We start from the raw sequence: 144,179 nt of genomic DNA on the forward strand, positions 1-144,179 counted from the left end.
AACACCAAGGAGCATGATTCCTGGATGGTATAGTAAGAGTATGTTTAGTTTTGTAAGAAATTGCCATACTGTCTTTCAAAGTAGCTATACTGTTTTGCATTCCTACCAGCAATGAATGAGTTGCTCTTGCTTTACCACATCTTTTCCAGCTGTTGGTGGTGTCAGTGTACCTTATTCAACCATCCTAATACGTGTGTAGCTCACCGTTGTTTTAATTTGCATTTCCATGGTGACATATGACGTGGAGCATCTTTTCATAAACTTGTTTGCCGTCTGTATATCTTCTTTGAGGTGTCCGTTAAGGTCTTTGACCCATTTTTAATAGGGTTATTTGTTTTCTTATTGTTGAGATTTAAGAGTTCTTTGTATATTTTGGATAACAGTCCTTTATCCATTGTATGTTTTGCAAATATTTTCTCCCAGTCTGTAGCTTGCCTTCTAAGCTCTTGATATTTTCTTTTGCAGAGCGGAAGCTTTTAATTTTAATGAAATCTAGCTTTTCAATTATCTCTTTTATGGATCATGCTGAGGTCAGGAATTTATTTCAATTCTTTGAGGTAAGAGAGTACAAGCTTTCCTAGAAAACTTTACTCTGAGAGGATGTGGGACTTAAATTCTGGAAGTCATCTTGAAATCCTGTGAGATTAGAAAATAAAGGCAAAAAATGTTGGGCAGCAGAATCAGAGGTGAAGATAGACTGAATTTTGATGACAATATGAGGCCCTGAATCCAACCATAATGCAGTCAGATACCTTTGACCTTTTCAATTTTGTGATAAAAAATATCCCTGTTTTGTTTCAGACTGTGTGGGCCAGAATTTTTCTCATTTGTAAGCAAATTGATGAGGAGATCATATCCGTTGTCCTAAAGCTCTATTTTATTTATTGTTACGTTATATGATTAAATGCCTGTGCACCTCTCTCTCTTTGGTAAGATGAATTATCATGTATTATTACTCCCTTTAAAAGTGGTCTGAATAATTCTAGCCAAGACCTCAGCTATGTGGTTAGAATAGTTCAGAGGTTGGGCCTGAGAGGCTGACAAGATCAAGGTTTTCTGTTCTGCAAAGCAGAATGCAGGGAAGGCAACTAAGATGTGTCCATGTTCAAGTCCTTGAGAAAGAACTAAAAGTCAAAAATTGGAGAAAGTAAATACAAATGCTAATTTCATAAAAACCAGACAAGAGCAGGAAGAGCTGGTGAAAAAAATCAGAAAGTCCCCTAAATTGTTGGTTACTTTAATGTCATTTTCTTCCTTCTTCTGGTATAAAAATTGGACAGGCCACCTTCAATAGTCAGGATTGGAAGTCATTTATATATTGTCATATGATATATATTTAAATATATTATCATATTTGTACAATTATATGAGATGACTGGTAGAAATATATATGGAATGAATTAAATGTAGAATATATGGATTATAAGGCATAGCAAACTAATTTGCTGAGTAAGAAATCATAATACATGGATGCCCACTTATAACTGAAAGGATTATTAGCAAATTCCAATTAAAGGAGGTAAGTAGAGTGGAGCTTGTGGAATAATTTTTTTTCTTTGTCTTAGAACTCTTTATCTTTGGAATAACTGAAGAGCATTAATTTTTATTTTTTGAAGTATAAAAAACTCATGAGTTTAACAGTCATACTTTATTATTCAGGATAATATATTTTATTTCTTATATTGTAAAAAATAAAATCATTTGAGCAATTTTCAGCATACACTGTTAATTTTGAACAGAGAATAAACAAAGTCGGTAAATAAGCATTATATGCTGTATAATGTAATTCTATATAAAATTCACAGTTAGATGCATTTGATTATGCAAAATAAGGGAAAACAATACCACCAGCGACAATCTTATTTAAAAACACAGCAAACATAATATTCACATGCATTAAACATTGCAAACCATCTCTCAGTGTGTGTCTTTCTTGACTAAGTAATGAAGCCATCAATAGTTGTTGGCGAAAATAGTCAACTCACCAATGTGCTGTTTATATGTCCTTGGTAGCAACTTGCAACTTGACCTAGGAAGACTTTACCCTTTATTTAAAGCTATTGCTATCCAGGTATAAAAGACAACAGGAATATTTCACAAGAGATTTTGATGTCCAAAAGTTCCAAATTCCACAGCAGAGACTCAATTTAAGGCAGTTACTTATGTACTGAATATTTGAAATCAAGATATAAAAATTTTCTCAAGTGAACAAATTGACACTATTTTGTAATGATATAATTTTTATGCCACAGGGTGTATGTTAGAACTTTTCATATTATGCCTCAAAATACAGTGATTTTATAGTTCACATCAGCTGTACCCTGACTTCCATGAATGGTCTGGAGGGGATCATATTTTTAAATAAAAAATCAGCATGAATAAACTAAGTAATTAAACATATATTCAGTGATCAGTGAATACCGCTTTAACTAAATTGAAATAGTCATGAAAGAGTAGTGTATGTAAGTCCAAAAATATATATAAATATATCAAAATTAAAATGGGGGATGGGGTGGGGTTAAGTACCAATTACTGAGTCATCAAAGGATTTTGAGTGGTGGAGAAATATATGAATTAATTCTTAAGTGGTTGCCAATGTTTGGGGAAGGAAAAGGAGTGAATAGGTAGAGCACAGAGGATTTTGAGGACAGTGAAAATACTTCGTTTGATACTATAAATGGTGGAATGATGTCATTACACATTTGTCCAAACCCACAGAATGTACACCAAGAGTGAACTATAATGTAAACTATGGACTTAGAATGATTATGTTTTGTCAATGTAGTTTCATCAGTTGTAATAAATGTCCCACTCTGTTGCGGGATGTTGATAATGGTGGAGGCTATGCATGTGTAGGGTCAAGAGTTATTTGGGAAATCTTGAAATGTCCTCTCAATTTTGCTGTGAACCTAAAAGTGCTCTAAAAAAATAAAGCTTAAGAAAAAATTTAAAAAAGAAAAGAATTAAATTAATAATGATATGAAGAATGAAGTAGATGTAAAAAGCCTGGGAGTTAGATGAACTTTATGAAAAAGGAAGCGTTAGTGTTTAGAGACTGATTGGAAGTAGTATATGAGGGAAAATAAGAAATCAAAATGGGTTCACACTTTCAAGCCTGAGGAGCAGGCAGAATTATGATACTATTGCTAGAGAGAAGTAATTAAGCTAAACTAAATGGATAAAGTGGTTAGTTGTTTCTAGATGACAAGTTCAAATTTAAATGTGAAATTTGAAGTGAACATCATAGAATCTGAAATATCTAGAAGGCTGTTGAGATGTCAGACTGTACATGACTCAGCAGAGAAGGAAAGGTATAGATCTGGATAAAGTGAATTAACTCCAGAGAAATGTTAGTTAAAAGATGAGAGTGAATAACACATATGTTTTCTAGTAGAATCTTCCTTGCTGAAAATTTTCTCTTCCTTTTCTACAGAAATAACATGACTTTGTTTTAAAAGCATGAATTACTGGTTGCTTTGTGTGCAAAGCCTAATTATAAATGAATAGGTTTCAGGAGTTTTAAATATACTTGCTATTTTTGGTAAGAGAAAATTTTGTCAAGCAATAAAATTAGGAAGTACATAAACAATTTCCTTTTGATTGCCACTAAGAAATTCCCTTTCCCACCAAGTTTTTTCTTATCATGATCTGTATTTAACACACAGCTATTCAGCCATCTTTACTGATATGATGAGCCATAAGCAAATAAAAGTTAGTTACATCAATCAAAATCAGGCAGGCACATGACGTAGAGTTGACTTTCTTTGTTCAGATATGGTTTGGCTCAAGATTGTTCGAGGTACTGGTTACTGCAAAAGGAGAAAAAGTATGTCTAGGGAGGGAATCACATGACAGAATTCTGTTATTACCAGCTCTTTCCAAATGCACAATTGAGTGATCTTTATCAGAAGAAGATGCTTGCCACTATTTTAGATGTGAAACCCCAAAACCACTTGATCTTTAATAGTTGTATTTCTTAATCTGGACATAGGCTATAAAAAATATAATTGTACACATGATCAAAACAAATAAGTGACAACATATTCTCAAATAGGATGATCACCAAATGGTAAAATGGACTGATTTGATGTCAGTAGTATTATAAATTGTAGTTAAATGGCAGATAATTAGAAAGGGATTGAGAGAATAATAAGTTCATAGTAGACGGTTAATAAGTTATAGCCATAGAATAAGCAATTTGACCAGATAAGAAAAGGAACTCTGATGCAAATGCATTAATAGCAGGTAATATATGCATAGAAAATTCATGAAAAATTCATTAAAAAGATTTCAGGAGAGAAAAAAATAGGAATCATAATGAAAAGTTTTATCCAAAATATTTAGTAGAAATAATGTTGTAATGTAACAAATTTATATCTTTTTAACAAAAATTTCTTCATATACTATTTTCACTGGCTGCTTCTTTCTTTTTCTTTTGGTTTTAATTAATTCCCCTTTTGATATTCTTTGGATGAAACCTAAAAAGGAAGATAAATAAATTTATGCATGATAAAGTAACAAGATAATAAAACATTTAATCTAAGATTTCTTCAAATTATCTTTTAATGTTTAAAACCAAAAAACATGTAATTGGTTTAAAAGTCTTTAATTTGTCTATATCTTTGTGTAAACAACCTCTTTCTAAGGATGTCACTTTGCATAAATGGGTAAATGTTATTGATTTTTATTATTCACCTTGAGCTACAAAATAATACTCATTTTATTAAAGTGGACATGTGACTATATATGGTTAGTGGAGTTATAGATTTTTATTTACATATTAATACTCTATAAATATGCATCATTTTTATTGTCAGAAGAAAATAAATACATTAAAGTTTTGTGTATTAGAAAGCTTAAAGATATTTTGGTATAATCCTTTAAAATGAAAGCTTAGTATATAAATATTAAAAGAATAAAATGTTTTGTTTAAAATTGATTTTTTTCTATGAAGACACATTAAAAGGAATTACAGTTAACATATCTGGCAATATTATCAAAATGTAGTTGAAAAGGGGACACTTAGTTAAATCATAATACTGTTTCTTATCATAAACAGAACTCATTTCATACTTTCATAGATTAAAATTCATTCATAATTTCAATATAGTTATTATCTTAAACACTAGTGAATTAATAGGAAGAATGTCCTCTATACCTTTTTTACAAGTCTTAAGACATGCTTTTTTAGAGGTAAAATTGTTTTCATTCCCTCCACATCCACTGTACTTAAATGGGCGGCATTTCCCAACGATTGAATTGTAGTAGAATCTGCTCTCATTGGCTTGACATAATCCTCTGTCTGCTGGGCTCAGACACCAGGAGGGGCCATAAAATTCTAAAAACATCAAGAAAACATGGTAAGCCATATATGATAGTTAATCTGAAACTTTCATATTTATTGTTTATAGATTAGTCTTGTGGCATGTTTATGTAAAACAGTAATCTGAATGAATTAAAGTAACAAAATTCATGTATTTCAATTCCAGGAAAATGTTTAACCAATCTCCAAGTGTCCACTATACTGACACCTTTCTCCAATAAATGTAAAAGTAGGTACATTTGTTAAAGGAAAGTGCCGGGATTACTCTTTATGTGACAAAACTAGTTGTACATAATACAAACAACCACTATTCAACAACTTAATTTGTGAAAATTTATTAACCATACCAATTTTTTTAAAAATTATCAGTTTACATATCATTTGTTCATGAGTATTCAACTTTGCAAAAAAACTCCTGATGAGCAAAATCCTTACTCATTGTATGACACAAACTGAAGCTGAGAAAGAGTTCTTTCCCTGACTAAAGTTCTGAATGATATAACATATCACAATTTAAAGCGCAGGGAATCAGGTACAGCAAATTCTAACCTTAAGCTTTGGAAAAGGAGCTCAGAAGAGATGATCTAGCTTAGTAATAAAGTTTTCTTGTGAATTGAACCATCAGTTCTAGATGAGTTAGATATTTTTGCAAAGGAAGGAATATTGCTAAAGGCAGGAAAGATCAAACATTTACAGGTTTAAACCAGACAGACAGGCTGGTCTGTCAATGGGACCAACCACTTTCAAAAACAGAAGGAAAAAAAATGCAACTAGGGTAATGAAAGGATAACTCATTTCCTTAAGGCAAAGCAGAAAAATGGTTTCAGCCCAATGATAATTTTTAGCTCCTTCTGGAATTCCTGTCAGTGAGGGAAAGCTGGTACTCTTCAGTAGCAGAGCTAAATTGCTTGATATTATTGGTAAACCAATACTGCAGGTAAGTTGGTGGATGGTCAGGAATCAATAAATGAGAGCTTTGGTGGCTTTGCCAAATAGTGAGATGTGGTACAGCAAATGCAGATGAAAAGGATTTGCTAAATGTACATCACTGGCAGAAAATAGAACTTCTTTGAGGAATCCAGTAGCAATGAAGGCAAATAGGTTGTGCAAAAAAGCAAGAAGTGGTTTGATGGCAAGTGAACCCCAGGTGAATAGACTAAAAGAGAAATAAAACAACTTGAGAAAAAAATGAAAAAGATCTTAAATTGATAAATACAATTTTATAACCTCCTGCCTTCTATGTATTTAAATATTAGAGTGTCTTGATATAACGTCTCATGTAAAGAGAAATTCTGGAAAATATAAAAGAAGCAGTAGGAATACTATGGGAAGAATTTCTGATAAAACATTTTAGAAAGGTGACGTTTTGTGTCAATTCAAGAATTGAAATCACATTAAAAATTTTTGTATTATTTAGTCTTTGACTAGGTGTGTAGACACTGATTTTAAAAGAAACTCCTAGGATCTATAAAACTAAAACATCATTCAAAATCACGTAGTCTAATTTATGTTTGGCCTCACCCCATTTGGAGGTTATAGTGCATGATTATTGCCATCATAAATCAAATTTAAAATGTACTTGGTGAGAATGTGTGCTTAATTTTTTAGAAAATGTCAAGGTCTTTTTGCCCCAACAATGGCTCATGTAAGAGGAAATTTCTAACAACCTAGGAGAGATATGTTGTAATTGAGTCCAATATTGTGCAAGCTTTTCCAATAGGTATGTTGTGTATTCTCATCAATCCACAGCCAAGAATATGAGATGATGAGATGGTTATCAGTTGCCACCACTTCTAATTCCATGAGTCATCCAAAGTCATCACCTATGTTCAGAAACAAATGAAATACCCCACAAGCAATTAGCCTGATTTGAGAAACAGAGAAAACAGAGGAAATTGCTATTCTTTGAACAATTATCCTCAGAAAGCACCCACAGATGCTTCATAGTATATGTGTAAGTATGATGATATGATTTATACATCAATTTCACTTTAGCATTTTGTACACAAGATGTCATTAGTCCACAGTAAGTTGAAAATAATAATATGGATGTACTTGTAAGTTGTACACTTCTTTTCAAATGTTAGTTATTATGTCTTAATAGCAATGCCCTACCTAAAGTTCCTTATTCCAGGACAGAGAGAGTTTTCTGATGACAGGGAGCAAAATCATCCTTCTTTTTGCTTACAATCTAGAGTAAAACTGGCCCCATAACAAAATCAATTCCATTTCAACTTGAGCAAAAGTTGGCTTGGTAGGGCTTCCCTGGTGGCGCAGTGGTTGAGAATCTGGCCGCCAATGCAGGGGACACGGGTTCGAGTCCTGGTCTGGGAAGATCCCACATGCCGCGGAGCGGCTGGGCCCGTGAGCCACAACTACTGAGCCTGCGCGTCTGGTGCCTGTGCTCCGCAACAGGAGAGGCCGCGATAGTGAGAGGCCCGCGCACCGCGATGAAGAGTGGCCCCCACTTGCCGCAACTGGAGAAAGCCCTCGCACAGAAATGAAGACCCAACACAGCCAAAATAAATAAATTAAAAAATATATATATATTAAATGTGCACTTACTGACTTAGAAAAATAGTCAATTATTAAGAGAGGAGGCACACTAAAAAAAAGACATGAATAGTATAAAAAAAAAAAAAGTTGGCTTGGTATATCTGGGGCTACAGTCCCTAGATTAAAGGTAACAAGGGACGTGTCTCTGTTATCACAGGCCAGGAGCCTCAAACATCATGTGAAAGCTAGAACCAAAACGATCTCTCCAGTGGGATCTGAAACCATGGAGCATACACCACAGTTTTGGTGGAGAGATGTACCGGAGCTTCTGTCTTCCTTTGGCGACCCAGTCTTCCAACAGTTTGCCACTGACCAAATCTACTCAGAAGCCAAAGAAAGAGCATGAAGAAGGCAGGGGATTAGTTTGAAAGCAAACAGACAGTTGACAGCACAGATCCATCAAAGAGAGTTTTACTTCCTGTTAAACTGTCCCAGGCATCAGATTGCCTCTACCCGAAACTCTTTGTGACTTCTGAATCAGAGGATGTGTGGAATGCTGCTTTCTGACAGCCTGGCATCTCGTGTGCAGACTTGAATTGTCCCTCTTACTGGATAGCAGCTCCCTACTCAGAAAGGGTCTGTCCATGACTGACCCGATGACAGTTGTTTGTCTATCTCATTTGTTTGTCCTGTTTTAATCACTACCTACACAGATCATCAAACACAACTCACATTTGACCCAGGTCAATATAGAGAAGTAAGAATATTTTGATTAGGGGGTTAAACCTTGAAATTAATCACTAAGAATGTTGTGTTTTAAATTTAAAAAATTATGTATTTAATAATGCAATAAATTATCATCAGTTGGGGAGTCGTCATAACGTCATTACTCTTCAGAAACATGAATTATACCCACTACATAAACTAATCTATTTCTCCTAAAATCATTTAAACTCTAAGCAGTTAAGACTATCATTGGATTATTTTAGCATAAACAACAGAATTAAAATAATGAAGCAGATGGTTTCTCAAGGACATTTTAGCTACAAGGATTTTTTGGGTCCTTGATTATCATCTGATTCAATCTCCAAAGGTGAGGAAATAGAAATTTTTTTGCCCCCTGTGAGGAGATAAGCTTGACTGTTTTCAATTAACATGTTTATTCTAGATAAACATAGGCACTCACCTATTCAAAATCCAGACTTTGATATCTACAGTGAAAGAAAATATAAAGGTTCTGAAGTAGTTGCACAATGTGATATTTTGGTCTAGATTATAATTATTCACAGAAATTTAAGATCGAATAAAAAGACGCTAACCTGACTTCTGTTCCTTTCCAAAGTAATTTTTTTTTCTTTTTTTTTTTAGTGTATTTATGGCTGTGTTGGGTCTTCGTTTCTGTGCGAGGGCTTTCTCTAGTTGCCGTGAGCGGGGGCCACTCTTCATCGCGGTGCGCGGGCCTCTCACTATCGCTGCCTCTCTTGTTGCGGAGCACAGGCTCCAGAAATTGTGGCTCACGGGCCTAGCTGCTCCGCGGCATGTGGGATCTTCCCAGACCAGGGCTCGAACCCGTGTCCCCTGCATTGTCAGGCAGATTCTCAACCACTGCGCCACCAGGGAAGCCCTTCCAAAGTAATTTAATAACCAAATGCATTCTGTCTTGATCTCGCCATGAATAACAATTTGGATAGTTTGCATTTAGAGGGTCTATGATAGATTTCAGAATTCAGGATCCACTTATATTCTGCCAGGAACTGCCATGATGTAGTATGACTGGTAAACTATAAGGTGATGCTCCAGAGCCAGTTTTATATGTAAAGTGGCTTATGCAATTGCTTTGAAACTTATACAGTAAACTTTGAATTTTGTACTCACTTTGAATCTTTACTATGGTGTCTCTCTTACTGTCCCACTTTACATGCCTATATTTAGGCTTTTATTTTACCAACCAACTTAGGTTTTAGGAGCCACCTCATCACTTGTTGAATAAATTATTTTTTGTCTTCTGAGATTGTTTTAGGGAATTGAATAACAAATCTTTCCTTTGAACAACAAATTCTTTTTTCCCATAATTTTATAGTGAAGAAAAATATAAAGATTTTTCTTTTCTAATTACACTTTATCATTGTAAAATGTTGAAATAATATAAAAGTATGACAAATATAAAACAAAAGTTCTCCATAATTTGACCCTTGCCCTTTAAACCACCACCAGTGGTTTGGGAATATCTTCCCCCAAATCGTTTGCATATGCCAACACATATTAGTATACTGTTTTGTCTCATTATTATATTTGATAATATTTTCTGGCTTGTTTCCACATTTCTTCATCTGTATACCTCATTCTTTTTAATGTATGCACAGTATTTAATTTTTTGAATTGACTACAGTATATTTAATCCATTATTGTGTATACATAGATTACTTCCGTTTATTTTTTTCAGTTCCAGACAGTGGCTCATGAACATCCTTATTTACTGGTTCAGATACTTCTAGGAGATATTTCTAAAATTAGAATTGTGCAAAAGCTATATTCAATTTATAATTTGGTAGATGCTGTTGACTTTTCCACTAAAAGTTTATATAAATTTATACTTTTACAATAGTGTTTAAAAGTGCGTAAACAATTTAACAAAAAGAAAAGTGCCTGAAAGTTTTAACAAACTTGGACCTGCATTGTATTTATTTACCATTTGTTGCTTTTATTTTCTCTTCATACCCACAAAAGTGGAGGTAATTGCTCATTACTCAAATGTTCTGCAAATATAATTTACAGAACCTAAGGTGCCACTGATTTGAAGATGCACCATTATTTTATGCACTGCTTATAAAGAAAAAAAAATACAATTACACTGTTATATACCATAAATTACAAGTTTCATCATGATCTGAACCATGTTAAAACATGGAAAAATATGTACCTCACAATCAATAAAACATTATAGTTTATCTTTTTGTGTCAACACACCAAAATTAAGCACATACATATACACATATACATATATAAACACACACAAAAAGCTGAGAGGGTATGTAATCAGTGGGAAAGATGATCACTGTAGAGATGGTTTTATGAGGTAGGGAGCTTAGAGTTTACAACTCTGCAAAATAGATTCTTTTGTGCTAAGCCTAGTCTATACTGCTGGGGATCCTCCAGAATCTACTTTTCCAGTATTTTATTTACTTCATGATGAGTTGGAAACAAAAATAGCAAAGAAATAGTAAAAGGAAATACGTTAGAATATTAATGGTGAGTGTCTCCACATAATGCAAATATGGCTAATTTTTTTTCTTCTACTTTTGTATTTTTTGCAAGTTGTCTTCAATTATAATGCTCAAATTATGTAATAATAAAATATATTATATAATAAATATTAGAGATATTATATAATAAAAATATTTTTAGGGGGATCCCAGTGTTATGGGGGTCACAAAGAAAGGCTAGAGATTAGAATCTATTTCTGATTAGGAATGAAGAATAAACCTGTCACCTGTAAATTTACTATTTACAGATAGTAAATTTGTACTACAGGGAAAGCATGTATCTCCATTCACTAGGTAGAACTGGTGTTAAATGGGTAGAAATTGACATACCATATAGAAAAGAGGGCAGGGAATGGGAAAACAAGCACTATAGAACTTATTTTTTCTGTGTGTACTGGGCCACTTAGCTGAGGTTGAAATGTAAAAGGTAAGCTGCCAGGGCACTTGAAACTGAAAGGTCATGGGGAAATAGACTGGCAGAAAACTTGCCCAGACAAGGAAGCCCCACAGATTAAAAAGGAGGAAGGGGAATTAGGTAGATATTTATTCGGTTGGATTTCCTTGCCTAGATACTGCCTATTCCATGGACAAAGTTCACAAAACTATTTTCATCCAGGGATTTTTCTAAATAAAGCCATAAAGGAAGAAAGCCATAGTAAAATCACAAATTATGAGACTCTTATGAGTAAACTTATACTAAGATAATTATACCTTATAATACATTAGAAAAACTTCATATCTGCAACATTGAAAACCCTATAAGATTTTAGTAAAAGGTGAAAAGTAATGCTTATTTAGTCCCTTTAGTCCCTGAAAGTCAGCTTTCAAGGAGGAATGAAGTTTTAATAAGCAAAGGAGGTAGAGGGAATATAGGTGAAGGAAAGCACAGGTCCGAATATTCCTGGTTTGTTGAGGTACTTCGCAAACTCCAAGCTATCTGAAGAGTGGAGTGCATGGAGAGTATAGTGGGACACAAGGCTGGAAAAGCAGATTTAGACAAAATTAAGAAGGTCCTTGAATACTAATATATTTGGTTTTTATGATGTAGACATTAATAAATGACTGAACATATAGAAGGATGAAAGAGACAAATTCTGATCTATCTTTATGCGTGAAACAAACACAACCAGGCATGTGTCAGCTAAATCCAGTAGGAGACTTGCAATAGAGGAGAATATAAGATAACCCTAACTAAAGCAGTTACAGTGGGAATGGCTAAAATTAAGCACCAGAGTGAATGTGGGTAGTGAGAGAGCTAGAGAGAAGGTAATTCTAATACTTCTAGACTGGTTGACTTAGAAGATGGAATCTTTCTAATGTATTATGAAATATAATTAGAGTATAAAATATAGTCGATAGTTTCAAAATTTGTCATTTTATCATGGCTTTCTTTCAATGTGGCTTTACTTAGAAAATTCCCTGAATGAAGATGGAATTGTGAACTGTGCCTATGGATTAGCCAGCACCTAGGCAAACAAGTCCAAGACGTTAGATAGAAGATGGAACCCAGGTTTTGAGAAGACAGAAAATTTTAATTTTGACAATCCTTCAATGCAAGTACAACGTCATGACTCTGTCCTCCCTTCATCTATGCATGCCCCTATTTCTCAGGCATGCCTGTAAAAGACAAAACCACCCTCTTATTTATTATTATTAGACTCCCAGTCTGCATGACAAATCCTGTCATATAGAAGGCACTCAATTATTATTGAACTGAATCGAAATTTAGAAATATAACAGATCTGTACCTAAAGTCATAAGATAAAGTTGGAAACACAGGTTTGCAAGTCCTCTGATTAGAAATAAGACCCAAAGACACGAAACACGTATTGGTATTTTATAATTATGTTTGAATTTTACAAGTGCTTTATGTTATTTCAGGTAATCATAGTATTAAGTATATTAAATACAGACACTTCAAATCAAGGTTACATACTTTAGTTGTATTAAAAATTATTACTAATAAAGTACATACAAATGATACCCCTGATTATTTTATTTTTTCCTGCTTTAAACCTCTGTTGATACTGGATAATCACTGATAACACCATCGTGAAAAATTCAAATATTAATACCTTTGAGCTCTTATTTGTGCTAAACACTGGGTTAAGATAAGTCATTACAATCTTCCCCGAAATTTTATGAGCTATTACTCTTCACGTATAACAAATGAAGAACCTGAGGCTGAAAGTTGTGTAATTTTTTTCAAGGCCACAGAGAGAGTCTGCAATAGCAGAATTGGAATTTAAACATCTTTCTGCCCATAAAGCCAATCTTCTTAACCACTATGATACATCTTCTGAAAACTAACTAGAAAATAAAAATAACTGAGCAAATATATTTTAATAATTATCAGGTAAAATGAAAGTTGTCACAACTTATCCTTTATGTTTCATTCTCAAAGAAGTCTCTCTTCTCTGAAGCTCAGATTCAGTATGTCTTAGAAGCTTCTTACCCTCAGTTATATGAGTGGAGTTGGAATTTATCAAGTTTGAACAGGAGAAAGATACCTAATCAAAACAGGTCATCAAACAAGGAGGCTGAAAACAAGTTTTGGGAGAAACAGTGCTGAGCCAAACAGTATTCAGAGAGCTCAAACATTTGAAGGTGAGAATTATTGAGTTGGCATGTTCAACCTGGGCAGATTCTAGAAATAGACCAAAGTTCCAGGATTTTATGCCCTCTCTGATCATATCTGTACTGGCCAGTTGGATCCATTTAATAGCATTAAGATGTGATAGAAAACTAGAAACCTCATTCTGTTGTGTCCCTAGGAAAGATAAAGTTGGAATTTTCCTAAAATACACATTTTATATCAATGCTTCTCAAATTCATTCCTGCAAAGATTGTCCAGCATTCAAATAGAAAAAGGGCAAAGACTTACATGCAACATAGAGTAGCACAGGGTTTTCTAACCTATTCCTATCTCATTCCTAACATGTCCTATAGCAGTCCACACCAAAATCATATTATAGGGATTTTTCCTTTTTAGCAAAAAAAATGTGCCATCAAATAAATCAATGAATTAGTATTATTAATTTATTAGTTTGTAGTTTGTATTGTATTCATTTGTGAATAAGTTTTGATTTATAGTTGTGTAATGGTCACATGCCAAAGAAGTTTATTCCTACCATCTTACTTGTTCATATAAAATTAATGTCATTCAAAATAATTTGGTTTTCAAAATGGAGGTCTGTGAATTTTCTCTTTTAAAGGTATCCGTATATTTTGAAACACTTCTCTGGAGGAATCTTATGACTGGGGCAAAAAATTTATCCTTGTTAAAACCAGAGATGGTCCAGGAAGAAAAGGATTAGCAAAAGTAGTCAGTGGTCACCTGGAATGACTATATTCAGACGGCAGCACTCTTGGCAGAGATGAAGTGCTACATGTTTGTTTCTCACCAGCTCTCCTGCCAGGAAATAGTAGGTCTGATGAATCCTTACCACAAGTTGTTATTCATTTTTATAAAGCCAGCTTGAAGGTACCTGATTCACCGTGCAGGAATATTTAGATTATGAGGGAAGTTTCTGTGCTTCTTGGTTTGAGAACATAGTATGAAAAACAGGATACTTCTTTAGGACTATGGAAGTGGGTTGTTGATGAGTGGGGTTTTCCAGAATTGTTGACACTGCTTAGTGATTGATTAACTGTGGTATACAGCTAAGTGTGTAACTCTTTAGTTGATGGAAGTTATTTTCTTTCCAAAAAATTTCCATGGTTGTAATATTCTCCTTTATGTAACCACATCTTCAACAAGAGGCCGAATAGGTGACAACATTCTCTTGCAAGTCTGTAAATTGACCATATCAGTAATGGTGTTTGGTGTCAATCAGGCAATTTCTGAGCATAACACCTCTTCCAGAAGGCTAATGATAACCAAAATTTTTTAAAAGATGTGTGTGTATGTGTGTGTGTGTGTGTGTTTTTCTTTTCTACCCATTTTTTTCACATATATATGGAATCCGGCCACTAGGTCATACAATGAACACAGTCAGGAGAGAGAGAGAGTTCCAAGTACCCAAATGGCCTTTAGAATACCATCCAATCATTCTCCCTTGACCTGGAGGCTGCCAGGAAGCCACATGGGACTAGGTCAGGTATATAGATGTTCGTTTTCTTAAATAGCAAGTACCAGACTGGGTTGGCAATAGGCTTTTGAAGTCTACTCAAAGTTTTTTTTCCAAAATATCATATAGCTGGGGTAGTTCCAAGGCAGCTATTAAGAGCTGATATACAGAAGCAAAGGAAGCTATGAACAGCAGAAGGATAATCCACTTTTTTCATGAATGAGTCAAGTCCACTCAGAAGGCCCAGTACCAATATGAACACTTGAAAACATTAGTTTTTCTTTGCTAGTTAGATGTTTATCAAAGAGATATATTGAGAGGAATATATTAACTCTATGCATATAAATATTAAAACTTTATTAATAGTATCCTATGGAAGGCATCACATATACCATATAAATATTAAAGAAATACCAAAAAACAATTACTAACATATGCATAAAATTCTGTGTAATCTTAAAATGAATATGGATGCATGAATGCAGATGTTCAGAAAGACTTGGTAAGTGTGATCAGCATTCTTCCAACCGTCATTTGTTCTTCCTGTTGTAACTGTGGATTACAAAATTAAGAAATAAAAAAAATATGAGTCTTCTATCCTGTGCCTAACAGTGGGATAAACACTAGGGGAGGGAAGTCTACAAAATATATAATCCATGGTCTCTTCCTTCAAAAAACTTGTAATCTAGTCAGTGAGGCAGAGCTGACACATCAAACAATATAAATATTAAATGAATCAAAATAAAAAGCCAGGGGGAAGAGAGAGGAAGAAGTCTTCCTTATGGTGGTAAAAAAGCAGCTTAGGGGCTTCCCTGGTGGCGCAGTGGTTGAGAATCTGTCTGCCAATGCAGGGAACACGGGTTCGAGCCCTGGTCTGGGAAGATCCCACATTACGCGGAGCAACTAGGCCCGTGAGCCACAACTACTGAGCCTGCGCGTCTGGAGCCTGTGCTCCGCAGCAAGAGAGGCCGCGATAGTGAGAGGCCCGCGCACCGCGATGAAGATTGGCCCCCGCTCGCCGCAACTAGAGAAAGCCCTTGCACAGAAACGAAGACCCAACACAGCCAAAAATAAATTAATTAATTAAAAAAAAAACAAAAAAAAAGCAGCTTAGATACGATGAGGAAGGCCAGTGAGTTTTAGGTGGGAGAAAGCAGTGGATAACTTGTGTTTAATAATAATGAAGAGAGTGGATAATTTGTGTTTAATGACAATATCTATTCTGAATGGACAAAAAACTTTTTTATTTATAGGATAGTGAGACAAAATCTGGAATAGGTAGAGAGCTAACAGATAACAGACAAATTTAAGCCAAGTGGATGAGGCTAAATTAACACAGGGGAAAAAATGTATCCATTAAGTTAAAAATCTTTTCTATAAAGCAAGAGAAATATGTAAATTTGCTTGACTCTAATATAATGAATATATCTAAGTAGGCCAGTTATGTCAAAAAAGGTCATATCTTATACATGTTATATATATAGCTCTCTGATTCTCCATCTCTGTCTTTTATGTCTATACATATATACACATATACATAAAATGTTTTAGTTGACTTATGCCTGATATATGACTACATTAATAATATATGTAGTATATCTGAGTTATAGCTGCCCTCTGTGATATCTATTTATTTATCCTCCTTATCTACCTATCTAATGTCTATAACATCTGGTTTGCCTGAGCTAGTATTAGTTCATGCTTATTTTTTTGGTATATTATGTTCTAACATATTGTGTTTTTAAAAAATTCAACTATGTTTTAAAATAAAACTATAATATTTATCCACCAAAATGACAAACACAATTTTCTGTCTATATGTATATATTTTAAATAAATAATTTTTTTTTTTAGCATTCTCCTTTCATTTCTATTAGCATCCCAGTTTGGTTCACATATGATTGTTATAATCTAAACATGAAAGATTGATAGTCGAATGAAACAGGTTAGACTGAAAATGGAGAAGATGAGAATGGACATTTCATCAGAAAAAGCAATAGAATTTAATGACTGATTAGAACAGAAGTGATTAAAAGAGATTACCAAATACTCAAGCTGAAATAAATGGAAAAATGGTGGTAGAATTCTGAAAATTTGGAAAGCTGGAAATACTGAAAACTATAAAGAAAAATTTTACAAAAAAAATTCTTTTGGTTTCAAAGCCCCATGATACTTCTGCATGCCAATATTCTCAATTTGTTTCTAGGAAACGCATTTGAACTGTTTAAGTTTCCACATATGTATTTAGTTCTATTGTGAATTCTCTTTTAAAGGTTAATTGTAATTTTTTTACTGTATGTGTACTGAAGCACTTTTTTGAATAATTAGAGACTTTATAAGTGGCTGAAATACCACCTTTTCCTGCAAATGGGAACTTACAAAGAGTTGTTTTACAGATGAGAAACTAAGGCCTGGAAACTAAAGCTTGTATTGCTCTGAATTACATGGGTAATAATGATAAATCATACTTATGTAGCACTGAATAGGTTTATCAGGCACTGTCCTAAGCGAGTTATGTATATTGACTGATTTCACCTCACAATAAAACCTATGAGGTAAGTACTATATTATTACCATCCTCATTCTGCAGTGGGAAAAAATAAGGTTCTGAGAGGTTAAGAATTATCTTAAGGTTGCACAGCTGGTAAGTGAAAGAAATGGGATCTGAGACCAAGTCTTCAGGCTCAGAGTCATTTCTCTTACCCACTATATTTTAGTGCCAATCCCAGCAGGAAAGTCAAGAAGAACCAGTTGTGACAGCCTTTCATTCTGAAGATCTTACACAGAACTGCATACATTTAGAGATACTGTGTTAGAATTATTTCTCTCCCACATGTACTGAGCACATATTTACTGTAACTACGAGGAGATCCTCACAATTCAGGACCAAAAATCAAAATCAAATAATTTGCTCTCACTTCTGCACAGGGCCATGCTTAAAAAACATTTATAAAAACCTCTTTAAGGAAGGGCAAGTTTCAACATTTGAGGTCACCTATGTAGCCTATTAATATTGAAATATGGAAATGAAAGGAGAAAATTAAACCTCAGTTGTGCTTAATAAGCATTCAAATATCTTGAGTCAAGAGGGTTCACTGGGACTTCGCTGGTGGCACAGTGGTTAAGAATCCGCCTGCCAGTGCAGGGGACACGGGTTTGAGCCCTGGTCCGGGAAGATCCCACATGCCGCGGAGCAACTAAGCCTGTGCGCCACAACTACTGAGCCTGCGCTCTAGAGCCCACGAGACACAACTACTGAGCCCGCATGCCTAGAGCCCGTGCTCCGCAACAAGAGAAGCCACCGCAATGAGAAGCCCGCGCACCGCAATGAAGAGTAGCCCCCGCTCACCGCAATTAGAGAAAAGCCCATGCACAGCAACAAAGACCCAATGCAGCCAAAAATAAAATAAATAAATTTTAAAAAAAAAAGAGGGTTCACTGGAAAAAATATATTCTCATGCTAATTTGCAATATTATGGTTGAGAATAAATAGCAATTAAAAAAAATTACCAAACCATTTTCCAGTAACATTGAACAAAATTTCTAAAATGTTTTTCTATTATCATCAGAAAGAGAAACATTAAAATTATATCTATAAATATTTCACTTAATAACAATAACACAATCTAGCTATATTTTTGGAATATTCAAATACCTAAGGATTATTTTTAATACAAAGAATTTTAAATGAATGCTATTCTATTTGTATTGTGGGGCATGTTCTTATTCCTGTACACTGCATCAAAACCTTAAAGGATTTACATCTTTTCAAAAGAACCTAATATCCACAGAGAACATTACACATTTGCTAAAACCTTGAACAAGTTTTTACATAAACATAGAACTGTATTTTCTTAAATTATTATAAAATGTATTTATATAATTGCAAGCAGTGACAGATGTAATACTTCACTGCTCTAATTATAAAATCTAAAGACCTGAAGGCATTTTGAATATACCAACTCCCTCTGAAATTTTGCATGCTCTTTATGACACTGCAAGTACTATTGGAACACTATTTGAATGCCTACAATTTGGGGAATTTAGTCACTGAAGCACTCATTCATTTTTGAAGACCTCACATTAAAAATAAACACTTTACAGAAAGAAATTTGTACTTCAGATTTCATTCATTAATTCTGATTCTTAGGCTGGGTTGAGGGAGATAAGGAACAGGGGGATGTGGACAGGGAAGACTGAAATGGAGAAGATTGAGTGAGGCATGTACAGAATTTAATTTTCCTTTCACATGACAGTGTTTCAAGTACTGAGAGTATATATAATGCTCTCTCTTAGATCTCACATCTCCTTACACTTTCCAGTCCTTCTAAGTCTCAGTCCAGTGACTTCTAAGGTATGGCATTCAGGGCTGAAGCAAGTCCACAGACATCATCAGGTCAATGTAGGACTACATTCCTCATTCTAGATAAATCACAGTCAACATTTGCAGTCCCTTAAGTCCATCTGGGCAGAAGTTTTGCTTGCTTGTTTGTTTTTTGTAAAGAAAGATGCTCAAAGACATTCTGGTTCTGAACCCCATCCAATTCTGACACATGGCTGGGGCAGAGAACCTGTGCCCCAGACACTATGTCTCTTTTTACCCTAAGGCTGCAATTTTAATAGCCACAGAACTCTCAACACATGCCAACTTTACGTTTAACACTTATACGGACTGCTTCTAAGCAAAATCTCCAATTTCTGAATAAGCACTAGTGATTTTTTAAATTTAGAAAGAACCTTACATTCATCCCATTAACTTTCTACTTTTTAGGTTGTTTCTGTCTAGATATCTGTGGTGTCTGGTTATATTTTCCAGTATTTTCACTATTTTCCCAGCTCTGCATTGTTGTGAGCATATTTCCTGTATGTTTGTTTAAATTTGACAAATATGTTGACAGGACAGAGTCCAGAAAAGTGTTCTGCATACATCCAAAAGAAAATTCTCTCAGAGTGACATAGGCTCACGGATGGTTAGTCACCGAATTCCTAATCTGTCCTGTGACTAACACCAGAGACCTTCTCCAATGCTATGCTCAATTTAACAGCACTTTAGGCTGCTTTTGACACACTGCTGCCATTACAATGATTTACAATTAGATACTGAGGTTGATAATTCCTAGCATTATTTTATAAGATAAATTTGGTGCAGAGTTAAATATCATGTAAAAGTTTTCATGGGATATGTAATCAAAAGCCTACTACAAAGCATACTTTAAAATAGATTAGGAAAATTATCACTTTTCTGGGACAAAAGGTCTTAAGCAATTTTGAATCTCAGTATTTCAACACACCTATTATTAAATAACAAAAGAAGTATAATTTTCTAAAAAGCATAGTTCTCATATACATTCTATTTCTATTGTAACCATGATAAAATTTTTCTGGCAGCAATTAAAATAAAAGAGAGTCTTACCGAAGAAGCTGGGTACCTTGGTAGGCTGGGGAGTCAAGGAGTCGTTATTCACAGCACCAAGCTGGGTTCTATAATCATCCACCTGGAAATCATTCACTGGAAAAAAATACAGCCAATTAAAATAGAAGACATTTTCACAAGCTCATAATTGTACACATAAAGCAAAGCACAGAAGTTGTGTTAAGAAAAGTAGATGTCTAGAAATTTTATTCACATTGGTATGTTAAATTAGTGAACAGTGAATCTTTATATATCTTTATATCTCTTATATATATAAGATATATATATCTTTATATATCTTTATATCTTTATATATATATCTTATACGATAATATTTCCACGAGTAACTTTGTCAAAGTTCTTTGTCAAAACAAAAAAGGTAACAATTAATGTTTAAGTCACTCCTTTAATTAATTTTAGGGTCAGATAAAACTGACTGATTTTAGGTGGTAGTTTCCAAAGAACCACGTGCTCTCAAATTGTTATAAGCCTAAGGGATTTCAGCAGTCCTACTCTTGTGCCTAAATTGTACTACAGTATTCTCAGAAAGGAAAATTAAATAATGTAACCTAAAGACAATTTCTATGGAAATAATTTCCACTATAAATTTCTTAATTCTCCGTTTCTTAAATAAACTAACATGGTGACTAATTTCTATCAGATTAAGAGTGACTACAGTGGATCTTCATTTGCATGGCTGCAACAAAATCTGGGTAAGCCTAAACATCCTCTAGGATGCCTTATTTTAAAAAGAATGCCTATAAAATGAAGTAAAAGGAGATGAGAAATGAACGTACATGTGTCCTCACAGGTGTCCTTGCATTCTTCCAGTGATTCAAAGTTGTTGAGATTGCCAAGGCACCCACCATACTTGAAGCGTTCACACTGCTTTGATTGATTGTTATAAAAATACCTAGTAATATAACCTCGACAGATTCCAGCATCTTCTTCCAAAAAGCAGAAATCTGGCTTTTCTAGAAATTATAAAAATGTCAGAAAGAAATATTCCTTTTTGTGAATAACTTAATTATGTTAATTAAAAATATAAATGGTTAAGTTGAAGTTATTTAAGGAGTAAATATGAAAAGATAAAGATAAAAGGTAAAATATAACTTTATCCACAACTATACTATATCTACTGTGACATTTAGAATAAGGGAGTTACAACTGTTGTCATACATTGTGTCTATTGGAATTTCAAATTCTAAATTTCTCATAGTAAATTAGTAGGGCATTAACTATCAGCTCTTTCATGAACTGGGAGAATAAAAGATATTGGGTTTTTTTACCCTTGGTTTGGAAGTCCAAAATATTATGGCAAAAATTTGGTTTAATTATTTTTATTAAGCTTATGTGTATCAACATTTAGGAAAGATCTAAAAATATTTCTTATTTTTCAGGTGTGCAGTCTCATTTAAGTATACTTTGTTGCTTCATTAGAATGGTTTCAATTTTTAAAAAATGGAGAAGCTTTGAGGGGTATGGAAGCTTTCATGGCTATACTTAGAAGTTCCTGAATTCTTATGCTGAAATTAATATCTGTATTAGGTATGACATCCTCCACCACTGTGTCTCTTATTTTTCTTCCAGGCATTGGAATGACTCCAATAGTGCAGAGGCAGACAGGAAATACATGTTCAGGGATTGGAGAGGCTTTTGAAAAAGTCTAATACCCATTCTTTGATAGTGCTCCAAAGCAGGCTAAACATAGCTGTCACAAAAGTTGTACCACTGTGATCTACATTACAAGCCTTGTTTACATGCATACTCTGTAAAGAAAAGCAATAAATTATTTTCAAAATTATGATGATTGCGAGATATATTGGGCTTGAATATTTTAGGGCAAAGCTCCAGTTTCCCCATTTTTTTCCCCTGCAACTATATATTACCATAGCGGCAAAAATGAACAGTAGCCATCATTTCATATCTTAAAGCATCTTGCATTTATCTCAGGGAAGCAATATTCATGAGTGTTTTATTATAAAAACAGTATGTATTTAATAATGTTAATGATTTCTGCAAGAGTAGAAAAACCAATCCCCTATGAAAAAATTGTTTTATTAAATAAAACATCCTATTTTAATATAGAGTAAAATATCTATTTTCTATGACTTCTCAAAGTACCAATTTGAAAGTTATTTTGTTCATTGTTTACTGCCTCTTGCTTCTTAAGGTGAATGTTACTATTATTCCCATGGTAACAATTTGTGGTTAAGTTTAATATATGGGATGAGGAAAAATCCTACTTCTTTATATTTTTATAATACACCTTATCTTTGATAAAGGAGGCAAGAATATACAATGGAGAAAAAACAGCCTCTTCAATAAGTGGTGCAGGGAAAACTGGACAGCTACATGTAAAAGAATGAAATTAGAACACTCCCTAACATCACACACAAAAATAAACTTCAAATGGATTAAGGACCTAAATGTAAGGCCAGACACTATAAAACTCTTAGAGGAAACCATAGGCAGAACACTCTATGACATAAATCACAGCAAGATCCTTTTTGACCTACCTCCTAGAGAAATGGAAATAAAAACAAAAATAAACAAATGGGACCTAATGAAACTTAAAAGCTTTTGCACAGCAAAGGAAACCATAAACAAGACCAAAAGACAACCCTCAGAATGGGAGAAAATATTTGCAAATGAAGCAACTGACAAAGGATTAATCTCTAAGATATATAAGCAGCTCATGCAGCTCATGCTCAATATCAAAAAGCAAACAACCCAATGCAAAAATGGGTAGAAGACCTAAATAGACATTTCTCCAAAAAAGATATACAGATTGCCAACAAACACATGAAAGGAAGCTCAACATCACTAATCATTAGAGAAATGCAAATCAAAACTACAATGAGGTATCACCTCACACTGGTCAGAATGGCCATCATCAAAAAATCTACAAACAATAAATGCTGGAGAGGGTGTGGAGAGAAGGGAACCCTCTTGCACTGTTGGTGGGAATGTAAATTGATACAGCCACTATGGAGAACAGTATGGAGGTTCCTTAAAAAACTAAAAATAGAACTACCATATGACCCAGCAATCCACTACTGGACATATACCCTGAGAAACCATAATTCAAAAAGAGTCATGTACCACAATGTTCACTGCAGCACTATTTACAATAGCCAAGACATGGAAGCAACCTAAGTGTCCATCGACAGATGAATTGATAAAGGAGATGTGGCACATATATACGATGGAATATTACTCAGCCATAAAAAAGAAAGAGATTGAGTTATTTGTAGTGAGGTGGATGGACCTAGAGTCTGTCATACAGAGTGAAGTAAGTCAGAAAGAGAAAAACAAATACTGTATGCTAACACATATATATGGAATCTATAAAAAAAAAAAAATGGTTCTGAAGAACCTAGGGGCAGGACAGGAGTAAAGACACAGTCATAGAGAATGGACTTGAGGACATGGGGAGGGGGAAGCGTAACCTGGGACAAAGTGAGAGAGTGGCATGGACTTATATACACTACCCAATGTAAAATAGATAGCTAGTGGGAAGCAGCCGCATAGCACAGGGAGATCAGCTTGGTGCTTTGTGACCACCTAGAGGGGTGGGATAGGGAGGGTGGGAGGGAGACGCAAGAGGTAGGGGATATGGGGATATATGTATATCTATAGCTGATTCACTTTGTGATACAGCAGAAACTAACACAACATTGTAAAGCAATTATACTCCAATAAAGATGCTAAAAAAAAAAGTTCAGGTGCACCCCGCCCCCCAGGCTTCTGACCAACAAGGCCATAAATCTGAGGTTCCACACCCCCCTCTTTGGGTTTGATTAATTTGGCTCACGGAACTCCAGAAAAGTTTTCTTACTAGATCACCAGTTTATTACAAAAGGATATAATTCAGGAACAGCAAGGTGGAGGAGATGCACAGGGCAAGGTATGTGGGAAGGGGCGGAGCTTCCCTCTCCAGGCATCCACTCTTCCCGAATCTCCCCAACTTCAACAACCCAGAAGTTCCCTGAACTCCGTCCTTTTGTGTTTTTATGGAGACTTCATTACACAGTCATGAATAATTAAATCATTGTCCATTGGTGATTGAACGCAACCTCCAGCCCCTCTCCCCTCCCCCAAGGTGGTGGAGGGGGGCTGGGATTGAAAGTTCCGACCCTCTTATCAAGGGGTTGGCTCCCCTGGCAACCAGCACCGCCCCCCCCAACTTAGGAGCTGTCCCGGAAGTCACATCATTAACATAACAAAAGACACCTTTAAGGCTCAAGTCAGGAAATTCCAAGGGTTTTTGGAGCTCTGTGCCAGGAACAACAGGAGGAAGACCAACTATATCTTTATTATAAATCACAATATCACAAATAGGAAACATTCAAACAACCCAACAGCAAAATAAGCAATGGATTTAAATAGGCAATTCATGAAGATGTTCAACTTCACTCAAAATTAAAAGGAATGCCTATTAGAACCACACCGAGGCCTAGGTGTCTAGGCCAAGAGAAATGAAATCACATGTGCACACAAAAACTTGAACCCTAATGTACTTAGCAACATTATTCCCAAATGCCAAAAGGTGGAAACAACCCAAATGTCTATCATCTGATAAATGGATAAACAAAATGTGGTCTATCCATATAATGGAATATTATCCTGTCATAAAAAGGAATGAAGTACTGAGATCTGCTACGACACGGATGAACCTTGACAACATTATGCTGAGTGAAATGAGTCAGACACAAAAATCCATATATTACCCATATATATCCATATATCCATATATTATATGATTTCATTTTTATGAAACATCCAGAATAGGCCAATCTATAGATGCAGAAAGTGGATTAATGGTTGCCTGGGGCTGGGGGAGCCAAAGGAAATGGGGCAGTGTCTGTTAGTGATTACAGAGGGCTTTTTTTGGGGGGGGGGTGATAAAAATGTTCTAAAATTGATTATGCTGATGGTTGCACAACACAAAATATACTAAAATTATTAAATTGTGCACTTTAAATGGCTGAACTGTTTAGCATGTGAATTATATCTCAATAAAGCTGTTTTTAAAAAGTTTTAAAATATACTGTATTACAAGAGAAAGAAAAATACATTTGATCACTAATTTGATTTGTTTAGGTCTTAGTATGTATTTATGAAATTTTAAATCATATTAACAAATAATATAAGAATTCTATGTTTAACAAAAGGGGGTAGGTAAAAAATATTGCATACAAAGAAGAGAAAACAGTAACAAATTATTCTGAAAATATGATTAAGGAATTATACAACTGAAAGTTGCCATATTTATATGAGGCCCCATTCTAGGACATACATTTATTTTAGGAGTTGAAATTGCATACTTGTAAAATAATTCTGCTTAGGCCTAGAGTTTAAAATATCTACGGTCACAAATTAAGAAATTCATTCCCAATATTCCTCAGATAAATAAAGTTTTAACGTTCGTGTTGAATCTGCATACACAATCCTTGCTCTAAATTGATGCTCAGTTAAAACCCAGAATGTAGGCTTTAAGCTATATGCCAACTTCCACAAACCACATGATTTTCACTACTAACTTTTGTTTGAGGCTGCATACTTGGCAATTGTCTTAAACAAAACTTTCTCCCAACAGAGTTGTAAAGAATCCCCATTGTCTTTATAACTGTTCTGATGTGATGTTAGGAAGCATATCACAAAGTTGACTTCAAATCAATATGCTTAAAGGCCTTCCTTATGGATTGGTTTTAGCATCTGAACATTTTTTACACATATGAATAGTATCCATAGCTTTATTCTCTAACTTTCATATATAATATCAAATAAGAATGTTTCAATTCTGAATCATTAAATATAAATTAAGTAGCATAATTTTCCAGTAAATTTCCCCTGCATATAATTATTTCCTAAATCTACATTTTTGAAAAAAATATACTAATGTTTAAATGTTGAAGATATCATCTTTTACTTGATGGACAAAAAAACCCCTGTTTATAAATATGCTGTATTCTTTGATGTTACAGATAAGAAGAATTTCATTTAATTGAAGTATTGAACACTTTTGTAAAAATTAATTCAATATTTATAGAAAGTTATTTTAAAACTTGTAAATAAATACATTTACTTATGTTGTTTGTACAAACTTTGCTGAATTTATTTTATAAATTTTGATTGAAATTCTGGACAGTAGATTGTCTTAAGCTTATCAGTAAGTTATAGAATTTTTCAGCTCTTTCCCACACAATTAAATCAAAGTTAGTAAAACTAAAATTCACTTTGAATTATGTAGCTTTTTCATGTCCTGAGTTAAATAATTTGATCTTTTTGTTCAATATTTTCTCATTTAAATGTAAATGCTGTGAATGGTAATTGAACAAAGTCAGCTTCTAGACCTTTATTAAAAGGAGCATGTCTTTCTTCATCTCTTGTAACATTTTTCTTGTACTGATATAATATATTCACCAAAAAGTAATTATTTTTAGTTAAAAACTATAAATAATTTAAATCACAAAATCAAAAATATGCAAATGCTACATAATGTTGACAAAAGCAATTATTTATTGTTAAATATCTCCACTTATTTTTGCATACAGACTGTTGACAACTCAAAGGCATATATACATTCAGGGTAATACTGGATGAAACTTGCTAAAGCCACATAATGCTGAGATTATGAAAGGATTAGAGATCTGAGAACTAAAGTAAGAAGAGCAACATCTAAATCGCTATTTGGGGGATGTTAAAATAGCACGTGCATGGCTCTGGATTGTCACGGATCTAATACCAGATATCACACTGTGTTAGAATGAGTAAACACAGTGTTTGAAGTCTTCCTTTACCAAATATCATGTATGTTATTTCTACTTTTTCATTATATCCACTGAAACAAAACACCGTTTCAAAGATAACATGGATTTATGATGAATCTCATAGCAGGGAAAGCTAAGAATTGAATTGCCAAGTGCCTTATGTAAATGCTACTAATGAGCATACAAATGAACATTCACCTTTTTGCAATGTTGTCTTTGTCCTTCTAGTTTTCTTTGGATAATCTGCAAGAAAAACAGTGTATATGTATCAATTACCACAATTTATAATGTTATGACTTTCAATTTAACAAACTAGGGTGATATGTTTATTACTATTAAAGTTATTCTTATACAGAATGTCAATAAATAAATTTCTTATTTTCTCTAAAGATTAAATTAAATTATTACAGTATAACCATGAAGTCACCTACATTTTAAGATAATAATGTCTCAAAAACTATTTTAAAACTTTCTAACACATTTACAAAAATAATAATTCATGGTGAACTAAGTTTGCTATTCAAAATATCTATGATTAAAATAGTTATTTATTAAAATAATGTGAAATGTGAAAGTAATTCAAACAGCCTATTTTGCCTATAAAAACAGATCATTTCTGTAGAGGAATGGGAGTAGGGGTGAAAGGAACCAGAATTACCTCCTTCCTCCATTCCTTCTTCTGCTTCATTATCTTAATCCAATTACAAGTGTCATTATTATTTCCAATTACAGAGGAGAAATGAAGCAAATGGTATCTGTGATGTATTTTTTGGTTTAATCTCATAGAATTATTGGAATTACTCCACTTAAGAACTAGAATGCTACTTGTCTTTGACCCATGGTATTTCAAGTATGGATTCTAAATTCTAATTTAAAGGATAATGAAATTCAAATTGATATATTATGTAAAATTTTGATTTGTTCACGTAAACATTAGGAAAACTAAGTGATATTTGATTTGTTGTATAATCATTTGTTTTACAGAAAAAAGCTTTGTTCAAGGCAGCTTATTATTAGTTGTATGGCCAGAGAGACATAAAGGGAGGGAGAGAGAGAGAGGCAAGAGAGAGAATATGAGTATGAGTTGGCTTAAATGCCCCTTTCAGCCAGTGATCAATCAGGTTATTCTCTGGAGAGTAAAATGTCTATGAATGATAAGGTGATGTGGTTCATCTCCCTTTTGAACTTTACTATGTTTTATTCAACACTTTTTAAAAAGATGTATGTGTGTGTATGTGTGGAATTCTAATTGTATTTTAAATGTTAAGAGAACCTGATTTTTTTTTATTGTAAATAACCAACCCCCATTAATGTTTTTAGATGGTGGATTGTCATAATAAGCTTACATTAAAATATTTTAATGTACAATTATTATGTTACATTTTTAATTTATGAAGACAGGGAAAGAATATATACATATAAACAGTATATAAGACTAGAATGCTGAGTAATCATTTTTGCTCTCTTTTACCTACTGACAATAGCCACAGAACAGGAACCTAGAGATGCTTGATTTCAATATTCATGCAATATTAAAAGATATACCTTGTTCCTTTCTGGTTTCATCCCAAATCAGAGTAGTTCACCTGGTATACATGCAAACTAACTCAAATAATGTATTTTAGCACATTCGAATTTTAGATGTATTTAAATTACCAATGATTATCTTTGAGGATTCTGAAAATAACAATCATGGATACCCTATTTAATTTATTTTTATGCCAATTACAGTCTGAAAAGATAGATAAGGTTTACAGCAAATTATCCAAGTTATAATATTTTCCTAGATTTATGCAGAACATAACACTTATTAATGATGTCTTAAGGAATAATGAGAGTATGTTTTACTAATTCTTATTTTAGTAATTCCTTGAACTCCAATGTATATGAATTCACATTTTAATATTTCATTATGAATATTAAAATTAATATCAAAATTAATTCATAATTACCTGATACATTTAAACAATTGTAAAAAAAAATATTTTTTTTGCCCTATTCTTTCTTCATCTTTTTGTTTTCTGTTGGGAAAGGGGAGGGTAAAATCTGAACGGTAACTTTTATATTTTATATTTGTTGAAGTCAGCCTAGAAAATTTTCCAAGTAGATGGGAAAAGACTCTATGGACAGAATATTCTTGTTACTAGCTAAGTCTTCACTATTCCAAACAAATAAAACACAAAATAAACTTAAAAATAAAGAGAATGGAAAAAGTATTTACATGCTCTTTAATTCCCTGTGGAGAAAATTCCCATGTAAATCCCCATGAAGAGCCGCAAGTCACAGTTAGCCCAGCCAATAAAATAGTAATTAATATAAACAGCATACCTACTAGAGCCTTTAAAAGTTGCTGTAGAGGCTGACTAGCTAAAGAGCTAAGTGGGAATTTGATTTCTTTCATCTAATTCTTTAATGCCCACACTACATACACCTATTTTTTCAAAAAATAATAATCAAATACAATGTCGTTCTTGTTTAGGCTATGGGAAAAAAGCAATTAAACCAAAAGACAGACATTTTGAAAGCCATGTGTTTAGAAACCATTTTACAAACTATATTTTAAGTTTTTCTACCTTATTAACTTTGTTGCCATGTCTCTATTATTACATAGGTGAATACATCATGCAAGATTATACATATTTGGAAACAACTGATAAAACAGCTTTACATGCAAAAGGACAGCTGAGCATACATGTCAAACTAAACACATCCTTAGTTCCTATTCTCTGAAATATCAGGCTTGACTTTATTCTCAGGTATGGTAATTTACAAGCCATAGTTCTCGAAGGTCTCCAAAATAAAACAAAATTTCAGCTTCCAAGGCTTAATATATAAGATATACATCATATTTCTCCTTTCACTTCTGTCAGTTTTTTCTTTGAAAATTCTCCAGTTCTGTAATTGAGGCATACACATAGACATTGAGGATTATTATGGCTTTTTGATTAATTGGCCCTCATTCCTATAATGTATCTTTCCTTTCTCCTGCCGATATTCCTTGTCCTATAGTCTACTTTTACTAATCATTCTTCTGATCTGTGCTTGCATGGTATATCTTTTTTCATCTTTTCACTTTTAACCTCTCTGTGTCTGTATTTTTAAAACGTCTTTCCTGCAGACAACATGTACTTAGTTCGTGATTTTTTTATATTGTCTACTATGTACCTTTTAATTGGAGTGATTATACCATTAAAATTTAATGTAATTTTAATATGCATCTTTAATTCATGACAATTTGGCTTCAAGTAATTTGTACCACTTTCATCTGTAGTATCAGAACCTTACAACAGTAATCTCATCTGTTCCCCCCTCCTTTCCTGTGTACTTTAGTTTTAAATCCTTTACTATTACAGTGCAAGTCTGCTAGCAATAAATTTTCTCAGATATTGTTAATCTGAAAAAGTGTTTATCTCCATTATAAGAGTAGTTTTAATAGATCTAGATTACTAATTGGCAGTTTATTTTTTCCTTTAGCCCTTTAAAGAAGATGTTCCATTTTCCTCTCTTGTGAATTGTTTCTTGATGGGAACTTGGGGATTCTTTTGCTCTTCATTCCCTCATGTATCATTTTCCTCATTTTTTTCTGATTTACTTTTTAATCCACAATTTTCAGCAATTTGATTATTATATTCATTTGTGTGGACTTCTTTTTCTTTGTATTTATTCTTTTTTTTTTTTGATTTTGTCAATGTTCTTGGTTCTACGAGTTACAGTTTTCATCAAATGTGGATAATTCTTTGCCATTTTTTTGTTCACATATCTTCTGCCCCAACTGCCAGGACTCCAGTTACACATTTTGATAGACTTCTTGATTTCCTGTCATGGGTTATTGGGCTATATTCTTTTTTGTTTGCTTGTTTAGCCTTTTTTTATCCTCACTGTCCTTCATCTTGAACAGTTACTATTGCTCTGTCTTTAAGTTTACTGACCTTTTCTTCTGTAATGTCTAATCTGCTTTAAGTACATCTGGAAAATTTCTTATTTTATATACTGAATTTTTCAGGTTTAGAAGTTCCATTTAGTTCCCTTTTATATATTCCATTTTCTCCTTATTATGTTCATGTTTTCTTTAAATCCTTTACCATATTTATAATAGCTATTTTAAAGTCCTTGTCTACTAATTTCATCACCTCTGTCATTTCTCTGTTTGAATTGAGCACTTTTTTCCTAATTATGGATCACAGTTTGCTGCTTCTTCAAATGTTTAGTATTCTGGGCAGGGGGGATTATAGATATTTTTGAATATTATACTGTTGGCTGCTGGATTTTATTGTCTTCCGTTAAAGAATGTTTTACCATCTTCCATTAGAGAAGTGCCTTCTGGCAAGTAGTTAAGTTACTTGTGGATCATCTGGAACTTTTAAGGCTTGGTTTAAGCTTCACTACGGCAAGGTTAAAGTAGCTTTTACTCTAGGTCTAATTTAGTCCTAGTACTAAATTAAATGTTAAAATTTCTCCTAGTCATGTGGGAGCTCTGGGAATTGTTCCACTTACAAATCCCTGTAATTACTTTCTCAAACTCATGGGATTTCACCAAGTGCATGCAGTTTTATTATTCAGTAACAAACTCAAAGGGACCCTTATCCAGATTTTTTAGCTTTTTCTCTACATATGTCCATTCTCTCTCATGTATTGTCCCTCAAAACCCAGCCACCTCAGTCTACCAGTCTCCAATCTCCACATCCTCCACCATGGAGACCACCATGCTGCGCTGGTATTTCCCTCCTTTAACTATGGTCTGAAGTGCCTTCATGAAGATTGCTGGGGAGACTGGAGGGTTCACCTCACGTGTTTCCCGTCTCTCAGAGATCACAATCCTGCACTGCCTTTTTGATCAATGTCTGTAAACAGCTGATTCATATATTTTGCCCAGTTTTCTAGTTATTTATATTAGGAGAGAAAGTTCAGCTCCAGTTACTCCATCATAGCTGAAGACGGAATTTTCTCCTTAGGTGATTTTTTAAAAGCTTAGTAATTCTTCTATGTCAGCTATATCCTTAACAGTAGCTTACTATATAAAACATTCAGATATTTAAACAGTAATATCAATGACTTTTGAAGAGATAATGAGGAGATGGGGGCAAAAGACATATAGTTATGGTAGGCAGGAATGATGTTTGAGAAAACATTATAGCAGGACATTCACTGAAGAACAAAATCATTATATTTGATTAATTTCTGAAGAAAAGGGTAACTTTTCACAATGGTTAAATAAAAGATTTGTGAATTATAAAAACTAAATAGATATGTATTTCAGGAAAGAGGCCAGTTGATGAAATTAAGTAGGCTACTACATGAAAAAGTGAGGATTACAAAGAATGAGGCAACCAGGCCTCTAGCCAAGGTGCTGAACCTGAATGATACTCAATACAAAAGGATACTTGGCCCAGTATGGAATAGAGCAGGGTATAGAAATCTGTGATGAATGGAAAATGACCAGGCAATCACAAAAACCAAAGGTACTACAGAGAACCACTGAACTGCCTAATCTGTGTTAGTAACATTTCTAGCACATCTATGGAGAGGAAAGAGGGAAATAAGTGCTCTGAGATAAAGAAATTCATTCACATCAATTCTTTTCTGCCAGCTCTGGAGAAACAACAGTCACAGAGGAGAAAAGCTCTCTGTTTTTACCACACTGAGATTTTCCCATAGGCCAAGAGCATCATGATGCCAAGGTTGTTTTGTAAAAGCTGCTTAGGAAAGCATTATCAGAGTGAAAATGCAGACCTGCCTGCTTTGCAAAAAACAAGACACCAGTGTTAACTAAAGACACCATCGCTATGGCCCTACAGTTTAATTCAACTGTCTCTAAGAACATGCAGTGGGGAAATTTGGGACTAGATACTGCAGAAATAAAGACAACTCAGGATTTTCTATCTCTCAAGTAGCTCTCAATTCAGAAGAATAAAACTGAGATAAAAACATTCAAAATTTTGACCAGTAATTGTTTGGAATTTATCTCAGTCTAAAGAGAGAAAACCACATGAAACATTGTAATTTGTAGAATTTGCAAAAAAAAAAAAAAAAAGTTGTTTTAACATGATTAAAAGAATAAAAGTGTTCAATAAAGTTTAATAGTAGAATGTGATATGCTTTTAAACCTTTTAACTTAGTAAAACTATGAAAAGTTGGGTTCAGTAAGGTCTTCATAGGTCATCAGGGATGATATTTTCTACATTATTCCAAGGCTCCAAAGAGAAGGATTTAACTTTCATATATATATTTCTATAATTTTCTAATTAGTAGCTGTTGAAAACCTCAAATTGGATTAATTCATTATCTTGACAGGGAAACAACTATGAGATCATTGTATTGGTAAAGGAAAGTCTAAGTCACTGTGAATAACAATTTATTTCCTGTGAACTCATAGCTACCCAAGGAGGCTGAATTACACTTAATTTGCTGCAGATATAAAACCTGTTCTGCAAACTTAAGGGTTTTCTTTCCTCTTTATTATGGATAAGAGTATAGGACAATAAGCTTAATGTATTTTATAATGACTGATACAAAAAAATGAAAAACAGTAGTTGAACATTAAAGCTAAAAAGGTGAAAAAAAATTCCTTGGAATGTTAAAATAGTTTTAACTTTTTTTCTAAAATTATCAAATCTATGATTAGATCTAATAACTCTAAAGGTTTCTGGGTGATAAGTGTCTCCAGAAACCTACCTCTTGTACATTTTTCTTTGCACTCTTCCAGACTTTCAAATCGATTCTGATTTCCTTCACATCCCCCATATATAAATTCTTCACATTGCTGAGTGTGAATATTGAAAAAAAATCTCTTTATCATTGCTTTGCATGGGCCATCATCTGCTTTCAATGCACAAAATGAGTGTACAAGTTTCAATGGTGGCAACTCAGCATCTACAAGGTAAAAATAAAAGAATAACATTCCTTTTCATTTCATTTTTAATACATCTTAATTTTAAGGAGAACTACAACAATAATAAAACAGGCTGACATAAGAAACTATGAAAAGTTATCAAAAAGTTAGATAAAATATATAAACTCACCAAATGAGACAGGTCTTACCAACTTTATTAAACTTTAATAGTTGATTATTAACCAAGTTTTAAGGAAAAATATCAAATATTTTTTCTAGACTCTTGTTACAGATGTTGCTTAAACTCATACCAGTTGACCAATATGGAATTGAGTAGTAGTTATAAGGTAATTGATGTGTTGACATTACAAATAAGTAGAGATGTCTCCCTAATCCACAGCTGTGTCATTTTATACATATAAAACAACTCTTTAAAAGCAACAATATCAGGGCTGGTACATGACTCCAATCATCATGAAAAAAAAGCAACAGAATATTTATATTCATACATGTATGTATATATCATACTACATTAAACCATTCCCTAGTTATGAAAATTTAGGTGTTAAATATTATAAATTACAAATAATTAATTTTCTTAAATTATACACACAAGTACTTCTTTTCTCTAGAAATTGATAATATATAATAACACTTTAGAGTATTGTATATATCTGTATATAAACAAAAACTGACATGAAAAAAATATATTTTCCCTTCATCACTGAAGTTACAACTGTCAATTTGAATTCAAAAATAAGCGAAAGCATTTTCTGAGTAGTACATTTATGCATGATTGTGAATGCTATTTATATTCCTTTCTTTACTTAAAGATTGATAATTCTATACATGACATTCTGAGTTGTTAAAAAGTTGTGAGAAGTTAGAAGGCTTCAAGGACCCTAAGTGGTGCACCTGACTGAGAGATGGCGCACGATGTGTCACTGAATTAGCACTTTATGTTTTATCTGCTCTAGATACATTTTTGTAGGGCTGACAAAAATTTGACCTATCAGTTCTATAAATATCCTATCTTAGGAGCAGATCTTAGAATCTCAGAAGTCACATAAATAATTTTGAGAAATAAGCTAGAATAAAAACTCTGACATTTTCAAATCTTATGGCTATATACCATGATTTCAGAAATTCCTATAGCACTTCTCATACAATATGATGGTCTTGATTCCCAAGTTAATGTTACTTTAGAACTCTACAGACACCGAATCATTGAAGCAGTGCTTCAGACAGGCACCTTTAATATAGACCACTTGTAGAACACAGACAGCTTTACCTGAGTTGCCAAATACTGTATACTTAGGGAAACGATGTCTTATAAATCAATAATTTATATCAGATTCTTTCTCATTGATTATTCCAGCATTTTGGACTTTTCATATATTTGATATTCCTTATCATCATGCCAAATCTTTTATTTTACATTTTCTGTATTAAGGATATACCATCCTATTTTCAACCTGCTATTTAGTAATGGTGCCACCAGGTGGCGGCAGTGCACCACAAACAAAGGATATTACACCATAGTTGTAGCAGTTGTCCTGGTAGTAACAGCTAACGTTACTGAGTACTGTGCTCCAGACATTTCGCAATTATATTATTTAACGATCACAACAACCTTCTGAATTAGGCATTATTATCTCCACTTTACAGATTACAAAAGAGCACTGCAAAAATTAATTGTTCAGTTCACATCATAAGTGATGGCTTCAGAATTGACCCTCAGATAGTTTTATACCAGATACTGCTCACCTTCTTAATAACTGAGTGATATTGTCACAGATCTGTGTGACTGAGATTCCTTAATTGGCATTTAAGTCAAGCACATAGATTTAATTTTACAATTTCCACTCAATAAATTTTTCTAAACTTCACTTTATAAAAATTACAAATGATTTCAGTGATGAAAGCAGGTAATGATTTTATAGCAATTTCCTAAAGAAAACACTAAGAATTAACTTTGAGTAATGTATTTTACTAATTATTATCTAGTTACTCATTTTTACCATTCATATTTTATTGTATTTCTTGCATGAATCCTATATTAGAATATTCTTTTGTGCAGTGAGCTTGCAACCTCGCACTTGAGCAAGCTCAAGTTTTGGGGGAGTGATCAGGTGGCCCCTTTGGACACACAGCCATGCCATGCCACTTAAAAGGGATGAAAGTTTGTCTTGTTTTCATTTTTTAATTTAGATAAACCTTTTCAAAAGTTAACAATCGTGTGTTGGTCATGTGTGTCAGGCACTGTGCTGTCATGGCAGATATGATAGTAAATTAGGTGGCAGTAACCACCCCCCCACTTCATGGAGCATGCGGTCACTAAAGACGTAGTTATATAAATATTCAAGAAGTTCAGGATGCTGTGTAAGTGTATAATAAGATACTTAAGCTTTTCTGAGGGGATCAGGGGTCACTTTCCTGAGACTTGAAGAAAGCATTGACTGTGACAAGGATCTACCTAAGGCCATAAAACTGGAAAAAACATACAAGACAATGTAACAGGACTTTAATCTGATGTAGTGAGATAATTATGGTTTATATGTAATTATTTTCATAATTAATTTCTTATATTGGGTTGGCCAAAAAGTTCGGGGTTTTCCATCACATCTTAGGGAACTTTCTGGCCAGCCCAATATTTTATGTCTCACAGTCTGAGAATTAAAATCTCAGTCTTTCCTCCCCCTGGGATGTTGAATGGAAGGCTTATGATAATATTTGGGGATGTGTCATATCCTTGACTATTAGAATCCTCATTCTCCTGGAATTTGTTTGGGAACCTAGAGATTTAAGGTTAACCTACTATCTAGGAGTCTACATGCTACTTGACTCTCTAACTAAAATATTTGATTTCTCTGGAAAGGAAGAGCACAGACATGCACTCTGCCTCCTCTGTGCTAGGAAATATGCCAGATGCTTTTATTGAGTTTATATAACAACCATTTAAATGTAGTTATTTAGATCACTTACTTATAGATTAGGATACTGGGAGTCAGAGAGTTTACATAAACTCATCTAATTTTGCAAAGCTGCTATGTGGCAAACTACACATGCATACTTAGGTCTGTCTGATTCTAAATGTTATGAAACATACTTGCCTTTCTCTAAATGCTCCCTGCTAATCTTGTCTCTCCCAGTCTAAAGGAATTTAAAAAAAAAAAACAAAAAGAACCTTATCACCACTATTTTTTAATCATTTTTATCTTATCAAAAAGTTTCTCTATTTCATCCTCCCTGCTGGTTGAACTAATTTTAAAACGTCTACTATTGACTTGTGAGAGAAGCCATAAAATCTTGTAATGTTTTTCAATAAAATGCTAGTACAGTATTTCAATGAAATGGCATACATCTATAAAATGATGGCATAACCTTGGCATATTGTGATAGATGGTATCTCCAAAATTGAATCGATACAGACACAGGATCATGCTATCACAAGATTAATTAAAAACAAAACAAAAGAAAACCAAAACTGCATAAGACTGTGCAGCCAGTCAGCTAAGTGGTCTTCAAATCTAGCTTTAAGATCAAAATTTTTCCTTATCCAGGTGGGTTTGGTCTGGATTTACCCAGAGATTTTAAACGTGGGTTTAATTATTGATGGGTTAATTCTGGTTTCTTGGCTGACTGTGGCAGCAGCAACAACTTCAGGAACATCCTGGTTAACTGGCATGCATTTTCTCAGCCTAATTGAGGGAGCTTGGATGAGGTGAATATTAAGAACACTTTCTCCTCCCACTTTCTAAGACGGGATTGCCTGCTTTGCCCTGTTGGGACTTACTGTAACCTCTACATTCCTTCTCTACCCAACCTCCAGAATATTAGAACTTTAGCCATCCCTTTTGAAAAATGAGTGGAATGAAGAATTAGAGTCCATCTCACAGTGCCCACATTCTTACTCTCATAGGCACATAATGGTTTTTACTTTATCAAATAATGTTCCATCTTTAGGAAATTTTCCCAATAATATATATGTATTTTTCGGTGGCATATAATAATAAGCCTTTATTTTTCATTCATGGGTAGGATGTGAATGGCCCTCTGATCCCAGCTGGGTTTGCTTCTTATCGACCGGTCAGCTGGGGGCTGATGTAGGCTGGGCCTGCCTGGGCAGATGGACTTCAAGCTGTGGGTCCAGTGGGTCTAGACCTTCAGATCTGCTCCCAGTGTCTCATTTTTGGGTGCAGGCTGAAGTGATGTAGCATGTACCATTTGGCCACTTCCCTGTGCCAAGCTCTCAGAGAGTCAAGCTTAGATGAGACCCCTTTTCTTTGTGTCAACAGCAGCACCAGCACCCTTATGCATGCCTCTTATCATTTCACTTACTACATTACACTGAAATAATCTGTCTACATTAAAGTCTCCCTTGTGAAACCATGAAATTTTGGAGAAACTGGTCTCAGTCATCACTTCTTCCCTAGCACCTACCGGAGTTTCAGGCACATAAGATATATTTATTCAATCTTTATCAAAGGTCAGTACAAGGAACAAAAATCACATTAAAGAGCTGTTGGAGATATGAAATCAAAATGTATTTATGGAAATCTTTTGTACATCATAAACATATATACAAATGAATAGAAGCTATCACTTTGTTCAGTCTCTCATTATTAACAATGATGAGATTTTTATCACTAATTTACTAATTTGCCACAAAATATTACTTTTAAGAAAGAAATAAATCTATAATAACAATCACTACACAGTCTCCTCCTTGTTCTATTGTTTTATTGTTAAAACAGTTGATGCTTGAACAACACGGGTTTGAGATGCATGGGTTCACTTATACAAAATTTTTTTTCAGTAATAAATACTATAGTACTACGTGATCTGTGGTTGGCTGAATCTGCATGCAGAACGCAGGACACAGAGGAATCATGGATATGGAGGGCTGACTATAAGTTATATGTGGATTTTTGCCTTCACTGATGGTTCGTGCCCCGACCCCTGCATTGCTCAAGGGTCAACTGTATTTTATTTTTAGACACAGAACTTTATGGGATTAGAACTATCTTCTATTACCCAGATCTTCTGGTGTCCTGCTTGACTAGATTCTTACTTTGGACTCATCTGAGAAGTTTTTTATTTGAGGAATAAAGGCAAGAAGGAGAGAATGACTGAAACCTCAGATGTTTGTACTTTCCTTTTCCTTCTCATACTTTTCCCAGCCAAAGGGTGACATTAAGGTTCATAGAGAGTTGTATCTATATCATTTTGCTCCTTGCAATTTTTCAGAGGTACTTCAGTATTTAATATATAGTCTGAGAAAAAAGAGATCTTCCTTGCTAAAGTGACTTTTTTTTTGGACTAAGATTTTGGAAAAATGTCACTTCAATAAAAACTGATTTTTCTACAAGATAGAGAAAGATGTATTAAATTTTTGGATTAAAATTGAGAGCTTTGACTAGCTTAAAAAGATGAATGCTTCTAACATTTTACCTGTAATGTTTGTATGTTCTTCATCTTCCTCAGGAACAGCATTAAGAGGGGCAGAGGCACAACTAAGAAGCAGACATACAGAAACACAAAAAATCTGTTCTTTCTTCATTGCATCAATCATCTCTGAAATACAGAACACAGATATATCTAATAAATAAAATGTTAATGTGGATTTATATATAGACTAGTAGGAACCTTATGCATACCTCCACATGTAAATTTCTACGACATTTAATGTGTATTCTCATACATTTCTGTCCACAAATTCCATGAGTCATATTTAAAACGTGTATTAGCATTCAATATTGTAGACACACATACTTTCAGTGCATATAGCTAATAATATTCAAGTGCAGAGGTCATATTTCAATCTTGAAAATACACATTAAAATGACAATAACTCAGAGACATGGGTAATCCTGATCAACATGACTAAGTATGTATTAAGATCCATTTTCATTTGCAATTCTATTTGCCACATCTTTCTCATAACTATTCTTTTTTGAGTCAGAACTAATTTTACTTTAATTTTTCTTGCATTTTTCTATTATTTCTTTACCGCAACTTTCAATTTCTGATTTATCTTTCCCTTTACTCCCATGTTCAAAAAAGAAACACATTTCCAAATTTTCATCTTTGTTTCCTTTAAAGTATGTTTCTGTTTTTATAACCAATTTCCTAACCAGGTTTTCTATGAGATTGCAAACAGAACTGTTGAAAAAAGAAATGTCTAACATTCTAGCCAGTCCTTTGTCCCAGTTCTTCTCCCTCAACTTAGGGAGTTATCTGATTCAAAAGAGTTTCATAGAAAAGTGACTTTAAGTGATAAATCAACACATTTACTCTCTATAGGAAACAGATTTCAGCAGGAGAGTTAGACTTCCTGTTTCAAAATTATTTAAAGATCAATAGCAAAAAATACTGGAAAAGCACATATAAATTTTTTTCTTTAAGGCTATTTTTCCTTTGGATTCAAAAGTGGAAGGAAATGTGTAATGTTCACACAGCATGGGAAGAGAAAAAGAAGAGAATGCATGCACGTGCTCAGCTGCTGATGCGATCGGAATCAGGAAGGAAAGAGCAATGTTATCAGTAAATGTTATTCAGAAATGCAGGAACAGATATTCCATCAAAAACAATTTAAAGAATATTCTGTTTATGTCTATAGTGGATCACAGCTGCAATACACATCATTAAAATGTAGTCATAATAAATAATAAAGTAATAAATGGCATTTGCTTTAAACTTCATTAAAATCACTAGTGAAATGTATAACCTATTTTCTCACAACACTTTGGAAATGTTAACACATTTTTGAATTTTAGTCGGTAGCAGTGTTACATAACTTCTAAATCATATCATAAAGTATTTGAATTCACAAATATATATGTATTTAAATGTATGCACAAATATACATATACACTGCTGACCTTTGACCAACATGGATTTGAACTGCATGGGTTCACTTATACATGGATTTTTTTCAATAGTAAATGCTATAGTACTACACGATCCACGGTTGCTTGAATCCTTGGATGTGGAACCGCTGATATAGAGGAACTGTGGATATGAAGGAATTGTGCATATGGAAGGCCTAATCAGAATAGTGTGACTACTTTTATTCATGGACTAGATTCACATAGCTTCAGCATAGCACTGATAGTTTCAGTTTGGAAGTGTCCCACCACTGGACCAATATGTTTGAGGTGGAGAGCTACAGGAGACTAGCACAGATTTGGTGGACCCTAAAAAAGTCAGGGGTCAGGGAATAGGAAAATGTCAAAACACTGCAAATCTTAATGTAAGTATATGAGTTTAAGGGTGGAGTGGACAGGTGTAGCTTCCAGAAGAAAGCAAGGGTGTTGGACATAAAAAACTATGAGTATGCTCTATAGCAAGCCATAGCTAATTAATGACTGATACTGAACTTGAATTCAAGTGAGCAGATTGCTAGTTCAGTACTTTTTCTTCTCCACAATGTTGCCTCTGAAAAGTGACCAAAACCACTAAATATTTCAATTTCTAAGAGCAGTGTAGAAGACTGATTTGGGTGCGCCACTGAAAAAATAGTACAACTTGTTATAACATTCATAAAACTGTAATTTGTGGAGATCAACTAGAGTGAACTGATGTAATTATATATTATTGTAATGAACTTATTTTTAGATTTCAAAATGCATTATTACATTGTAAAATGACAAACAAGATAGCAAACCCGACCTGAAGCTATGCATTGATTAACATACTTCTTAAACATCCTTGTACCTTTCTGTACTCTATTGTCTTAAATAGCTGGCCCCATTAAAAATATGTATTACCCAACCTGGTATCATACACAAAAATTGATTCAAGAGAATTCAACCATCTAAATGTGAAAGATAAAACATTAAATTTTAGGAGAAAAAACATATGAGAATATATTCATGATGAGGTTGGCAAGCATTTTTGAATCAAGATATAGACAGCATCAATTAAAAATAAAATACTGATAATTGGATTTCATTAAAATCAAGAACTTCTGTTCAACAAAGGAAGCACCATTAAGATACTGAAAAGGCAAGTTGTGAGGAAGTATTTGAAATTCATACATCTTAAGATTATATATTGAAAATGTATAAAGAACTACAAATAAATATGCAATTAAAAATGGATTAAAGATTGTACAGGCACTTTTCAATAGATTATATATATACAGTCAATAAGCATATTAAAAGATGCTCAACATCATTACTCATCAAAAAATACAAATCAGCACTATTATGAGATACCACAACTAAAATTAATAAAAACTGACAATACAAAATGTTGGTGAGGATGTGGACCTTTAACATTGGTGGGATTATGCTATGGTCCGAATGTTTGTGTTCCCCCAAGTCTTTATGTAGAATTCTAACTCCCAAAGGTGATGGTATTAGGAAGCAGGACCTTTCAGAAGGGATTAGATCATGAGGGATGGGATGTGTTCTTATAAAAGAGATCCCACAGAGGTCCCTTGTACCTTCCACCATGTAAGGACACAGCGAGAAGGCACCAGCTATGAACCAGGAAGAGGGCCTTCACTCTTGCTAAATCCTCTTTAATTTGTGATCTGTCATCAGAAGTTATTTAAGCAAGAATATATTACATGAATGTGTTGAGTCAGTGACTAGTTGTGCATAATAATATGTTAGTCACAAAGGGAGATTTAAAAATCTAGAGAAAGCCTTGACCCTTAAGGGATTTATGCTCAACCAATTGAATTAAATACAAATGCAATGTTAAGTGCCAAGATGAATTGTGAGAATATCTTTGCATATACCAGGCACATAGTAGTGGACAATAAATATATGTTAAATTATTTACCTTGAATAAAAATAGTATTTATACATTAGGGCAATAAACTAGAAATTCTAAGCTCAGCTCTGCCAGCAACCTAAGTAACCTTCGGAAATTTACGTTTCTGAACCTGATTCAAAAAATGCTTGACTTGGGCTAGATTGTCCTTAAATTACATTTCAGTTCTAAAAATTTATGCATTTGAACTAACACATTTTACTCACTTTGCGGAATAACATAGTTATGTCGTATAACTTACATTTTATAGTCACTTTAATGATAATTTGCAGCATCAATTTTAACCTTTTTAGTCAAGGTATGTTCCTAGAATACCAGTTCAGCAAGATGTTATTAGTTATTATATTTAAAAAGTGTTCATAGATTAATATATATTTATATCTAAGTTTAAAAATTTATATAGGTTTCTTAACTCTAGGACTTTTAAAGAATCCTTAATGTGGTAATGTGCAATAGTATCTTCTATGGGAGATATAGTAACTGCATTTCCAAATTTATATGTCACAGGACTATTTTCCCATAAAATATTTTCGGAAAATATCTTGAGATAATATTACAGATAAGAAAAAGTCAGTAGGTTTTCTGAGCTAGAAAAATATTAAAAAGTATGATATGCTTTGTGTATTAATAAAATCCAGCATGTATGGAAAGATGTTGAGAGGGCAAAATTATAAGTGGAATTAACAGCTAGAATGTTGCAGATCAGATTGAAATTATGAAAAGGGAGTTATCAGTGAACTACAGAGAAAGGGCCAAGCATTTTGAGTTAGTACTGATAAAACTGAGTCATTGAATAGATACAGAATATGAAGGTCAGAAGATTCAAGTATATGCTGAGTGAATTGTTGTGCTAGTCATACAACTTGGTAAATTAATATAAATATTGATTGGTGTACATATTAGGGATGAATTCGGTCAGGACAGATTACTTTTTTTTTTTTTTTTAAATGAAAGCTTCATTTATTTATTTTTGGCTGTGTTGGGTCTTCGTTTCTATGTGAGGGCTTTCTCCAGTTGCGGCGAGCGGGGGCCACTCTTCATCGCGGTGTGCGGACCTCTCACTGTCGCGGCCTCTCTTGTTGCGGAGCACAAGCTCCAGACGCAGAGGCTCAGCAGTTGTGGCTCACGGGCCCAGTTGCTCTGCGGCATGTGGGATCCTCCCAGACCAGGGCTCGAACCCATGTTCCCTGCATTGGCAGGCAGACTCTCAACCACTGCGCCACCAGGGAAGCCCAGGACAGATTACATTTGAGGTTATGTTTTCTAAGTGGAACAGTATAAGGGCAGTTAAAGACACAAGGCAGGAGATAGGAAATATTTTGCTGTAGCCCCATCATCATCATTAGGGAGGATCATTTTGACAAGGGAAAAGGTGTCCAATATGTCATTCCCAGCTCCCCTTTCAACTTTATTTCCTGTCAGTCTTTTCTGTAATTACTCAGCTTTATGGATACTGTCTACTAATCCCTTGGCTCCACTGAAGCTGTTGATTCTTGAACATAGCATATTCATTCTAGGTTTAGTACTTTAAATTTGTTATTTCCTGTCATGGGAGCACTCTTCTACAAGATCCTGGAGTGACAGGTGACAGACTCCCTTCTTTTAGTTAGGACACTTGTCAGGTATCCTCTCTCCAAAAGACCTTCTTTGAGCCCCATATTTAAAAAGTAACAACCACCAGTTCCTCTATTACTCTCCACCCCAATAACTTGAGGGTTTTTTTAAAGATTTTTTTGTGTTTTCATTATTGAATTGTAGGAGCTCTTTATATATTATGGATATAAGTTCTTTGCCAAATATATATAAGTATTCTATCTTGGTCTATGTCTTATCTCTTCAATTTTATATGTATCTTTTGATAAGCACAAACTTTTAATTTTGATAATTTCAATTTTAAAAAATGTTTCAATAGCTATAACTATATCCACAGAGTTGTATAAACAGCACCACAATCAATTTTAGAATATTTTCATTACACTATAAGGAAATTCCTCACCCTTTAGCCATCACCCCCAGCAATTTTCCCATCCTCACGTTCCTAGGAAACCATTAATATAATTTCTGTTTCTATATATCACCTAATTCTAGACATTTCATATAAATGGCTTTGAGTCTGGCTTCTTTCATTTAGCATAATGTTTACAAGGTTAACCCATACTGTAGCATATATCAGTACTTAATTTCTTTTTTTAAACTTTACTTATTTTATTTATTTATTTTCAGCTGCGGTGGGTCTTCGTTGCTGCGCGCAGGCTTTCTCTAGTTGCTGTGAGTGGGGGCTACTCTTTGTTGCGGTGCGCGGGCTTCTTATTGCAGTGGCTTCTCTTGTTGCTGAGCACGGGCTCTAGGCACGCGGGCTTCAGTAGTTGCAGCACACGGGCTCAGTAGTTGTGGCTTGTGGGCTCTAGAGTGCAGGCTCAGTAGTTGTGGCACACGGGCTTAGTTGCTCAGTGGCATGTGGGATCTTCCCAGACCAGGGCTCGAACCCGTGTCCCCTGCATTGGCAGGCGGATTCTTAACCACCGTGCTACCAGGGAAGTCCCAGTACTTAATTTCTTTTTATTGCTAAAAGTATTCTATAAATATACCACAATTTATTTATCCATTCATCATTTAATGAACACTTGTGCTGTTACCACTTTTTGGATATTATGAATAATGCTGCTATGAACATCTGTGCACGAGTTTTTGTGAGGACATATGTTTTTATTCCTTTTAGGTATATACCTAGGAATGAAATTATTGGATCATATAATAGTTTTGTTTAGTCATTTGAGGAACTGCCAAACTGTTTTCCAAAGCAGCTGCACCATTTTACATTCCTAAAAGTAATGACTTGTTTGTTTTTGGAATAGCACTTATCACCACTTACATATTTATTTGCATACATAGTCACTGTCTCTCCATCACTACAGCATTTTCCATTCTTAGCATAACATTCACAATTCTATGTTCAATACCCAAAATAATGACTGACATAAGGATAAATAAATGAATTAATGCAGATAAACTTTGTGAATTAAAATTAGGTTACAATATGGATCATTTGATATATCCATAGTTTTTTTTTTTTTTTTTTTTTTTTACTTGAGGTCTTTTTATTTATTTATTTATTTTTGGCTGTGTTGGGTCTTCGTTTCTGCGCGAGGGCTTTCTCCAGTTGCGGCGAGCGGGGGCCACTCTTCATCGCGGTGCGCGGGCCTCTCACTATCGCGGCCTCTCTTGTTGCGGAGCACAAGCTCCAGATGCGCAGGCTCAGTAGTTGTGGCTCACGGGCCCAGCCGCTCCTTGGCATGTGGGATCTTCCCAGACCAGGGCTCGAACCCGTGTCCCCTGCATTAGCAGGCAGATTCTCAACCACTGCGCCACCAGGGAAGCCCTCCATACAGTTTTATTTATTTCTACCAATCCCACCAAAAAATAGACATTAGAATCAATGTGATGGAATGTCCATCTATCCACATTTATTTTTCTAATTGTGTCTTTTGTATTGCTTATTCCACTTTTCTGGAAGTATAAAATATTTTAATTGAAAAATTTGTTTAAAAAGAAATTTTTCAAAGAAAATGTAAAATGAATAGAGTAGATTTCTATTTGTAAAATTTTGCTTAAGTGATAGGTAATTTGCAACTCAAAGAAAGAAGACAGGGTGATTGCTTAAATCCAGTCAAAACAGATGGTGAGTGTATAGGAGAGATGACTAAAGAAAGGTGTGCTTAGAAAAGAGGTAATTAGGTGAAAGAAATGTATTATTTATTACTTCACTATTTATTTATGATATTAATATTCTTGAGAGGGTATGTGAAAGAAAGGCAAGTGGTCTGTGTGAATCTAGTAAGTGAGGAGCCAAAAATGGAAAGGAAAAATGAAGAACTTTGAGGTTTTCACTTGTTGAGGATATGAGCTCATCTATGAACTTCATATCAACCATAATACTCTTAAAAATCCTATCCTATATGAAATATTACACCCATGTTAAGAAAACTGAAGCTCAGAAAGGGAATATAATTTTTCCAAGTAGAATGAAACTGAGCTAATATTTGCACCTATATCTGTGTAACCTCAGAGCTCAAGGTCACATCACCATACCAAGCTGCTGTCTCAAGAATTGGTCAATCTGTCTCAGCATTGTCTAGAAAGCACCCTACCTCTAGCTGCCTTCAAGGTTATTCTGGTTTGCTTGACAAGTATATACTGTGGTAGAGGTGGCTATATCCCATATGGAAACCAAGAGCCATCAAATCAATACAAGTAATGCCCTAAGTAACATCTCTCTCCCTCCCTCCCTCCCTCGCCCCTTCCTCCTTCCTTTCCTCCTCCCTCTCTCCCTTCCTTTTGCATGTTTAGTGGTTAAGAGGAGGGATCTGGATTAACACTGTGATATGAGCTGAACAGTGCCCTCTCCAAATTCATATGTTAACGTCTTAACCCCCAGTACATCGGAATGTGACTGTATTTGGAGATAAGGCCTTTGAATAGATAATTAAGGATAAATGAAGTCATTGGGGTGGGTCTTATGACTGGTGTCTTTAGTTAAAAAAAAAAAAAAGAGAAAGAAGACACACAGAGAAAGACTGACTACCTATAAACCCAGGAGAGAGGCCTTAGAAGAAATAAACCCTGTTGACACCTTGATCTCAAACTCTAGCCTCCAGAACTGTAAGGAAATACATTTCTGTTGTTTAAGCTACCCAGTCTGTCATACTTTGTTTATGGCAGTTCTAGTAACCTAGTACAGACTGTAAAACTTTAAATACCAGTTCTGTACCTTACTAGTTACGTGAATTTGACAATATATTTATCCTCTCTTTGCCTCTATTTACTCATTTATAGACTGGGTATTTTACTAAAACCTATTTATAGAGTGTGAGGATTGAATGGAAAGGTCATTAGAATGATGACTAATACAATAAATTTTAGCTATTATAATCATTTTAAGTAATCCTTGACATCATTTTGGGTGTAGTGTAAAAAAGGAAGCAAAATATTTTGCTTATTCTTTGTTGAGCTATATTGAGCTTATTCTTTGTTGAGAATGTCATCTCAGACTCTCTGAAAATCTAAACAATTGAAAATATAGCACTGATTTGTAAAGACCTTAGACCCAAACTGAGAGACATTTTTGTTATAATTTGGTTAGGTATGGGAGGTTTCCTGGGCTACAAGTTGTAAGATGAGGCAGTACAAATCTTAATGTAAAATGAATGTTTTTCTAAGAATCCAAGTCCATTGGAGCTAGAAATATGTTGGCAATTTGGCTTTGGTGAGAACAACTCAAAGGAAATGGCAATGGATGTTGATGTGGATGAGAACTTGTGGCAGGATTCAAAGAGCAAAAAGCTCACAGGTAATGGAAGAGACCAATAGTAGGCTGGAAGGATAGCATTAAATTTTTCTTTTTTTTTTTTTTTTTTAAGTTTGGCGGTGTTGGGTCTTCGTTGCTGCGTGTGGGCTTTCTCTAGTTGCTGCGAGCGGGGGCTACTCTTCGTTGCGGTGCGCAGGCTTTCTCATTGAGGCAGCTTCTCTTGTTGCGGAGCACGGGCTCTAGGCGTGCAGGCTTCAGTAGTTGCAGCACGTGGGCTCAGTAGTTGTGGCATGCAGGCCCTAGAGCGCATGGGCTTTAGTAGTTGTGGCTCATGGGCTCCAGAGTGCAGGCTCAGTAGTTGTGGCGCATGGGCTTAGTTGCTCCATGGCATGTGGGATCTTCCTGGACCAGGGATCGAACCCGTGTCCCCTGCATTGGCAGGCAGATTCTTAACCACTGCGCCACCAGGGAAGTCCTTAGCATTAAATTTCTAATACATCATTTTGGGAAAGGCATATAACAACATGTAGGCAGTTATTACTCTATTCTATCATTAGTTTTGGGGTACACTCTTGTTATTTTATCATCTTATAAATTTATCTGGAAAAATCACATGTTGTGTTTACGTGTATATTATCACCATGGTGCTTATATAATTTAAACTTCCTACTTCAGATTTTCTTTATCACACATCATTGAACTTTTTCTTTTTTAAAATATTACTATTAATCTCTAAGTTTAATGAGTACTTTGCCATGTCTAAAAGAAACTTCATGTTGGCTGCTTATTTATTTGCAGTGTAGCAATGAAAGACAGGAGAGACAAAACCCAACAACCAGAAAAAAAGAAAAAATATAACTTGAAAAATAATTCCAATTTTCTGCTCAGCAGTGGCAATGTTGTTATCCTCTTGGTGTTTAATACTTCCCTCCACTCAATTTGGCTGAACCCTGGGGGGGCTGCCCACTAAAACCTAGAGCTTGTTTTTATCTCTAACCTTTGTGCTTTCTTGGCTGTTTCTCATTTTGGGTGAGTTTGCAGTGCCCTAACACCAAGGATAATGAATGAAGAAAGGTAACATGAGAATAAATCTACAGTAAGGGGAGGAAGACAAAAAGCCCTATCGGTATTCTTATAGTTTCTTTTTTTTTTTTTTTAATGTTTTGAAGTTCATTTTTTATAAGTAATATTTTCAACTGAAAATTCCCAAATATTCACAACAATTAGAGTCTGGAAATGGATTTTTGTTAAATATATTTCTCACTAGACTTCCAACACTTGTTCCGGAATAGTTACTGAAATTGCATAATCTCAGTGAGAGATTTGAGAGCCAGATTTTTCTCAGGAAAAGAGTATTTTTCTAAATAAATACATTGTGAAAATACAAATGTTTGGGCAGTTTCCCAAGAGAGATGTAAGGCTGTGTAACTGCACGGTTGCCACATACCAAATTCTAACAAGTCAGTGCAGAGCCTTATCTCTTTATTAACTTCCCCCCCTGGATCTCACATTACTGAGGCATTGAGTCATCACTATAAGCATTATTTTGGTATCAGGATTATTTATCTATGACCTACAGTTAAAATTAAGATCAAATTTCCTGAGGCTCTGGCTGTATGGTATATTCACCACATTTATTTTAAGAATGATAATAGAAGTACAAAGATATATCATTATAAAACATTTGTATTTTGTAATGATTTATTATTTTTTGAAGTGGTTTCTTACCTATTAGGTTACTGTATCTTTTTTTAAAAATTTATTTAATTTATTTATTTTTGGCTGCGTTGGGTCTTCGTTGCTGCAAGTGGGCTTTCTCAAGTTGCGGCGAGAGGGGGCTGCTCTTCGTTGCAGTGTGCAGGCTTCTCATTGTGGTGGGTTCTCTTGTTGTGGAGCACGGGCTCTAGGCACGTGGGCTTCAGTAGTTGTGGCACACAGGCTCAGTAATTGTGGCTCGCGGGCTCTAGAGTGCAGGCTCAGTAGTTGTGGCACACGGGCTTAGTTGCTCCGCAGCATGTGGGATCTTCCCGGACCAGGGCTCGAACACGTGACCCCTGCATTGGCAGGTGGATTCTTAACCACTGCGCCACCAGGTTACTGTATCTTGATAATAATGCTGTGTAGCCAGTGGGGCAGGTATACTGAATTTATGTTAGAGATACATGGTTTGTTTTCCAACCTCATATGCCCAGGTGGCTAGTAAGTGACAGAGGCAGGATAGGATCCCAAAGCACCCTTAAAATAAACAAGATTTGTGGAATAGAGACCAAATCCAATGCAGGAAACTATAATTAAATGTATTAATCACTTAGTCTCTCTCTGTTTACTTCTTTTTGCGATATACCTTTATTGTGACTTGAAGAAGATGATTAGGCAATATCACCATGGGAACTACGGGATAAAAATTGATTTCTCAAAATAATTGATTTCTCTGGTTTGCTAATCCTACAAGTACAATTAACTGACCAATATAAGCTTTTACTGTGATCATTACTGTAATTTTTTTTTAATATTTATTTATTTATTTATTTAAGAGCTCCTGACTTATTTATTTACTTATTTATTTTTTTGGCTGTGTTGGGTCTTCGTTTCTGTGCGAGGGCTTTCTCTAGTTGCGGCGAGCGGGGGCCGGGGGCCACTCTTCATCGCGGTGCGCGGGCCTCTCACTGTCGCGACCTCTCTTGTTGCGGAGCACAGGCTCCAGACGCGCAGGCTCAGTAGCTGTGGCTCACGGGCCTAGTTGCTCCGCGGCATGTGGGATCTTCCCAGACCAGGGCTCGAACCCGTGTCCCCTGCATTGGCAGGCAGACTCTCAACCACTGCGCCACCAGGGAAGCCCTTACTGTAATTTTTGATTCAGTACGTTGTCTAAATGTTTTCTATTCCTAGCTTTAGCTCTACACTTCATTAGTAATTATACTTATTACTGTGTAAATATTTCCACATCACTCTATCCATATATATGGGTAGCTAGGTTTTTGGCCCAAGCCTTAGCGAACCATATTAGATTAGGGAATAGGTCATAAACCTTAGAAAACTTAGGTGTTTGCCTCTCATACCTGGGAAGAGGATACAGAAGTTCACCCATCAGTCAAAGCCTGAATGAATAGATTAGAAGAAGTCTACGCAAGGGAACATCTAAAAGAGGTACTTGAAAAATCTGTTAAGTAACATATTTTCTCTTTTTTTCCCAAACTTTAGAAGAAATAGAAACCACATATACACGCATTTAAAAAAATCTTGGCTAAAGACAAGAGTTGAAAAGAGCAAATTCCTATTTTACTTAAGCCCCATTTCAAACATGTAATTATAGTCAACTCTTGAAATATCTGGGATTAATTTTCATATTGTCGATTAAGTCTTTGTTTAGATTTTCTCTCTAGATGCGTGCTTTTAAGCCACCTTATTTTTGTTTTTACCATGGGGTGGTGAAATTACAGTTTGTCACTTTAATGATAATAAATCATAATATGAAAAGCAGTTTCCCATAATGAGCCTTAATTATTATTTCTTTCTCATTTATATTTCACACTCTAAGAGAATGTTGTTAACTTATCCTCATTTGATAGAGAAAACAAACAGTGGTTCAAAATGATAAAATAACTTTTCCAAGAAAACAGCTTGTAAGCGGTTGTGCAGATGTACTAATTCTAAAGCAAATGCCTTAGTTATTGCTTTATACTGTCAAATTTAAAAAAAAGTTTTGGTAGAAGAAAATGTAAATATTAGTAAAAATTATATTTATACATTCCTCTGTGGATTGATTAGTGTGATTTGTTGTAATAAAAATGGTTAAGTCAAAATTTGTAAAAGACACTACAGATTTGATTAAGGCAGTCATCATCTTAGAATGGAACCATGCTCCAAAGCATGTTGGCAGCGTAAGTTTTTTGGAACTCTGAGCATGCAATATTATAAAGGAAGTTTATGTTGATAGGCCAGCTGGTAAAAAATGAGTGAAAGAGCCTCAATGCTTAAGGTAGGCAATCATCAATGACCTAGTCCAGGTTAGAGGTCTGGCAAGAATGCTGAATTAGACCTCGTTCAAGGTAGTTTTTCTTTGCTATCACTTCCAACCAGCCAACACGGCTTGAAATGGATCTTTGTTAGGTAAGGATACAAGTGATTTTGTGGATAAAGCTCACAGGAGCTATCTTAGTCTACTACGGCTGCCATAAGAAAATACCATGAACTAGATGGCTTAAACAACAGAAACAAATTTCTCACAGTTCTGGAGGGAAGTCCAAGACCAAGGCATTGGCAGAATCAGGCTCCTGGGGAGAGCTTTCTTCTTGGCTTGCAGAAACCACCTTCTCTCTATGTCCTCAAGTGGCCTTTCTTTTGTGTGTGCATATATAGAGAGAAGGATCTCTCTCTCCCTTCCTCTTCTATAAGGTCACCAATCCTGTCAGATTAGGACACCACTCTTATGACCTCATTTTAACATTAATTATCTCCTAAAAGTCTTATGTCCGAATACAATCATATTGGGGATTATGGTTTCAACATATGAATTTGGGGTGGGAGGGACACAATTCAGTTCATAGCAGGAGCCCTCCTAGTTTCTTAAGAAAGTGTCTCTAAACTTGGTTAGTAGATTTGTTTCAGAAGCAAGGGTCACTTCCCTTTTGTCATTAGTCTGTGGGAAGAGATACATCAGCCCTAGAGTTTGCTTTTTAATGTGTAAGCCAATTCTTTTCTTTCTGCACAGTTACAGACTACCATGTTCTATTTCTTGTTGCTTAAAAATTAAGCCTGAGGCAGGACTGGCCATGGCCTGCCACATTCCTATAGGAAATGTAGAATCACCTGTACTATAAGGATGCTTAGTATCCAGTTCTCTCAATTTATGTGCTTTTGTTGGGTTTTTGTTGTTATTTACTAAGAGGGGACGTGTTCTGAGAAAATTGTTCTGTATAATCTCATCTAGGAAGAAGGTGTCTTTTAAAGTTCACAACACAAAGGAAAGACTTGGCAGGTAAAACAGACCCTCACTGCCTAATCCCTTCTCTGCTTCATTCCTCAACTGTAATCACAAATCATGTGTTCCAGAGCAGAAAGCACTGCCCTGTATGTCAGTCCTTATAACTTGAAATTAGAGCATAATTTTTACTCAGCCAGTTAGTTTTCTGGGCTATGAAATTACTGAGAAGTTTTATTTTAAGATTGGATTTTTTTCATAATTTTGCATAATAAAGTTTATTGAATTATCCTAAGGGCCTGAAAACTAAGTATGTACCATTTGCTGCAAGATTTTAGGAAAATGAGAAGTTATGATTACTCTTATAGAAAAGGATGTAGAGACACTCCCAACTGCAGCAGAGAGGAAATTCTGTGGTAAATCCCTACTCACAGGGTCTTCCTTACCTCTCCACCCCTGGACTCATGCTCTGATTCAATCTCATAAATGCTATGGATATATTGGTTCTGTATCAAATCTCTGCTTAAATGGAGTCTTTTCAGAATCCTGCCTTGAACACTGAGACAAAATAGCTCCATGATTATGTTCCATTCCCTTTCATGTTTTTTTTTTTTAAATCACTGCACTTATCCCTATGTAACACATTTTCTTACTATCTGTTTTCTCTGTCCTTAAAAGCGGCAATTATATCTGTTCTTTCTGGTATCTAATAGGAGCTCAATAAATGTTTATAGAACAAATCAATGAATTAAGGGTTCTGCAAAAAAGAAGGTAAAAAGTCACTGGAGAAATTTAAAACAAATGTATAAACTAAAATTATTTAAAACTGTATGAATGAAAGGGAATATAATGGACTTCAATTATAACTTAATCCTCTCCTAGAGATGACAATAAGTATTCAACTAATTATTTCTTCCTTTTCTCCACCCTTACTTCTAAGAAAACCTGCCCATATTCTCTACTCATAAAGTCAGCTCTCCAAACTCCTACTGAATGGATAATAATGAAGTCACATTAGCATCTGGCCACTGCTGACTTGCCAAGGGGTAGACATATATACAGAGTCAGATGATTTGCTGGTCTATAGAGAGAGGTGTGGTGTAGACTTCCAGAGAGGGCCAAATAACAAGAGCTCACTAGAGAGGCTGCGATGGTGATCTTAGTTGTTCTTTTTTTTAAAATTTTATTTATTTATTTTTTATATAGCAGATTCTTATTAGTTATATATTTATACATATTAGTGTATACATGTCAATCCCAATCTCCCAATTCATCCCACCACCAACAGCCCCCTGCAACCCGATGATCTTAGTTGTTTACATTCCAGTCTCTGCCTTAGCTCATGACTGTATGTTCTCTCTAATACTCCATAGTCTAGCAAGGAATTCCAATTGTGCCCTTGAGGTCTTATTATATGTGTTGTTTATTTCATCTAAATGAATCTTGTTTTATGACACACAATTAAAATGTGATATATTTTATTATCACCATAATTGACATAATGGTCAATGTCTTTTTATTTTAAAAAGTCAATAACAGAAAAGTAAATGTATCTAAGGAATTTTTTCTATGTGTATTTTGCAACAATTTAGTTATAATTTTATGATACCAATTTAATTTTTTCATTCAAAAATATCTATAGTATATTCTTTTAATATAACTTTAAGACTATAATAAGCTTATCAGTTCTAGGTACCCAGAAATTTTATTTTCCGCATCTTTACAATGAGAAAAATACAAAAAATGTTAACAGTAAAACCATCCAGAAATTGTCTATTTAATTTGTGTTTGATGCCATTTAGAAAAAAATGTAGTTTGGTTTTCATCTAAGTGATATATCTGTATAAATCTAAAGTAAGCCTTCTATGGTGGTTACTAGAGCCTGAGGGATGGGGAAATTGGGGAGATGTTGTTTAAGGGCACAAACTTATAGCCAGTAGATAAGTAAGTCGTGGAGATCTAATGCACAGCATAGTGATTATAGACAACAGTACTGTATTATAAACATCAGAGTTGCTAGGAGACTAGGTCTTAATTGTTCCCACCACAAAAAAGAAATGATAATTATGTGACGTGATAAAGATATTAGCCAATGCTATGGTGATAATCATATTGTTATGTATAAATATATCAAATCTACACATCATGTACTTTAAATTCACACAATGTTATATGTCAAATATATCTCAATAAAAAAGTAAGCATTCTATTTGGTATTATTGAGATAGTATGAATCATAGGCAAAATTTTACTATGACTATGTATTACTAACTATAATAGATTTAAATAAATATTTTCATCCAAAGCAGGAGAGTTTTAAGTATTTGTAAGATGTTCATTGGAGCCATGAAATAAGAAGCTCAATATGTAGACATGGAGCTCAGGGTAGACATCTCTGTAGAGACAGAAATGTGAGAATCAACATAAAAATGAAAATTACTCTGTGGAGTGCTGAGGTTGATTTGATTAACAAGTACTTATGTAGCATTTGACATGAAGCAGGTGTTCTTCTGAATGACTGTGCAAATATTAATTCACATAATCCTCACAGTGACTCTATAAGGTGAGTGTGAAGATGGGGAAGGAACATCCTATAAGTGAACTGTGGGAACAAGGATGAGGGAAATAGGTCTAAGAAGAAGATGAAGAAACAGACAGGGAAACAAAAGGAAGCCTGGGAGGCTGTAGTGACATAGATGCTAAGGAAGTGAATAGTTCATAAAACTGGCACAAGTTGACAATGTCTAAAGCACAGAGGGTTCAAGTACAAGAGTTAAAAAACATGCATGGGGTTTAGTGACAGTGGCATTGTCAGTACCCTTGCACACTGCAAAATAAAATTTGGTACAGTGGTGGGGGACAGCAACTGGTGACCTGAGGAAGGAATTGGAACAAAGTCTGTGAAAACAGCAATTGAGGATATCATTTTACAAATCTATGCTGGAAAGTAAGAGAGGGTGTTTGAGGGAAACTTTTGTGGAGGGCTTAGTTTAATATGATTCTGCCACTAGAGAGGAAGAGACAAAAGCTAAAAATAAAAATAAAATAAATAGAGACTGAGATCCTGGACCCAAGTAAAGAGGGTCTAACCCTGGCCTGAAGAAAAGAGTAACTTCCATTGAAATGAGGTTTTCTCTGTGGGGAGAGAAATAGGACACATTTTTCAGGGGTGTGTGTGTGTGTGCGTGTGTGTGTGTGTATGCGTGTGTGTGTGTGTGTGTGTGTGTATGCGTGTCTTGTGATGGAGCTGTTGAAGAGTAGACAGGAAGTTGAAGATTTTCAGACTTCCCTGGTGGCGCAGTGGTTAAGAATCTGCCTGCCAATGCAGGGGACACGGGTTCAAGCCCTGGTCCGGGAAGATCCCACATGCCATGGAGCAACTAAGCCCGTGTGCTGCAACTACTGAGCCCATATGCTGCAACTACGGAAGCCCACACGCCTAGAGCCCGTGCTCTGCGACAAGAGAAGCCACCGCAATGAGAAGCCCATGCCCCGCAATGAAGAGTAGCCCATGCTTGCCACAACTAGAGAAAGCCCGTGTGCAGCAATGAAGATCCAACGCAGCCATAAATAAATAAATAAATAAAATGAAAATTGAAGATTTTCTTGCTGTGATTCAATTTTCTATGTGAAGAAGAGGCTGAGATTTTCTGTTCAAAATGTCAAGAAATAATGGACTTTTAAAATGTTAGGCTTTGCCATTTTCTCTAGGTAAAATAAAATGGCGTATCGAAAATCTTAAAGGATTATGGGCTGCTGGAATCCCAAACTATAAATTCATAGTAATTTGTGCTTTCAAAATTCAGGGCCCTTTCCCTCCAGATTCAGGAATTAAACTTTTGGAGGATTCAGAGTTAGATTTTATCAATTGCACAGAGATAAAGGACAAAAAAGGCAGGACTTTGAGTAGTGTTGGCAAGCGGAAGTATATAAGTGGCTTATTATTTAATCATCAACTAAAAATTTTTCCTTAATGTGTACTTTCTTTGCTAAAAAACGTAGATGATACTTTAAGGTACTGATATGACACTTGGGAATTTAAAAATATGAAAATGACAATGCACAATCTTTTTAAGAAGAGGAAATAATATTACATTTTTAAACAATGTAGGTATGCAACATTGACAATTATTAGATATGGCAGCACATCCATCCACCAGATGTAATATTATACAAAGTTAAATTGGTAATGATAATGACTAGAAGATTAAGAGGGGATTAATCATGGTAAGATGAATTTTAAAAGCTGTATACAAAAATATATGTATACTTTAAGATCAACTAAGCAAAAATTGCTGTTTATACAGAAAAATATGCTTTAATAAGGGAAATTAGGTCAGTGAGATTATGGATATATTTTTGTCCTTTTTTTCTTTTTAACTTTGTAAGGTTGTTTCAGTCATCTCATTTGCTTATGCAACAACAATTCTCTGTCACTTTTCATTGATAGATGAACTGAATACGTTCATACGTCCAGTTCTCGGGGAAGGATAGCCTATGCCCACCTAAGGAATAAATTTATAAATAACCAACTCCTCATTAACCCACATTAGTCATGGTGATTCCTTTTCCCTTACAGACACTGGTTTAGATATTTCTACTTCATAAATCTCTGACCAACGAGATGAGAAAGGCAGTATGCTATCTGCCAGGGCTGGGGAACGTTTGAAAAGGTCCTTATTCTAAATGGAGCCACATGGGAAGGGCACATACTATCTCCTTCCACTTGTTTTCTCTGTATGTGATGACGATGACTGAAGCAACCATCTTATAATGTTGAGGAGAACTATCCCTAGATAAGGATGACCTGCTGTTAGTGATGGAAATAAAAAGATGGAAAGCACTTAGATCTGTGTTGAATTAACAAATCTTGAGGCATCCTCTGTACTTTGTATAATGTGAACTAGTAAATGGCCTCATATTTAAGCTACTCATGCTATGGATTTTGCCTTCTAGCAGCCAAATGTAACCTGACAGTTATTTTGCTGTTTTTATTTCACAAACTGGCTATTAACCAACTTTTTCAGCGTTTTCGATTGGAGGATGCTTGGAGGATGGGAAAATAATATCATTACTATAAAGCTCAGGTCAGAATCCCCTTTTCTTATCATTAAAATTATTTTGGGACTTCCCTGGTAGCACAGTGGATAAGACTCCACGCTCCCAGTGCAGGGGGTCTGGATTCGATCCCTGGTCAGGGAACTAAATCCCACATGCATGCTGCAACTAAGAGTTCACATGCCACAACTAAGGAGCCTGGGAGCTACAACTAAGGAGCCTGCCTGCTGCAACTAAGGAGCCCTCGAGCCACAACTGAGGAGCCCGGCTGCCTCTACTAAGACCTGGCGCAACCAAATAAATAAATAAATATTAAAAAAATTATTTTGCCCTTAAAATAATGCCTGATGTTTTGCTTTATAAAAGTCAGATTTTCAGATTATATTCTAAAAATACACCTAGACTAATGATAAAATATGGGAAACAATGAAGCAAAACATTCTGAACCTGGTAAGTAAACTAATATTGGAACACAGTAAAATTCAACCAAAACAACCACAAAAACAAGTCTCCCCAAATAGTTGCAGACTATTCACTCTAATCATGTTTACTAAAAGATTGGCCAATCCTTCAGGAAACATCTATTGGATATGGCTCTTGTTACAGGAAGTCATATTTCTGGAGAACTGCTTAATGTGGAATTCTTTAATGTTAGCAAATATGTCAAATCACAACATTTATCTGTATTTTAGACTGTGACAATTTCACTGATTAAAAAGTTTGTTACTCTCTCTCTCTTTTGGATATGAAGTGGTTGTTAGGTATGATTTTATAAAGCAGGGAAGTTTCCTCTAGGAATGAAATGTTAAAAGCTGTTTACTGTGTAGGTCTAATTTCTTGTCATTTGTAATACTATGAGAAAGAAAACTTAAAAAAAAAAAAAAATTCCCAGAGAAAAGAAATAGCTATGCCGGGAGAAAAAAGTGAGTATCTTCATGTTACAACCAAATAGCACACAACATATGTAAACTAAGTTTATTTAAAAAATTTTAAAAAGCTGAAGTGAAGGGCAAGGTCATAGAATTATATACTGCTAGAGATATAAAAAACTACAGGGATAAGTATCTAGAATATCCTGCATTTTTTAATAAGGACACTGAAGCCCTGAAACTAATTTTTTCTCTCCAAAGTCTTACATTTGCATATTGACAGAGCTTCAACTCAAACACAGGAATTGTGACCATCCCTAAAAAGGGCAACTGCAAGCTTAAGAAAGACCCACTATTCTCACAAATATCTTCTTCTTTCTTTTTTCCCCTAAAGTGAATTTCAGATTATTTACATTCTCTAGAAATTAGCAATTCATCAAAACATAAGTAGGGGATTTTTATTCTCTGTTTTGGACTAAAGTTCTATAAGTAAAGTAAGTCAATAAACTCACCAATTATATTTTTAAACTTTTGTGTTTATATTTTTTAAGAGGAAAAATAATCTCCCTCTAAATAATAATAGGGAATATTAATTCTTATTACTAGCTAAGAGAGAAGAGTGAGAGAACTGGATGTGGAGAAGGAAAATTGAGAAGCAATAAGAGAGAGCGGGAGAGTAAAGAGATAATTATAAAGTTAAGAATAGTGGAAAGGTAGGGACTTCCCTGGTGGCACAGTGGTTAAGAATCTGCCTGCCAATGCAGGGGACACGGGTTCGATCCCTGGTCCGGGAAGATCTCACATGCCACGGAGGAACTAAGCCTGTGTGCCACAACTACTGAGCCTGCACTCTAGAGCCCGTGTGCCACAACTACTGAAGCCCACATGCCCTAGAGCCCATGTGCCACAACTACTGAGCCCATGCGCTGCAACTGCTGAAGCCCATGCACTCTAGGGCCCGTATGCCACAACTACTGAGCCCATGTGCTGCAACTACTGAAGCTCATGTGCCTAGAGCCCATGCTCCACAACGAGAAGCCACTACAATGAGAAGCCCACGCACCACAATGAAGAGTAGCCCCCGCTTGCTGCAACTAGAGAAAGCCCACGTGCAGCAATGAAGACCAATGCAGCCAAAATAAATAAATAAATTAATTAATTAAAAGAAAGAATAGTGGAAATGTAAATATGTAAAAATATTTCTGAAATTTGTAAGAAAGGTCCAAAGAGAGTGTATATATTTTACTGAGAAAAATACAATGAACAAAGGAAAATAAGATAGAAATAATTAATAAAAGAAATAATGCCAGAGATTCTTCCTTATATAGTTGCCCATAGCTACCAAAACTCTTAGAAAAAAGGTGGGGAATTATTTTGTCTAGATATTACAGTTAAATTTGTAAGACATTTTGTCAAAAGAAGGTGGCATTCATTTCTTTGAATGAGTTCACCTTTCCTCATCACAGGGACTCTTCTTAATCTAATTCAGTTTAACAGCAAAGATCTTCATAGTATGCTGTTTTCATTTTTTTCCTTTAAGCAGGAAAATAAATAAATAGATAAATAAATAAAACTTGGTATTATATATCTAAACCAAAATAGAGATTTCTGAGGATATAATTCTGGTCAACTACTAATGCCAGTAGCCCCAAATGGAAGGAAATAAAAAAGAAAAGCAAAGGAATACAATGAATTTTGGTGTGAGAAAAGAAAAGAATTGAATATATTAACTATGTCTTTATTATCATTACTGTCCATATTAGAAAGAAAATTACATAGAAAGACCTATGGCTGCTTCTATTTTTTCTCCTGTTTGTATCTGCTCTTCTAGGCACCCATTATTTAGTAAGATAAGAAAATGGTATTTCAGGAACATTGCTTCCCTGATTATATGTCTATCAATCAATCTATCTCCTGATTACATAATTAATTTATTAATTCTAATTAATCTATTAATTAATATTGAGTATGACATCTTAGGCAGGAAGTATATGTGTTTTGGAAAGACAGTTGAGACCTTCCTAACAGGTTTCTAGTTAGAACCTGGATTCATAGCTTATGTAATTCAGGTTATTTTACCTTTTTTAATTTTAAAGATCAATAGATAAAGTCAAGTCTGCTTCCTCATTTCCCCTCAAAGTCTGTTGCCATCTTAGATTTTGTCTCTGCTCAGAGAAATATATTGGAAACTTCTCAACTTCCTGCTTTTGATAGTATCTGTTGTAGTATGAGAAAAGGAGAGGAAATGTTAGTGCATGTATGGGAAGTTCCCACAAAATATTCCTATACTGTCATTTCCTTGAGGGAAAGAGAAACAAAATTTATACTCAATATACCTGAGGCTAGATATTTATAACATTCTGGTGTCAGATGAATAATCAGGTAACTTTGTTTCTGACTATGAAATTGTTATGATTCCAAATATTAGCTAAAGTTTTTATACTTAAGTACAATAAACATGTTGAACCAGTAATGATCAATTTTCTCCCTCCTCAGTGAGAGTAATTCTGCGGGTGAAGTCAGTCCGAAAGTAAAAAACCCGGGAATTTCTGATTGTGCTCTAATGAAAAGCAACTGAGCTTAGTTAAGATTGGAACTGCAGCTGTTGGTGACTACACCCATGACATCCTGAGTTCAACTTTCTGAGTCATCATTGTAAAGGAACAGAGGTCCCAGGCAGCTAAGTCATGGTCCTCCAGGAACCATTAACATGTTAATCTTCAGCCACTTCCATTCAGACTGTAAAATGTCAGACCCATGAAACAATGAACTATGGACCCAGAGAATGAAAGGAAACTAGTGCTACTTCCTATTTTACTCATAGCATCCAATAAATAGTTCTTTTTTTCTCTTGGTTCCTCACATTGAATGCTCATTATTTTACATTTTTATAAATATCTGCTAGTTTCTCTAAATTGCCATTCCTTTTTCTCCTATTCATATTCTACCTAACACATAATCAGGAATCAGATAGCATGTTCTTGTTAAATGCCCTACTTAATTCCCCTGATTGTAATTTTTGAGAATGAAGACCAGAGTTTTTATTTGTGTTAAGTTACTTCAAATCCTAATAGGTTAATTTATAAATGATTAAAATTTATCACATTGGGCTTCCCTGGTGGCGCAGTGGTTGGGAATCTGCCTGCCAGTGCAGGGAACACAGGCTTGAGTCCTGGTCTGGGAAGATCCCACATGCCATGGAGCAACTAAGCCTGTGTGCCACAACTACTGAGCCTGCACTCTAGAGCCCGCGAGCCACAACTACTGAGCCTGCGCACAACAACTACTGAAGCCCACACGCCTAGAGCCCGTGCTCCACAACAGGAGAAGCCACAGCAATGAGAAGCCCGCGCACCGCAATGAAGAGTAGCCTCCACTCACCTCAACTACAGAAAGCCCGCGTGCAGCAACGAAGACCCAACGTAGCCAAAAATAAATTTAAAAAAAAATTATCACATTGTACACTTTTTGTACCCTGCATAAGTTCTAATATATAAAAAGCACATAGTTAATGCTCAGCTTTAAAGATATTAAAAATTGAATCTGCTTATTCAAGTGTAATGATTGAACTGAAGATCTTAAAATAATTTAATCTCTTCCAAGACTTCTCAAAAAAGATCTTTTCTCCAAGATTTCTTATACATAGGATAACTTATCCATCTCTACCCCACCCTTATCCCTCCTATGTCAAGTTTATTGGCCTTTGAAATCTTTATCTTGCCTTCTTCAGGATATATTATTACTTGACACTCTTTTTTGATCCCAATGCTATATACTGTTTTCCTTGGATATTTAATCATGTCTCAGATATATTTTTCATGGTGATATGTAAGCTCCTGAGAGATCTGAGGAAAACTATACATTCCCTTCTAAAGAGCAAATACATGGCTCAGATATTTTTTCACACATGTTTTTGAGGACCATCCATGAATGCCCATTTACTCATATCTTTTCAGAAGAGGCTTCCAGTACCTATTAGGAAGGATAGATGGTCACTTGTATCTCTTTTGCCTCTGAATAAGGAGATGGTAATATGGAATGCAGGTGGTGGTTGGGAGAGCAATGTTGACATAGTAGTGATAGGGCAAACATTGGTACCTAAGGAACCTTTTCCTTTCTTTAGGGATATAACTAATAAATGCAAATGGCTTTAAAGGAGTCTCGTCCAGAGTTTACCACAAATAGAAAAACAAAAAAAACAACACCCATCTTTTGCCATGTTAATTGAGGCTAATCTAAATTCTCCCTAGTTAAACACTTTTCTTCCACTGGAACATTCTTCAGCAATTCCTTAAGAGAAAAACATACAAAAAGAGGTTAATCCTGGGAAATCTGAAACTTGAAAAAAATTATTAGCACTGAAAGGAGGGCCTGAGTGTTTCTAAGGTAAATTGCTTATCTCATAATTTTTTTATAAACCTGTATTACTGCCAGGATGTAGATGCCATAATGATTTCTTTACTGTGTACCTGTTTTCCTTTCCTCATAGACTGAATAACTATGCTAAAGGAGACTAAAACCACAGAACTCAAATAAGATGCATAGAAACTTCAATAATGTACACACTCTTACATAATTATAAAAACAAATTCTAATGCTAACTATAATTTTTGTTTACAATATTTGTCATTTGGGATTATCTGTTTATATCAATTGGTATATATAATTAAGCAGGAAACACCTGAAACTTTTTTCATAAAAAGAGAAAGTTTTAATTTGTGCTGTCAATGAACTTTCCCAGTTTCCAATATGTAGAAGTATCCAGGAATCAGGGGAGGAAAGATAATTATGAGAAACTGTGAAAGGAAACTATCAGTAAAGGCAATCTTTAATTCATTGCAAAACTATGGAGGCTTTAGGTAAATAACACTCAGCACTCAGAGTTTTGGAAATGCCTGTTGAACAAGTGACAACTTGATTGGTTTTAAGCTTGTAGAATGAATTTGTCATCTAAAATAGAAGAGAGTAAAATATTAGCCGCCCAAACAACTACCATTATCAGAAAATCATAATGAAACAAACTGCTTATCTGAAATGAAATAATTATTTTTTAGAAATAGTGAATTTAAGTTTTTAATTGTACAATCATGTAAATATATTTACTCATCTAACATAGTTGCTGAGATATAGCAGGCAAAAAATGTATTTATCTTATCCAGGCCAATGAATGAATTACAGTTTATATGCCCTTAAAATTTCTCATTCTATTTATGTTTATTTTTAGTTTTTTAGGATATCATTAAAATATAATTTAAAAAAGTAGCCCTTCCTGGGATGATAGAGAAGATGGCGGAAGAGTAAGACGCGGAGATCACATTCCTTCCCACAGATACAGTAGAAATACACCTACACGTGGAACTGCTCCTGCAGAACACCCACTGAACGCTGGCAGAAAACGTCCGACCTCCAAAAAGGCAAGAAACTCCCCCCGTACTTGGGTAGGGCAAAAGAAAAAAGAAATAACAGAGACAAAAGAATAGGGACGGCACCTGCACCAGTGGGAGGGAGCCGTGAAGGAGGAAAGGTTTCCACGCACTAGGAGCCCCTTCGCGGGCGGAGACTGCGGGGGGCGGAGGGGGGAAGCTTCAGAGCCACGGAGTAGAGCGCAGCCACAGAGGTGCGGAGGGCAAAGCGGAGAGGTTCCCGCACAGAGGCTCGGCGCCTAGCAGCACTCACCAGCCCGAGAGGCTTGTCTGCTCCCCCGCTGGGGCGGGCAGGGCTGGGAGCTGAGGCTCGGGCTGCGGTCGGATAGCAGGGAGAGGACTGGGGCTGGCGGCGTGAACACAGCCTGAAGGGGTTGGCGCACCACAGCTAGCCGGGAGGGAGACCAGGAAAAGGTCTGCAGCTGCCGAAGAGGCAAGAGACTTTTTCTTGCCTCTTTGTTTCGCTGCGCGCAAGGAGAGGGGATTCAGAGCGCCGCCTAAACGAACTCCAGAGAAGGGCGCGAGCCACGGCAATCAGCGCGGACCCCAGAGACGGGCGTGAGACGCTGGGGCTGCTGCTGCCGCCTCCAAAAAGCCTGTGTGTGAGCACAGGTCACTCTCCACACCTCCCCTCCCGGGAGCCTGTGCAGCCCGCCACTGCCAGGGTCCCGGGATCCGGGGACAACATCCCCGGGAGAACGCACTGCGCGCCTCGAGCTGGTGCAACGTCACGCCGGCCTCCGCCGCCGCAGGCTCGCCCTGCCTCCTCCGTACCGCTCCCTCCCCGCGGCCTGGGTGAGCCAGAGCCCCCGAAGCAGCTGCTCCTTTAACCCCGTCCTGTCTGGGCGGGGAACAGACGCCCTCAGGCGACCTACACGCAGAGGCGGGTCCAAATCCAAAGCTGAACCCCAGGAGCTGTGCGAACAGGGAAGAGAAGGGGAAATCTCTCCCAGCAGCCTCAGAAGCAGCGGATTAAAACTCCACAAACACCTTGATGTGCCTGCATCTGTTGAATACCTGAATAGACAACGAATCATCCCAAATTCAGGAGGTGGACTCTGGGAGCAGGAGATATTAATTTTTCCCCTTTTCCTTTTTTTTGTGAGTGTATATGTATATGCTTCTGGGTGAGATTTTGTCTGTATAGCTTTGCTTTACAATAGCTTTATTTTACTTCACTATATTATAGCCTCTTTCTTTCTTTCTTTCTTTCTATTTTTTCTCCCTTTTACTCTGAGCCGTGTGGACGAAAGGCTCTTGGTGCTCCAGCCAGGCATCAGGGCCATGCCTCTGAGGTGGGAGAGCCAACTTCAGAACACTGGTCCACAAGAGACCTCCCAGCTCCACGTAATACCAAACGGCAAAAATCTCCCAGAGATCTCCATCTCAACATCAAGACCCAGCTTCACTCAACGACCAGCAAGCTACAGTGCTGGACATCCTATGCCAAACAACTAGCTAGACAGGAACACAACCCCATCCATTGGCAGAGAGGCTGCCTAAAATCATAATAAGGCCACAGACACCACAAAATACACCACCAGACGTGGACGTGCCCACCAGAAAGACAAGATCTAGCCTCATCCACCAGAACTCAGGCACTAGTTCCCTCCACCTGGAAGCCTACACAACCCACTGAACCAACCTTAGCCGCTGGGGACAGATACCAAAAACAACGGGAACTACGAACCTGCAGCCTGTGAAAAGGAGACCCCAAACACAGTAAGATAGGCAAAATGAGACGACAGAAAAACACACAGCAGATGAAGGAGCAGGCTCAAAACACACTGGACTTAACAAATGAAGAGGAAATAGGTAGTCTACCTGAAAAAGAATTCAGAATAATGATAGTAAGGATGATCCAAAATCTTGGAAATAGAATAGACAAAATGCAAGAAACATTTAACAAGGATGTAGAAGAACTAAAGAGGAACCAAGCAATGATGAAAAACACAATAAATGAAATTAAAAATACTCTAGATGGGATCAATAGTAGAATAACTGAGGCAGAAGAAAGGATAAGTGACCTGGAAGATAAAATGGTGGAAATAACTACTACAGAGCAGGATAAAGAAAAAAGAATGAAAAGAACTGAGGACAGTCTCAGGGACCTCTGGGACAACATTAAACGTGCCAACATTCGAATTATAGGGGTACCAGAAGAAGAAGAGAAAAAGAAAGGGACTGAGAAAATTTTTGAAGAGATTATAGTTGAAAACTTCCCTAATATGGGAAAGGAAATAGTTAATCAAGTCCTGGAAGCACAGAGAGTCCCATACAGGATAAACCCAAGGAGGAACACGCCAAGACACATATTAATCAAACTGTCAAAAATTAAATATAAGGAAAACATATTAAAGTCAGCAAGGGAAAAAAAAACAAATAACACACAAGGGAATCCCCATAAGGTTAACATCTGATCTCTCAGCAGAAACTCTGCAAGCCAGAAGGGAGTGGCAGGATATACTTAAAGTCATGAAGGAGAAAAACCTACAACCAAGATTACTCTACCCAGCAAGGATCTCATTCAGATTCGATGGAGAAATTTAAACCTTTACAGACAAGCAAAAGCTGAGAGAGTTCAGCACCACCAAACCAGCTTTACAACAAATGCTAAAGGAAATTCTCTAGGCAAGAAACACAAGAGAAGGAAAACACCTACAATAACAAACCCAATACATTTAAGAAAATGGGAATAGGAACATACATATCGATAATTACCTTGAATGTAAATGGATTAAATGCTCCCACCAAAAGACACAGGCTGGCTGAATGGATACAAAAACAAGACCCATACATATGCTGTCTACAAGAGACCCACTTCAGACCTAGGGACACATACAGACTGAAAGTGAGGGGATGGAAAAAGATATTCCATGCAAATGGAAATCAAAAGAAAGCTGGAGTAGCAATTCTCATATCAGACAAAATAGACTTTAAAATAAAGACTATTACAAGAGACAAAGAAGGACACTATATAATGATCAAGGGATCGATCCAAGAGGAAGGTATAACAATTGTAAATATTTATGCACCCAACATAGGAGCACCTCAATACATAAGGCAAATACTAACAGCCATGAAAGGGGAAATTGACAGCAACACAATCATAGTAGGGGACTTTAACACCCCACTTTCACCAATGGACAGATCATCCAAAATGAAAATAAATAAGGAAACACAAGCTTTAAAAGATACATTAAACAATATGGACTTAATTGATATTTATAGGACATTCCACCCAAAAACAACAGAATACACATTTTTCTCAAGTGCTCATGGAACATTCTCCAGGATAGATCATATCTTGGGTCACAAATCAAGCCTTGGTAAATTTAAGAAAATTGAAATCGTATCAAGTATCTTTTCCGACCACAACGCTATGAGACTAGATATCAATTACAGGAAAAGATCTGTAAAAAATACAAACACATGGAGGCTACACAATACATTACTTAATAACGAAGTGATTACTGAAGAAATCAAAGGGGAAATCAAAAAATACCTAGAAACAAATGACAATGGAGACACGACGACCCAAAACCTATGGGACACAGCAAAAGCAGTGCTAAGAGGGAAGTTTATAGCAATACAAGCCTACCTCAAGAAACAGGAAACATCTCGAATAAACAACCTAACCTTGCACCTAAAGCAATTAGAGAAAGAAGAACAAAAAAACCCCAAAGCCAGCAGAAGGAAATAAATTATAAAGATCAGGTCAGAAATAAATGAAAAAGAAATGAAGGAAACAATAGCAAAAATCAATGAAACTAAAAGCTGGTTCTTTGAGAAGATAAACAAAATTGATAAACCATTAGCCAGACTCATCAAGAGAAAAAGGGAGAAGACTCAGATCAATAGAATTAGAAATGAAAAAGGAGAAGTAACCACTGACACTGCAGAAATACAAAAGATCATGAGAGATTACTACAAGCAACTCTATGCCAATAAAATGGACAACCTGGAAGAAATGGACAGATTCTTAGAAATGCACAAACTGCCGAGACTGAACCAGGAAGAAATAGAAAATATGAACAGACCAATCACAAGCACTGAAATTGAAACTGTGATTAAAAACCTTCCAACAAACAAAAGCCCAGGACCAGATGGCTTCACAGGCGAATTCTATCAAACATTTAGAGAAGAGCTAACACCTATCCTTCTCAAACTCTTCCAAAATATTGCAGAGGGAGGAACACTCCCAAACTCATTCTACGAGGCCACCATCACCCTGATACCAAAACCAGACAAAGATGTCACAACGAAAGAAAACTACAGGCCAATATCACTGATGAACATAGATGCAAAAATCCTCAACAAAATACTAGCAAACAGAATCCAACAGCACATTAAAAGGATCATACACCATGATCAAGTGGGGTTTATCCCAGGAATGCAAGGATTCTTCAATATACGCAAATCAATCAATGTGATACACCATATTAACAAATTGAAGGAGAAAAACCATATGATCATCTCAATAGATGCAGAGAAAGCTTTTGACAAAATTCAACACCCATTTATGATAAAAGCCCTGCAGAAAGTAGGCATAGAGGGAACTTTCCTCAACATAATAAACGCCATATATGACAAACCCACAGCCAACATTGTCCTCAATGGTGAAAAACTGAAACCATTTCCACTAAGATCAGGAACAAGACAAGGTTGCCCACTCTCACCACTATTATTCAACATAGTTCTGGAAGTCCTAGCCACAGCAATCAGAGAAGACAAAGAAATAAAAGGAATCCAAATCGGAAAAGAAGAAGTAAAGCTGTCACTATTTGCAGATGACATGATACTATACATAGAGAATCCTAAAGAGGCTACCAGAAAACTCCTAGAGCTAATCAATGAATTTGGTAAAGTAGCAGGATACAAAATTAATGCACAGAAATCTCTTGCATTTCTATACACTAATGACGAAAAATCTGAAAGTGAAATTAAGAAAACACTCCCATTTACCATTGCAACAAAAAGAATAAAATATCTAGGAATAAACCTACCTAAGGAGACAAAAGACCTGTATGCAGAAAATTATAAGACACTGATGAAAGAAATTAAAGATGATACAAATAGATGGAGAGATATACCATGTTCCTGGATTGGAAGAATCAACATTGTGAAAATGTCTCTACTACCCAAAGCAATCTACAGATTCAATGCAATCCCTATCAAACTACCACTGGCATTTTTCACAGAACTAGAACAAAAAATTTCACAATTTGTATGGAAACACAAAAGACCCCGAATAGCCAAAGCAATCTTGAGAACGAAAAATGGAGCTGGGGGAATCAGGCTCCCTGACTTCAGACTATATTACAAAGCTTCAGTAATCAAGACAGTTTGGTATTGGCACAAAAACAGAAATATAGATCAATGGAACAGGATAGAAAGCCCAGAGATAAACCCACACACATATGGTCAACTTATCTTTGATAAAGGAGGCAAGCATATACAGTGGAGAAAAGACAGCCTCTTCAATAAGTGGTGCTGGGAAAATTGGACAGGAACATGTAAAAGTATGAAATTAGAACACTCCCTGACACCATGCACAAAAATAAACTCAAAATGGATTAAAGACCTAAGTGTAAGGCCAGACACTATCAAACTCTTAGAGGAAAACATAGGCAGAACACTCTATGACATACATCACAGCAAGATTCTTTTTGACCCAGCTCCCAGAGAAACGGAAATAAAAACACAAATAAACAAATGGGACCTAATGAAACTGAAAAGCTTTTGCACAGCAAAGGAAACCATAAACAAGACCAAAAGACAACCCTCAGAATGGGAGAAAATATTTGCAAATGAAGCAACTGACAAAGGATTAATCTCCAAGATTTACAAGCAGCTCATGCAGCTCAATAACAAAAAAACGAACAACCCAATCCAAAAATGGGCAGAAGATCTAAATAGACATTTCTCCAAAGAAGATATACAGATGGCCTACAGACACATGAAAGAATGCTCAACATCATTAATCATTAGAGAAATGCAAATCAAAACTACAATGAGATATCATCTCACACCGGTTAGAATGGCCATCATCAAAAAATCTAGAAACAATAAATGCTGGAGAGGGTGTGGAGGAAAGGGAACACTCTTGCACTGTTGGTGGGAATGTAAATTGATACAGCCACTATGGAGAACAGTATGGAGGTTCCTTAAAAAACTACAAATAGAACTACCATACGACCCAGCAATCCCACTACTGGGCATATACCCTGAGAAAACCATAGGTCAAAAAGAGTCATGTACCAAAATGTTCATTGCAGCTCTATTTACAATAGCCAGGACATGGAAGCAACCTAAATGTCCATCGACAGATGAATGGATAAAGAAGATGTGGCACATATATACAATGGAATATTACTCAGCCATAAAAAGAAATGAAATGGAGGTATTTGTAATGAGGTGGATGGAGTTAGAGTCTGTCATACAGAGTGAAGTAAGTCAGAAAGAGAAAAACAAATACAGTATGCTAACACATATATATGGAATCTAAGGGGAAAAAAAAAAAAAAAAGGCCATGAAGAACCTAGTGGCAAGACGGGAATAAAGACACAGACCTACTAGAGAATGGACTTGAGGATATGGGGAGGGGGTGGGGTGAGATGTGACAGGGTAAGAGAGTGTCATGGACATATATACACTACCAAATGTAAAATAGATAGCTAGTGGGAAGCAGCCGCATAGCACAGGGAGATCAGCTCGGTGCTTTGTGACCACCTAGAGGGGTGGGATGGGGAGGGTGGGAGGGAGGGAGATGCAAGAGGGAAGAGAAATGGGAACATATTGTATATGTATAACAGATTCACTTTGTTATAAAGCAGATGCTAACACACTATTGTAAGGCAATTATACTTCAATAAAGATGTTTGAAAAAAAAAAAAAAGAAAAAAAAAAAAAAGTAGCCCTTCCACTGCACAGCAAAGGAAACCATAAACAAAACAAAAAGATAACCCACAGAATGGGAGAAAATATTTGCAAACGATATGACTGAGAAGGGATTAATCTCCAAAATATACAAACAGCTCATGCAGCTCAATATCAAAAAAACACAAATAACCCAATCAAAAAATGGGCAGAAAATCTAAATAGACATTTCTCCAAAGAAGACATGCAGATGGCCAAAAAGCACATGAAAAAATGCTCAACATTGCTAATTATTACAGAAATACAAATCAAAGCTACAATGAGGTATCACCTCACACCAGTCAGCATGGCCATCAAAAAAAATCTACAGACAATAAATGCTGGAGAGGGTGTGGAGAAAAGGGAACCTACACTGTTGGTGGGAATGTAAATTGGTACAGCCACTATGGAGAACAGTATGGAGGTTCCTTAGAAAAGTAAAAATAGAGCTACCATATGATCCAGCAATCCCACTCCTGGGCATATATTCAGAGAAAACCATAATTCGAAAAGATGCATGCACCCTAATGATCATTGCAGTACTATTTACAATAGCCAAGACATGGAAGCAACCTAAATGTCCATCAACAGATGAATGGATAAAGAAGATGTGGTACACATATATAATGGAATATTGCTCAGCATTAAAAAAAGAATGAAATAATGCCATTTGCAGCAACATGGACAGGCCTAGAGATTAACATACCAAGTGAATTAAGTCAGACAAAGAAAGACAAATATCATATGATATCACTAATATGTGGAATCTAAAAAAGAGATACAAATGAACTTATTTACAAAACAGAAACAGACTTACAGACTTAGAAAACAAATTTATGGTTACCAAAGGGGAAAGGTTGTAGGGAGGGATAAATTAGGAGTTTGGGATTGCATATACACATTACTATATATAAAATAGATAATTAACAAGGACCTACTGTATAGCACAAGGAACTCTACTCAGTCATCTATAATAACCTGTATAAGAAAAGAATCTGAAAAAGAATAGATATATGTATATGTGTAACTGATTCACTTTGCTGTACACCTGAAACTAACACAACATTGTAAATCAACTATACGTCAATACAAAATAAAAATTTAAAGAAAAATAGCCCTTCTACTTCCAGCCACAATGGATTAACATTGGATTTATCCTCCCACCTGAAACAACTTAAAAAAATAAAATAGTCAAAATGTATTAAATGATGGTTTCCCGCTAACTAAATATTGGTCAGTGAAGAGCAGTGATCCCATAAGGATGGGAAACAAGAGTTCACCCCTACATTCCGATTTGCTCCAGCACACTGACTGAAGGGAGTTTCCACATTCAAATTCAGGAAAAGGAGGTTCTGGAATTGCCCAGTGGTCTCCCTGAGTTTAGAAGAAAGCACATTGTCTGTAGAGGCCAGGGTAGCTAGAGTATGCACGGTTGTGTAACAGAGTAGAGAGCTATACAGAAGGAGAGATCCAGAAATCTTCAGATGGCCCTCAAGTCTTCAGCCTAATACTGATCAGTACATATACAAGAGAAAAGTACCCAAGTTTGGGTAAAGAACCACCTTAAAGGGCTAGAGGGGAATAACACTTAGAACACATGTAAAGCTGTGAATATTTTCTTGTCCCTAAATTGCAAAAACCTCCATTCATGGTGCATTAAGCAGAGTAGTCAGAAAGTTTTTTTCTCAGTACTGGGAAAAAAATTAACCATAGAATAAACATTTCTCTGATTCTGCCTAACAAAGCTTGACAGTGAGATAACAAAATACAAGATTGTTTCCAAGTAATTAAACTGCAACTCAGAACAGAGCTCAGTATTATTTACAGGAATACAACATATTCAGCACTTAAGAAGGTAAGATTCATAATATCAGGCATTCAAATAAAAATTATAAGGTCTGCAAAAAACAGTAAAATATAACATAATGAGAAGAAGCCAAATGACACAGAAAATAGAATTAACAAACTAAACTAAAATTAAACTAAAAGTTTAACTGCATTCATAAACTAAACTAAAATTTTCAACTAAAATTTAACTAAATTTTAAACTAAAATTTAAACTAAAATTTTAACTGCACTCATATGTTCAAGAATCTACAGAAAATATTGAGTGTGTTAAATAGAGAAAGAAGATAAAGACTCAAACTGAGTTTCTAGAGATGAAAACAACATTATTTGAGATGAAAAACACACTAGATGGGATTATAAACACATTGGACATAGAAGAAAAGATAAGTAAATTTGAAGATATAATGATAGAAACTATGTAAATTGAAACAGAAAAAAACTAAAAATATTAATATTTTTCATTTACTATTTTTGATTGTGGTAAAATAGATATATCATGAAATTTGCAATTTTAACTATTTTTAAGTGTACAACTCAGTGGCATTAATTACATTTATATTTTTGTGCAATCATCACCACTATCTACTTCCAAAATTTTTCATTACCCCAAACAGAAACTTTGTATCCATTAAGCAATAACTCACCATTCATCCCTTCCTCCAAACTCTGGTAACCTCTATTCTACTTTCTTTTTCTATGAATTTGCCTATTGTAGATATCCCATGTAAGTGAAATTATACACTATTTGTTTTTTTGTGTGTGTCTGGCTTATTTCACTTAGCATAATGTTCTCAAAATCATTCATGTAGCATGAATCAGAAGTTCATTCATTTTATAGTCACATATATTTGAAATTGGTTGCACATAGAAGAGTGAGTAGGCGTTTGATATTTTGATACAAACATTTTGATTCATTTCCTGGGATACTTTGAAGTTTATTCCTAAAAGAACTTTAAAAATATTACCAATATTTTGCAACAAAGACTACTATTCTGGAGACTCACCCAATTTATGAGATTTACTCCATTTCTAAGCCTTGCGAAGTAAGGAATGAGGTGATGTTTAGATTACAGGATTATTACAGGATTCAAGGATGGGATAGATGTTGGTAAGAAACATGAATAGGAGAGACAGAATGAGGTTGGCAGCAGGGTGTTGGTGGCACTGAGGGTGTGGTACAGTTGAAGGGGGTCAATGGCACTCTATGCTTGGTAATAAAAACAGTAGGGGCTTCCCTGGTGGCGCAGCGGTTGAGAATCTGCCTGCCAATGCAGGGGACATGGGTTCGTGCCCCGGTCTGGGAAGATCCCACATGCCGCGGAGCAACTAGGCCCGTGAGCCACAACTACTGAGCCTGCGCGTCTGGAGTCTGTGCTCCGCAACAAGAGAGGCCGCGATACTGAGAGGCCCGTGCACTGTGATGAAGAGTGGCCCCCACTCGCCGCAACTAGAGAAAGCCCTCGCACAGAAACGAAGACCCAACACAGCCAAAAATAAATAAATTAAAAACAAAAAACAAAAAAAACCCACCACAGTATATCAGTGCTGTATCGATAGATACTTTTACATTCCTGATGTTGAAATAGCCTAATCAACAACATGTAATATTTATTCAGTCTAGAGAGAATGCTACCATCACATTTTGATTGAGGAATTCCTTGCAGTAATTCTGTGTCTCCCCAGGTACCTGTGGTCTATCAGATGGAGCAAGTGAGACAGAAATATTGCAGCACTGGGACTCCTAGTATGGATCATGGACCTCTTGTTTTTAAAATAATTTTAAAATATGGTTGTTCCAACTAAGAAAGAGCATAGAATCACAAAGGAAGGCCTGAAGAGAGACGAACATAGCAGATTTGACATGCATCCAGTGCTTTTTGTTATTGCTTTTGAAAAGAAGAAAAGTGGAAATGACTAGGGTGCCCTCATCCTATTGGTAGCTGAATCCTAGGCTCTGGTTCTACACAGCACCTGCCACTTGAAGTGAAGACAGGGAGAGAAGGGTAATGGGAAGACTGGGCTCCTGGAGATGATACATCATACCAAGAAAGCAGTCACTGAGGATCTCAGAGACCCAAGGGAGGTGGTCTAGCATAAAGAGAACTCTCTGGAATAACTTGCATCCTTTCTTCATTTTGGTGAGATTTAATATCCAGAAACAAGGACTTCAATAATCACTCCATGTCTTGAATTCAGATTTCTCCAAATGCAGATGGTAACAATCAAATAATTATATTATTGGCATTTTCTATAAAAAAAATATAATGCATTTAAAAGTATTTTTGTTTTGGGACTTCCCTGGTAGTAAGACTCTGTGCTCCCAATGCAGGGGGCCCGGGTTCGATCCCTGGTCAGAGAACTAGATCCTGCATGCTGCAACTAAAGATCCTGCATGGCACAACGAAGATCCTGCATGGCCACAACTAAGACCTGGTGCAGCCAAATAAATAAATAATTTTTTTTTAAAAAGTATTTTTTGTTTTAAAAAAGACAACTCTGCAAATTAAATTTCCTGAGTTACATGTTTTAGATGGTAAACAAGAAAAGGGTGGCTGAAGACAGCCTTTATTGAGAATAGATGAGTTGGACTGTAATACAATTTTTAGATCGTGTCTACATAGCAAAAATAAATTGATATAATTAGCTAATTTTAATCAATATTATTATTCTACTTATTTAATTTATACCAATAAACAAGATTTTTTTGAAAACCCTGTTCTGAGTACTTCCCTTTCCTTTTCATATTGTCTCTCCTGTCCCACCCCCACCCCCCTTTTTTTTGGCAAGGATGTTTATTTTACTTTTTTTTTCTTCTATTAAGTAGAGATGTTTGATTCAGTTGAAATCTGTATTAAAAGTTTGTGACAGTGAATTTAGTAAACCAACAATTCCTAAAGAATCTATAGCATATCTACTATTTGGTTAGATTGCTAGGTGTTCTGGGAATAAACAAAACCTTTTCAGTTTGGCTTTTTTCCTCTAGTAGTCATCTGTCCAATTATGGGTTTGTTTTTTTTTTTATAACTTTATTTATCTATTCTTGGCTCCGTTGGGTTTTTGTTGCTGCGCGTGGAGCTATTCTTCGTTGTGGTACGCAGGCTTCTCATTGCGGTGGGTTCTCTTGTTGTGGAGTACCAGCTCTAGGCGTGTGGGCTCAGTAGTTGTGGCACTCAGACTCAGTAGTTATGGCTCGCAGGCTCTAGAGCTCAGGCTCAGTAGTTGTGGTGCACAGACTTAGTTGCACCACGGCATGTGGGATTTTCCCAGACCAGGGCTGGAACCCATGTCCTCTGCATTGGCAGGCAGATTCTTAACCACTGCACCACCTGGGAAGTCCCCCAATTATGTTTTGAATTTGAATGATGTAGATAACTAAGACCAGGAAATTAATTCTTAGGAGGGAATAAGTTAGTGTTATGAAAACTATAGTTTAATACAAAAACAATTTTCTATTTCATAGATTATTTTTAAATTTAGCAATACTGTTTATAATAGAAGATTCTAGGCAAAATATTTGTACAATCAATAAGCAAATGAAGCCTAGAGTTACGGACAACCAATCAGACCAGCAAGCACTACGTGATAGCATAATCCATTTGAACAGGACCACATTTCCCAAAGAGGTTTTCATCTAGTCATTGGAGATAAAACAAATGCTTAAAGATATCAGACTGTACCTTTAAAAACAAAAAACAAAACTTGTACAAGTCAGCATACCTAATAGAGAACGGAACCAAATAGTAGTATATATGTCATTAAAGCTCTCTAATAAGATTGTACAGTTACCTGAAGAAGACAAATTTGGCTTCCCAATATAACCATTCAAATTGTTAAAAGTAAATATTTTAAAGTTTTACATCTGTAGTGTTAATTATCTGTATTTACATTAATAGTTTTCCAACTCTGTTGATCCCTAAGGATATTTTATACCATTTTATTAACCCATAGGCCCCAAATAAAAATTCATACTCCAATACATTTTCAGAGATTATTCACCCTTCAGTTTAAGTATTAGATAAAATATAGATTATATGTCTTGAAATAATCATGCACTAGAATGATGAGTATAAAAGAATCCTAAAAATGTTTTATGAAAGGTTAAAAAACTTTGCAATATCTCAAAATTGACACAATTTTTCACCTCTGACGTAAATATTACGCTTTTACACACAATAAAATATGACTCTCTGGGCTGTATGTTTCCTGCTTGGGTTCTGCCCTTTGTATTTAATGTTATCACAATTATACAAAGTCATTTTGTGACTAATTTCCAGAGCACTGAGTCACAGTGTGGCTGTTACTTATCTTTTCTTTTTTTTTCTGCACAGCACTGCTCTTGGCCCTCATTTTTCCATTAATACTCATACAAACGAGTGCTTCCATAATTAATTTTTTTTGTTTCATTATAGTTCTGTGGTTGTGTACTTCTATACTATGTGCTTTGTTTACTATCAGAAGCTAAATTTAATATCGTTTTATAAGCAACAAGAATATGACAGTACATCATATAGGTATGTAATCTATTGCTTTAATTTACGTAATTGTACTATATATAGTGCAATCCTATCTATTCTTATTTTAGTATATTTAGAATATGAGCTTTTGTTTTTGGAGACGTGTAAAGTATTTTCTTAAGAGAGATTAGTTAATGCTGGCAAGAAATATTTAGACTACAAGGATTCTAATGTTTATACCTTATTTTAAATATCATCAATTAATGGCAATGAAAGAAGTTTCTTTAAACATAAGGCTGCCAGACAGTCTCTTTATTATATTTCTTTATATGTTACTAAATAATGTTTAAAGGTTAAAAAAAAAATCTTCAGAAAATTCCAATTAAAGACACAATTAGTAAAGAACTGCCACTACAAGATTAAAATTATAAACAAGGCTACATCTCACCAACTTTTTATGTTCATGGTCTTTAAAAGCATAATCCTATATTGCATATATATTTGCTTAAAACTAAATGGAAAATGCTGAGTATTTAGTTTAGCATTGCAATGAGTTTGTTTACAGAGAAGGGTCGATTTTCATTGTAGGGTTACAGACAATGGTCCTCCCCTACAAGTCTTTGCCTCTCAGCACCCTTGTTCCCCCACCCCCACCCCCCGCCAAGGAAAAGAAATAAAAGTTATTTCTCATGGGCTAGAAAGTATATTGCCAAGTACTCACGAGTAAAATCTCTGAAGAAAGTTCTTGGAAAGATTTTTTCAAAGCGGAGTTGAGGTCATTTTGTTTTCCCTTCCAGGCATTGAAGAGAGGATTTATCTTTTCTACTTCTTCTTTTAAACAGATCAGGAAACTGGGGAGTGAAGAATAATGAAAGAACTGCAATCTGATCCTGCCAGCAGTGAAAGGGCGAGGTAAGAATTTGACTTTTATCCAGCTCAAAGTCACTCCCATCTGTTGGAGCAAAGAGGAGCCTCAGAGCCGGTCTCAGAGATCACCCACAGCTGGGAATAGCCAGGCTTCCTGTTTAGGTCACTCCAACTCTTTTTAGGCTAATTTCGCCAAATTATTCTAAAGCCTTTTCTATTATGAAGGAAACAGACAAAAGAATCAGCTTACACTAAGATTTCAGAATTACTATTTTTGAATAACTATCTCTTTTACTTTTCAGGATTCTTTGTAATCAGTTAAAAAAAAAAAACACTTTTTTCCCCCAGAGCTATATATTTTTAAAATATTATATATTTGTCATCATGTAGTTACTTAATAAAGTGAAACTTTTTTTTTTTTTACAGTTTATTTCTTCTTCAAATTATTTCATCCACGTTGTCAATATATTTGTGAAAAACACCTGAGGGCTATTGAAATTCGCTTTGATTAGAGAGGCAATGCAATGTATTGCCTGTTGCAGAATGTCAGGCTGTAAACCCTGCCTCAGCTACTTACTAGCTTTGCAACTTTGGTCAATTATTTAAACTCTCTGTGCCTCAGTTTCTTTTTCCCTAGAATAATGATAAAAGTTCCTAAGTTTGATATAAGTAGTAAATGGATTAATACATATAATATATATACATATAAATAGACATATAAAGCACTTAGTCCTCCACACATAGCAAACCTTCAATAAATGTTAACTATCATGTTTATTGCTGTTGTTTATATCATAATTATTATTTTACATGATATGTAAATATTTAAAGGCATCACTCACTTTGCTCTGCTCTAGGTCACTATCGCTGAAGTTAACCCTTGGTATTTCCGTAATGGAATTATGGCCATATCAGGCTAAGATCACTAGAGATTTCGTAAGATGGCAGAATCTTCTTTGCCATGACGGCTGAAGTCATTTGATCAGAAAATCCATCAGTTTCTTGTTTTCTCCATCTCTGATTGTCTTCATGTCTTCAGCTTTTCTTGCTTCCTTCCTTTGACCTCTGGGTAAGGGGTTGTTACTGAGTCCAGGCTCATACTACTCGCCTCAGGACAGGCCAATAAATCAAGAGATGGGCTGTTGGGGCAAGGAATAGCGACTTGATTCAGAAAGCCGGCAGGCCGAGAAGATGGTGGACTCCTGTCCCGATAGAACCATCTTGCCTGAGTTAGAATTCAGGCTTCTTTTATACTAAAGGCGAGGGAGGAAAGTCAAACCTTTCCTGGTTCCCCTCAGCCTCTGGAGAGGCTGTGTTAATTTCTTCCTCTCTGCAGTCATTCACAGGTGGGCCTAGTCAGGATGTTTTCTTGTGAGCTAAACAAAAGTATTTTAATTTAATGCTCATTACCTGGGAGGCAGGGTTCCCAGAGATGGGCCATTATGTATAATTTAAGCTTATAGGCAACATCCCTTTAGTGATTACCTTGTAATAGAATACAAAGGTCCTTCCCTATTACAGGGTAACTTTTCCTCTTGTGTGTTTTTACTATTTATTGAATAATTCCTAGGTGTCTGGTACATAAATTACCTCATTTAATTCTCACAGCCAGCTTGTGAAGAAAGCCCTCTCTGCATGACCATTTCACCATTTCATGGGTTTAAGAAGGTTAGGTATAGTTTGTGGCGCTCTGATTCAAATCATGTAGTCTGACTTCAGAGCACAGATACTTAAATACTCTTCTATGTTTCTTTCTCACCCACGTTCTGGATTTCATACCACAACAAAACTTTGCTGTGTGTTGAAACTTTGTTTTTAACGAAGTTAAAAGCAGTCCTTCCCCAGGCCTAGTTCAAGAACTTTGCTGTATAATTATTACCCCTTATTACCTGTTGCAACTCAAGCACATTCAATGTTCCCTTCTTGCTCAGATTGTTGAGGAAAGTTGCCTGTTCTTGGACTGAAGTGGACATTGATTCATTTTTTGGCCAATCTGCAGGCTTTACTAAGGTAGCAGTAAGCTCAGCAAATCAGATTTCCTTTTTGGAAACTTGTACTAAGAGCTATAGATAAAAGTATACAGTGCCAGGCTCTTAACTAAAAAGCCAAGATAGAGGAAGTGCTGACATCCAAAATGGTGTGCGCCAGATGATTATGTGGAGAAAGCTAGTTGAGATTGAATGGTGAAAGGGATGAATGAAAGAGTGCGTGTAACCTCTGAGAGAGAAACAGGGAAAGAATGAAAGCAAGAGCAAGACTGAGAGATGAGATGAGAGATGAGAAAGTGATGCCTGAGCTCTACAGTAACAGTCCTTCCCAGGCCTAGTTCAAGTTTTTCTAAGTACTCAAGAATATATACCCTTGTAATAAACCCTTTTTTCCCCCTAAGGTCATTTAAAAAATCTCTTTTTCTTACTATGTAAAGAACCCTATTTGAAAGAGCCACAACTGAGCTGAAATTATTTTCTCAAAGATCATTGATTTCATATTTAAGTTGCACTTGACATCAGTGAAGACTTTTTACCGTTTTACTTCCAAGTAATTCACACACACTTGGGTATTCTTGTGCTGAAGAGAATGTGGGAAATTGACGTAAACTATTGTTAAGGTAAGACAGACAACGTGATGCTGTCACTTAAGGGCTCTGTGGACTCAGCTTTTCTCTCCCTGAGGCTTGCGTGAGCTCCTTTTTGAGGTTTTATTACTAGTTTGCCTATCTATTGTATACAACTCTAAGTCTAAATTATTTGGATACAAAGATTTTCTCACCAACAACTTGACTATGTGCGATCGTATCTTAAAGTTCTTTGCATCTAATCATTATCTGGATGTTCCAAGTACCCACCTAATACTAAACACTCTCCTTTTCATTTCTCACCATACTCTGTTAATTTAGTCTTTCCAACTCTCACACAATTCAAATAACATTTCAGATTTTTATGAGCTTTATGAGAAGTTCATGAGTTTTATGATTCTATATTTTTCATTTTCCTGCCAGATGATGTGCATGTCCCACATAAAGGTTACTCTTCAAAATTGGATCACAATAAAGATGACCCACAAAGGGGACTGAAAATAAATCCTTTCTTCATAAAAACCCTGTTGATTTTGGGATAGTTTGTTATCAAGCATAACTTAGGAAGAGATAAATAATATACTCCCTACCCCCTTACCTTCTTCCCTTAAAGATGTGTTATATTGACCACATATATATTATGTTATGTAACCCTGGACCCCATAACCTCAGTCCCCCTGGTGTCCTGTGTTCCTTTTCACCCTATGCACTTCACTGTAGGATATGAAGTAATTTGGGGGGAGTGCTTTCTGGAAATTTACTGATGTTAAGCAGCAGTATAAACAAAATTAAGCAACAATCAATTTCAAATATGTTGCAGATTAAAGTTTATTCTTGTTAAGTAATATAGTAATAACACAAGGGTTTTCAGAAATTTTACAGTCACAAGCAAGCTGACTCCATCTGTAGGAAAACTTCTCAAATTAGGTTAAATCTTTACATGGAACTCAAAATAAATACACACATGCAAATTGAGTACTGGAATCATCATGTTATTTTCATTTTCTCTAATTCATATTTCTTATTAATAAGATATCCCTTGCCCAGTTTAAAATGAGAATGATTTTTGAGAAGTAGTGGTAATATGTGAGACCATGAAGTCATGATTGAGGGTTACTCAGCCCTCTCAGGAGCGTCTCCACAGGAATCTCAGTGATAATTTGCATTATTAACAGGTGGACATCTTGAGTAAGTGATTTTCCTTCATTAGGCAAAATATATTGACTAAGAGAGTTGGGAAGCCTAATCATTGTATCATCTGTGTTTAGGCATTGCATTTCACAATAAATTATTGCTACTTATTGATATTTTAAAAAAATACATCATGTCTCAAACAGAGGAAAAATAAAATAAGTTGAATTCCTAGCTATTTCCTTACGATTTTCTAGAATTAGATAGTCTATTAGATGGCCTGGTATATTACTTTGAAACTTCGCTTTAATTAATGTGTTTTTTTCCCCTAATCTTTTTTAGTTTGTTTAACTCTTTCTGTGAGAACTTGGAAAGTATATCTCTTGTTTCTTCCTGTCCCTACCTAACTCTATATGGAAGGTAAAAATCTGGACAGGGCCTTCTTGCCCAGCTTGCTTTTTCATCCTTTCTGGAAACTTTCCTAAGACAGAAAAAATGTCCAGATAGAAAAGGTGACCTCCTGTGGGATGCAATTTGATAAGCAGTGAGAAAAAGTCTCACATTTCCCAATGTCTTATTCCAGGTTCTACCATGTGTGAAATGCACCCAATAATGAAAAATGCATTTGTCTGCTCACCATATAGTCTTTTAAAGTTCAAGTTCTGTTAGGAGAATGATAAAGTCATTATGTACCAAAAACTATTTTGTTATTTAAAGATTTTAACTAAATGAACTCATTTGATTTTTGTAACAACTCTATGATAGTACACAGAGTGTCTAAATAACTTACAAATAGTAAGTCCAACTCCAGAAGCCTTGAGCTTAACAATTATGCCATTCATAATTGTTGTCTCACTACATTTTTTTAAGACCAAGGTGGATCCCTTTTTCATTACAGCATGGATGGGATCATTACAGATGCATAAAACCTTGGTTGGGTGAACACAAACAAAGAGAGAAGAGGCCATGGAAAGGAGAAGCAAAAATGTTGAGAAAAAATTCACAGTCCTGTTCCTGAGGGAGATTAACCACTGCTGAGCTCACCTGAGTTTCAGTAAACACTCTTTCTTTAGGAAATCTGCCTGGAGACTCCCTTCAAAGTCCAATCTCAGATAACAATGGAAGGGAGTAATCTTAATTTCTATAGTTTCTACCTGCTTGCTTCTGCATTCAAATGTCAAGACTTGAAGTTTATACTTTCAACAACTTTGCGTTTTATCCTTTAATCTAGACTTTAATTGCTTTGCTTTATTTATTTTCTAGATTTAAAACTGGTTTTAGGCTTTTAGTTTTCTGGTCCTTTTAATTATTTTGTAATACTATTATTCTTAATCATTCTTCTGATTTATATTACTAGTACTATTAATCCCATCTATAATATTTTAACTAGTTTTATTACTTTTAGTGTTATTTTAATTCTCATTTTTATGGAAGTATCTATCTTAAGTATTATTATTGGTACTATATTGATGAAGATATAATGTATGATGCCCATGTGTGTCAATATAGCATGGTGTAAACCAGGGAAGTTGGGTCTTTATTTCCTTCAAGTTGATATAGCAGCAAGCCCTCAATTCCCTAGGATAGACTATCCTCCCTTAACCAAAGTAGGACTCAGTGACTCTAAGATTACTGCATTGAATAATTTGATAGGGCCACAGAAAAAGATTATTTCCAACCACTGGCTTACCTATACTGCCAGGACAGACACTGGCAAATTGCATGAAAAGTCTATCTTCTCACAGCACATACTTTCATTCTGAACCTCCCAGAAAGATTGCATGTATGGATAGGTAAGTTTTATTCCAGTCTCCACTACCAACATACACATATTAATTTACTACTTTTTATTCACTGTGTTTGAGGGGTAGTTACTTATACCGTAAATCACCTCTCTTATTGATTAGGAATGCTAAGGAAAGTTTGCCTCAGAGAGGATTATCCTTATATCCCCATTCCTATTGTTTTAGATTTAGGGAGTTAATCCCTTGATAGATTCTGCCCTCAGAAATCCTTGCTGATTAGATAGTGTGATCCTGCCCAGAATTTCAAAGTATAGGACATCAGCTACCATCTCATTTTCTCCTTTACTGTAATATCAGCTGGGTTTTTGGATAATAATTTTCCATTCAAAATATTTTATTTTTATATCTCTTAGTTAAATATACATTTGTATTTTCACTATTCTTTTCTAAGAGGACTCAGAAAAACAATATTATACAGTGTCATTTGGAATTCTGAAAAAAAAGGAAAAAAGGCACACTACGATGGTGGTTTTATGATTATCTGTCTCACTTTGTCTAATGATAATAAGACACAACTACAAAAGCAAGAATGGTTGGTAGGCAGAGTTGGTAGGTAGAGTAGAGTTTTGGTAAGAAGCATAAAAATATAAATAACAGATAAATTTTGTTTTAGAAATTTAAAACTTGTTTCTCATAAGTTTATACATTTTTATTAAATATTTTTACTTTACAAATTTCTTAGGGAAAACTAAAAAGTATAAAATAAAATAGCATATAAATATACCACACAGACGTATTTATTAAGCACCAACTGTATGACAAACACTGTTCTAGGATTTAAGGAGACAGCAAAGAACATGACAGATACAACTCTGTCTTCTTGGAACTTTAATTTTAGTGCCATAAACTGAATGCTACTAATGATAACAATTCTTACTTAGTGAATGAGGATTACAGCAAACAAAAGAATGTCTCACCTTTTAAAATATCTCCTTTTAAAGCTGCTTAGAAAGAAGTTATTCCAGGAGCTGCATGTGAGAGTTTATTTCTTCTTTCTAGTTTATAAAAAAATGTGTTAGTTTATCTTGTGGAGGTTTTCATCGATTATTCATTATGTGAAATTTAAAGACAAACATTTATTTATTACCATCTTGATTAATTACTTAAAGTTTTTAGAATAAAATTTCACGGTTAAAAATTATACTTTTATATCAGTTTCTAGCCACTTGAACTTCACAGTCTGATAGTACCCATATACCAGCGCCCTCAACAACACTTTTTTAAAAATTAACTAATTTATTTATTTATTTTTGACTGCGTTGGGTCTTTGTTGCTACGTGTGGGCTTTCTCTAGTTGGCGGCGGGCGGGGGCAACTCTTCGTTGCGGTGCGCGGGCTTCTCATTGCGGTGGCTTCTCTTGTTGTGGAGCACGGGCTCTAGAAATTGGAATGCGATCCAAATTTTCAGGAACAGCGAGGAAAACGGTGGTACTCTGGTTACTATTTTCCTTTAAATTGTATGAAAATGATTCATTTCTTGCTCAGGAAAACTCTTTGGAACTATTTGTGATAAATTACTGCCCTCTGTTGGCAGCATGTTATACAAGTCTTAATTTATATTTTAAGGGTATTTAAAGTTAGAGTTATAACAAATCTCATCAACAAGATGAATAATTAAATCCCAGAGAATGGAAGTGCCTTGCCCAAACAGCCATAGCTTTTAAATGACAAGGGCAGGATGAGACCCTGGGTGTCATGACCTACCATGCCTTTTTTTTTTTTTTTTTTGACTGCTTGAGTCTTAGTCGTGGCATGCGGGATCTTCGTTGAGGCATGCGGGATCCTTTCCGTTGCGGTGCGTGGGCTCTTCAGTGGGGCACACAGGCTTCTCTCTAGTTGTGGTACATGGGTTCCAGAGCGCGGGGGCTTTGTATTTTGCGGCACGTCGGCTCTCTAGAGGCACGCAGCTCAGTAGTTGTGGCACGCGGGCTTAGTTGCCCAGCAGCATGTGGGATCTTAGTTCCGCGATCAGGGATTGAACCCACGTCCCCTGCATTAGAAGGCGGATTCTTTACCACTGGCCCACCAGGGAAGTTCCCTACCGTCAGTCTTGTGTTGACTAAGTTAAAAACAGTAAAATTTTTTGCCTGAGGATATTTCCTGTTTTCTGAGTCAAAAACAAAGTTTACAATAGTCAAAGGAATTAAAGAAATCATTTCATTTTAAAAATTGAAATAAGATGTTTGTTCAGGTTAAAAATAAACCATGAAAAAAATAAAAGTGAGAAGAGAAAAAGAAACATCTTTCTTTCACTCTCCATCTAGATTCCACTCCCAGAGGTTGCCACTATTAACTGTTTCTTTGTCATTCTGGAAATTATATATATATATATATATATATATATATATATATATATATATATATGTGTGTGTGTGTGTGTGTGTGTGTGTGTGTGTATTTTTCAAAATTGAAGTACTGTTCTCCAATGTTTTACAAATGTAAAACATATTTTAGAGTTTATTCCACATTACTTTGCAGAGATATAACTCATTTTTAAATATGACTTCCTTTTATTGACACTTTTGAGGATTACAGACAAATTTAGAATGTCCTTATTTAGGATTACCTGACATTTCTTGTAATTAATTTAGATAGTGCATCTCTTCTTGGTCTTTTACACAAGTGAAGCTGTTTTGTTCTCATTTCATTTTACCAGGGGACACTTGATTTGGGTTTGTCTCATTACTGATGACAGATGTTAACTTTGATCACTTCATCAAGGTGTTGTCTGCAGGCTTCTCCACTGTAAGCTACCCAGTTTTTCTGCTTCTGTGCACAGATAGGATTTGAGTGGCAGAAATGCTCAGCAAAGATACAAAATCAAAATAATTAGCTTGTCACATCCTTTCTCTCAGGTAACAAGAAGAGTAGATCTTAGATGCTAAGTGTTATTTTCCCAAGAGTGCTGAGTGTCCATTTCCTGGCTTCTTGTTTAATTTTAATTCCTCTTTCTGGAAGAATGCACAAATTAGGGAGGTATCTGTAGTAGTTGCTCTTGGAATGTGGAATGGTTTGGTATATTAAACAATTCATGTAACTCTGAACTTTTTCATGTGTAAGTGTATACATAACATGTAGAGTAAACTAATAATTCTTTTCATTGGCAGTTAGATGAACACTGAACACCAGAACTGCTGACAGTTTTTTCTTAAAACATGTAATAATACAATCATATTTTCAAACATTACATTAAAATTTCAGTCATGTGAACTTTTATTTTAAATTTTGATATTAGTTAAAACTTTTCATGTTTCATTTGTATTTTAATAAATAATTTTGATTGCTTTAGAAGAAAAAACTTTTAAAATAAATGAAATTTTTTAATACTTAAATTTAATTTACATTTTGGACAAATTATTTCAAATTGCAGTAGAGGAAAATTATGTGATAATCTTGATTATCACATAATTATTAATTGTGCTGAAATGAAGGCAAGAAAGATCAATGGTATGGAATAAATATACAAATACTCATAAATTATGTATGTATTTAGTTTATTATTCATCCAAGCAGCACTCACCAATTAACCTGATATCCAAATATGCACAATAATAACTCAGTTGGGATGTCTTACAATTTTGTCAGCTTTCAGGCATATAGAAATTATGGCTTTACATATCTTACATATCTTACAATTTTGCCTTTATGAAGTATATTTGTCTAAGTAAGATAGAAAATATTTTTTGTAGTACTTTTCTAACTTGATTAATAACTTTTAATATTTAACACATGTTCATCATTATGCCTTGCTGCCTTCCACTTTACTATAATGCAAACAGAGCATTTTCTGAATCATTCATTTACTAACTATTTATTGACCACCTACTACATGCCACTATTGGGACTATTGTAGTAAGCAAACCAGATAAACATTCCCGTTTTCTTGGAACTTACATTTTAGTACATTTTTCATCAAAAGGGTCAGGGGACATATTTAACATATTCAGGCATGTGATATTACTTTTGCCCTCTTAATGACACACACTAACTTTCTCAATTTTCCTCATTGGCATGACAAATTTTGCTGAATTAACATGTGATTTTGGTAGGAGAAAGTCATAACTGCAGAAGGATTCGTCAAAAGACTTGGAGGAAAGGTCTGGCCTTGGGGAAAATGTTTAGGGGGCAAAAGAAAGCAGAAGAATAATAGAAAAATGTCAATGTAGCCAACAGTACCCTCAAAATTTAACGAGTAGAATTTAAACAAGAAAGAAAGAAAATATAAATTTAAACTGAGTTTTGTTTCAGGTTGGAAAGGTATTCCAGAAAGTAAGCAGAATAAGCTTGATTAATTGGTACTGTAACATGTAAAATAAGCAATCACAAAACCATAGCCTCTATATCTCCGTGGAGACATAGTGATAAACAGCTGCTGCCCATTTTGCACACACAGAAAAGTAAGGTTAATTAGAAATACTGTAGTTGCAAATTCAGTTCCAGTAACAGCAAAATCAATTCAGGAAAAGGTATTTTCAAGGCATGATTTTTTTGTGAGTTCTATTAGGATTGTTTCAGATCCATATAGTAGTGATTCATTAGATGGCTTAGAAAGTGGGGTGCCTGCCAAAAACCCACCGGGACTGAGAAGAATATCTATTTCTACTTTTTAGGCAACAGTAATTTTTCTCTCATTTGATGTGGAAGTCATTCAAAACCCAGGTGACAATCATTATAACCAAAGTCAGACTAAATAATGAAGTCATAAAGACAATACGTGGTTTTTTCATTCTCTCACAAAAATTTAAGAGATGAAACGCATAAATGACAAGGTTGATCTAGATTTTTCATGTTTATCTTAAAGTCAGGGAGTGTACCTTTGCTTCCACAAAAATGGATGACAACTGAGTAATGCATTTACTTCAGCATGGTAGTTCAGGCTAAATTACCTATATGTCACTAAGCGTGGAAATAATCTTTGGTGAGTATTAACATTCCTTTACGGCACATGGGTTATGGGGCTGTTTCTCATCTTGGGACATTTCTGCTGATACTTGTTCTATTCATGCTTTGTGGATAGTCTTACTACTCCTAATCAATAAGGACCCAGACTTACTTTACTCTGAAACAGCCTTAACTCCAGTCCAGTTTACAGCCTCTCTGCCTCTTTAGAAGTAGTCAATATCCTGAAGTTGGGTGAATTTTTCCCATTTATGATGTTGTACATTGCTATATATGATATTTACACAAATAATTTATACAGTTGCTCCCTTTTTAATGTGAGTAAATAGTATTATACTCAACTTATTCTTTTGGACCTCTCTTTTTCACACATCATTACATTTCTAAAATGTATATATGGTCATATGTGTGGATCTACTTCTTTCGCTTTACCTGTGGTATAGTATTCCATTTATTAAAACATACAATTAATTTTTTCCATTCCTCTGCTGAGGAGCAGTAGATTGATTAGCTTGCTTGCACTTGTTTTTGCTTCAGTGAACATTCTTAAACATGATACCTGGTATAAATGTAAGCATATCTTCAGGATAGATATGGAAGACTAGAATTGCTGGCTTGTAGAATAAGCAGTTTTTAAATTACACATGGTATTGTTAAACTGCTCTACAAAGTAGTCTCACCACAGCACTATATAAGAGTACTTATTTCTCCAGATGCTTGCAAAAAGTGTTGTCAGAATTTTAAATTTTGCCTAACCGATATGTAAGAAAAGATGTCTTATTGTAGATTTGATTTTATTTCTTAGATTTTTTGTGAGAAAGTGTTCATGTTTATTGGTTTTCTCTTCTGAGAAATGCCTGATCATATCCTTTGACCATTTAAAATATTTGATTTTCCGTTCTGCCTTCTCCTTGTTTAAATAAGAGCTGTTTCTTATAGATTCTGAAAAAAAATCCTCTTGGTTATATGGAATGGAGATTCCTTCTCCAAATATGTGTCTTGTCTTTTTAGTTTGTTTAGAGAATTTTTTGTCATATAAGAAATAATATTGAAGTAGGTAAATATATCAATCTTTTCCTTCATGGCTTATGCTTTTAAATTTTTATTTAAAAAATTCTACTACCATAATATGATGAATATATTATTCTACGTTTTCTCTAAATTTTTACTTTTAAATCTTTATCTTTGAAATCATCATCTTTGTCTTCTGTTTCAAACATTTCAAAGTTCTTCAGCTATTTTTCCCTTTATATCTTCCATATAAAGTTTAATATCTGGTGTGCCCATTTCTTTGAAAAAATTAATATTAACTGGCATTGCACTAAATTAATACATTAATTTGAAAAAATTATTATTAACTGGCATTGCACTAAATTAATAAATTAATTTGGAAAGATTAAGCTTGAACAGTTAAGGGAGCTGGACTTCAGTGATCTGGTGGATGTACTGACCTTAGCTAGGAGACAGGCAGCTCATCCACAGAAATAGAAGTGAAGGCTGGTTAAAGGCTGGCTTCATGGATGTGCTACTGGTGCGATCACACAGGGCATTGCACTGAGGAGGGTCCTGTCCTTGGTTTGATACCCTGCTGTCATCACCTTGAAACTGATAAATTTTGTACTGTGTCCCCCAAATATGTAGCTGGTCCTGGACAGGATATGGGTTCAGTTGCAAAGCATGGGTAGATAAGGTGGTGGGTGTATATGGAAGTTGTCTTCTGTTAGCTTTTATTTTCTCATGGAATGGGAAGTAAAGGTCATTTATCTCCCTGTGCTGCATTCTGGGTTATATCTCAAGGTCTCATATTCAATTCACCGAAACTCTCTGTGCCTAATCTGCTTTCAGTTGATTCAATTAATTTATTTTATTTTATTTATATATATTTTTCAATTTTATTTATTTATTTTTATACAGCACATTCTTATTAGTTATCTATGATTCAGTTAATTTTTTTTTTTTTTTTTTTTTTTCCACACACACACACTGTATTTTATTTTTACAAGAGATAGATAGACTGACACCAAGCATTGTACATGGATGACCACAACAAAAGCAACAATGATTGCAATTACCAAACATGAAACACACTTATACTATGTCATAACATTGACATTCAGTCCAGTAATCCTCCACTGTAACAGCTCCTTTACTTTGCAGTGAAAATTGATTTGTATATTCTTTTCCTCTGAGTCCTTGTGGGATTTTTTTTTTTTTTAATTCAGACAGAAAGTCACAAAAATTATACTCATCCTCATCAGTTCACTCAGTCCCATGTAATTAATTTCTTTTTTTTCATCTTGATCTTTTGTTAGCACTTTTATGAGTTCATCAGTTTTTCATTAGAGTTCTGAAAATGCTTATTCATTCAGTTCAGCAGTACAGTCAGTTACCAGAAACCTGTACTTGTCAGAGTCTTTTCCATGAATTTCTTGAAGATGAAACTCTTTTATAGGAACATATTTGCAAAATCATCAGAGTACACCCAGAACTGTCTGTAAATGACAAAAGACTTAAAAATGACCATGGTTAAAGATTTGATGAAAGTTCATAATAATGCAGTTGACAAGAAAATTAGTTATTTCTGAGATATACATTTTAAAGTAATAACTAGGATTATTACTTATAACATTATACCAGAACATATAAGATTTTTAGACGTTTCCTGTAATGTCTGAAACATTTATATTAACATATTTCCATACATATTTCCATACAAATACAAATATAAGATTTTTAGAAATTTCATGTAATGTCTGAAACATTTATATTAACATATTTCCATACATATTTCCATACAAATACAAATATAAGATTTTTAGAAATTTCATGTAATGTCTGAAACATTTATATTAACATATTTCCATACATATTTCCATACAAATACAAGATTTTTAGAAATTTCATGTAATGTCTGAAACATTTATATTAACATATTTCCATACATATTTCCATACAAATACAAATATAAGATTTTTAGAAATTTCATGTACTGTCTGAAACATTTATATTAACATATTTCCATACATATTTCCATACAAATACAAATATAAGATTTTTAGAAATTTCATGTAATGTCTGAAACATTTATATTAACATATTTCCATACAAATAACCCAATGAAAGTTTAGTATTAGTTGTTTTGTTTGTTTTTTTATACTGCAGGTTCTTATTAGGCATCAGTTTTATACACATCAGTGTATACATGTCAATCCCAATCGCCCAATTCAGCACATCACCATCCCCACCTCATCGCAGTTTTCCCCCCTTGGTGTCCATATGTCCATTCTCTACATCTGTGTCTCAACTTCTGCCCTGCAAACTGGCTCATCTGTACCATTTTTCTACATTCCACATACATGCATTAACATACGATATTTGTTTTTCTCTTTCTGACTTACTTCACTCTGTATGACAGTCTCTAGATCCATCCACTTCTCAACAAATGACTCAATTTCGTTCCTTTTTATGGCTGAATAATATTCCATCGTATATATGTACCACAACTTCTTTATCCATTCGTCTGTTGATGGGCATTTAGGTTGCTTCCATGACCTGGCTATTGTAAATAGTGCTGCAATGAACATTCGGGTGCACGTGTCTTTTTGAATTATGGTTTTCTCTGGGTATATGCCCAGTAGTGGGATTGCTGGGTCATATGGTAATTCTATTTTTAGTTTTTTAAGGAACCTCCATATTGTTCTCCATAGTGGCTGTATCAATTTACATTCCCACCAACAGTGCAAGAGGGTTCCCTTTTCTCCACACCCTCTCCAGCATTTGTTGTTTGTAGATTTTCTGATGATGCCCATTCTAACAGGAGTGAGGTGATACCTCATTGTAGTTTTGATTTGCATTTCTCTAATAATTAGTGATGTCGAGCATCTTTTCATGTGCTTCGTGGCCGTCTGTATGTCTTCTTTGCAGAAATGTCTATTTAGGTCTTCGGCCCATTTTTGGATTGGGGTGTTTGTTTCTTTGATATTGAGCTGAATGAGCTGTTTATATATTTTGGAGATTAATCCTTTGTCCGTTGATTCATTTGCAAATATTTTCTCCCATTCTGAGGGTTGTCTTTTCGTCTTGTTTATGGTTTCCTTTGCTGTGCAAAAGCTTTGAAGTTTCATTAGGTCCCACTTGTTTATTTTTGTTTTTATTTCCATTACTCTAGGAGGTGGATCGAAAAAGATCTTGCTGTGATTTATGTCAAAGAGTGTTCTTCCTATGTTTTCCTCTAAGAGTTTTATAGTGTCCAGTCTTATATTTAGGTCTCTAATCCATTTTGAGTTTATTTTTGTGTATGGTGTTAGGGAGTATTCTAATTTCATTCTTTTACATGTAGCTGTCCAGTTTTCCCAGCACCACTTATTGAAGAGACTGTCTTTTCTCCATTGTATATCTTTGCCTCCTTTGTCATAGATTAGTTGACCATAGGTGCGTGGGTTAATCTCTGGGCTTTCTATCTTGTTCCATTGATCTATGTTTCTGTTTTTGTGCCAGTACCATATTGTCTTGATTACTGTAGCTTTGTAGTATAGTCTGAAGTCAGGGAGTCTGATTCCTCCAGCTCCATTTTTTTGCCTCAAGACTGCTTTGGCTATTCGGGGTCTTTTGTGTCTCCATACAAATTTTAAGATGATTTGTTCTAGCTCCGTAAAAAATGCCATTGGTAATTTGATAGGGATTGCATTGAATCTGTAGATTGCTTTGGGTAGTATACTCATTTTCACAATGTTGATTCTTCCAATCCAAGAACATGGTATATCTCTCCATCTGTTGGTATCATCTTTAATTTCTTTCATCAGTGTCTTATAGTTTTCTGCATACAGGTCTTTTGTCTCCCTAGGTAGGTTTATTCCTAGGTATTTTATTCTTTTTGTTGCAATGGTAAATGGGAGTGTTTCCATAATTTCTCTTTCAGATTTTTCATCATTAGTGTATAGGAATGCAAGAGATTTCTGTGCATTAATTTTGTAACCTGCAACTTTACCATATTCATTAATTAGCTCTAGCAGTTTTCTGGTGGCAGTTTTAGGATTCTCTATGTATAGTATCATGTCATCCGCAAACAGTGACAGTTTTACTTCTTCTTTTCCAATTTGTATTCCTTTTATTTCTTTTTCTTCTCTGATTGCCGTGGCTAGGACTTCCAGAACTATGTTGAATAATAGTGGTGAGAGTGGACATCCTTGTCTCGTTCCTGATCTTAGAGGAAATGCTTTCAGTTTTTCACCATTGAGAATGATGTTTGCTGTGGGTTTGTCATATATGGCCTTTATTATGTTGAGGTAGGTTCCCTCTATGCCCACTTTCTGGAGAGTTTTTATCATAAATGGGTGTTGAATTTTGTCAAAAGCTTTTTCTGCATCTATTGAGATGATCATATGGTTTTTCTTCTTCAATTTGTTAATATGGTGTATCACATTGATTGATTTGCGTATATTGAAGAATCCTTGCATCCCTGGGATAAATCCCACTTGATCGTGGTGTATGATCCTTTTAATGTGTTGTTGGATTCTGTTTGCTAGTATTTTGTTGAGGATTTTTGCATCTATATTCATCAGTGATATTGGTCTGTAATTTTCTTTTTTTGTAGTGTCTTTGTCTGGTTTTGGTATCAGGGTGATGGTGGCCTCATAGAATGAGTTTGGGAGAGTTCCTTCCTCTGCAATTTTTTGGAAGAGTTTGAGAAGGATGGGTGTTAGCTCTTCTCTAAATGTTTGATAGAATTCACCTGTGAAGCCATCTGGTCCTGGACTTTTGTTTGTTGGAAGATTTTTAATCACAGTTTCAATTTCATTACTTGTGATTGGTCTGTTGATATTTTCTGTTTCTTCCTGATTCAGTCTTGGAAGGTTATACCTTTCTAAGAATTTGTCCATTTCTTCCAGGTTGTCCATTTTATTGGCATAAAGTTGCTTGTAGTAGTCTCTTAGGATGTTTTGTATTTCTGCGGTGTCTGTTGTAACTTCTCCTTTTTCATTTCTGATTTTATTGATTTGAGTCCTCTCCCTCTTTTTCTTGATGAGTCTGGCTAATGGCTTATCAATTTTGTTTATCTTCTCAAAGAACCAACTTTTAGTTTTATTGATCTTTGCTATTGTTTTCTTTGTTTCTATTTCATTTATTTCTGCTCTGATCTTTATGATTTCTTTCCTTCTGCTAACTTTGGGTTTTGTTTGTTCTTCTTTCTCTAGTTTCTTTAGGTGTAAGGTTAGATTGTTTACTTGAGATTTTTCTTGTTTCTTTAGGTAGGCTTGTATAGCTATAAACTTCCCTCTTAGAACCGCTTTTGCTGCATCCCATAGGTTTTGGGTCGTCGTGTTTTCATTGTCATTTGTCTCTAGGTATTTTTTTATTTCCTGTTTGATTTCTTCAGTGATCTCTTGGTTATTTAGTAACGTATTGTTTAGCCTCCATGTGTTTGTCTTTTTTACGTTTTTTTCCCTGTGATTCATTTCTAATCTCATAGCGTTGTGGTCAGAAAAGATGCTTGATATGATTTCAATTTTCTTAAATTTACTGAGGCTTGATTTGTGACCCAAGATGTGATCTATCCTGGAGAATGTTCCGTGTGCACTTGAGAAGAACGTGTAATCTGCCGTTTTTGGATGGAATGTCCTATATATATCAATTAAATCTATCTGGTCTATTGTGTCATTTAAAGCTTCTGTTTCCTTATTTATTTTCATTTTGGATGATCTGTCCATTGGTGTAAGTGAGGTGTTAAAGTCCCCCACTATTATTGTGTTACTGTTGATTTCCTCTTTTATAGCTGTTAGCAGTTGCCTTATGTATTGAGGTGCTCCTATGTTGGGTGCATATATATTTATAATTGTTATATCTTCTTCTTGGATTGATCCCTGGATCATTATGTAGTGTCCTTCCTTGTCTCTTGTAACATTCTTTATTTTAAAGTCTATTTTATCTGATATGAGTATAGCTACTCCAGCTTTCTTTTGATTTCCATTTGCATGGAATATCTTTTTCCATCCCCTCACTTTCAGTCTGTATGTGTCCCTAGGTCTGAAGTGGGTCTCTTGTAGACAGCATATATATGGGTCTTGTTTTTGTATCCATTCAGCCAGTCTATGTCTTTTGGTTGGGGCATTTAATCCATTCACGTTTAAGGTAATTATCGATATGTATGTTCCTATGACCATTTTCTTAATTGTTTTGGGTTTGTTTTTGTAGGTCCTTTTCTTCTCTTGTGTTTCCCACTTAGAGAAGTTCCTTTAGCATTTGTTGTAGAGCTGGTTTGGTGGTGCTGAATTCTCTTAGCTTTTGCTTGTCTGTAAAGCTTTTGATTTCTCCATCAAATCTAAATGAGATCCTTGCTGGGTAGAGTAATCTTGGTTGTAGGTTCTTCCCTTTCATCACTTTAAGTATTTCATGCCACTCCCTTCTGGCTTGCAGAGTTTCTGCTGAGAAATCAGCTGTTAACCTTATGGGGGTTCCCTTGTATGTTATTTGTCGTTTTTCCCTTGCTGCTTTCAATAATTTTTCTTTGTCTTTAATTTTTGCCACTTTGATTACTATGTGTCTCGGCGTGTTTCTCCTTGGGTTTATTCTGTATGGGACTCTCTGCGCTTCCTGGACTTGGGTGGCTATTTCCTTTCCCATGTTAGGGAAGTTTTCGATTATAATCTCTTCAAATATTTTCTCTGGTCCTTTCTCTCTCTCTTCTCCTTCTGGGACCCCTATAATGCGAATGTTGTTGCGTTTAATGTTGTCCCAGAGGTCTCTTAGGCTGTCTTCATTTCTTTTTATTCTTTTTTCTTTAGTCTGTTCCGCAGCAGTGAATTCCACCATTCTGTCTTCCAGGTCACTTATCCGTTCTTCTGCCTCAGTTATTCTGCTATTGATTCCTTCTAGTGTAGTTTTCATTTCAGTTATTGTATTGGTCATCTCTGTTTGTTTGTTCTTTAATTCTTCTAGGTCTTTGTTAATCATTTCTTGCATCTTCTCAATCTTTGCCTCCATTCTTATTCCGAGGTCCTGGATCATCTTCACTATCATTATTCTGAATTCTTTTTCTGGAAGGTTGCCTATCTCCACTTCATTTAGTTGTTTTTCTGGGGTTTTTTCTTGTTCCTTCATCTGGTACATAGCCCTCTGCCTTTTCATCTTCTCTGTCTTTCTGTAACTGTGGTTTTTGGTCCACAGGCTGCAGGATTATAGTTTTTCTTGCTTCTGTTGTCTGCCCTCTGGTGGTTGAGGCTATCTAAGAGGCTTGATGGGAGGCTCTGGTGGTGGGTAGAGATGACTGTTGCTGTGGCGGTCAGAGCTCAGTAAAACCTTAATCCACTTGACTGTTGATGGGTGGCGCTGGGTTCCCTCCCTGTTGCTGTGGCGATCAGAGCCCAGTAAAACCTTAATCCACTTGACTGTTGATGGGTGGGGCTGGGTTCCCTCCCTGTTGGTTGTTTTGCCTGAGGCAACCCAACACTGGAGCCTACCCGTGCTCTTTGGTGGGGTTAATGGCAGACTCTGGGAGGGCTCACGCCAAGGAGAACTTCCCAGGACCTCTGCTGCCAGTGTCCTTATCCCCACGGTGAAACAGAGCCACCACTCGCCTCTGCAGGAGACCCCCCAACACCAGCAGGTACGTCTGGTTCAGTCTCCCCCAGGGTCACTGCTCCTTCCCCTGGGTCCCGATGCACACATTACTTTGTGTGTGCCCTCCAAGAGTGGGGTCTCTGTTTCCCCCAGTCCTGTCACAGTCCTGCAATCAATTCCCACTAGACTTCAAAGTCTGATTCTCTAGGAATTCCTCCTCCCTTTGCCGGACCCCCAGGTTGGGAAGCCTGAGGTGGGGCTCAGAACCTTCACTCCAGTGGGTGGACTTCTGTGGTATAAGTGTTCGCCAGTCTGTGAGTCACCCACCCAGCAGTTATGGGATTTGATTTTACTCTGATTGCGCCCCTCCTACCGTCTCACTGTGGCTTCTCCTCTGTCCTTGGACGTGGGGTGTCCTCCTTGGTGAAGTCCAGGGTCTTCCTGTCAATGATTGTCCAGCAGCCAGTTGTGATTCTGGTGCTCTCGCAAGAGGGAGTGAGAGCACGTCCTTCTACTCCGCCATCTTGGTTAATCTCTCAGTTAATTTTTAATTGCAGTGACTGTACTTTAATTTTATAAGTTCTACTTGATTTTCTTTCAGTTCTGCCTTTTTTCATAATTTGGTGTTTTTTTGATTTATGCTTTTAGTTTCTTGTTTGTCTTTAATAACTTTATACATACTTATTTTCTGGTCTTTTTTTTCTTTTGTATTTTTTTTTTTTTGAAGTTTTTAGGTCTTTAATCATCCTGGTGGCTATGGCTGCTAGTGATCATTTATGATGCTAATAATTTTGGAAATGTCCTCACCTTCACAGTGAGATTGTTTGTGAGAATCTTGTCTTGGATTGTGTATCTTTTCGAGAAATTGTGCATGTGCATATGCCAGATATCCCAAATGACTGCTATTATCCCACCTGGGAACTTTTTGTCACCTTTTCTTGATGCATTTTATTCCATAAAATTGTCATAATGCACTGAGTTTATTAGAACAATACAACTTACTGTCATTACTGGAAAATTGTTATAGAAAAATACAACCTATGATGTCAAGGATATGACTCACTCTCCTTGAAAGCGGCACCACTGTGTAGTGCAAAACCTGCCCAAAAAACCATGATGGTGCTGGTTTCACCTATTTTTAAGCTTCTTTTTTTCACTCCTACGGGCATTTTAAAACCATTAGAGTTGTGCAAATTTGATCTCAAACTCACTTAAGGAGCATGCTCATTGATTTAAGTAATTGAGGGAAACTTGTTTTCCTGCTTTAATCCCAGCAAAATATTCCTATGATCTACTTGTGCAGGTGGATAGATACTGCCATAGTCTTCCTTTTCAGTAATTGTGTAACTCTTTGCATAATGTCAATTATTTGTAGGTGCCTCAGTTCTAACTTCCTGTTCATATAGACTCAAAACTTATTTCTTGTCGCCATGGGTATGTAAAACTAAACTCAGTGCCCAGCCACAGCCACAAGATCAGCCTACTATCTCCATTTCCTTTCTTGATTTTCCCCCCCCACCAGCCCTGGGGTATTCTCATTCTATCCTGTAAACACAGCAATATATTGTATCAGAAAAGTTATATTTTATTCAGCACTCGAGAAATTTCTAGCCAAAATTTTTTGTGTTATTCTACGCATTGCCTCAATCAGAATATTTCAATTGAGTTCCACTGGTTCAGGAATTTACATTTTCCCTTCAAAACAAGAGGACAACTATGAGGACAACTACAAAGACAAAGGCAAGTTTTTGAACACCAATGCAAAATAAAATATTTATATTCTGCAAGTCCCTACTCCAACACTTTACTCTTTACTCTCAGTAGAAAATTTTATTTTGTTTGGGGAGAAAAAGGAGACTGCCAGATAGCATGTCATCAAATTTCCTGTTCCCCACTAGCAATCTTTTCTACCTTTTTTCTAAGTTGTATGGATCATGGTTGAGTTAAAGCAAACAGAACCTACGATCTATTGTACAGCATAGTGTCTATAGTTAACAATACTGTATAGTATACTTAAAATTTTGTTGAGGATAGGTCTTATGTTAAGTGTTCTTATCACAAAAAGAGAAATAATATAATAATAATAATAATAATAAGGAGGGTAACAGAAACGTTTGGAAGTGATGAATATGTTTGTGGCATAGATTGTAGTGATTGTTTCAGATGTGAAATTAAATATGCACAGCTTTTTGTGTGTCAATCATGTCACAATAAAGCGGTTTAAAAAGAATAAGTATATTTTTACAGTGTTCTAAATGGGTTATAAATCATTGAGAGAGCTGTCAAAAGAGACTCTAATGTAAATTATCAATAGTAGAACTGTTGTCAAAGCACCAGCAGCTCCTTCCATAATGAGAACTTGTCTATTGCATTGGTAAGTTGTTTCTATAGTTACTGTTTCCAGACAAATGCCAACAGATACACACGAGCACATGCGTGCATGCACAAAGCACACACATATACAGACATGGTGCCATTACAACTGCTCACTTCAGAACCATGCTGCCTCTTCCACAATATGTGCAAATAATTAGAGAACCACACACTCTGCTTCCCTCATCAATAACCTCAGTTCTTTTTTTATTATTAATTTTTATTGGAGTATAGTTGCTTTACAATGTTGTGTTAATTTTTGCTGTATAGCAAAGTGAATCAGCTATACATATACATATATCCCCTCTTTTTTGGATTTCCTTCCCATTTAGGTCACTACAGTGCATTGAGTAGAGTTCCCTGTACTATACAGTAGGTTCTCATTAGTTATCTATTTTATACATAGTAGTATATATATGTATGTCAATCCCAATCTCCCAATTCATCCCATTCCCCTCTTCCCCCCTTGGTATCCATATGTTTGTTCTCTACATCTGTGTCTCTGTTTCTGCTTTGCAAATAAGTTCATCTGTATCATTCTTCTAGATTCCACATATAAGCGATATTATACGATATTTGTTTTTCTCTTTCTGATTTACTTCACTCTGTATGACAGTCTCTAGGTCCATCCATGTCTCCGCAAATGGCACGATTTTGTTCCTTTTTATGGCCGAGTAATATTCCACTGTGTGTGTGTGTGTGTGTGTGTGTGTGTATACCACATCTTCTTTATCCATTCCTCTGTTGAAGGACATTTAGGTTGCTTCTATGTGCTGGCTATTGTAAATAATGCTGTAATGAACACTGGGGTGCATGTATTTTTTTCAATTATGGTTTTCTTCAGGTATATACCCAGGAGTGGGATTGCTGGGTCATATGGTAGTTCTATTTTTAGTTTTTTATGGAACCTCCATACTGTTCTCCATAGTGGCTGTATCAATTTACATTCCCACCAAGAGTGTAAAAGGGTTCCCTTTTCTCCACACCCTCTCCAGCATTTATTGTTTGTAGATTTGGCCATTCTGACCAGTGTAAGCTGATACCTCATCGTAGTTTTGATTTGCATTTCTCTAATAATTAGTGATGTCGAGCGTCTTTTCATGTATTAGTTGCCCATCTCAATAACCTCAGTTCTGATTCTAGTCTCATGTAAGTGCATTTGATTATGGAGTCTAAAACACATTTGGAATTCTAGCTATGAGATAATCTGGGATTTGTTTTAAGCTTTCCTGTCTCTGCAGTATAGAAGGAAATACTAAAAGGAATCTAGAATAAATATTGAATGAGTAAATCTTCAATATCTTCCCCAGAAGATTTCATTTGGAGTTTATTTCATTTCACATCCTCAAGTATCTCCATTAATTACTCCTATCACTTTCTTTCCATATTAGCTCTTTCTGTACATCAGTAACATAATCAAGTTTCATCCCTCTTAAAAAGGAAAGCAACCTCTTCCTTAAACTTGCTTTCTGTTTAGTATTTTACAGCCTCTTTTGGCTTTTAGAATAAAGACTCTTGAAACAGTCAATACTTGTTATCTGCACTTCTGCATCTCCCAGTCTCTACTTCAGTCATAGCAAAAGTCTTTTTCCCAACACTGTTCCAGTGAAGCCCTTCTTTCTAATGATTGCAATGACTCCCTATTTGCTAAGTCAAATGGACACTTTTCAATGACTATCTTGACCTCTCTACACACCTTGACAGGGGTCACTGTTTCTTTTTAGAAATTTCCAAATGGTTTTCTAAGTCTTTTTCACGGTTTTATTCTATAGATCCTCTTTCTCTGCTCATCCACTAATTGCTGATATTTTCCCAAATTTTATACATTTCTTTCTTCTAATCTAAAGGCTGAACCTCAGTTATCACCCTCATATCCTTGGTATCAAGTATACCATATATGTATCGAATCTCCAATATTTTTCTCTGATACTTCTCTTCTAAACACAAATGTTATATTTTTAATTACCTACTGTATATATCCTCTTGGATAGTCAAGAGACATCTCCAGAACATCATGTATAAAGCTGAACTATATCATTGATTTCCTAAATCCATCTTTCTTGATACCCTAGAAGATTCTCTTAACTCCTCCTTCTCCCTTATGTCCTGTGGATTATAGTTCATAAATAGTATTTTTATCTTTTCCATCTCCTCCAATCCCACAGCTACCACCTTGGTTCTTCATTTCTTATTCAATAATTGCCATATTGGTCTTCCTGTCTGCAGACTTAGCCTCCTCTAATTTAGTGTCCAAATTGATATCAATGTGATCCTTTACAAATAAAACACTGATTATGTCACTCCCTATGTAAATATTTGATGCATCAACTTTACAAATACCTATTAAATACTATGTTTTAAGTATAATACAAAATAGGCATAGTTTCAGTAGTCTCAGAATATATAATATAAAATAATCATTGCAGTAGTATACCTAGCCTATGACACGAGAGTGAATTATTTTTTTAACATCTACCCCTCTCTTATATGACAAAATTATTTTTTTTTAATGACCATGAAGTTAATTTATACACAACATTGGAGGCATTGGATATTCCAAAATAGATGCAGACATTGCTGCAATTGCTTCCTAGTATATTTTTGTTGTTGCTGTTTGTTTTTGCTGTGTTGTTTTTTCCTTGTTGAGTTCCATTGGATTGACAGAAGGAGAGGAGTTTGTTGGGGAGTGATAGTATTAACTGTGAGGAGAATAGCAAAGTGCTGAAAGAGGAGATGCTGGACTGGCTTCACACCTTCCCACATGGATGAGAGGACCGAAAAAGGAGTTAGTCACTTAAGACTTAATCTATGGAGGATAAAGAAAGGAACTTTCAACTCACTGACTTTCTAATGTTTATTTTGACTACTGAAAGGGTTTTCCACTTATATCTGTTATGACATAGTGGTTAGCAGTGTAACATTTCAAGTGAAAACTCATTTTAATTGTTTCATGTTGGTGTATTCAATTTTCTTTCTGAAATTTACAATAGTTATGAACCGGTTGCTGGTTATACAAAAATATTGCAAATGATTACAAGTTCCTCCAAGTTTTTACAGGAGAAAAAAGTACAATATTTATACAGTAGTTTTTATATCTACTTAACAATTGTGTCTATCATCCTTTGGTACAGTCTTATAAAATAAGTTTTTATGTAAATAAGTGTCCAATAATTAGTAAGTGAATTTTAATACAATTGGAACATCTGCAAAACAATTTAAGTACTACTACCTCATAACTCTGATGTAATATTTTATTTTCTTGATTTGTTCTTTAGTTTCCCAATAATGAATTAACAGTAAAAAAAAAAAAAAGGAGTGAATTTTAGTTTTAAAAATATTATTTAAATTTAGCAAAAATTTTCATGTGTGGGATAAAAATTTGCACTTGCCAAAAATTATTATTCCTTCCAGTTCATACTCTATTTCAACGTTTTAAATTTTAAACACACATGCACAAAACCCAGGTGGTTACATAAAATGACAGAATTGAAATAACATAAGTTTTGTTTCTCCTTTTTTATAATCATTGTGTTATCATAGTTTATTTTGAATCTGTTCGTTAAATGCAGGAATATGTGGTTCCCCAGGATCGGAGAATCAAATGGCACAAGAAGTGAGCTGTTAATTAGAACAGCTTTACAGTCTTTGAAACTCAGCCCTATTCATCTTAAAACTCCCAAGTCAAGCCTGATTCAGTACTCTTCTTCCCCCAACACAGCCTTAACCTCTGGCTCCAACACTTGGAGAGTCTCACTCTGAATATCTCTGCCCCTGCCCCCTCTCTTTTTTTTTTTTCTTTTTTAATTGGGGTACAGTTAGTTTCTACTGTACAGCAAAGAGAAGTAGAGTTCCCTGTGCTGTACAGCAGATTCTCATTAGTTATCTATCTTATATATATTAGTTAGTGTATATATGTCAATCCCAATCTCCCAATTGATCCCACCCCTGTTTTCCCCCCTTGGTGACCTTACGTTTGTTCTCTATGTCTGTGTCTCTATTTCTGCCTTGAGTATGATTTTTCCAATAAAACTGTCACATAAATCAAAAAAAAAATAAAAAAAATAATAAAAAAGTGAGTTGGAATGATTCTGCACATTTGTGAATTGAGTGTTATGTACTATTGGAGTTATCAGAATTAACATCCACATAAAAAACAATGTTAATAAGAGGGTTATTAGCAAAACTGTGCTAATTTGAAGCTTACTATTCCAGTTATCTATTGACGAATAACAAACCATCCTAAATCTTAGTGGCTTAAAACAATGACGATCATTTACTTAGTTTGCACAGCTGTAAATATGGGTAGGCTCAGTGAAGACAGTTTGCATCTTTTCCAAGTGGCACCATCTGGGGTAGCTAGGAGGACTGCTGGGTGCTGGAATCTTAATATTCACTTACTCAAATGTTGAACAGTTGATGCTGTCATCTGGGGCCTCACCAGAGAGTGAATCAAAGAAAAAAAATGCATTGGATTGAGTTAAACAGAGAGGAAGACTATTCAAGTATATTGCAGTAGAGTTAAAGACTACTGCAATAGGGAGAGAGATTGAAGAGTTTTCAAGTGCTGGGGTGAGTCAGTAGAAAAGTACTAGAGGACATTAGGGGAGAATTTGATCAATGGAATTAGGTCATTTGTGTTGGCTAATTTATCAAAGTTAGGCTCCTACCCTCCCTCAGACACTGGGAAATAAGGATGATATCTTTCCGAATGATTGCATGTTAAAGGAATGGCTCCCAGGTCCTCAAGAAAGACTTTCCTAGGTTGTAAACCTGGCAGGAGGCTGAGAGATTTATATTTCAAAAAGGCAGAGAAAGAGTAGATGACTGCAAATCTTCTAAAGTTAGTGCTCTAAAAAGATGAATGTCAGAAAGACAGGAAGAAACCTGTGTGCAGTTTAATCAGCTGAGGGGACGTTAAGGCCATCTTGGTCAAGTGTCATCAGGAACATCTCCATGTAACCTCTGCAAGTTACTCCTTGGCTTCCTCATAGTAAGGGTGACTGGGTTCCAAAAGCAAGCATTACAAGAGAGAGACACTTAACACCTATCCACACTTCTGCTGCATTCTACTCAACAAAACAGTTACAAAAGTCCACACAAAGGCAAAAAGAGGGGAGAAAGTTTCCACCTCTTGATGGGAGAGTGACAAAATTTTGGAAGAGCATATGGTACTGGAAATACCATTGCAGCTGTTTTTGATAAATACAATCTGCCACACTGGCATATATAGTATTAAAATTCAGCAATAACTGCAGAAGAAATTGTTTAGAATTAGACCAATAAAATATTTTTCTGGGAGGAGTATTTTATCACTGACTGTTTAGAATTGCTTGTGCATTAAAAAAAAAAAGACTAAATAAGTTGATTTTATTATTGTTTTTAGGTTTTCTAGAGAAAATACACTCAATTACTGCCTATACTCATGCAGTTCCTTTGCACTGTTCTGAACTTGCTAAGATATCACCCAAATCCTTCTGAATAAAATATGAATTCCCAATATTGCCTTAAAAAGTGCTTCATAAACTAAGAATTGCCTTTCCTTTAGAACTGTTATCTCAGAGTCCCCAGTTGAGCCTTATATTCTAGATATACTGAGAATCTTGCAGTTCTTGGAAAAAAAAAAAAAGAACTGACATTGCCTTTTTTTTTTTTTTTGTATGTACTTTCCTTCTGCCTAAAGTGAAAACTGCCTCAGCTCTACCTATCAATTCAGGTTTCACTCTTCAGGAAGCCTTCTTAGACCACCAGCTGAGACCTTGGACCATTCAGCCTCAGACATAGATATCTGTCATCTATTAGGGAGTTGAGTTATGACTCAGCTTTTCCTGTCTAATGTCTAAGCCCAAGCTCCTACTCACAATGCAACCTTGTCACTTTTCTAGGACTCAGATCACGCCAAGGTAAAAATTTGGAATTAGATTCATGCCCTCTAAGATCCACATTAGGGCCAAGAGTTCTTGGCTTGTATATTAGCTAACTTGTGTATTTGCTCCATAGCATCAAATAGAGACTGTAGCTGCGTAATTCACACCACTTTATCACTAAGCCAAGTGTATTAAGCTACTTTAGATATACAGACACCTATCCTTTGCAGAATGACTGTGAGTAAGAGGAAATCTGCAGTTTCTATCACCAATGCTTTCTTATGTCTATCATTTTTGCCAGGAAAGTACTCCTTAAATAGGATATAAATCCTTTGTTCTCTTGCTTCTTTAGAAATAAAACAGTCATCATTCTATTTGGAAAAAGCTTTCATGTACTTCAATCCATTATCCAATCTCATTCAGAGTCTTTAACAGAGAGAAAAAATCCACATCTCTTAATGTCCCATCACACGTCTAATATTCTAGTGTTTTAGATGCTATTTAATCAATTTGCTTCATGGAACTTTCCATTGATTATCTTCTTTTTCATCTTTTTTGCAGACTGTAAATGTATATAGAACATGTATTTCATATAATAGAATGATTATTTCATGGTTCTTACATGCAATAATCCTGGTTATACACTTGAATAATTTGCTTACTTGTGAAATTCCTGTGATGCATCACAGAATGAAGCTTTGCTTTTTATTTGCTCTTGCCTGGATTGTTTCTTCCTGTCCTTGCACATAACTAGAAATTTGCCATCTGTGACTTACACAGTTTGTTTTTCAAGTTATTACTAAATTTCCTTTTCTGTTTCTTGTTTCTGAATCAGTGAACCAAAGTGACTGTACTGTAAACCCTGACAGTTTTTTTTTTTCTTTTTTGTAATGCAAGTGCCTGACTTAAGCTTTGATTGCTGAGACGCCACTTCAAAGGGGCATCCACTTCAAAGAGGCATCCAATTCAAAGATGGCTATCTCTAATATACACATTGCCAGCCATATAACCAGATAAAAAGCAGGTGGTCTTCCCCCGCTAAGGCTCCTTTGTTTAAAGATCTTGGTTGATTTCAATAACTGACCATTTCAGCCACTTGCTTTTTTCCTTCCTTGCTGTAAATTTCCACTCTGATATTTTAAATTCACTAATAAAGAGTGAGCCCATGAAACCCTAGGCTCCCACCCTCAACCTCGGTAAAAGCAGAACCCCAGGACCGTTCTCAGTCTCTCTGTCTGAGACCTTGCTGTGTAGCCCCAGGTGTGCCATGTAATATCCAGGTCTTGTAAGTAATAAACCTTGCTTTTTTTTCAAAGTTTCCTGATAGTTATTGCTGCAGGGCATCTTACAGTCATAATAAGGACCATAAGGGCCTATCCAGCCATGACATTGGTTTTGGGTAGGCTGAGACCAGCACAAAACAATTGGCATAGTCAGCAGGACTCCAAGATTGCCTTTGCAATTAACCAAGGGGAATGCCTTTTACCTGAAATGTGCTTACTAACCACCTAACTCAGGTGGGTAACACCATCTGGGGAAGGGACACTGCTTGCTGAGGTTCTGTCCTACTGCCATGTGCTTTTGGGTATTGCCTCTGTCATGTGTTACCTGTGGTATTCAACCCAAAATGTCAGGGCTGCCATAATAATCCAATGATCTTCCCAGAGCAGTGTGATCAAGGCCATATGGTCTAATGAGGTGATCAGACCACTATTTATATAGACTTTAATTAACTACTAATGTGCATGAGGGTCTTCCTCACCTCCAGACCAAGAAGAGCTAAGGAGGGTGGATTGAATCGAAAAGCTTTTGTCACTGACCAAGGAGAGGTTCTGAGCTAAAGGCACAAGGAAAGGATTCTCCTAGGTGAGGAGGATGGGAGACGTCCATCTGCGAACCCTGAGTTGGTGGGTCATGGCTGGACTACGTGTCCTAACTCAGAAAGAGTTAGAAAGAGCCTTGCAAAGAGACCAGTGGCATCATCAGAGAAAAAATACAAAGAGGCCTATGGTCACTTCACTCACTACTGTCACTCTTCGTTCCCTCACCCAGTGGGATATTGTGGGTCCAATCACTGGTATGATATTGCTAAAAAAAGAGAAATAATAATGGACAAATATAAATGTCTTGAATATCTGATGCCAGCACCTCCGAAGAACCCTGAAGAGGTACAACAGTTCCTTGATAAATGCAAAACCCCATGGAAGCTTCCTAGGTGTTGTTCAGTGGCATGCATACCAACATGCCAAGACTCTGGAATTACACTACAGAAACCTAGGTGCTTCTCCCAGAGACCATGTGTGTATCGTACAAGTGGAGGCAGATTCCAATCCCAGAGAGATCAACTGGGACAATTCTGGAAAGGAAAGTGACCACCCACGAAGAGGGCTCACAGGGGCATCATCCAAACCTTTGCAGTAACAACACATAAGATTAAGGTAACGGAAGAAAATCAATAAGTAAAACGGACATCAAAAAATATTACCTTAACTGAAATGCAAACCTTTCTTAAAGATTTTATGTAGCAAGTAGGAAAGAGGGGAGCTAATAAGCCATTGTGGGGTGTTTGTTTGGAAGGGGCTTTGAATTATTACTCATGGCTCCCCAAATGCCTCAACTGGTCAGTATCTCTAATGACCTTAAAATGTATAACTTTCTTAAAGATCCACAAAGGATATATGCTTGCTTCCTCTGAGATACCACAGATCTCGAGCCCCCTTGGCCTTCCCCTGAATGTGTCAGAATTAAGAAACATTCCTCAAGAGGTATCCCTACTGCCAAGGGAAAGGCTGACAGGGTTCTTGAGGCCTCTAGAGAGGAGGAAGAGGGAAACTGGAAGGCAAAGGCCCCCAGAGCCATCGATATTCATACCAGGGCCCTCCCTCTCCTCATCTGGATATTTATTGCCTGGCACCCTGCCCATTCTTCCATCACGGTGATCACTGCTAAGGCTCACAGTGAATGGAAAACTTTAGATGAGGCTTGTCTCCTGTCATGAAAAGTTGGCGTGGTCCAATGGGCTTATCATTTCCATGACCATAGTGACCAAAACGACGCCCCTCTTCATGTCCAACCCTGAACATGTCCCATTTGACCCTGAGTCCAGAGAAATTATCTTTACAAGGTGCTTCCCCTAATTATAGGGCTGTGCTACTACATCTTATTGGGATTACTGAAACCATCCAAAAGGCACTAAAACTCCTAGGAGAAAATTTACATTCTTTCTCTATCCCTTGAAGATGTAAATCTTACCATGTGCTGGAAATGTAAACACCCCAGGTGGCAACTAAAACATTGCCCACAATCACTTGAGACTGAAGGGTTTAAATAGTGGGGGGAAGGGGCCTTTTAAAATACAAACTGCTGTAAAAGCTCTCTTGCCCAACATCTAGTCCACAGCCTCCTTAAGAATACTTGTCAAGGGCAAACACAAATCTTAAAAAGTCTTCTCCACAAATGTTAGTATAAAGTTTCAGCCATTGAAGCAGGTAACTTTTACTTGTTCTGTCTGTCAGTTTGGATTCAGCTGTTATTTGTAAACTAGTGAGTTTTATATTGCTGTACCTGATTCATGGCTAAAATTTTGGAACAGAAGCTATAGAGTCTCTGTGTCTGTCTGCATGTTTACAAAAGTCTATGTATGTATGTTAGGTGTATGTGATTATTTTTTCTTCTGTACCTTCGGATGGTATTGCCAAAATTAATTCATAAAAGAACTCTATTTAATTGTCTTAAAAATGAACTCTTATGAATTAACTATTACCTAGACTCAGAAATATAGAAACTAACCCAAAAGTTTTTCAAGTTTACATGATCTAGGATAATTTTTGATAAGTAAAAGCTAGTTTATATTTGGTTTAATTAAAATAAGTATGTCTTCAGAGTTATCAGCATTAAATATAGTGCAGATAAACTACTTATATTCTACCTGAGTTTTCTAGTCAAATAAATTCATGTTGTCTCTATTATAAAATCTGTCAGCAAGAAAAGTAGCTTGGGATGACGGCTGACTTTTTCTACTGCCTAATGAAGTTTTCACAGGTAATCTAAACATAATTGTTGGGAGCAAATGATTTAAATAGATGTAAATAGGAAAAGAGTTTTTAGGTGAACTTTTCAGTAAGAATTATGTGTTATAGTGCGTCTATTTAAAAATAGTTTCCCAAATCTTTGGTAACTTCCAGGCTTAGACTTTTGCTAAGTTAAAATAAATGATGGGAATTCATTGACTATCTAGATCACTTCCAAATAAGATAAACTAGTAAAACATTAATTACCAAACAAGTCTAAGTTTACTGACTTTTGATCTCTTATTATAGAGGAACTAAAGATATTTGAGTCTGTTAGTAAACATGATTTTTGCAACATTTAAAAATTATTCTATGAGGAAATGTATGTTTCTACAAATTATAAAATATATTCACAGATTTGCCAATCTTAAAGAATGCTGGTGTAAGAGACAGTTCACAATTGCTTACTTCTTAGTTTTCACTAGAAATTAAGGTTTTTAAGGGTTAAGGACCCTAGTTAATATATGTAATTAAAACTCTTAGAAATAATAAGGAAAAAATCTCAATATGCAAGGAAAGTAAGATGTGTTTTGGGTAAGAAAGCTATGATGTATGGAGATGCATTTTTAAGGGAAATGCAAGTAATTATTTTGGGTTTTTGTTTTTTTTTTTTTGTCTTTTGTCCTAAAGTAAAGCTGGTTATTTCAGAATGAGAAAGAGGTGAATAAAGGACAAAATGGTATAGAAAGTCGAGAAGAGAGAGAAAACGAGAATTTTACCTTGTGTGGTCAGGTTGGCTAAAATTGAATTGTTATTATAAGAGTTTTTTTAAATAACATTTAGTATCAAAGTACACTTAGGCAATTTTCTTTCATCTGCCAAAAGGACAAAGTTTTTTTGGAATATTGGTCTGCTCCCTATAAGAGATTGTGAAAGGTATTTCTTTACCTTTTAAGTGATCTGGCTACAAAGCAAAGATTATGAGTTTTATCAGAATAATTTTGTGCTTCATGTTGTCTTAATCAGTTCTTTGATTACTTAAGAAAACTGAGTTTCCTCAACATTAAAAGAGCTGTTTTGCTTACAACTATGTAACCTCCTGTATTTGCCTTTAAAATGTTTTGTCACTTTGGTTAAGTAGATAATTAAGTACTGTTTCATAATAATTGGTGATCCTATTCAGTCAAATGTCCAAAACCTTTTGATATTTTTGACAGACTTCCCAAAATCAAATTCTAAATGAAATCTTTTGACCTGGAAGTAACTTTGGGATTTCCAGAGGGCCTCTCTTCATAAAAGAGAAACATTAAACTAATTAGGCTTATTTGACATGTTAGGTTATATGGGAAGCATTGTCAAATAAGAAATAATGCTAAACCTTCTTTATGGATATATGTTATGAATATGTGTTTCAGAAATTATATGAAACTGAAAATCTGATATGTAATATTATCAGTCATAATTCTAGTTATTATCTTGAAATGTCCTGTGTTAGAGAAAGAACCATATTTCCTTATCAATTGCATTATAATGAACACTTATCAGATCTTTAACCATGGGCATTTTTAAGCCTTTCATCATTTACAGATAGCTTTTGTTTTACTCTGATGCTTTTGCAAAAGTGCTTCATCTTCAAGTAGATTTGTGGAAGGGACTCTGACAAATACAGGTTTCTGCTAACTGTCAGATCATATCACTGAACTCGGTAAGAATTTACAGAACTCTAAGAAAAACTGGATTCATAAAATAGCTAACAAAAGATCAAGATCAAAAATTAATTACATAGGACTGAATGAACTGACGAACGTGATTATAATTTTTTTATGACTTTTTGTTTGAACATTGCTGGCTCTTTCATCTTTTGTTTTCCAGATTTAAGAAAACTTTTTCTCTTAAGCTATGACTTACAGCAATTTGTTAAAGTATACCTTTGTGAGCAAAAGTGAAACAATTACTTTTTCTCCTTACTTGATCCCTCCAGAATTCTGAAATTCTCAAACTAAAACTGTCCGTTCCTCCAAACTATGAAAGCTAAAGTAGGACAACTTAATATAAACTTCAGAGAAATCACCACAATAGCTCATGTATGGACAATCTTTGTGTCTGTTGCTATGTGGCCGCTCAGAAGGATTACCAGAGACATTCAAACTGCTAACCAAGAACCTCCATTAGATTTCCACTGCCTTCCCTCACTCCATCTGAAGATGCTTTAAACTCAACATCTAGAAATCTTGACTGGTCACTCTTGGGACTCAGACTGGGTTTATAGTCTGCTCCAACCATTAACCATTTTTTTCTTTTGTTTCTATAGAAATGCCTTTTATTAAGTAACCTGATGCAAATAAGCACCATATATACCTAACTTTGGGAGCCCACCTGCAATACCACCTCCTGAAATGAGACACGACCCTTTAATTAAACTGGCCGTTCTCAGAACTAAGAGACTGATTTGATGAGATATGGAACAATCTACCAACTCAGGTCAGATTCAAACCAACTAACACCAGATGACCCAAGATGTTAAAATACTTCACAATATTACCCAAATCTTTGAGCATATTCCCAGTCTGGTCCCCAAGATCACGGACATATTTTGATGGCTGGATCCTTTCAAGTTTGAGACAGCGGCTACAGACTGGATTTCAAACCATTGCCTGTACAATTATTATAAATTTGCTACTATAACCCTATTTAGATATGTAATTTCTGGGTTACAACAATGCCCTGTCCTTGAATTTTAGCATATTAGATATCATATCAGTTTTTTCACCATTGACTCTGAGGCCTTCAAGTATTAATTCTGCTTACCTCTAATTCCTTATCTGCCTTGTTCTGCAGCAGGCCACTCATAAAATACAGGACCAGTCAGGACCACTTCACATTAACATTAAACAATTCAGGCTGAGGGCAGGAGGGAGCAGGAAGTAGCCATTCTTGTGTATTTCTAGAATGAAATGCCATGACTTCCCTTACTGGAAGTGTTAAGCCATCCCATGGAGTAACATTAGGATCCCCAGATGATTACCCTTTTTAAAGATAATTCTGTTTTTCCTAGTTAGTTTAAATATAAAAATCTAATTTTTATCTTAGAAAAAATAAAAGCTCTTTAATGTAAATAATCCCCCCAAAGAAAACCACCATAATTTACTTGGGTAGAGGGGAGGAGAGGGATAAAAAAGGAAAAAAGAGTAAATTGAGATTTGTGTGGGGTATAAGTAATTTGAATTCTAGACATGGACCTGGATCTTTACCATTATAAGTGTTCTGCTATTCTGGGGGAGAGGAAGGATGAAGCTAGGGTTAGAAACAATTCAGGATTGACCAGAGATGAAAGCACTAATTCCAATTAGGGTGGAGGATAGGATTCAGAAATACTGGAAAGCTTTGTTTTCCTTACCCTGTGTCTTAGAACCGCCAGATCAGAAGTTGGCAACTCTGTATTAAATATCATAACAGCTGGGATGAGGAAACTTCACAGAAGGGCCACCCTAAAAGTCAGAAATGGAAAAATGCTAGAGAAATAAACACAACGAAATCCCTCAGGAAAACATATCTGGCCATTGGGTGGGTATCAGCCTTGTGTCATACTTGGTATTTTTCTTCCTGTGAAATAAAGACTTTTTTTCCTTTCAAAAAATAAATAAAATAAAATAAAAGTGTTGGGATCAAAGAGAAAAACCATAAATGGGACTTTAACTAAATTTTTTTTTAATAAGAAAAATTTATTATAAGACTGACATAATATAGCCAATGCAGACTGAAGAAAAATAAGAAAGACTGATGAAGTGTCCAAATTAAAACATTAGGAAAAAAAAAAGAAAGTGAAGCCAAAGAAAAGAAACAGAGAATGTAAATCAATGAATGTTGAAATAATTAAATAGAAAACAGTACAAAGTAGTCTAAACCAACTGGCCAAAAGCTTCTTTAAAAATGTCAGTTAGATAAACTTTTAACAAATCTGACAAAAGAACTATAAGAGATAGCAAAATTATGCAATATTTAGATTGATAAAATAGATATAACTTTAGAAAAAGAAGAGGATAAAAGAACAAAGGGGGCTTCCCTGGTGGCGCAGGGGTTGAGAATCTGCCTGCCAATGCAGGGAACACGGGTTCGAGCCCTGGTCTGGGAAGATTCCACATGCTGCGGAGCAACTAGGCCCGTGAGCCACAACTGCTGAGCCTGCGCGTCTGGAGCCTGTGCTCCACAACAAGAGAGGCCGCAATAGTGAGAGGCCCGCGCACCGCGATGAAGAGTGGCCCCTGCTCACTGCAACTAGAGAAAGCCCTCGCACAGCAACGAAGACCCAACACACCCAAATAAATAAATAAATAAATAAGTTTGAAAAAAAAAAGAACAAAGGAATTATAAAATATTATGAGCAATACTATGGCAATAACTTAGAAAACCTAGAAGAAACAGATGGTTTCCTATAAAATATAATATAAACTCTCAAGAATGACTTCACATAGCACAGGGAGATCAGCTCGGTGCTTTGTGACCACCTAGAGGGGTGGGATGGGGAGGGTGGGAGGGAGGGAGATGCAAGAGGGAAGAGAAATGGGAACATATTGTATATATGTAACTGATTCACTTTGTTATAAAGCAGAAGCTAACACACTATTGTAAGGCAATTATACTTCAATAAAGATGTTTAAAAAAAAAAAAAAGAATGACTTCAAAAACATAGAAAGCAATCACCAAATAATAATCAATAATTACAGAAAACAATTGGAAAGATATTTGTAAATCTCCCATTGAGAGCCATAAGACCCTTATTGTTTTATAATTGAGCTCTACCTAAACATTAAAGCTCTATGTAATAATGAAGTATTCTAGATCATAGAAAAATGGAATTTTTCTCATGTCATTTTATGCATTTATCATAATTTTAATATTATAACATGTTAAGAAACTCTAGAACAATTCACTTAGCGCTATTAACTTTCTAAATACATTGTTCAGAAAATTAAATTCCCATAATGTGAAAAGAATAACAACAGAAACAGAAAGGGTTTAGACAAAAATATAAGTTTTGTTCAAAATTAGGGCATCAATCTTAAGTAATTACATATACATATTAAAAAAGAGAAACCGTATGCCAAAAAGTATTTGCTAAAATTCTGTTTCCAATCTGAATTAAATTTCTAAACTTTATTAAGGAAATAGGAATGGAAGAAGACTCCTTAAAAACAAAGAAGAATATTCACCCACACTCACAGATAAACCAGCAAACAACATATAAAATAGTAAAATACTGAGATAATTAACAATAAGAAGACAGGGATGTTCATTATCATGATATTTTTCAAAATTATTTTTGTATTTTCGATACACACTGTCCAGTACAGTAGGTGCTGTTCATATGTGACAATTAAAATTTAAATTAATTAAGTTAAATGAAATTAAAAAGCCAGTTCCACAGTTGCATTAGCCATGTGTGCCTAGTAGCTACCTACTGGCAGTGAAGGTTTAAAATATTTACATTACTGCAGAAAGTTCTGTTGGACATTATTTTTCTAGGTAATGTGACAAGACAATACAAAATAAAACAAGTTGTATATGCAAAAGAGAGAGAAACTTACTCTTAGATCTAGATAGCATGAGTGTATACCTAGAAAACTAAAGAAACTGTGAGTATATCAATAAGAAAATTTGTTGATTGTTTAGGTTAATACACAAAAGTCAGTATAGCTTTTTATCTCTACTAACAATTGCCATTGAGAAATGTAAATAAAAATACCATCTTATGGTAATAAATAATAAATACATAAATAGTAAATGATAAAATGCCTATAAATAAATTTTATAGCAAAAATGCAAAACCTATATAATTTTTTTCAAGACCTGCACAAAATGGAGAAACCATGTAGCTGAATAAAAGTGATTGTAAAATTAATGAATAATTTCAAACAAGTCCACAATAATTTGATTTTACCTTAGATTTTAAATAGGTTTTTATAGGTCAGAAGAATTATACCTAGTAAAATTTTAAAGAATTGGAAGAGGAGGTTCTGTTCTTGTTTTACTAGATATTAAATTTGATTATGAAAACATTGTATGCAAAAGAAAATGTATTGTCATATTAAGGCACACAGTATCTAGTGAAATATATAAAAAGCAGTTTTGGAAGAGATATAAACCCTATAAAGCAACCTAATATAGTATTACAAAGGAAATATTTTAGTTCAGTGGGAAATTATTTAATAAATGTTGTTGATGGGGTCGATTAATCATCTAACAGAAGAACAGCCAGATTCTTTTTTTTTTTTAAAACATCTTTATTGGAGTATAATTGCTTTACAATGGTGTGTTAGTTTCTGCTTTATAACAAAGTGAATCAGTTATACATATACATATGTTCCCATATCTCTTCCTTCTTGCGTCTCCCTCCCTCCCACCCTGCCTATCCCACCCCTCTAGGTGGTCACAAAGCACCGAGCTGATCTCCCTGTGCTATGCGGCTGCTTCCCACTAGCTATCTTACATTTGGTAGTGTATATATGTCCATGCCACTCTCTCACCCTGTCACACCCTTCCCCCTCCCCATATCCTCAAGTCCATTCTCTAGTAGGTCTGTGTCTTTATTCCCATCTTGCCACTAGGTTCTTCATGACATTTTTTTTTCCCCTTAGATTCCATATATATGTGTTAGCATACTGTATTTGTTTTTCTCTTTCTGACTTACTTCACTCTGTATGACAGACCCTAACTCCATCCACCTCACTACAAATACCTCCATTTTGTTTCTTTTTATGGCTGAGTAATATTCCATTGTATATATGTGCCACATCTTCTTTATCCATTCATCCGATGATGGACACTTAGGTTGCTTCCATGTCCTGGCTATTGTAAATAGAGCTACAATGAACATTTTGGTACATGACTCTTTTTGAATTATGGTTTTCTCAGGGTATATGCCCAGTAGTGGGATTGCTGGGTCGTATAGTAGTTCTATTTTTAGTTTTTTAAGGAACCTCCATAATGTTCTCCATAGTGGCTGTATCAATTTACATTCCCACCAACAGTGCAAGAGTGTTCCCTTTTCTCCACACCCTCTCCAGCATCTATTGTTTCTAGATTTTTTGATGATGGCCATTCTGACCGGTGTGAGATGATATCTCATTGTAGTTTTGATTTGCATTTCTCTAATGATTAATGATGTTGAGCATTCTTTCATGTGTCTGTTGGCAATCTGTATATCTTCTTTGGAGAAATGTCTATTTAGGTCTTCTGCCCATTTTTGGATTGGGTTGTTTGTTTTTTTGTTATTGAGCTGCATGAGCTGCTTGTAAATCTTGGAGATTAATCCTTTGTCAGTTGCTTCATTTGCAAATATTTTCTCCCATTCTGAGGACTGTCTTTTGGTCTTGTTTATGGTTTCCTTTGCTGTGCAAAAGCTTTTAAGTTTCATTAGGTCCCATTTGTTTATTTTTGTTTTTATTTCCATTTCTCTAGGAGTTGGGTCAAAAAGGATCTTGCTGTGATTTATGTCATACAGTGTTCTGCCTATGTTTTCCTCTAAGAGTTTGATAGTGTCTGGCCTTACATTTAGGTCTTTAATCCATTTTGAGTTTATTTTTGTATATGGTGTTAGGAAGTGTTCTAATTTCATTCTTTTACATGTAGCAGTCCAGTTTTCCCAGCACCACTTATTGAAGAGGCAAACAGCCAGATTCTTACTTCATTATTTAAAAATCAGTATCAATGAAGTAAATACTTAAATGTAAAGAAAATGAATAAATATTGTACAAGAGTAATAGTATTTAGAAAAATGGAGGGTATTTTTTTGTACGGCAAAGGATACCACAAAATAGCTAAAGACTAAGACAGATAAATAATAGACTAAAAAAGTATATCTTAACATAATCTATGAAAAGTTAATATCTCCTACAAATACCCCTGATAAAGTGGTTTAAGAATAGACAGATATCAAGTTATAAAAATGGCAGTTGTTGTAGACATGGTTAGTAGCTATCAAATATTCACTAAACCCAGCTTGCTTGTACTTCCCAGTCCTACTGAAAGTTAGATTGGTGCTATGGGACTAGTTAGTGTAAGAAGAAGTGATGGGTATTATTTGGAAGCTAAGGCTGCTATGAGCTGATAGGACTCCTTTAAAATTCTTTGCTTCTTTGGAAGCTCCCTTGGAACAAATATTGCAGGTGGTTCAAATACAACATCGAAGAACATTTTTTAGTCTGTGGATTTGGGATTGCTGCTAATCCACTTTGGACATGTAACATGATTGAGAAATAAAATTCTCCTGTGTTATACCATCAAAGTTTCTGGGTTAATATATTATCAGCATATCCTAGATTATCCTAACTAATACAGCAGGAAATTTACAGAAGAAGAAATATAACAACAACAAACAACATCATAAAAAAAATATTTTCAACCTCACTCGAGGGAATGCAAATTAAAGCAACAATTAAATAATATTTTTGTCTTCAGATTTACCAAACTTTTAAAATTTGGTAATATCCAGTGCTATAACACGACGAGGGAAATGAAATTCTCTTTCCTTTTCTTGCAAGCCTTGCTACAAATTTTTTAAAAAGTAATTTGTAATATCTATTAAACAAAAGAAATACTCATAATCCTTAAACTAGCATTCCCACTTTTAAAAATGTTCCTACAGAATACCACATAAAAATAAAAGCAATAGTAACTAAATACACACATATACAAAGATGTTTGTGGCAAGCAGCATGACTGCAATATAAAACTAAAAAGTAAAAAGGTGTGAATATCCATCAATAGAAAGAAGATTGAACAAACCTTCTGATCTGAGGAATGGTTAATACGTTTATCAAGAGATTTTATTTTACATTACAATGTACTATTTGTGATCCATGTTTTTGTAAAAGAAATGAATAACTTCTACATGTGCATGTATTTAATATATTCATATGAATATAGAGGGAGTATGGAAGAATATACAAAAGACATTTGAAATGTATTAATTCAAGGTTGTGGGAAAGGAGATGTATGACTGGAGATCATTAAAGTTATCTTCACACATTTTTGCATCTTTCACTTGAGACAATATGCCCATACTAATTTGGTGATGAAAGAAGAAAACTATTCAATTTAAATATTACAAGAAGGACAGTCTTTCATATGGACAGACATTGAGATAATGTTTATAATTTCATAATTGGTAATTAGCTGCAAAAAACTGTATGTTTCTCCTCAAGATTTCCATCATTTGATTTTACATATGTTTCATAAAAATAGAGATGGGTTCTAATTATGTTTCAAATAAAAAACACCAGGTAAAGTATCTTAATGTTTTGTTAATATAATCAAATTCAGCATGAACAACTTATGTCATCTTTTTTTTTTATAGTTGTTTAGTATAGTATAGTATACTAAGTATACTAAACTATAGTATAGTTTAGAGTTGTTTCTTACTGAGATTTGAGAGTTCTTTCTTTCTTTCTTTCTTTCTTTGTTTATTTATTTATTTATTTATGGCTGTGTTGGGTCTTCGTTTCTGTGCGAGGGCTTTCTCTAGTTGTGGCAAGCGGGGGCTACTCTTCATCGCGGTGCGCGGGCCTCTCACTATCGCGGCCTCTCTTGTTGCGGAGCACAGGCTCCAGACGCGCAGGCTCAGTAGTTGTGGCTCACGGGCCCAGCTGCTCCGCGGCACGTGGGATCTTCCCAGACCAGGGCTCGAACCCGTGTGCCCCGCATTGGCAGGCAGATTTTCAACCACTGCGCCACCAGGGAAGCCCAATAGACTTTACTTTTTAGGAGAGTTCAGAGTTACAGAAAAAATGAGAAGATAGTACAGAAAGTTTCCGTATCACCCCACACAAATAATTTCCATTATTATTAACATCATGCATTAGTGTGGTACATGTTGCAATTGATGAATCAATATAGATACATTATTATTAACCAAGTCTGTGGTTTACATTAAGGTTCACAATTGTATTATACACTTCTACAGGTTTTGAAAGTGCATAATGCCATGTATCCACCATTAGAGTATCATACAGAATAGTTTCACTGCGCTAAAAATCCTCAGTGCTGGGGCTTCCCTGGTGGCGCAGTGGTTGAGAATCTTCCTGCCAATGCAGGGGACACGGGTTCGAGCCCTGGTCTGGGAGGATCCCACATGCCGCGGATCAACTAGGCCCGTGAGCCACAACTACTGAGCTGGCGCGTCTGGAGCCTGTGCTCCACAACAAGAGAGGCCGCGATAGTGAGAGGCCTGCGCACCGCGATGAAGAGTGGCCCCCGCTTGCCACAACTAGAGAAAGCCCTCGCACAGAAACGAAGACCCAACACAGCCAAAAATTAATATAAAAATAAATAAATTAATAAGAAATTGACATTAAAAAAAAAAAAATCCTCAGTGCTTCAACTGGTCATCCCTCTCATCTGTCACCACCCTCTGATAACCACTGAGCTTTTTAATCTCTCTATAGTTTTGTTTATTCCAGAATGTCATTATAATTAGAATTATACAATACATAGTCTTTTTAGACTGGTTTCCTTTTCTTGGAAATATACTTTTAACTTTCCTTTGCGCCTTTCTGTGGCTTCATAACTCGTCTTTTTATGGCTAGATAGCACCCAGTTGTATGGATGTACCACAATTGTTCATCCACTCACCTAGTGAAAGGCATTTTAATTGCTTCCAGTTTTGAGCGATTATGAATAAAGCTGCTATAAATATTGGTGTGCACGTTTTTGTGTGGACGTAAGTTTTCAACTTATATGAGTAAATACCAAGGAGCACAATTGCTGGATCATAAAGACAGTGTTTAGCTTTGTAAGAAACTGCCAAACTTTGGCAACAAAATGGCTGTAACATTTTGTATTCCCAACAGCAATGAATGAGAATTCTTTTTGCTCTCTATCCTTGCCAGCATTTGGTATAATCACTTTAAAAAATTTTTTAGCCATTCTAACAGGTGCGTAGTAGCATATCATTGTTGTTTTAATTTGCAATCCCCTTTTGACATATGATACTGAGTTCTTTGTGTATTTTGGATATGTCCTTTTTCAGACATATGTTTTGCAAGTATTTTCTCTCAGTCTGTGGCTTATCTTTTCATTCTCTAAATAATTGACTGGTTTTTATTTTCATCCAATGATTTGTTTTACAGACACATTCTTAGAACCGGTAAAAGTGTGCAGGTTAATATTTAATAACTTTTTCTTTTGCTTGTATGGCAAATGTAAACAATATTCTTTGAATAAATCTGAACTGTCACTGGATGTCACTGTTGCTTTACCAAATATGACTGTTTTGTTCATAAAGACAATGATTTAGAATATTTTTTAAATAAGCACTTTATTAAAAGAAGCAAATCCACATCTTAAGTACTTGTCAACTAGATTTAGGTCCAAGCCACATAAGATATAAAAAATTAGGAAAACTTTGTTTTTTAATTTAGAAGATATAAGTTTCTTCCTAAACTTATAGACACGCTTCAAATAGCACAAAGAATTCATTAGGAAGACAGTACAGAATCAAAAGACATTACTTGAACAATAATTTTATTTTTAAGATAGAGGATTAAGATTTAGGCTACATATGGTGCATGGCTAATATATAATACATGAAATATTTTCAAAGTATTCCATTACTTATAAAACTTTTAAAATATATATGCATATAAAATATATATTTACATATACTCAAGTACTAAAAACTTATATGTTTAATATAAAATTGGAATAAATTCATCCTGTATACATTTTCCACCACATTCTGGTATATATATCGAAAATTTTTTTGAATTTTTTTTTCCTTAAGAAATAAATGTCTGAAAGAAAGTTTATCACAATCTCGATATAACTACCAGATACCATAACCACAGCTAAAACTGCCTAGACAGAAAGGCTTCTCTTGCAAAGTGCCTTACTCTAAAACAGCTTCTGGTCATGTTCTTCCATGCTTTGAACATGTCCCACCCACACCCCATTGTCTGGCTAAACTATTCCACCTTAAGCATCCTTTCCTCAGGGGCTCCTATACTGGGTTAGAGTCTTTTACTTTACATTATCTTAGAACATTACTTCTCTCTCTTTCTTGTTTTTAACATTCACCATCCATGTTGGTACTTGAATGCCTACCTGCCTTACTTTGCTGTGAACTTCCTAAAAGTGGCACCGCATCTGCTTTACTGATTATTAATGTCTAGCGGCACATAGAAGATTATTCATAAAGATGTGTTAAGTTGTGAAACTTTGGTTAAGCAATAACAATTTTCGCATTGTAAGATATTACACTAAAAATACAGTCCCCAAAGAATAAAATAGATTTACTCACATTTCTCTTCAGTGAAGGAAACAATAGAGAATGGAAGAAGGTAAATCATAGACTGGGAGAAAGATGACAGAAACCAAGGGATTAGAACCTAAAATCTAGAGAAACTCTTACCCGTTAATAAGAAAGAGATAGGAAACTATGAGAGAAACATTCAAATGATATAGTATTTATTAGCAGAATTAATTTGCTGGCTAATGTTTATGAGGAGATGTTCAATTTCACTAATAATCAAATAATTAAATGCAAATAATTAAAATATCAGTGTTACGGGGTGAATATTTGTCCTGGTTTGCATAGCATAATTTATGATTGATATCTTTTACAGTTATCATGATCTCTCCTCTTAACTATTAAAAAAGCCCTGGTTTGAATAATACTCAGCCATAAAAAGGAATGAAATGCCATTTGCAGCAACATGGATGGACCTAGAGATTATCATACTAATCAAAGTAAGTCAGATAGAGAAAGACAAATATCACATGATATCACTTATATGTGGAATCTAAAAAAAAATAATGATACAAATGAACTTATTTACAAAACAGAAACAGACTCACAGACTTTATAAACAAATGTATGGTTACCAAAGGGGAAATGTGGGGGGGAGGGATAAATTAGGAGTTTGGGATTATCATATACACACTACTATATATAAAATAGATAATCAACAAGGACCTACTGTACAACACAAGGAACTCTACTCAGTACTCTGTAATAACCTATATGGGAAAAGAGTCTGAAAAAGAATAGATATATGTATATGTATAACTGATTCACTTTGCTGTACACCTGAAACTAACACAACATTGTAAATCAACTATACACCAATACAAAATAAAAATTTAAAGAAAAATAGCCCTTCTACATCCAGCCACAATTGATTAACATTGGATTTATCCTCTCACCTGAAACAACTTAAAAAAAATAAAATAATCAAAATATATTAAATGATGGTTTTCCGCTAACTAAATATTGGTCAGTGAAGAGCAGTGATCCCATAAGGACAGGAAACAAGAGTTCAGCCCTACATTCCGATTTGCTCCAGCACACTGACTGAAGGAAGTTTCCACATTCAAATTCAGGAAGAGGAGGCAAGTGAGATAATACCAAGTGTTAGTGAGAATGTAGAGACTTGAGAGCAAGTTTATCTTGCTAATGGGAGTGAAAACTGGATGAGCTGTTATGGAGGGCAAGCTACCAATCCTTATTGGAATTGTGATTGTGTGTTTCCTAGGACACTGCAATCCTGCTACTGAGTGTGTGACCAACGGGCAGTGTCACTATTTATTATTGCATGACAGTTTGTGGGAGCAGAAGATTGGGGGCACCTATGTGTCCATAAAGGAAAATGAAAAATTAATTCTAGTGGAACGCTATGCAGAATTTAGGACAAAAAACTATATAAACATACAACAAAGATCTTTGAATATGATGTTGAATGAAAAAATTGGAGAAATTATATTTGTAGGTGAATATCATCTATACAAACTAAAAGCACATACACCAAATAACACCATTAAAAAAAAGTACATGCATATTAAAGACATACACCAAATACATTAAATGGACAGCAACAGGAAGAGGGAATGGAGGGGGAACCAATGGTGAAGGGAAAACGATTAAATGGAAATCAAGGGAGAGTCCCTGCATAGATGATAATATTATAGCATGAGATGAAGGGTACAATGAACTCAGTTCTTTCCTTACATGACCATAACTCATGTTCACATAGTGAATATATGTATACACAAGGTGGCATTCATATGTGTGTGTGTGTGTGTGTGTGTGTGTGTGTGTTATACTGTTCAATATTACAGTATGTAAAAAAATTGTTATTTTCTGCATAACTTAGCAATTGGCTTTTATTTTTCGTTTTTCTTGGGCCCTTATCTCTAAGAAATAGACTACATAAGGTCATCTATTTATTTATTTTCCTCCAATTATTGGAACTATTTCATTAGTTTTTAATTCTTTGTCAGATGCACAGAAATAGTCAATAAAATTGTTTGAAACAATTCCAAATTTTAAAAAAATATATTAGTATGGATATGTATGGTGAAATCAATGAATTACAGTGAAGCAACATTGATCAGTTACAAAAATAAACCACTTTTCAATTTATCTTTTGACAGTCTAAATCAATTACTGACCCTGCCAGCAATGACCCATAAAGACTGATTCTTCAATATTTTGATTGTCTTGGCTGTGTTTGCATTTGGCTTTTGTAAAAACAAAGATCATAATAAAAAAAAGCAAAATTATACAAATAAAAGTAAAAGCTTATTGACTTTGGAAATTTTCTTTAACTCAAAATTCTGACAAAACATACAGAGTATCTTAGATTTTGCTTCAGTTAAAAAAAGAGATATGTTTATAAAAATAAAATCTATTCATTAAGATATGTCTCTACTAATTTTTCTAACATTTACTGATGGCCAAACACTTGACTATCCTAATTGCTTTATATCATCACCTACGTTTTATTCTCATAATAGCTCTATGAGTTAATATTTAGTATGATTTCAATTGAGAATAATGGTGATCCTTCCATCTAATTTAAGCACAAAGAGACTTAATACAGAGTATGGTGCTTACAAAACTATGGAAAGGACTGGAGGATCAGTTATTAGTTCAGCTCCTAAGAATCACTTCCAGCAAAACACCATAGCACCAGCCCACTGAGGGTTCCATCTGTAACAAACACAAATCTGGGAAATCTGGTCACTGATTCTAGAATCACATTACTTTTGTTAGTCTTGGAGCAGCAGAACTGATGGCTCCATGAACCTACTACCTTAGCTGAACACCAGGAAGCAGAAAGTTGCTGACCAACAGTTGGCTTCTACTTAATCTATTTAAGGAAAAAATAATTTCAAGGAATCTAGGAAATATAACCTTTTAAGTATCTACATTAGACAGGAGTTGGCATGTATATTGAGTAAGCCAATGCAGGAATCAGATGTAGAGGAGTTAAGTCAGTTGTAAAGGTGACATATTTAATTAATACCTTGCAATTTAAACACATGTTCCTATTACAGTAATTTTCACAAAGAATATTTTCAATTGGAGAAAACATGAACACAAACCACCATTCTCTTTTCTAAAGAGGGGAGAAGTTACAAGATAGTAAAAAGTATAAAAATTGACAAATAATTCTGTTCTTCATATGTAGATGATTAATTAATGTGAAGTTGATAATGACTATAACCCCCTACTTTCTAAACTAGACAGCACCTGAGACATCCCAGGTTCTTAAAATAGCAGTAATTATGCATAAAATATGTGATTGCTTAGATTTAAAATATTTATTTAGAAAATAATTTTGAGTATTGGCTACATGACTATTTTCTAGTAGTCAAAACTCAGCAAGATAAATGCTTTACTTCCCTTTCTCCTCCGACTCTTCCTCAGAGAGCCCTGTGAAGTTTGTTGCCTCTAACCCAGTTGTCTTCTCTGTTCCTTTTCTCTAGTATTCTCTCTCCAAGTAATTTCAGTTAGAATATCAAACTACAATATAATTTTGAAACTTGACTCATTTTTTTACTTAATAACAATAATTTATTAATACATCTGTAACAATCATTGACTAAAAAGTAAGATATTTCTTTCATTAACTCTGTTAAAATTGATATTGTCTACTTTAGTTTGACCTTTGAAGAAGTCAACGTTATTTATTTAGTTCTAGAAACTTAAAATAAAAAATAGCAGAAAGTTGCAGTTTAATTTTACACAATCTAGTATATCAAATAATAGCTGATATTAAAATTCTATTTCTATATTTATATCTCTACCCATATCTATATCTATATTGATACATATTTTTCTTTGTCTATTACCATTTTCACTAATATCTTCAGTATGCACCATACCTTGCTTTTTCAAAGCCACAATTATTATCTTACTCTCTTATTAATTATGAGCTCTTCCCACCCAGAACATAGTATAATAGATGGAGCTATTGTAGGCTTTAATCATTTTTTTGAGTTTATTCGATTAAAAAAATAAATCTATTGCATAGTAGAACTGACTTTGAAACTTCCTGCCATAAGAGCAGTAAGTCTGTAACTATTTCAAAGATAGGATAAAGGAAAAATATTTTGGTTCAAGATAAAAAATTCACAAGCACTAGTTTCAATAGGGCCAACACCAATTTAAAGGGAAAATAAATATGCTTTGGTTTAAAAACTATAAAAAATCACCCTGATAAATGAAATTGTATAATATAACTTGTTTTATCTTATTGTTTTATGTATCCAGAAAGGCAAAAAATGAAGTGCAATAGGAAATGAATATGGCCAGGAACTCTTAGAGAAATGTAATATTTCAATATTAGAGGCAAATTCTTATCATTTAATAGAGTAAAGGGAGCTTGTTTATTTTTCCATAAATAATGTTTTGCCATTTATGAGTAGCTTGCAGTATACCTACACACTGGTAAAAAGTCTTAAGAAAATATATTCTTCATAATAATCCTATCAGTTCCCTTTCCAACTCCATTCTAGAATACAACATCTTAAAACACAATGTGGTCAGGAACCCAATTCAGATGATAAATCTATTAACCCGAACACTATTTACTTATCTATTTACCCTCACAATATCTAAATTTTTAAAAATTTGGAACCTTATGAAAACAAAGTTAAAAGCAAAAAGAGGTGTTAATAATCACAATACAATAGTCACAGTAGTCAATAATGTTTAATTCAAAATTAATACTATACCAGAGAATATAATAATCTATATTCTTTTACAGTTTTGTCCACATTAAGAAACTGAAGTACTCTTAGTCCAGTACTGTCCTGATAGGATGTCCCTTGTTTCAGATATTGATCAACTGTTGCCGATTCTTTTTTGTTAATTATGTGTTATTCTTTACACATGCTGATTTGAGTTGTAATGTCTTTTTCTTTTATATGAATCATTTTCAGCAGAAAATTTCTATCTTCTTATGTGTTATCTCACTGTTTTTTTTTCATTTGTTCATCTATTGTTCCAACATGTTGTACAAAGTTGCTGCTACAAATTATATGTTATACAATTAATAGTTTCTTTTCTATTTGTGAAGTATTGTACTTGCGGGTTTGTCTCTCTGCCCTGCTTTCTCTATTCCTGCTTTCTATTTTTTTATGTATGTGTCTGTATTTGTGTGTATGACCTGAATCTCCTCTATCTTCAGTGTTTTCTACTCTTAGGGTGAAATGAAAATAGATCGTCAGAGTTCCTACAGAAAACAGATGACTCACATACATTTAGATAATTCAAAAAGAGTTTATTTCCAAAGTACTAATTATAAAGGTTTGGGGGGGTCGGTGGAAACACTAATATAGTGCTGGGATCCAGACCTAACAGCAGCTTAGTTATCAGTACCCCTAGGCCTAAAGTATCAAAGGGATGGAGGAAACTAAAATCTAGAAGTGAGTCATGATAGAGCAGACCACCTTGAGGGGAGCCACCTTGATGATAAGTGACCTTTATGTAAAGGACATAACTAGTTCAAGGCAGCCTCACAAAAGACAGTCATGGGGATCCATACCTTGATATCTCTCTCCTCTCCTCTCTCTCCCTACCACTCTCTTCTTAACCTGTCTCTGTCTCTTTCTCACCTCCTGCTGGATTCCCCAAAGTGCCGCTGCCTATCAAGCATATTTCTTCTAGATGTGACAAATGGTAGGCTCAGTAAATTTCATGGGCATGAGCTCATTGCTACACTTCCTTTGTTATAAAATATGTCCCTGGCCTGTGATGATTTTGTGCAGTTTAACATAATAGTGAACAAGGAATTCTATAAATCCACCAATGATGGTGCTTGCAGAAGCACTGCAGTTCATGAAGGCAAATCTATATCCATGTAATTGTCTATCCATATGAAGATACTAGAAAGAAAACTAACAGAAGTTATCTGGCACTAGTTACTTTTTTGAGAAGGGTTATTTCACTAAGGGTTTTAAGGTACACACATATTACTTTAACCAAAAATATGTGGCATACTAATTTCTATGTAATATTGGTTTCCTGTATTTTTAGATTTTATAGTCAAGTAACATTTTATTTAAAAATTAGGTGCTTTGCAGAGAATGTTAACATTAAAATTTTCTAAGTAAAAGCAACTAAAAAATAACTTTTCCATTCACTTTAGCCACATAAAGGAAAGAATATTTTAACACCTAAAAAGAAGGAAAAACATAATCTCAGACTAAAAGTGATTATTTTAAAAGTATAATTTTAACTTAATAAAAAACTTTCTATAGTGTCTTTAGTTTTCTTATTTTTCTGTGAAATGTTTAAAAAAAAATCACAGACCGACACCTGACTGAAATGTTTAGTTAAGATTATATTGTCTCATTCCATCACAATTCCAATATGGTGTAAAGTAAGACCAGTGAATTCCATGGGCATGAGATCGTTACTACACCACTTTTATCATAAAAGTTCCTTCCTGGAACTAATAGTTCAGGGATGTTACTGATTAACATTATACCTATAAATATAGTGTATATTTGTGTTGAGTGATATGAGAGGAAAACATAGAATGATTTAAAGGGTTACCAAGACCTATTGAAGAACCTGAAGTGTTATGGCTACTGTTTCATATCAATCTAATTGTTGGATAATTGATGAATTCTAAAGATTTTCTTTTGATACGGACCATTTTTTAAAGTCTTTATTGAATTTGTTACAATATTGCTTCTGTTTTTATGTTTTGTTTTTTTGGCTGCGAGGCATGTGGGATCTTAGCTCCCCGACCAGGGATCGAACCTGCACCCTTGCATTGGAAGGCGAAATCTTAACCACTGGACCGCCAGGGAAGTCCCTAATTGATGAATTCTAAAATCTCCTCTTTATCTGATGTACACCCTACTGGCGCATGAATATAAAGGAATACCAGACTCCTATCACACCTTCCTCTAGCTTGTCAAATTATATAAGAATTTTAAATGCCTATACACACTATGGGAAATAAGTTTATGGAAATATTCACATTCCCCACCAACTTTATTCTGGCCTCAAAATATTATATTAAGATACATTTGGCATGAATTCACTTTTTCAATTATGTTCTTAAGGGGAGAACCATCAATTTCACTTTTTTACATACACAATACTATGCAGGGGAGAAGGATGCTTATGGAGGGTTCTAGTAATGAAACCAAATAAAAAGAACAATTTCTTGAACTCTAAAGTTGGAATAAAGCTTGCCTATATCCCCAAAGAATAGATTATTTATATTATGGTGGGTTTTTTTTTGTTGTTGTTGTTGTTTTTTTTATAAATTTATTTATTTATTTATTCATTTATTTTTGGCTGTGTTGGGTCTTCGTTTCTGTGCGAGGGCTTTCTCTAGTTGCGGCAAGCAGGGGCCACTCTTCATCGCGGTGCGCGGGCCTCTCACTCTCATGGCCTCTCTTGTTGTGGAGCACAGGCTCCAGACGCGCAGGCTCAGTAGTTGTGGCACGTGGGCTCAGTTGCTCCGCGGCATGTGGGATCCTCCCAGACCAGGGCTCGAACCCGTGTCCCCTGCATTAGCAGGCAGATTCTCAACCGCTGCGCCACCAGGGAAGCCCTATGGTGGGTTTTTTGTTTAAAACTCAGTCTTAGGATAAAAATTAATATGGAACTTTTAGTTTAGAAATCTCAAATGCTCTATAACATAACAGATGACTGGTGGATATAAAATTATGTTGCAAATAAGAGATATAAGGATACCTGTTAAAACATATCAAAAATAACCTCTGCTAAAGTGTCCTCAGAAAATTGCAACTTCATCTTTGAAATTAGCCTTATTTCCTTCAGGGTTCAGGGTAAGTCTCATTTGTTTGATTCTTTGATCAAAAGTGATGAAAATCTGAAAAAAATATTCAGTATCCTGTGGTAGAATTATTCACCAGTTGGCATCAAAAGCTTAGTGTAGAGATTATGGACTTCAGAGTTTGACAGATCTGGGTTTTAATCTTGCCCACACCACTCAATAATTCTGCAATCTCTGGCAGGTTACGTAAACTCACTGAGACTGAGATTTCTCATCTGCAAAATGAAAACACAATATCAGGCTTGACGCCTAGCTCTAACATTCACCAGCTGTGTGACTTTGATCAAGCTGTCTCAACACTGTGCGTCTTATGTTTCTTATCTGTACAGTTATGATAATGATAGTACTCCTTTTCAGAGGCAGACTAACCAAGTGGCTAATAGAGAATCCTTCTAAGACCCTGTACCTAATTATATATTCATAATTTTATATTATTTTTTAGCTTCCCATACTAAAATCTTCAGGCCCCAGAAAAATCTGGATCCTCTTTTGCTCACTACCTTGGGCAGTTCTGATATTATTAGTTTTCTATATTACTATTATCTTTCAGGATTAGATAGTATTATGCATTATGTCTGGATCAAAATAGGTGCTTATTTAAAGGTAGCTTTAATAATAATGTTAGCTGTTGTTATTCTGTAAAGACAAGGTCATCTCATCCAACTTGATTGTACAATTTTTGCATGTGCAACTTATGATACTTAAATTCTTTTTTTTTTTTTAAATATAAATTTATTTATTTATTTATTGGCTGCATTGGGTCTCCGTTGCTGTGTGCGGGCATTCTCTAGTTGCAGTGAGTGGGGGCTACTCTTTGTTGCGGTGCGCGGGCTTCTCATTGCAGTGGCTTCTCTTGTTGTGGAGCACAGGCTCTAGGCGTGCGGGCTTCAGTAGTTGTGGCTCGCGGGCTCTAGAGAGCAGGCTCAGTAGTTGTGGCACACGGGCTTAGTTGCTCCGCAGCATGTGGGACCTTCCCGGACTAGGGCTCGAACCCGTGTCCCCTGCATTGGCAGGCGGATTCTTAACCACTGCGCCACCAGGGAAGTCCCGATACGTAAATTCTTATTTAACCGAAAGAAGTTCCTTGTCCAGTTCTTATTTGCAAAAATACCCTTTTGATGTACCAGTATATATTTTGTTGGTTAATAAAAATAATAATGGTTACTTTGACTGTCACTATTGCTAGCACTTACTGGGTGCTTATTTGGTGTAAAGTACTTCATAAGTGTTACCTCTAACAATAGTAGGTAATACTAGTAATAGTAATTAGCTCATGCTATGTTTGGAATTATATAGTTTTTTAATCTTCATGATGATTTCTATGAAATTAACAATGGGATGCAATGAGGCATAGATAAATTATAAAACATGCTCAAAGTTCTATAACTTGAAGAGGTAGAGCTAGGATATGAGGCAGGTATATCTGACTATAGGGCCTATATTGTTAAAACACTAATTATAATGGCTCTTCCTATTTATAGAGAACCTAAAAGTATAACTATGTCAGACAGAAGCACTTATTTACTTTAGTTTTGAAATGTCCATTATTTTTTGCTATTTTGCCTGTTCAGTATTCATTTCCCCCTTCTTCAGCAGCCCTGATTTCCTTTACAGGTGTTACTTCATTCTCACTTTGGATGGTCTTAGTGGAACTGTTGATCAAGATGTTCTGCCTTCCTCTAGGGTCCATGTTGGAACTTCACAAGGCAGAAAGTGGGAACTTTCTCATTGGAAGGACTCTCTATCCAGTTGAGTCTAAACCTTGGCCTTAAACTTAGCAATGAACAGTTTTGCCATAGACATCAGATTTGCAAACCCAGGACTGATTGGATATTTGACAATCACAAAGCAAGTTTTTATAACAGCTTTCAGTGTGCATGAATGATAATAACTATAAAAGACTGTAAACATAATTTATCTGTGGTGTTAAAAGTAGTGGAAAGTGAAACTCATATGACAACACTTTCTGTTAAAATGTTATTACTTTAAAAAGTTAATAATCTCTTCTGGATGAATGAAAAATGTCATGGTTTTCCCCTACGATCAAAAAACTCTAGAATAAGTCCCAATTAGAAAGTAAAAGCCATCTTATACTGAAGTGAAAGTTGTCTTCTATGATGTCACACAGTTTATTAAATCAGTGCCATGTTTAGGGATATGCAAGTTCCTGAGAGTCGTCACATTGTTAATATAGTACACAGCACCAAGACTATACAATAATCTCTGACAGATAGTATAAACCACTGGAAACATGTAGAATAAAAAAGAAAATTCTGCTAAGTAATCATAGAGAATTCTTATGTAATGTCTGTCTAATGCTAATGAGCAGTGAAAGGATCTTTAATGAAACTGTGTGATGTGTCAGCCTGGTAATTGCTGTGGCCAAATTCTTTAAATCATTGCAAGGTTTCTAAAGGAAGATTCAAATGCTGTTGATTAAAGGAGGCATACTTCAGCAGATCTGCAAGGAGCATCCAGCTGTGTGGCTTTCCATAACCACTCATGAGTTAGCTTCCAGCACATTATGTAAAAGATTTAGATAGAATTTCTGTTAATAAAGGGAATTTTATTTGGTGACATACGGTGCTGATTTATGGAAAGATATTAGCACTTTTCACCCTCTTTTTTTTAACCATCCACAATATGGGTTTCTGTAATAATTATCTGCAGATAATGTACATGTACAGCAGAGAAAATTTCATGTTCAACAACCAGGTTGCTCTGCAACATCATGTTCTGATGGCTTTTAATGACCTGAAGAATGCTCATAAGTGACTGATAAGCAAACTGCTTTTGGTAGCCACACCAGTGGCCAATATGCCTGATGGAACAGACCTAGCATGCAAGTGGTAATCTCCTAATGAAGGCTTTTAAGGGGAAGAAGAAAATCTACTTCATGTGTGGCCTCATATTTCCTGGAACTCTAGAGATTACCCTCTGCTTCTGGTAAATGGCATTTTAGAAATGGTATTGGAGATGTGAGACACAATAGACAGAATGGAAATCAAGTGCAAAATCAGAGAATTAAAAATATCTTATCTTTAAATTTGCCTAAAAATATGCTGTAATGTATATTCATTCATCTTATTTGTGCCTTTTCTCTATCATATATGAGTATATGAGCCATATACCTAATGGGAATATAATTAATTTTGGTTTGTGTAATAAACTAATGGATCAAATTTGTAGATTATCCATATTTTTGAGCATGATAATAAATAGTATGAAAATATGAATTCCCTAAGGTAACACTATATATTTCTGTATCAGTATGTGTATTAGTATCAATATCTATGTTAATATTAAATTGTATTATTTCTCTGAATATATTACAAAAAAGAATAGGTGTTTACAATTTGAAAATAATATTTTGTTTTTCTTAATTTCTTGGATAAGGATTTATTTTGTGAGTAAATATTACACAGAAAATTATTCAAGACACATTTTTATATTATATTATCCATTAATAATTAATAGTATAGTAATTATGTTCTTAGCATCTCCAGTTGCTCTGGTGTCCATGTACATATAAGACAGCACTTAGATTAGTGGATGAACTTTAAATTTTTGTTTGTCACAGGTCCTTGAAGAACTCTCCCTTTTATAAATATTGTTTCAGTGTTAAGGTTTCTCAGTATGTAAATGGTCTAAAGAGAAAACTAAAGAATGTCTTGTAACTCCTGTGAGAGGATAAACATAACCTGAATGAATCATTATGAAAAGAAGAGATTAAGTTGTTTTCTGGAAATCACAGGTATGAGCTAAGAGGACTAAGTTATAAGATTGTGTTAGAGATTTTTTATTTAGTCAGTAAATTCTGGCCAAATAGTCCCTGGAAGTTACATGATTCAGAATTTAATTCTTTAATAGTATAGACACCTCCAGGGTTACAAAAAAGATTAAGTAGCACAAAGGTTATTTACACAATTAGACAGAAAACAAATCTATTTCTCTAAAGTTAAGTGGTCTAAAAGAAACTTGGTATATTTATATCTTACCAGCTAGCAAGCTATCGATATCTCAAAAAATAAGATTAAAAAAAGACTAGCTATATTTTATGAGTTATTGTTATACCAAAGTGAGAACTGAAATTTCTGAATATTGTGAGACAGCAGTCAGAAGCTGAAAGGTTTCAGCAGTATTTATTCGTACACAACAACCATAATACTTAACCTAAGAGTAATAACTCTTTTATTACTAAGATCCTTGTAGCTTCCTGATGTAACTTATCAGAGTAGATGAATTATCCTCCAATTTTCAATTGTGGTAAACACAAATGCAGTACCACATCAGTAAGAATAATGACTGTTAGGGGAGTAATATAATAAGCCAATGGAATACTTGTAAGAATGAAAGAGTCAAGAGTAGCCCTCATGTTAATAATGAATGATTACTACTTCCATTTTTCTTCTCCCTTGTCAGGTATTCTTAATTTAGGACAATTATTCTTCTTTTCTAAACACAAAATAGAGCTTAAAAAATTGTTCGTGTGTGTATTTGGCAATATCCTTAAATTAAAATGGCAAAAATACTGGTTTTCAAACTTTTAGCAGACATTTTGGGAACAGCCAACAACAAATTTTACTTAGGGAAACAAGTGAACTCTTAAAACTATATAGGTCAGTTGGGAAACGATTTGATTGCTTTGTGAATTTTGATATCTGAGATCATCGAATGAAAGTACCTTGGACTTTTTAAGGCTGTGATGTCACAGAGACTGTCTGCTTTCTCTCATAATTGACTCCTCAGCATCTTGCATAGTCCCTAGCACATGCAATGGCACTCAGTGAGCACTTACTGTCTGTTGCTGTCATCGCTGTCATTGTCACTCTCCGCAAATATAAAAGAAAAAATTTCAATAACTGAAGAGATACCTTTCTGTTGTAATATTTCCTTTTTCCCACTCCAACTACTAGAACTTTCTAATATTCTTAGAAACATCATTTGGAGAAGAAGAAAAGCTATTTTATTTTTCCAGTTAATTTGCTTTTTCCTTTGAACTGCTGGGCAAACACAAGAGAAAATTTGAGTTGTTATTCTCCACAGAGAATCTCTAAAATGACTAAAGCAACACTTAATTTATAATATAGGTGCAGGTTCTCAGGATACTAGAAAATATGGCCTCAAAGCTCTGAGTGTATGCAGCAGAATAAGAAGAAAAATGTATTGTTTGAGGGAAAAAGTCTTTTTTTTTTTTTTGTCCGAACAGTGCAATTGTTTTCGAAGCTCAGTCAAAAACACACAATATTGAGGAATGTGTTTCTATGGTGACAACCTCTGAGAATACAACATTTTACTAAAATTGCTGAGATAAAATTAAAATTTCTGTATTATAATATTTGTGATTTGGGAAACCTGCCAGAGATTTATGATTTGGTCATGGGAATATAGCACATGGAAATTTAATAAAAGCAAAACTTTTACAAGTTGAAGAACTAATCAGCTACAAAGAGCTTTTTTTTTCTTTTTTTAGCTTAGCTATTTATTGACTAATCACTGACTAATATTCTGTCAAATATTAATATATTCTCTTATCTAATGAAGATATTTTGCCATTAAAAGTGGTTGAATAAGGCCTAAATTGTTATGTGTTCAAGATCATAGGCATTAATTATAAGGACTAATTGTTAGTATATGGATTCTTTTCTTTCTAGTTCCCCATGTTACTCTTTGTTGGAATATTAAGTGAAATAGACTATACTTATTAAATCAGGAAGGATAGCTGTTTGAAGCAAAGACTGCCTTGCCAAAGTATATAGTTATTAACCAAGCATGACAAAGATAACTGAACAGTCCAAGTGATCAGAACAGCAAAAATAAAGGCAATAAAGTGTGAAATTAAAAGTTATGCTGAGTAGCTAAGATGGGCAGAAATGGACTTTTTAAATCAGAAGTAAAACCAATTAAGACCATCTCTTTGCTGACAATAAACACTTTTTGCATGCTGTTGGACTCTCCCCCTAAAACCTGAGGGTACAACTGTGATATCTTTGCATCTGTTCCAGGAGAAAACATCCAAAGCAAAGGGTTTTACAGTATAACGTAAATCATAGTTTCCCCCATTTTAAGGGAAAGTAAACTCGCACAAAGTTGCCACCAAATCCTGAAGAGGGGGGGCAAGAGTGGACACCCATGCCTCTGTGCTTAGGTGTGTTGGAGTCACACAGGCATGGGTGCCAGGAGGGCAGAGTTGGAAGAAGAAGTGATAGGAACATAACACAAACATGTTGGAATAGGTGTAGCTGACAACCTTATGTGAGACTTCTGTCATTCAGGTGTGATAGTCTGCTTCCCGTGGGAATTCTATCTTTCATGTGGCATGTGCTTCCAATGGTACTCTGTTTTTCTGATTATGAAATGACAGTGATGGAGATGATTAGTTGATTTTACATAAACCATTAGTGACTAAGGAGTGAACATAGTAGAGCATAGTGATTATAAGCAGAATAACTAGATGGGTTTCCTTATTAATTACTGTTTTGAGTCTCCTTTTCCCTCTAACAGAAAGTAAGGTTCATAATATCTATCTCTCAGGGTTCTGTGTGTGTTAAATAAAATGAGATAACAAATGAAATATTCTTTATTGTGTCTGGCATTTGGGGGCCTTTGTTAAAATACACATGTGCTTGGCATTCACTAGATCTGGTTGCACTGTGGGTTGAGACTACTCACATGTGTTTTGAAAGAGGTTCCTAGGAGATTTTGAGTATAAGTATAATGAAGAAAAGCATAAAGGAGAGGCGGGTCATAAATGTAAACTTTTCACATGTCCTTTAGAAGGTACATTATTAGGACTTTCACATACCAAAGGAAACATTGGTTTTGATCATAGAGCCTTTATATTTGAAGCCATTTCATTTCCTTGTAAGCTGTTGCTGGCATAGCAGCAATCCTTCTGACTTTGTAGCATTGCTCTACAGTACTCTGAATTAACCACTATCTATCAACGTGATGGTTATTGGTTTTAACTATTGGCCATTTCGCCACTACCTAATTTTAGTCTTGACTCTAATTCCTTCTGTGCCCTTTAGCATTCACCTAGTAGAAGAATGAATTCTGTAAAACCTTACCACAAGTTAATGAGTTATGCAACTCCTGATTAATGATCAACGGCAATATCCAGATCTGCAAAGAATTCCGATTTTAAAACTTATGGACTAATGAGTATTGCTTAAATATTAAATCACAATGTTATTTAAAGAAATAGAATTGCTGAGTACATAGTACATTTTAGAAGTAATACAAACAATAAAAATATGCCTACAAACAGCTTAAGGAAAAGATAGAAGAAATTAAGAGGTGAGTTTTTAAGAGAAAAAGTGGTACAGTTTAGTTTTATGGCTCCCCAGTTTTACTTATTAAAATATGAGGAGCTTTATATTTCATTAGTAATATCTGATAACTATGAATATTATAAATTTCTCTCCAAATGTTGCTTTTAAAAATAACAGTGAATAATATGAAATATGGGGAAGCAGTGGAAGACACAATATGTGATAGCAGTAATGAAGATTGAGTACCTTAGTAAGGGATATGCTCTAAAAACAAAAGTTACAAATGTTACCTATTCCTATTATAACTATAAAAATTATTTTGATTTTTGGTAACAATAATAAAATAACACATTCAGGGTATAATTATTGTGTTTATGACATATTTATATTTAGGAATTTTTCTTCTTACATCAATTGAGTTATAATTAGTAGTTCAATATTGCTCCAAAATTTTAAGTTCACTAAATTGATGTTATTAATGTAAAGACATCACTTTAGTATTTACTGTTAAGTTCTTAGAGTGTGGTTATTGAATGAATACAGGGACTGTCATTTCAGTGTCGATGCAAACTCTGAGAATTGTCCCCATAATTACAGGCTGGCCCTGATTGCATTACATTCTATATCGAACCTCTATCTTTCTAGACTTTGATAGATAATGTCAAGTGGCAGTTTCCAGTTTCAATGTCAACAAGAAGAGCCAATGTGCCAGGTGCAAGTCGAGACAATTTTTCAATACATAATAATTTGGATGCCAATGTCAGTGCTTTGCTTCCTCTGGGTCAGCTCACCTTTCTGACATTGAGCTGTTACTGGCTCAGTGCTCTGGTGATATGAGGTCAAAATAAATGGAAGTCATTGTGGGTGATTCTTGCTACACACATATCTTTGTGCAAAAAGTTGTTAATTTTATTGCTGCTTAGTATCTTCCTTTTCAAAGTCAGAATCGTGACCTCTTGGAATTTTCATAGGTTGAATGACTGGATTTACAGCATCTCTGAATATAATAGATCTACTTATAAAGCGAGGAATCATAAAACTTCAGATTTGAACTAGTCAACTGGTCCAAAGTTAAATGAAGTGTGTTCCTCAGAACTGCAGTTCTATAGGATGTTAATAGCTGTTACATGTCAGTAGCATTTGTAATTTCTTGACCATCTGCAATCCAAGTTCTTTTCACAATAATCTCCTAAATTCTTTTCAGTAAATTACCTACTTTCAGGGGGCATAAGCCTAAACTCCCTAGAAGACAGAGCCTGAGGCAAACTTTCATGCTACTGTATTATTGGTGAATGTCATTCAAATGAAGAAAACATAGGGGGAAAAGAAATGAGGCAGAGAAGGAGGAAAAGCAAATACAAGCATTTCCAACTCCCAAGAAAACCCAGATGTTGGTTCAGTCATGAAGAATATCTCCAAAGAGGCAGTTTAAAACTACTGCTCATTGAACAGTCCTATTTCTTGTTCCCCATTAGATAAAGTCCATCCTATATAGTGTTGTTATGTCCTCCACACTTCTGAATTGTGTTGACTATCTCCTCTTGACAGCACCTGGGGGAAGACAGAGTCTCCATTGGTTTGGTCTCCTTGGCAAGGGAGTTTCTATGACTCTTTCAGTGATGCTTTTAAAGGAGGCCATGGGAGCCTGTTCCTCACCCCCCAGCACAGACTGAGACAATGGTATGTGTTATAAGATTGTGGCTTTATGACTGTGGGGACTGTAGAACTACTGTGTGAGGCTATCAACTGGGGAAATAGGTCAATGGGGAGAAGCCCTAAAGGCAGGTGGTGCTGAGCTATTCTGTAGAAGGCATAAACCAGGTCCATATGCAGGATGCATAGTTTTGAAGAGGAGGGGAAACTTCTGTGGTCAAAGGGACCCTATCATCCCATCCCCTCCTTCAGCCAGAAATAGGAAAATAAATGATGCATTTATTCACCTATCCGGATTTGCAAAAGAGTTTTCAAAAACCGTATCAAAACCCTTGGCTTCTTAAACATTTGATGATATCAAAGCTAAGTTGAAATGGCTTTCATGATAGAGTTATAAATTTGCTGTGAGGGGATCAGGCTTCCTCCTTACCTCAGATATAATGATAAAAACTTATATAAGACTACTTGGAGAATTTGATAGGTGTTGCTGAAGTCTCTAAGTTTGAGGAACAAATGAACTTGTATTAGGAAAAATAAAAAGGAAAAATAAAAGAGTTTGTGACAGCAAAGTAGTGGTCTGGGGTGGTTTGGAAAAGGACTCCTACTAATGGCTGGTCAAAGGGCTGGGTTTATCATGGACCATTAGAGCAGGAGAGAGAAGGGCCTAATTAAGAGAGTCTATTTGGACCATAAGCTGAAGGAGTCATAAATGTCCAATGTATCTCCTTTACACTGGAACTGCAGATGAGAGAACTTCACTTAAGAAAGGCCCCATTGGGACTTCCCTGGCGGTCCAGTGGTCCACTGCAGGCGGCACGGGTTCGATCCCTGGTCGGGGAACTAAGATCTCATATGCCTCCCAGTGGGGCCAAAAAAAAAAAAGACCTCATTATCATTTACATCTTCTCCCCGATATCTCTCCAACTCTGGAGTTGTTAGATGAGAAGCTGGTCTAGCTGGAATATGGAAGAATTTCAACTCTGAAGTTATTTGAGAGTTTTAATTATTATACCTGTTTGGGTACATTAACTATAGAGCGAGGCTGTTTCAGCATTAAACTGAGCAGGGAAGTTTTGTTAACTAAGAGTTAACAGCTGGGTGGCCTGGCCAAATTTTAACCTGGACAGAGACAAAATGATTTCATGTAGTAAGTTTTCAGGGGCAGTCCTAAGTAAAAAACCCAAGGTTGTTTTATATTGTTTTCTGATTGTTCCCTATGACTCTTGTTCTCTCAATGTGCTGGTAAAGTAATATTCATTTTCTTCTTTCCTATTTGCAGAAATGAGTTAAGGAGTTTTCTTCATTGTTATCTTTTAATAGTAAACTATCATTCCCATCATGGGCTACTTTTTCACGCTTTTTCCTCCAATATTTCTGTTAAAGTCTCTTCTAAAATATCTGGTTTTGATTACAGTATAATTTATTATTATTGTAGAGGAAGTTTAAAAATAAAGTCAAAGAAAAGTATGCAAAAAGTAAACCAGAAATGTACTATACAGGGAGAATCACTATTATCATCTTGTTTTATCTTTCAATAGATACGTTTGTATATACAATATGAATATTTCATACTCACAATATTTTTAACCTGATTTTAAACATCACTTGTAGTCATTTCCCCTACCATCAGTTTTAAAGGTTCTATTGTATTTCACTGTGTGGACATCTCAGTTTACTTAATATTTCCATATTTGGGGGCATCTCAGTTGCTTCCATTAAAAAAAAATAACACTTAAATGAATATTCTTGGGGAGAAAGTTTACTTTGATTTCTGCAGTAATACTTTTCCAAAATTCATGTATATTTTTTACCTGTATTTGATGCTTGTATTTTTTGTTTTATCCTTTGTTCATATCCTTGTGGCATATTCTCCAACTGGACCATTAGTTCAATATTTTTCTCCTTACTCATTCTTGGATGAAGAAAACTGTATCTGATATGGATAGAACTGTGCTGAGCCCTGTAAACCATTTACTTGAACATTTGGAATCACCTTAGGTCTTAAGCTTACTCTTTTTCCTATAATCCAGCAAGAGTACTACAAGGAAGAAGCTGGGCCTGGAGTATCCCTAAAAGAAAACTTTGATCTATTTTTTGTCTCTGAACTTTAGTATTATGGGCTGAAGGTCTAGAACTAACTTGGCCTTTCCTCTCCTCAAGATATGTGTTTATGGCCTCTTTCTTACTCTACTATTAATAACAAAAATGAAATCAATTCAATATTCTAAGTATCTATCCAAAATTAGCAATAAGAATCTCAAATAATGATTCAATTGTTTGCTTATCTGATATCAAGCTTTTGAATATTTAGAAATAACACTGCAAAATTTGTTTTTTAATTTTTCCTTCTTGCCAGTGCATATTATCTTCAAATATGCCATTTTAAATTAGGCTATCTGTTCTTAAACTAATAATGCACCTTAAATAATTTTGATGAAAGCTTTTTATATTTAAAATATAATGTGGTAATTATTTATATTAATTGCATCATAATCTGGCTTTGTTTCTCATTTCTCTATCCCAAAGATAGTTCTTTACTAATACATTGTGAATTATATAGTTGTCCTTCAGTCTTAATAACCATATAATTCTGAATTAAGATGCTTGTTAACCATAGACCTCAATTACACATATAATGTCTGAATTCAGTTCACGCAAATCATGATTGCAAACTGTTTCTTCATAGGGGAGACTCTGATCTCTGTACTTCATACACAGACACTATATATGGATTATGTGGCATGATTCATAGACAAAATTTTGGCTTAAATTAATGAATTATATTTATAATACAAATTTATATTATATTTATAATATATTTATATTTAATCAATATTTTCCAAAAAGAGGCTTTCTTGAAAGCAGAAAATAACAAATTTCAGCAACTTGTTTAGATGACAGCAAATTAAATCAAATGCATCAAATAAATGCATGACAATACAATATTATTGTTAACTTAAGTATCACACATAAAGACATATTTCCTACTGGAATTTTACAGACCTACAATTTAGTAATTTGATTTTGTATAAGGTATCACTGGTATTATCATCTGAACCAGTCATATGATAGAAAAATAGTGTCTTTAAATATAAATCATGTTCTTATAATTTTATCTTTTTCTGATGAAAGACAGAAGGAATGCTAACCCTGAGAAAATTAATATTCAAGAGTAAAGAAGATTTACAGTTACATTTTAACATAGAAAGTAATAGAAATCTTTCCGAGTTTCAGAGACAGAAAAATTATCTTTAATAAATAGAAGATATAAAAAAGCATGGATGGCTTCATTGAAGCAAATGCTAGATGACTTAAAGGGATATAATGAGCTAAATCTTTGTAATGTAAAAGGTACAAATTTTTTAAAAAATGGTATTATCCAGATATTGAAAAAAAATATGTTTTGTCTTTGCTTTAAATAAAGGTTACATAAAGTAGCAACATATAATGTAATATGAAAAAGAATATGGAAAACATACATAAAGCTAAAATAATTAAAACAAGTCAACAGTATACTTAGTTATTGAAATATACATTAATTTTATTTTTTTATTTTTATTTTTTACATTAATTTTAAATGGTGTTTAACTTTGATTTGTTGATGACAGAGCTAAATAATTCACATCAGAAAATTTTTATATTGCTATTTCTAGGATATTACAACTGTTTTCTTTGCATGATATATAGAATATCTATCTCATAAATGAGTTACACCTTTCAAACCCCAGGAAGTTCACATTTATGTTGCAAGGCATCAAGATGCAATGGAGACGGACTGTGATTCAGAAGACTTGGGTTTTATTGCTGATTTTGGAACTAATTCACTATGTAAAACACAACAACAGGAACAAAAACAGCAACAAAAAACCTACCATGAGTTCTCTATTTCTGATGCCTTACCCTCTACCTATTAGTTTGCACAATTATAATACTGGTATTATATACATATATGTATTGTAAGCATGATAAGATAATGTTAGTATTCATTACAGTAAATATGTGAGATAAGTTTCAGTTACGGGTAGGTTGGAGACACTATATTCTGGGGACTCCTGAATGTCCGGTTTTTGACCCCCGGCTAAGGTAAGGGCAGTAGAATCTATGATGATTTATTTAAACTTCTAAACTACCTCTAGAAATCCCCCAAACTTAGTTTCTTTACTGATGGTTTGCAACCAGCCTAACCAGTTAAGTCAGTCTGGCTTATTATGCAGCCAGAGAGGCATAAAAGCCCTGCTCAGGACTTTTGCTTTGAGGTCTCCCAAAGTTAACAGTCTTTGCACAGATCTTGGTGGTTTAAGCTGGAGACAGAACAAGGTCAGCATGTGTGAATTAAGACTCCTGAGGAGCTTTCTCATGGGATGTTTTGTGGAAGCTCAATGTTTGCCTGTATTCTCTCTTTCATTTGCTTTTAAATAAAGACCTACATAAGTATGCTGTGTGGTATATGGTAAGCTTTTCAAATATCTGAAATTGGGAAATCTTTGCAATATGTACTAGGAGACTGAATTAAAGTCCCCTCAGGATATTATCCTTATAGAGGAGAATTGGCCTGAAGAAGACTTAGACTTGATTAATGGTAGATTGTTTTCTTAGCCATTCAGCAAACATATACCATAAAGTACAGAAAGCTGTTTATCAGGGAGGTGAAAAACTACAGTTAGCACACAAATATGAAAAAGTTTATGCTGGTACTACTGGATGGTTTAGCTGTATAATTCCATCTAAACCCAAACATTTGGGTATTACAAACATTTGGAATCTGTACGTAACTTCTGATTATCTGACTATATGATGTTGTAAGGCAAGTACTGTTGACAAACTAAGAATGAGCATTTTGTCATAAGAAGGCCTTAACTATCAGTTGGCAGGTTGACCATGCTGTAAGAATTAATTTCAGGAGGTCTGGAATTAGCCTTAGCTCTCTTAGTGAAATAAGAAATATACATGTATGACACTGCCCTCTGGTCAAGGTACAAACATATTGATTAACAGTGTTGCTTTGGGGCTTCTCTGGTGGCACAGCCTGCCTGCCAATGCAGGGGACACGGGTTCGAGCCCTGGTCCAGGAAGATCCCACATGCCGCAGAGCAACTAATTCCATGCACCACAACTACTGAGCCTGCACTCTAGAGCCCGTGAGCCACAACTACTGAGCCCACGTGCCACAACTACTGGAGCCCACGTGCCACAACTACTGAAGCCCGCGTGCCTAGAGCCCGTGCTCTGCAACAAGAGAAGCCACTGCAATGAGAAGCCCAGGCACCGCAACGAAGAGTAGCCTCCACTTGCTGCAACTAGAGAAAGCCCGCGCGCAG

The 144,179-nt window shown here is 35.2% G+C and overlaps 1 protein-coding gene across 2 annotated transcripts; it reads right to left on the reverse strand.

Moving 5' to 3' along the window:
- Positions 1-1,644: 1,644 nt before the first annotated feature.
- Positions 1,645-78,746, reverse strand: TFPI (tissue factor pathway inhibitor). Of its 2 annotated transcripts, XM_007196144.3 has the most exons (8): positions 78,475-78,740; positions 39,625-39,747; positions 34,014-34,211; positions 27,540-27,584; positions 21,363-21,539; positions 20,566-20,661; positions 5,159-5,338; positions 1,645-4,478 (listed from the first exon to the last, which is right to left on the reverse strand). In XM_007196144.3, exons 2-8 carry the CDS (start codon positions 39,743-39,745, stop codon positions 4,372-4,374), a joined length of 924 nt encoding a protein of 307 aa, XP_007196206.1. In that variant the 5' UTR covers positions 39,746-39,747; positions 78,475-78,740; the 3' UTR covers positions 1,645-4,371. The 2 variants fall into 2 exon arrangements, with proteins under 2 accessions (XP_007196206.1, XP_007196207.1); XM_007196145.3 differs by lacking the exons at positions 1,645-4,478; positions 5,159-5,338 and adding an exon at positions 12,946-15,704 and having other exon boundaries at positions 78,475-78,746.
- Positions 78,747-144,179: the final 65,433 nt, after the last annotated feature.

Source organism: Balaenoptera acutorostrata, chromosome 8, assembly GCF_949987535.1.
Source record: "Balaenoptera acutorostrata chromosome 8, mBalAcu1.1, whole genome shotgun sequence".
NCBI classification, from domain to species: Eukaryota; Metazoa; Chordata; class Mammalia; order Artiodactyla; family Balaenopteridae; genus Balaenoptera; species Balaenoptera acutorostrata.

What these genes read in the sequence shown, in the direction of transcription:
- TFPI (XM_007196144.3), bottom strand. Translation starts at nt 39,745, where the DNA reads ATGATTGATGCAATGAAGAAAGAACAGATTTTTTGTGTTTCTGTATGT. An exon ending in CAAGGTACCCAGCTTCTTCG is followed by an intron (nt 5,339 to 20,565) that starts GTAAGACTCTCT and finishes TGATGTTTTTAG; the next exon opens with AATTTTATGGCCCCTCCTGG. An exon ending in TCTTAAGACTTGTAAAAAAG is followed by an intron (nt 4,479 to 5,158) that starts GTATAGAGGACA and finishes CTTCCTTTTTAG; the next exon opens with GTTTCATCCAAAGAATATCA.